Genomic DNA, 121,896 nt, shown 5'->3' with positions numbered 1-121,896 from the left:
TGATCTAAAGGTCTTCAAGCAGAGGGAACTCATTCATTGAATACCTGAATTGGGATCCCAGGTCTATTCATCTGATTGCAATCACCATATTTTGGCGGCGGGGGCGGGGGGAGGCCAGAGGTCTAACTTTCCACTGTCTCCTGTCTCAGGTTCTGTTGGACCCAAGAGTCCAAACACTGAGGAGTTGTTGACCCTCCCCGAGACCACCTCTCACACCACAGCTGATATAAAAGCAAGAGGATTTTATTAATTCTGTCATGACAGGGTCTTTCAGCATTAAAGGCCAAAAAGACCCCGAATAGGTGGTACAGACAACTTTTAAAGGAAAAGCCATAGAAGCAAAGAGGAGTGTCTGGGGGTTGTTCTTTGACTATTATAATTGGCTTATTCAAAGGGGCTATTATCAATAATTGGCTGGAGAGCAGTTGTCAGATCAGATGAGGTAAGAGGTCACTTTGACCCTGTTTCTCAGGAACTGAGTCAACATCTAAGGGTTATCTTGCCCCTATTCAATAACTGAGTTCTATTTGGAGGACTCACGGAGATGATGTAAAGTTCCCAACAATTGTTAGGTGTGTGGGCAATTGTTAGGTCCTTGGTTCCCAGAGGGGAACCATTACTGCTGAGACTGAGTTGTCAGAAATGGCTTTAAAGTTATGTTAGATTTCTACGGTTCAATGTTCCTGGCACACCAGCAACTAATACAAAGTATGACTACTTGAAACCTACAGCTTGAATTTACTCAAGGTTGTATTAGCTCGTATGTCTCCAATACTGAGAATTCCCCAATCATATTTTCTTATGAGTTGAATATAACTTCTTTCTCGTATTAAAATCTGTGAAAATTTTACGTAATAGGATGGTTTTGCCCACTGTAATATACTGTTTTGTCTAAGGCCGGAAATTTCTGCGTCTTCCTACTTTTAGTATCAATATAATGCTTTGGAATTGGACTAAATATTTTTCAGCCGTTCTCAGCTCTTCAAAAGAATTTTCCAGCACATTTTTGGGGATTTCTAAGCTAACATGAGAATGGAGATTGCGTCTACTTCATACTTTTTCATGATAGGTGCAGAAAGATTGACCCATGACATTAAGTTCAAAATGAGTCCTTTGTAAAGCCTTATGATGTTTCATGATGAATTTTCCAGGATGTCTATAATAGCATTCTTTAAATGATTTAACAAAAAGAACTGAAATTCAATGTATTCCTTGGGGCTTGTAGAATGGAACTCTAAAGTACAGCAGTGTAGGGCCCATGGGTCTACCCCTGCCCCCGGGTTTCATCTTGAGGACAGTTTCTGGCCAGTCAGCTAAAACATCTTGTTTGTTCCTGTGCTCCCTCTGCCCTGCCTGGTGAATAGCTATTACTAATTGTTTACTCCTTCTTGGGCGTGGTAATTTCCCACCTGCCTGGGGGAAATTCCTTTTGCAGCAGATAGGTATATAAGGTTTTTCCTAATTTTAAATAAATGGTATATGGCTGATCTCCTTTCAAATGACCCAGGTCTCTTGTGTGTTCTTTCAATCTCCAGGCCCTTGCCTGGCCTGCATATGGTACAGTGGAGCACAAACTACTGAAAGTAACGCAGGCACAGGCGTTACACAGTAGAACAGATCACCACAATGTGTGTATTACTAGACCATGGGGAGCCTTGTTTTGAGGGTGTGTTTTGTTGAATCATGTGTAATTCGGAGCCATGAAGGGACACAGCCCAGTTTGGATGATGTGTTTCACTGACCCAGGCTTACTTACTTTGGTGACTCAAATGCTTTCTCTCCAAAATCTATTCTCCATCGTACCACAAATTTCAAGGAACAATTACTTCAGAACATATTTAATGAGACCCTATTCCCGGGGAGATGGAACATACACAGGTAGCTACTCACCCCAACAAGGAACTGAAAAAAGAACCAAGCCAAACTTGTTGAACCAATCAGCTTTATTTTGGGGTTAGAGGAATATGAGAAAGTGATGTTTACTGAAGCACAGGGGACTCAAAGACAGTTGTAACCATGAAGCTTCAAATCAGCACGGGATACAGCATATAAATTCAGGACACCTGGAGCACACTGTACACCTGTAGGCATTTCTTTAAGTTAAAGAGCATACTATCTTGGTGGATCATTTTGTCAAATTTGAGCAGTATGATCTGAGTTTTTCCATTTGAGTTAAGCATACTGAATCCTGTCAGTTTCAGGAATTTCTTGAAGTGAATTTCTTATTTTGAGGTGTGTATTTCCTGTCTTAGTCAGCTCTCATCCAATATGGATGAATACAGTCTCCAAGAAATTGCCATATACCAGTATATCCTTCAGGTTTTGCTGAGGCAGAGTATAAAGATTATGCCACAATATTTGCTATGGAAACTTTTTCTACCCTGTGTGAATTTTCAGATTTTTCTGTAGACTTGAGAGACAAAAAAGGGTTTTCCTCATATATTACATTATAAAGTTCCTCTCCTCTATAAATTCTTTGATGTGTTCTCAGGGTGATTTCTGTGGGAAATGAGTTTTTGCATTGACTATATTTGAAAGGTTTCTCTTCTATATGAATTCGCTGATGTTTTCTAAGATTTGAGCAACTGATAAAGGATTTGTAACATTCACTACATTTATAAGGTTTCTCTCCAGTATGAAGTCTTTGATGAATTCTAAGGTGGTCTTTCGTGGTAAAGGATCTGTCACATTCACTACATTTGTAAGGTTTCACTCCTGTATGAATTCTCTGATGAATTCTAAGGTGGCCTATCTGGGTAAAGCATGTATCACATTCACTACATTTGTAAGGTTTCTCTCCCATATGAAGTCTCTGATGAGTTCTAAGACTGCTCTTCTGGGTAAAGGACTTCTCACATTCATTACATTTATACGGTTTCTCTCCAGTATGAATTCTATAATGAATTCTAAGATGGTCTTTCTTGGTAAAGGATTTGTCACACTCATTACATTTGTAAGGTTTCTCTCCTGTATGGACTCTCTGATGATTAGTAAGATGGCCTCTCTGGGTAAAGGATTTGTCACATTCACTACATTTATAAGGTTTCTTTCCTATATGAATTCTCTGATGTGTTCTAAGACTGCTTTTCTGGGTAAAGGATTTGTGACATTCATTACATTTATATGTATCCTTTTGTCTATGAATTCTCTGATGAGTTCTAAGATGGTCTTTCTTGGTAAAGGATTTGTCACATTCACTACATCGGTAAGGTTTCTCTCCAGTAAGAACTTTCGTGTGCATTCTATGTTCTGAGGTACTGATAGAGGATTTGTCACATTCCCTATATTCGTAGGTATTCTCTCCAGAATGCAATCTGCAATGTCTTTTAAATTCTGATGTATGAGAAAAGCACTTAGGACACTCTGTATTGTAGGTTTTTTCTCCACAATGGAACTTGCAGTTTACTTTGATTTGTGACAAATGTAGAAAGGATTTACTACATTGTGTACATTTACAGAATTTCTGTTTATTATGACCTCTCTGATATCTACTAAGGCTTGAGTCTGTCTTGAAGCATTTTCCACATTTATGGCTTTGGTGAGGTTTCTTCGCACTATTCGTTCTTTTTAGCATGAGTTCATACTTAGAGTCAAAACATTTATCATTCTCTGTATTTCTGTGTTCTTTCTGTCCTGTGTGTACTCTTTGATTCTGACTAATGATGAAACACAAATTTAAACCATTTATACAGTCATTAATTTTGCAAGCTTCTTCTTCAGGGTTTCCACATTTATGGCTGTATAAGTGTAATGATTCAACAGAAGAGTCTTGGTGGTTACCAAGTATGTACTTGTTGCAGATTTTTGTTCTATCCCTAGCATTATGATTATACTTGGAGAATTCATGAATTCCTTTGTCAGGCTCATTGTATTTATAAGGATTCTCTTTGGTATATACATGCTGATGTACAATGTGCTCTGAGCTTTGATCCAAGACTTTCTCATAATTAGAACATATGCAATGGTTGCCTGAAAAAAATAGCACAATGAGGGAAGACAGGGATTAATGCATGAGTAAGACACTTAACTGATTTGCCTTAAATTTTTTAAAAAAATATAACTAGCAATTCTCAGGGATAGAGCTCTCACCCTAGGTCTTCTCTGTTTCACATGGCTAAACCAATGTTCAGAAGAACCTCAACTCTGATCTATATCAAACCACAAGAACTGACAGTAACCTCATTTTTATCTATACTGTGTACTTTGCAGAAGATAGGACAAATAGTGGTCAAGCAATAAATAGAGGACCTCCTGCTGAACAATGTTCCTCTATTTTCTTGTACATGTTTTTGAGACAGAGTCACACTGGGTAGCTTTGGTCAGCTAAGATCTCATTATGTAACCCAGGCTGTAATGGAATTCAGCATATCCTCTTGCTTCAGTATTCACATTGTTATGATTAAATTATGCATTTTCAGGGTTAAACATAGAGAATACATCTCAAAAACTAAATAATAAACAAAAAGCCACGCTCACTACCCACAGCTCTCATTATTTATACCTCCTGAAATTTAAAAATCAAAAATAGGTCAATAGTTTAATTCAATAATAACATAAAAATATTCCAATTATTATGTGTAATGCAATATATTTCTATGCTCTGAATATTCAATTTCCTTTGAACTTTCATATTTTCTTTTAAACTAGATAGGAGCAGCTAGAGTGATCACACAGAATATAGCATTATCTACACTTCTAGGGAACACAGAATATAAACTGCACCATGAAAAAAATGAGGTGAATAACCAGAATTTCCATTATTTCTGGAAGTGTCTAGACAGTTAAGATAGATTACATATTAAACAAAGTAGGTAAATACAAATGAGGAATCAGGAATTCTAGAAAAAAAGCATTCTTACCTACAAAGACTAGATTGTTATAATTCTCCAACATAACATCCAAGTACAATGCCTTCTGAGCACGATCTAGACATTCCCATTCCTCCTGCGAGAGATCCACAGCCACATCCCTGAATGTTAACAGAGTCTGTAATAGAAAATTATCTATATACTATGTGTGGCTGGACAAAATACGTTCCTAGGTAAAAGAGGCTGAAGAACTACAGATATTTTCCGTGACATTGATAAGGCATGGCATTTGTTCAGAGACAAGTTGTTCAAATTTGTTCAAAATTTCCTATAAGGGCTAAAGAAATGTGTTAGTTGTTAATCACAATGTATAGACTGACAGTGCTTACAATCTTACGGTCTCTCTCCTTCATGAATTTCCTGACATTTTCTAAGACCTTAGCAGCAGATAAAAGATTTCCTATAATCACATTTGAAAATGGTCTCTGTTGTTTGGAGTCAGTAATGACTTATAATCCTTTAAAATGTAGTTTGGTTCCAAGTACATTCATAGCACCACACAACAGACTTTAACCCCAATTCCATGAAATCTCATGTTCGCTTCTAAACTAAACAGATAGGAGGCTTACATAATACACACTTACATGTTCAGGCAAATACACCCACTTACAAAAAAATAAAACTTAAATTTAATTATACTCATAGATGATTTCAAAAAGTCATTGTCTATGTTGTATTTTCCATATCTATAAAAAAAATGACCTAATGGTTTCACAATGAGCAAACTTTTAGGGAATATCACATACTTGTGAGGTCTTCATGCAGGAATTTACCTTTATGAAGTATGTGTTAATATCAAGTAGGATCCTTGGGCCAATATAAGATGGACAAGTTATGGTGAGCAAAACTGAACTGTGCTTCCAAATTCTACAAGTGTCAACTTTGCTAAACTATGAAAACTGAATTGATCCTATCTGCAACTGAGTAACATCATACTATATTCTAACATGTTCAGTTGAGATCCTGAGACCTAAATGCAGTGCTGCACCCTTTCTAATAAAAAGGAATAGAATATGGAATGCAAATACTTTTATGAATTTAAATCAGTGTTTTCTTTAAACAGTAAGGAGTGTACCATCAGTGTATGCATCCAATATTCTAAACAATAGACTCAAATACTTTTTCACAACCATTAAGTAAATAAAAAAGCAGCAATAGACAAAATTAAATGTATTATTTTTTGAAAATTGACACAACAGTTTAGATAATTATAATTTCATAAATTTCGTATGGTGTTTCACTATAGAATAGCTAGAAATATATGTGTAAATAAATAGCGGCATGGAACAATGCATCCATAGAAAGTAGAAACATTTTTTCTAATTGAAGTTAATGTATTAAGTTTTTGAGAATTACACTCATTTCATTAATTTTGAATACATTATTATTCAAGAGATTGGCTCAATTAAAAACTCAAGCCTTTTAATTTCAACTCTATTCTTTTCTTCAGTATCTGAGCTCAGTCATCTAGCAGGATTTTAAATGTCATTTATAATTCTTCCTTCATTACCCACAAACTAGAAGATGCCAGGTTCTGTACTATCTGTCTCACAAACATACAACAGGAATGTAAATCTTAGGGCAAGGGAAATGGCCCACATGTAAAGGCACTTACTGTTCCTGCAGAGAAATCTAATTTAATTTTCTCTACACACATGGCAGCTCATTACAGTCTCTGACTCAAGTGTCAAGGCTTTGGTGCTGACCTCAGGGATTCACATAATGTATCATGCAGTTTGCATAAAATTATGCAAAAGAACATTCATATACTTAAATAAAATCTTGCTGTAAAAGAGAAGTAGAAATCACCACAATATTTTGGAATCTCACTCTATGTAATACAAAGCTTCAGGAAGAAGAAAAACAAGGTAGAGGAGCCTTATACTACCAAGAGCAAAGAGTAAAGTGATTAAGTAGGACATTTGATGATTCTTCAAAATTGATGGCTTATGTATAGCACCAATTCAATTCTCTCCAGAAAATTCTTGCTAATATATGCCATATGATACAACACAAAGGTAGAGACAGTGATGCTTATGCCCTACTGAAATATTAAAACAATTGGTCTGAAGAATTAAAACATTGGTCTATTGACAACAACTTACAATTGAGAATTAAGAATGATATGATAAGGACTTCGCCTCAGATGAATTTCAGTTAGTAACACACCTGGTGTGGGAGAATTGTCTGTATTCTGCCAATGATGTTTTAAATAAATGCTGATTGGCCAGGCAGGAAGTATAGGTGGGAAAACCAGACAGGAAGTAGAAATGATGTAATGAGAACAGGAGAATTCTGGGAAGGAGGAAGTTGATTCCTCCCACTCCTGCCCAGACCACTGAAGCAGCAGGATGTGATCTGCAACCACTGAAAAAGGTATTAAGCCACATGGCTAACATAGATCAGAAAAATGGGTTAATCAAGATGTGAGAGTTAGCCAGTGAGAGATGAGAGCTAATGGGCCAATCAGCTTTATAACTTTAGACACCTATGTGTGATTATCTTTGGGGCTAAACAGTGTGGGGTACCGGGTGGGACAGAAACCCAAACAAACAGACCTGGCTCCCTTCATGTTACACACACCCATCATCACTGGGTAATGTAAATGTCAAAAAAAAAAAAAAACCCTAGCATACTACAATCTGCATTGGTGTAGGAGGAACTTCTTTCTATATGTTGTTTTCATTGGTTGAATAAAGAAGCTGCCTTGGCCGTTTGATAGGGCACCCTTTAGGTGGGCAGAGTAGACAGAACAGGATGCTGGGAAGGAGGCAGGCTGAGAGAGCCACCATGGAGCCAGCCACCAGGTCAGACATGCTGGATCTCTCCTGGTAAGCCACAGTCGCATGGTGACAAACATTATTAGAAATGGGTTAGTCAAAATGTAGAGTTAGCCAATAAGAGGCTAGAACTAATCGGTCAGGAGTGTACTATTCCTTTCATCACCGATACTCTCTAGGGTGCTGATATATGTATTATTGGAATTCAAGACAGTGAAGCTCTTCTAATTCTACATTTCCATAAATGGCTCAGTGGCATAATTTAAAAAGTCCATATATTTGCATGTCCACATTCATTTTCTGGATCTGAAAATCTGACCATCCCAGAAATGCAATCTTTCATCACTAATATAAAAGGACAAACGTCTATCCTATGTAGATATTGGACACCAATATATTTCTTTGGGTATCATTTGCAATAGATTATTTTAAGAATTACAGGTCTTAAAGAATTTATGTCCTCGAAGTAAAACATGGAATGAAAATATAATGTGAAGTGCTATTCAATACATGTGAAAAAAATCTATAGACTTACTCATGATTATCAGAGTGGAAAAAGAACATAAATCATACAAAAGAAATACTTTAGATAACATTACCAGAGGTACAGAATTAAAGTCTAGAATGCTTTTAATAATAAAATAAATATCATAGAAATGTAAACACAACACTGACCTCAGGAGCATTTACCTGAAAAACACTCATTCTTCTTGTTGGTCTCCTCTGAGTTTCTGTGTCTGGAACCAAGATGGGAATCCTTGATGAAATTTCACATAAAGGTGTCAAAAGTACAAAGCTAAAATTAATCCAACTCTGAACAATGCCAAACCAAATAAAAAGAGCTTGAAATCAAAATGATATCAGAAAATTTTCCACATTCCTATAGACGAGAAATCACAGGATATATTTGGAGTGGAGAAAGAAAATGACTATGAACCTGATCTTTGCACCAAGAGACATTGTCTCCTAAAAAATCATGAAGAAAGGGCACAGGAAGAAGTTTATGAAGTAATAAACATCATTCACTCATGCAGCACTACAGATCATAATTAGAGGTAGAGAATACATAGAAAAACCAGAGTGTTATCAGTCACAACACAAAAAAATACAGCATTTTATATAATAATTAGATAGAGAGGGCTAGGGAGTACTAGACTATGTCCAACACACAAATCGAGCAAACTTCCATTTCCAACTAAAAGAAAATACATTAATAGTAGTAATTTTTATCAACAAGAATACTAAAAAAAAAGAAAAACTTACAAAATAATGTCATGTGATAAGAAAATCTTAGTAAAAACTGTAATGCCATAGAACAAATGTGAACAGATGCTATAGAGATTTGCATTGGTATGGATCTTGGTTTAATAATGCAAACTTAAGGTCAGTTTTGTTATATGTATTATTTCTGCTCTTGATTAAGGTATTGTGATTGTGTAGCTCATTTAAAAATATAATGTATAATGAAAAAATATAGTTTAATAGTCATCTATAGTCAAGCTTATAGTCATGTTAGTTAGCTTTTCTAGATATATAGAGATATACTTCAGTTAGATATTCTACAAATCTTGTAGGGACCTTCAGAATATGGCATTTAAATGACTTAGGGCTATACTGACATGAGACATGATTGCTCCTGATAACACCAATCTATTCCCAAGAGAACATTGAGCACCAAAGACACTCCACTCAGAGTTTGTTTTCTTCTTGGCACAATTGGTCTTTGGGCAAGGAACTGCCCATACCTCAAGCACTGATAAAGTACATGGTATCTGAAAATGGATAAGCAGGACACAAAGAAAAAGACTGTTAAATCTTGTCAAGACAGGATAAGATGGTTCTGAAAAGTTTCCTGCCTCTAATAATGGTCTGTCAGTTATGCTAGGCCTTAACTAGAGTTGGTTGCTTCAAAGTTGCAAGTGAGATTTTGGGTGATTGCTCAGGTAACTAATTGTCTTTGTCATATATTGCTCACTTTGGAAGCTGCTTGATTGTACTTCCTGCCTGCTCAAGTAATATTATCTCCCTGCCCAGGTCTTCGATGGGGTTGAACAATAGAGAGTCATAGTTACCACCCTCTTAGGATCTAGCCAAGCCATTTCCAATACAAGACTTAGACTCCTTAGGATAGAATGTTTATTAAAACATTTGGCATACATTCCTTGCTAAATATTGTTTATGCTGATTGTAATTCTAATCTTATACTTGATATCTGTTCATAGTGTATATGGTTTTATATTGGGTTTAGAACTCTCTTAAACAAAAGGGGGAGGTTCTGTGGTAGCACGCTCTGCTCCTTCAGTCAATAGCATTTAAGATACCAGCCCACATGGTCTCTTATACTGTAAATGCAGCTATAAAGTGTGTGCTCTCTCTCTTGCTTCCGCCTCTTTTCTGGCTGTGGGATTCAGTTGCTGTTCCTCGTTCTAGCAGAGCATTGTGATCTGTGAGTCTATCCCTAAATAAATAACTCTTTATTATTCATAATTCTGTGTGCCTGAGAATGTGGCTGTGGGCATGGCTCTCAGAGGCAATGAACAGCTCTGCCATACTGGGCTGGGCAGGGCAAGCAGGCAGTACCATATTTCCCCTAGTAATGGTGCAGCTTAAGGTTTTAAGAAATGCTTAACATTTTAAGAAATGCTCCTGGACAGTAAAGAATTACAGATATGCAGTAGGACAGATTCAGACAAAAAACAATCTTTTAAATCACCAAGTATAAGAGGTCATCCTTAGTTAGTAGAGAACGCAAAGAAATTCCAGGCAGTAGAGAGCCCACTGGCTGAATCAACTTATTAAGTGGGTACCATTCTCCATTTTCCAGATTTCTTTTTAATAACAAATACAGGAGAATTACAAGGGCTGGTTGATTTTTCAATATGCTGAGCATTTACCTGCACCTATAACAACTGCTCTAAGGCCTGCAGTTTCTCTAGTGTTAAAGGCCACTGTGCAAACCATACAGGTTTGTCTGCCAACCATTTTAAAGTTAGGGTTGTGGGGTGCCTTTGAAAGATCAGCAGCTGTTGTGCCTTGTTCTTGAACAACCTGAATGGTCAGTGCTTGTTCTTTATAATACCTTCTAATATTTTTCCCAGAAATGTACGCTAATTTACTCTCTGTTTCTAAGATTGGCATGATGTTAATCTGAGTATTTCATTGTTGTAACAAATTACATCCCCACATCATTTGTATGTTAGCTACATATGCTTTTAATTTTCCTCTCTGTCCTTTGGGCCCTATACATTTGAGCCATCCCATGCTCTATTTTACCTGCGGTAAAGTTCCAGTCCCTAAAAGCTGACTATTTATGTCCTGAAGAGGCCAATCTGGATACCAAGATTTTGGTGCAATTATTTTTACATCCACACCTGTGCTTACCAGATTGTCACTGACGTCATTCATTCATATTTTTAATTTTGATCTTTGTTCATTCATAGAAGTTTCCAAGAATACTCACTTTACTGTTTTTCCTGAATTTTCTGTTCTCTTATCCAGAGCAGTATGGTTTCTTACTATGGGCATTAGGCATTTTAATTGCTCTGAGAAGGAACTTCCTCTACAATAACAGGAAACAACTGAATCAAATTTGGCATAGGGGCCTGCTAGAGGTCCTTCAAGGAGATTCCCAACAGCAAAGGGTTATCTTGAATGTTACTTGTGAACTACATTCAGTAGTTCAATGCCTGCCTTTGCCACAACTTCTGCATAATCCAGAAGTGAGTCGTATTTTCAAGAGACTCAATTATTATTTGTCTAGCTTCTGAATTCATTATCGTTCTATTTACTGCTGATGTCAATCTTTGTAAGAAATCAGTGAAGGTTTCTGTCAGGCCCTGTGTGATTTTAGTAAGTGACTCAATCTTCTTTCCTAATTCTTCAATTCTGTACCAAGAATTCAAAGATGCTGCATGCCATAAAACCAGGGTATGGACATCATATATGGATTGCCTTTCTCCTTTTCCAAGAAGTTGATCTTGGGTGATTTCTATACCTCTAGCTTTACAAAATTGTTCAATGGCCTTAGTCTCTTCTTTCTAATAGGCCCTCCATTGAAACTGTGGACCAGGTTCCAAAATTGCTGTAACAAAGTCTCTCCAATCTTTAAGGATAATTCTATTACAAGTCGACCATGAGTTTAACATATGGCTTCCTTGAATCTCCTTAAATCTAACATTGCCACAAGAATCTATTCACCTTTACAAAGCGTCAGGGATATCTATCATTTGGCGGTTCCTGAAAGGTTACTGGATATATTAAGGTTGGTTGTTTGAAAACCTTTGGCTGTTCCTCTCTAACCTTATAATACAATGCTGAAGTTGGTTTTCCTTTAAATTGCTCTGGGTATGAATATTTTTATGATCTGTTTTATTAAGTTTTTCTAAGACCTGTCTGTATCTTGGCACTCATACCAAACAACTCTTTACAAGATGAACCAAGAATTATCAGTGACAAAAAGGATTATCTAAATGGTAACTAACATTATGTCAATCCAGGAATCCAGGTTGATTATCCCTTCATTCAGTTGTTGCATTTTTTAAAAATGTATTGCATAATCATACAAGACCTAACGGAATTGTTGTAATTGTGTATCCCATTTTTTAAAGGGGGGGGGAGAAATATGTTTTTTTTTTCCTAATTCTTCCCTTTAAGAATTCCCTACTTTCTCACGAAATCTGCTGCCGATGATGATGCAGATCTAAGTCTGACTGTTGCAGTGTAGAAGAGTATAAGCCTGATAAGATTTCAAGGCAGCTACCTAGTTTGGAAGGAGCTTAAGAAGAGGGTTCAGGGAAAGCCCGCCAGGAAAGAAGAAAGGAAAACCTAGACTTTAGGGTATGGATCCTGGCCAAGTGAAGCTCTGGCCTATGCCGGTGGCTGCAAAGCCAATGGCAACAGACTTTTTCATGAATTTGTACCCCAAAAGTTGGGTACCAGATGCAGCAAAACTCTAAATGTTATTAATAATAAAAACCCAGAGTCAGATATAGGGGTTAGTGCTGAAGATCAGAGAAGCAGAGGGAGTGAAAGATGAAGGTTCAGAGAAGCAGAACAGCCAGCCACTAGAGTTCTTACCTCTACCAATGTTCAGACCAGAGGGGTGATCCTGTCCTCAGACTGCTTCCACAGATTGTATTCCCATACTGCTTCAGACTGACTGTCTCCTCAGACTGTTTCAGACGTACTGCCTCCTCAGATTGTACTGAATTCCTGTTTCCTCCCACTTTATAATCCTCTCTCTGTCCAGCCATATCACACCTGTCTCCACCTCCCTAGTGCTGGGATTAAAGGTGTGTTATCCCAACTGTTGGGATCACCTTTGTGTGAGTTCTGTTTCTATTTCAGATTGGATCAATTTCTTGTTGTCCAAGGTAGTCTTGAACTAACAGAGATCCATCTGTCCCCTGAGTCCTGAGATGAAAGGTGTCTGCCACCACTTCCTGATCTCTAGTGGCTTAGTTTTCCTCTCTGATCTTAAGACAAGCTTTATTTGTTAAAACACAAACAAAATATCACTAAACAATACCCTTCACAATAGCCACAAATAATATGAAATATATTCCATTAACTGTAATCAAGCAAATGAAAGACTCCTATGAAAAACCTTCAAATCTTCAAAGAAAGAAATATAAGAAGGTGTCAAAAGATTGAAACATTTTCCATGTTCAAGAATCTGAAAGATTAAAAAATAAAAATGGCTATCTTAACAAATCAATCTACTGATTCAGACAATCCCCTTAAAAATTCCAACACAACTCTTTACAGACCTTAAAGGACAACAATCAACTTCATATGAGAAAACAACAATAAAAACCCAGGATTAAAAAAATAAAAACCTGTACAATAAAAGAACATCCAGAGGTATAACCATCCTTGATTTCAAGCTGTACTAAACAGCTGTAGTAATAAAAACCACATTTATGTTTTTTATTATGTAGTAATAAAAACCACATTTATGTTTTTTATTATGTAGTAATAAAACACATTTATGGTACTGGCATAAAAACAAACTCTTATTTTCAATGGAATCAAATCAAATTCCCTGATAAATACTTATTAATGGATACCTGACTTTTGATAAAGAAGCCAGAAATACACAATGGGGGGAGAAAAGCAGCATCTTCAATAAATGGTGCTGGTCTAACTGGAGGTTGGCATGTAGAAGAATGCAAAAAAGATCCTGTATCTGTCACCCTGCACAAAACTCAAGTCCAAGTGGATCAACGGCTTCAACATAAAATCATATAAGCTCAACTGAAAGAAGAGAAAGTAAAGCCTTGAATGCATTGGCATAGTAGAAAACTTCCTGAGAAGAAAACCAGTAGTGCAGGTATGAAAATAACCAATTATTAAGCAGGACTTCATGAAATTAAAAAGCTTCTGTAAGGTAACAACATTGTCAATGAAGAAAATGATGACCTACATACGGAAAAAGACTGTCACCAACTCTACTTTCGACAAAGGGCTAATCTACAAAATATTTAAGGAACTTAAGACACAAAATTTCACTAACCAAAAAATTCAATTAAAAATGGGCTATGGATCTAAACACAATTCCCAAAAGAGGAATCTCAAATGACTAGAAATTCTTCAAGAAATGTTCAACATTCTTAGCCATCAGGGAAGCGCAAGTCAAAACTACTATGAGATTTCATCTTAAGCTTCACAAGTGACAGCTCATGCTGATGAGGCTGTGGATTAAGGGGAACACTCCTCCATTGGTTGTGGGATTGCAAACTTATACAGCCACTATGGAAATCAATACTGTGGTTCTTCATAAAACTGGAGATCAACCTACTTCAAGATTCAGTTATACCACTCTTGGGTAAATACCCAAAGGATGCACCATCCCACCACAAGGGACTTGTTCATCTATGATCCTAGTATCTTTATTCATAATAGACAGAAATAGGAAGCAACTTAGTTGTCCATCAGCTGAAGAACAGATAAAGGGAATGTGGTATATTTACACAATGGGAAATTACTCAGCTGTTATAAACAATGACATAAAATTTTTAGGCAAATAGATGAAACCAGAAAATATCATCCTGACTGAGGTACCCCAGACCCAGGAAAAACAAACATGATATATACTCATTTATGAATAGACACTAGGTGTTAAGTAAAAAATTATCATTCTGCAATCCACGGTCCTGCAAAAAAATAAAATTTGCAGGTGGACTGAGGGTAGAGGGAATGGGAACAAGAAGGATCAGGTGGGAGTGTGGGGAAAGTACTAAGAGAGATGATTGAAATGGTGTGAGAGAGGATTGGGGGCAATGTGAAAACTTAGTGCAGTTGAAGCTCACTGAAATTTAAGAGTGACCTAGCAAAGAATCCTAGTAATGGGAAAACCTTTAACCTATAATCTATTCTGTGTGCAAGATGTGCTGGAGCAATGGTGGAGTAGTTGTGGGAATGTTCAACCAATGACTGATCCATATATGACATTGCCTTTGGGCCTGGAAACAGAGACTGGATAGCCCAGAGACCACAAATGAAACCAAATACAAGTGGCAAAAACAAACAAATACATCAATGATCTGATTCCAAATGAAATTCTGCTTTACTAATTGATTGGTTTGTAGCCTAATTATCATCAGACAGATGGCAAGCAGCAACTGATGGGAGATGATACAGAGACCCACAGCCAAAAATTAGGTGGAACCAGGGAACCTCCACAAAAGAGACACAGGAAGAATTGTAGGAGCTAGAGGGGTCAAAGATACCATGAGAACACAGCTCACAGAATCAACAACAGTTCATAACCGGTCACAGAGACTAAAGCAAAAATCACTGACACTGTATGGGTCTGTGCTAGAATCTATGCATACATGTTAAAAACAGGCCAGCTTGATATTCTTGGTGAACTCCTAACAGTGGTGTTGGGACACTCTTTTACTTTCTATTAGGAAACTTTTCCTCTTACTGGTTTGCATCATCGTCTAGATATACACAGAATGGGGATGCCATTATAGTAATCCTCACCTTGGAAATCTTCTCATGGAAAGTTCCGCCCCCATTATACACTATATAAACCCTGACTACTGCTCAGCTCTCTACTGCTTCCTCCTCCCTGCCTGCAAGCAGAAGCAGATACCCTCTTTTATTTTCCCTCCAAATAAAACTCTTGGTTGAGGTTTGCTATGTGGTGTGACTCTGGTATTCCTTGCTACCCAACTACAAGAATACCTTTCCCTTCAGAGCTTCAACACTTGCATTGGGGAAACCTTCCCCATGGGAGCAGAGCTGTAACATTTGCACTGGGAATCCTTCCCCATCTAAGCTGTAACACTTCCAATTCAGGAAACCTTTCCCCTCAGAGCTTTCACAATGCCACTTGGTTGGGAAGCCTTTCACCTAAGAGCTGTAACACATTGGTGCACTTCCCCTGGGGTCTAAACTACACTGGAACAGTATCCCTCACCTCAGGCTCACCTGCAACAGACTCATCCTCATCTTCTGGCTCACAGATTGCGTGGCAACCCATCCACCAGAGGCAATTCAGTGTGTTTCCACTTTGACTGGTGTAAATGCTTCCCTGAGTTCAACGAAGTGAACACTGTTCATGGAGCACCCCTCTGGTACTCTTGGGAATGAAGACACCCGGAGTTTGAAGGCTATGGCTGGCCCTCTTCCCCTAACCCTGGCTGCCCACCCTTGAATCTGCAATCCTGCAGTTTCTTTAGGCCCAACTGAGTTACTACATGCACCACTTCCTGGCTTCTTCTCCCATTTCCCATTTGGAGCTGCCCATATTCCCTAGCTCCTCTAGGCTGCTGTGGCTTTTGTGACTCTGTTTTCTAATTCTTTTTGTAAATAAGACCCCTCTCCTAAAGTTTAGTTTTTGTCCTCACCTTATGCACTCCTTGCCTTCTGGAAAGTCTTGGTACCAGGTGCTAGTTCTCTCCTTCAGCTTAGCCAGACTAGGCCCATGACCCCCGCTGAATGCAGTAAGGACACATTGAATGGCTTAGGTCTTCCTTGAGTCTTGGGGATACCTGAGAAAACAAGCAGCAGTGACATTTTTCATCCCATGCTCTTCTCTCACCCATGGAAACATTATCTCCCATACCCTCTCATTCATTACTCATTCATTCATCTTTTAGAAAATCTCCAGACTTTCTATCTGATAGCTGACCAAAAGGGTCCCAAATTTACTTGCTTTTGCTAGCAACTTTAGTCTCAATACCCCTTAAACAATCAACCAGAGGGCTGACTAACAGCACCCTAGTACCTAACAATATCCAGGATCATTGCAAATTCTGTTAGTGATCAGGAAAATGGAAAGATTCCCCATACTCAATTTCTGCTTTCTCTGTACCAAGCCCTATTGGTTTTTGTCAGGTTTGTCCCCTCCCCCTCCACCCCACAGGACTTTTCAGTTATTGTTAATAATGGAACTGTAAGTGTGATGCAATTTGGAAGCCAGAAGCCAAACCTAGCAGGAGAGGGAAAAAGCAAAGGATCAGGTCAACTGCTATGTGTACACACCCAAAGTTGGTAGTCTCTCAGCTCTCTCCTGCAGCATATTCAGTCTTTAGCCAGGGCTCAAGTATTTCCTATCTCTAAGCCTTCATTTCCTCAGCTTACTAAATTCAGTTTTATAGGTATTTGGTGGGTTTTAGGTATGAGTGCATTAGACTATTTTTTTTTTTTTTGGTGCCCCATTTCAGTTAAAAGATGGCTTTGGAGGTCGGTTAGGCTCCCCTCCTCTAAAACCAAGCGTGTTTATTTAAAGGTTTCCTCCAAAATGTCCAGCGCTTATCAGGATAGCCACATGACTACGTTACAGAGAAAGGAGAGCAAAACAAAATTAAGCAGCATACCATTCCCCATGGGGACTATTGATACTTATACTCTTTTGGTTTGGATTTAACTCTCTAAAACATTTGCTAAGGTATAAATCTTATCTCAGATTTTGTAAGCATATAGAGTATAATTTAAAACCTGTAAAAGCTGTAACAAAAGGGTTAGCTCATAATACCTGAGTTAACAGGGAAAATGCATCCATTTTACATATATAACCTTAAAAGAAGCAGGTTGCTTGCTGTCATTTTACCTGTTGACCCATAATGGGATAGAGAGAGCCACGTGGCTAGCAGCCATCGTTGTTAGGATTGGAAAGGGTGGATTTTGTCATGTGATTTCACTCCCATGTCTAAAAGTGACAAGGTAGCTATGAGGTGGTGGTGCACATCTTTAATCCCAGCATTCAGGAGGCAGAGGTATGCAAATCTCTGTGGGTTTTAGGCTAGCATGGTCTACAGAGTGAGTTTCAGGATGGCTAACGCTGTTTTGCAAACAAAATCTGTTTCAAAATAAAACTTTAAAAAAAAAGTAACCACGTGGTGTAAGCCAACTAGGAAAACAACAACTCCTCCTCGCCATGAAGCCCAGGCCATATGATTCCTCCATTTCTGATTATGCCTTAAAGCCTCCGTCTTATTGGCCTCCACCCACAGTCCCTTCTTTACCACTTTGGCCTCTTTGGTCTCCCTTTCTGCCTCCTAAGTGATGGGCTGCCCAAATCAACCCATTCAGGTACCCACTTTCAGCGCACTGGCATCTATTAGTCCTCTAGCTCCACCAAGTGTCACCATTACATGCCCCAGCAGGCCTAAACTGGCCACAGTTCTCCCTTTGTGGAAGGTTGCCTGGGTGATGGCCTTTTCAGAATACATATCTCGTTATGGAAACTCTCAAATAGAAGAGACCTTGGGGACCTACACTGCTACTTCTTCCAACTTGATTAAAGAATGACAGTATATTACCCAATCTTACAACTTCACGTCTATATGATTCTCACCAACAACCTTTTCCCCAAGGAGCACAGGTAAGTCTGGGACCAGGATAGAGCACATGCAGGCAAAATCCACCAAACTAATTCCACTGTCCCAGTCAAAGCTAAGACAGTCCTTGACCAGGATCCTGAATGGAATTACAATAACCCAGGATGCATCCTTGCTATGGATCAGTTTATAACTTGACTACTGGCCAGTCTCTACAAAGCTGCTCTTTTCTGTCTTCTTTCTTTCTTTTTTTTTTTTTTTAAAAAAGATTTATTATCTATATAGTATTCTGCCTGCATATCTGCCTGCAGGTCAGAAAAGGACACCAGACCTCATTATAGATGGTTGTAAGCCACCATGTGGTTGCTGGGAATTGAACACAGGACCTCTAGAAGAGCAGTCAGTGCTCTTAACGGCTGGACTATCTCTCCAGCTCTGCAAAGCTGCTCTTCAAGAAGTAAATTATGAAAAAAAAAATCCAAGAGTTCAACCAGGACAAACACAGAAACCAGTTTTAATTCCTAGAACCCCTTAAAAAGGTTTTCTTACAATATACCAATCTGGATTGTGAGACCCTAGATAGAGAACAATCCCCTATGACCTACTTCTCCCAGAATTTCCTTTATTTTAAGGTCAAACATAAACATCTAGAGAAAGGAACTCTGGCTCTACAGGTAGAAGTCATAGCCATGGGCTTCGAGGTATACCATGGTAAAAATAAAAAAGGCCAAAAATCAAAAATACCTGGGGCTGAGTAAGGACTTTCAGCCACCCATAGCAGTTGCCCAGGCACACAAGCCCAAGAACTTCAAGGTCCCTTCCAGATGTGGTCAGAAGAGTCACTGGATCTGGGTTTGTTCAAACACTCATACACCATTCTAACCATTCCCATAATGCCATCAACAGGGACACTGGTTCGATTACTGTCTTCAAGTCCTTCATCATGTGAAGGACAACAAGTCCAGATCACCCTTCAGCTAATCTCTCTTACGTCTGGCCATAGTTGACTGAGTTGGCCCCTGGCTCCCTTCACCCAACAACACTATCACCAACAGGGAGCCTTGGGTAGCCATTACGATATCTGGGCAATCCATCTCTTCCTTCAGAGCCAGTTTCGGTACTGATGGAATTTTGGGAACCCATCTTTCCTCTCTATTCCTGAAATAGGGGAACAGTCTTACCAGTCTTATCCTGTATTTTTAGGATTATTCCCCTTACCCACAAGTTCCTTGTGTTAACAAGCTGCTTCATCACCTTTGCTGAGAAGGAATTTCCTAGTCAAAGTAGGAATTTTTATTTGTTTTCTCCCTCCATCTGCTTGACCAGAGCCTCACCATTCTCCTCCTCCAAACCACACAACCTGATACAACTTTTCCCTTACTGGCTGGCTTCCCAGGTGGATTCCTGAGAATGGGACACCAAAAATCCCTCAAACAGCCAAACATCATTCAACTCTCCTCCAATTCCAAATCCTTTCACACCCATCAAGGGGAAAAGGCAAAATATAGCCTACTTGCCTGATTCTGGTTGTTTGGAAAGTTTTGTCTGTCTGTTTCTGCAGGCAGATGGGTCTAAGTTTTCTGAAGTATCTCTAAGTTTCTTTATAAACATAGGAGCAGAGATAGAAATTGTTCAGTAAAAGTTGAATGTATGACAGTGGCCACTGCATGTTTTATTTATGACTGGTATTTGTTAAGTATGTGAGCGGTCATTGTTCTGTGTTTATTGGTTTTATTTTGCATTCTTTGCCACTGTTAACATCAAGATACCCCCACTAATGCTGCTTGCTATGGCTGCTCTGATGGTCAAAGTACAAAATTTATCTCTGGACTTTTTAGTCATTGGATTCCGTTTACCAAAGATAGAATTTAAAACAATGTTTCTTTAATATAGTATTCAAGGTACACCTCCATGCACTGATATACAAAAAGAATTCCCTTGCCATAGCTTCTTTTAAACAAATCAAAGAAGCTAAACTTTGGTTTACCTATTACTGTCTTCTCTCCCCATTCCCTGTCCCACCTTCTAACAAACAAATGTCTCCAAACAATACTTCCTTCCAGAGTTCTCTGTCTTCAAGTAGCATTGGTAGAAGTTGCCATACTTAACTTTTAGCCATGCCATGTCTCAACATTTCAAACTGACTCAAGCTGCTGATTTGACTGTCTTGAGGTGTGTATGAACCATCTGTTTCTGCTGACTTTGGTCACCCATCATATTTATTTCCAAATTCTAGAGTCTGTTTCATCATGTGCCCGTTCCCTCCACCTGACCCAACCTCCATCGCTCACCAACTAAGTAAGTGGCTTCTTGCTTGCTTCAGGAGCCTGCTATACCCTCTGGAGCCCTACCATATGGACAGCTCTCTAGTTATTAAGACATTTGCTCCTCTCCCTCTATTGGATCCAACAACATTATTTCCTTAGCTCGTCCCCAAGGAGAAGCCTGTTAAGCTGCACAACTTCCTTAAGCCTCTGTGATCTTGTCCCTCCTGTCTCTCAGCTCCATTCTGGAAGTCTCACAGCTTACCTATGCCCTTCTGGGTTTTTCTCTTGCCAAAGCAGGCAGAAACTCCTTTGGGTAGAGTTTTTTGCAACCCTACCTATCTTCCTTCGGGGACTCAGATTTCATTATCATTAAAGTTTTGCTCTGTTACTTCAAACAACTTGGTCTCAGTACAGTTCAACAGTCAAAATTGACATGCTGGATTTTCAATGGTGACAACTTCTGCCAATGCACAAATGATATGAAAATCTTTTTTGTTTAAACTTCCTCTCTCCTCCTCTATTTCTTCCTGTCTACACCTTTTACTACTTACAGATGTTTAATATAAAAGGGAGCCCTACCTCTAGTCAACAGCCCATCTTAACAGTGTCAGGAAACTGCACCATATCAGGTTGTCAAAGGCGAATTGATTCAGTCCCCTACCACTCCCTTATCTGATTTTCCTTCACTGAGGCTTAACCTCCATGTTGCTTTTCTCTATTACAAAAGAGAAGACTACGGTAAAAAGTGGCCAGAAATTTAAAGATGTTACCCATATCAGTCCTGCAAATTCCATGGGACAAACCTGAGCCACTGTAATTGCATATCACCTACCAAATAATACTCTGCTTGGCTGCTTCAGAAAGAGCTGGCTATTTGTCCCTTCAGGGTCAAATTCATGACCACCATTCATAGGCTCACAACTGGACTATCAGATGGTCATCTCACCTCTCATTAATTGCTCTGAGCCAATTACCAGTACCATCCCCTATCTCTCCCATATCTTTCTCAAGTACTGCAGACTACATAAACCCTCAGGGACACAATTTATGGGCACACTAGAGAACCCTCAGACTGTAATAATACTTTGACTTTTGAGCACTGTGATCCACCCTTATGTCTGAACGTTCATTACACCTCTATCCTCTGTGCACTCAGGTTTACCACTGCCTACCTGCTGGGTTTTCTGAGACTTGTACCCTCGTGTTCCTTTTTCGAAAATTAGGAGTGCTACCTGGTGAAGAATCCTTGCTGATTCTCATTATGTAGTTTATAGATGCATGGTATAACAAATGAGCGCTTCAGGTCCTACCCTTTCTCTCAGTCCTGGGAATAACCACTGGCTTGCAACTGCAGTGGCAGGACTGATTACTTCCCTAAATATTTACCATCAGTTTTCATCTATGTTCATCCAGGAACTCCATTGGGTGGCTCAGATCATCCTTACCCTCCAATGCTAAAATTAGATATACTGGCCGCCATACTGCTACACCATTCACTAGGACTGCATTTACCAACATCAGAGATAAGATCATCTTTGTCTCCTTCTAAGGGATGAATGTTGCTTCTGTATCAACCAGTCAATTATAGTAAAAGATCTGAGAAGTGTAGATGGGTCTTCAAAAAATGTAAGACACAGCTTGATGACAGTGAATATCTGTGAATTCAGTGAATCACTGACAGCCCAATGGAATTTGATATTACCCTTTTAACCCTCCTTTTCCTCCTTTTCTTAATCCTACTGATCCCACCCTACCTTATAAACTTCTTGTCTGGATTTCTTCAACAACAGATAGAAAAGATTTCTAAACAGACTTTAAACAAGTTGCTGGGGCTAGAGAGATGGCTCCGTGGTTAAGAGCACTGACTGCTCTTCCAGAAGTCCTGAGTTCAATTCCGAGCAACCACATGGTGGCTCACAGCCATCTATGAGACCTGGCGCCCCCTTCTGGCTTGCGGGCACACATGGAAGGAATGCTGTACACATAATAAAGAAATAAATATTTAAAAAATAAAACCAAGTTGCTACTATAGGTTACCACCAACCATCTAGTGATGCAGTCAAAGACTTATATTTTGGTGGTGAAGGTCAAGATGGTCCCAAGGACCTTGATATCTGTGGGAGCCCACAGTGAGACTCCATTCCATCTTGACTTAAGGTCACAGGGTTCAAGCTTGCTCCTTAAAGCAAAATAGTAGGATGTCTGGCTAATTAATTAGTAGGATGTCTGGCTAATTAAGGAGGTGATTACGCTTTTTTTGTTCCTTGAACCACAGTAAGGAAGTCTCTTGCCTTTCCCCTTTGCTTGGGTACTAAAGGGCTTTGAAAAATAAACTTGAGGCTGCTACAGTATTCACTGAAAATTCTCCCAATTCTATCTTCTTTCTCTTTCTTTCTTAATCCTCATGCCCTGTTTCAGTTATTGTTCAAACAGGTCAGTGGTCTCAATAGAGTACCTCCATTAATTAAAAAGTAGTCTAATGAAAATGTCACGAACCTTTCCCGACCTGACCATTTATCGATAGTAAACAAAAAAGGGAGGAATGTAAGCTCCTTGAGTCATACTATTGGTCATGCTCTAACTCTGAGGCCTTCCAACCATCAGGGTCCACACACAGAACACTCTAACAGCCCTAATAACCAGACAAAGCACCTCCAGAGCTCTGCCTTACATAGTAAAAAGCCCCAGCTCTGGACTTGAAAACCCAAAAATCCCCACCCTGGAAGGCTCTGCATCCATGAAATGCTCCATAAACTCTGTCTTCTGCTCAGTTCTCTGATGTTTCATTACAGCACTATGTGAGATATCACAGGCAACTATTGGCCTTGGGAGAGGCAAAGTCAGTTTTCCTCAAAGATGTGGCTCATATGCATAGAACTAAGCTGCCATAGACTTAGTTCATTCCAAAAAACATGAATAGAGAGATGAATATGGAGATGTGGCTAAGTATTATGGCATGGGTAACTAGACCTTATGGATTGGGGGTGATTTTTATAAAACATATGATATATACACGAATGAAATGCCCAGAACAATAAAACTAATACATATATAACATTATATAATAAAATATATATAATAATATACAATTATACACACACACACACACCTGACAACATTTATTTCTTTAGTTTGCCATTTGAAATCACATATCCAGGCTCCACACTTACTCTCACACTAGGAGTGACACCTCCATGTTCTTTCCTGTCCTGTTATCCTGAATTCTTGTATAACACCTATAGATCATTTACTGTTTCTCTTTCTTACAATTTCTATATTTTAAGTTTGTGTGCATGGTTATTTTTTTGTGGGTAGGTTTGTTCACCTCATGTATGAAGTGCCTGCTGCGGCCATACAAGGGCAATCAATCCTTTAGAACCTGTGCTAAGTCACCATGTATGTGCAGGGAACTAAACCTGTAAACTGTAAGAGCAACAAGTGCTCTTAACTGCTGAGTCAAATCTCCAGCACTTGGTTTACTGTTCCTTAATTAGGTATTGTGATATTAAATATTAAAGTGTAAGACAGAATTCATTGAGTACTAGAGACACTTTCATAGTGTCAGGATGAATGTCAGCTCATGAAAAACATTAACACAGAAGTGGAGTGACAAAGATACACTGAGAAGTTTTGGCAGCAACGGGCATTGGATGTAAAAAATATTGGTCCATAATAATGTGACTGATGGTTTACAAGCACAAGAATAGGTCAATCTGAAATAGTATAATGAAAGGTATTAAAAAGGTTGTGTAGAAATTAGTGAAATAAAGACAACAATGAACTAGAGACCATACAATTAGTCAAGGAAACAGAACTTGCTTCTGTAAACTGACAAAAGTACAGATGAAGCATTTTTCACTTAATCCAAACTAAAAGAATGAATCCTGAAATAACAGAACTAGAATTGAAAACAGGGCACTGAAGTGTATCCCAATGACATCAGTTACCTTATGGAGTACTGGAGAACAAAAAGAAATTGGAATTGAAGAAAAGGATAAGCTCCTAGAAACAAGTAAAAAACTCAACCTACTAAGGTAAATAACTAGAAAAGGAATTAAGCAGTACTGAGATTGAAGCAAGAAGTTTCCTCTATCAGTGTCTTGAGTACTGGACAGACTCGGCACAGAATTCTCCTTTCCTTTAGACAAACCTTATAATAATACCACAAGGAAAATATTGCACAAAACATAAAGAAAAGGAATGGTAGAAAGTCATCATACAAAGCTAGCTTTACCTGGACACCAAAAGCAGATGAGTCCAAACAAATATATTCAAAGAAAAACCACAGACCAGATTCCAGGATCAACACAGACACAGAGATTGTCTCTAAATTACATGGAAATGGACTGTGAGATGATTTAATACAAGAATTCAAGACTGTTTCAACACCTATATATTAATCAATGTAAGACAACAAATCTAGACTCAGTGAGAGAAGAAATACAATCATGCTAATAGATTGATGAAAGGCCTGTGACAAAGTATATCTGCTCATTAAAAAAACTCAGCACAGTAAAGACAATGAGACACAATCTTACACCTAACAATACAAAACAACAGTTGGAATCATTTTGCCCTAATCAGGACAGAGAAAGGTGACTTCCATACTCAAAACATTGCATCAGTGGGTACACACTTCAAGGACAGAGAAAAATTTAATGGTGATAACATAGGATAAAATTTTAAAAAGGGGGGGGGGAACTTCTTAGATAAGAAATAGAATCCTGATGTCAATTCACAAAATAAAATGCTGCCTTGGTTGGAACTGAGTGATGGCTGACTCAAGGGTTAGGAAGTACCCACCTCTCTTGCAAAGGATCTATGTTCAGCTACAAACACTCACATTAGGCAACTCACAACCACATGTAACTTCAGGTCCTTGGATCTGACTCCCTCTTCTGTCCTCCAAAATTATCCGCACACAAATGGTGAACATACATCCACAGTCATACAAGCACACACACACACACACACACACACACACACACACACACACACTTAAGTAAATCTTAAAATAAATATGCTGTGGTTGGCTGAGGGACAATTAACAATTATTTAAATTAGTGTGAAATGTAAAGATTATATTGACTAAGTTTATAAATACAAGGCCAGTCTTATTCATCTCATAAGATACCTCAATAGCTACATTAAAATATATTATTTGATGTGAAAAATACACTGCTAATAGCTGAAGTAGTCAGACAACAAAAATACACACATGTTAACATGCACATAGACCCATGCATGCATACAACAAGCCAACATGAAATTGGAATTCTCCACACCAAATCAGCTCCTGGTCACATTATCCTGCCCCAAAGATGGTACATAGCAAACAAGATAGCAACATTCATATAAAATTACACATGTTAATTTTCTCACCATCCCAACAGAAATGGGTGGTATGGTCTCTAGTAGCATTCCTATATAATTGCCCTTCATTAGACTCTTGTAGACCTCTGATGGGGAATCTGTCAGCCAATGATCCTTAAGAGGTGGGACCAGGTTAAGGCATGACCCCTTGAGCACTGGGAGAAAAATGCCAGCCAGCCCAGGGTTCACATCTCTCTGTTGCTACACAACCGAGGATGGACTCCTCGTTCCTGTTTTGCAAGTCTACCCCCTACAACAAGGAAAATACAATGGGTTTATTTTGGAGCTAGCCTGGGATTCCTTGACCCACGTCCTACAACAGACCTCTCCACTGTACTAGCTCTACTTGAAAATAGCTGTCTCCCTGTCTCGACACATCAAGAGTCATCATTTGTCACCCTATGATAAGTACATGTCTCCCCAAATACCACCTGCAAAGATGAATTGTATCAGCAACACCACTGCTCCCAAGAACAAATTGCTTTGAGCATTTCTGTATGGTGTATAAATTTGATTTATATTCTATATTTGAATATATATAAATACACACACATATATGTATATCCAAACAATGTATAAAAGCATAAACACTCATATTTGTACATCTTTCTATACAGAGTACTTCCTTATCATTGCAATTTGCTAATATAGCCATGTTTGGAAGGATAATCAGGTCACCTCATATGCAGACATATGCAGTTATCTTTCATGGGTGACTGGCCACAGATTTAAAAGTGTATACAGGAATGTTCTGCACATTTCTCCATTGAGAATAATTGTGCCCTATCAGTTGCCTAGAAGTGCATGTAATTGCCATGAACTGCTGCACATGATCTTTTTCTCCCCATGGAAATCAATAATGGCCTCTGTGGGATCCTGGTCTTCGTGGTCTTCATGCTGTTCCACATGTTGAGAGGCAGTGGCACTGTCAGGGTCATTCTTGGAACTATTGTTTGATGCATTGATTGTTTGGCTGTAAACTATTACCTATGGATTGAATTGTACTTTGTTTGGAATTGTCTGAGGATAGATTGAAGTGAAGAGTTGAATAAATATTTATCAAACACCTAAACAGGGAGGGTGTGAAGCATTTGTATGCCTTCTAGAATGAAGTTGTAGAGGTATAGTTTGGCAATTCTGTGTTTGGGGGATATTTGCAACTGTTGAGATTGATTTTTGTGTGCTGTGGAGTTGGGAGGCGGCTGAAATCAGTTTTGGAATTCACTCTACAGTTACACTAAGGAAATTTGGGGTGGCACATGTGTACTTTTATAAGCATATAATTTAAGAATTGTGTGAATTGTTCTATGTCAGCTGACAAAAGGTTGAAATGTGTCATGTGGGTGGAGTGAATGAACACAACTTGAAGTGGGATGAAAATTGAGCAGGGACATGGGTTATTTTTCGGATGCATGTGGTGTGGTGGTGAACTTTCCTCTTATTGACTGTGTTTGTGGGCTCTAGTTGAAGTTTCCTCTTTAATTGTGGAAATGGTATCGAATGCTACTGTGGGGATGGATGATAGAAAGGATGTCACTTGAATAGTGGAACAATTGTGGCTCAAAAGACAAAAAAAGAAAGAGAATCCTGCAATTTAAAGGTAGAGATACTCATGAGACAGCTAATATCTGTTAGACCTTCTCATATGTTGTATAATGCACACAGAACATGCCCCTCCCCCCTTTTAATACTAACAAGATGCTGAGGAGTCAGCAGACCACTCACAGTGCCTTAAAAATTTCTTAGACTCCCCAGTGGTAGCATTTATTGTGTCAAAAATGCTATGTGGGTTGGAACAGGGGAGAGAGATATTTGTATCCTGTGTGCTATAATACAAACCTGCTAGCCAGGGAAGGCTTATTGTCAGAGTGGCGAGACTACTTTGTGGGTAACAGAAGGCCTTCTGGTTTGACCTCAAGCTGGCTATAAAGAAGGAAATACACAGATGGTACTAGGAACCTGGCAAAAAGCCAGTGATGGTGAACGTCACAGGCCCTCGGAGGGAATCCACTACTGACATTCCGCTACATGTAGAAATATTCAAACACTCTTACTGGTTCTGATCACACCACAGCCTGGTGTGGCTTTCAGTCTGGGTCTAAGAAACTTTGTTTTTAATAGACAACAGTATTTCAGAAACTCATAACTCATCAAATATTAAGAACAATTGATGGCTTATTGCAGACTATAATAGGAATTCCATCTTCTCACATCTAAATTGCAGAGAATACAGAAGAAGAGGTAAAAGATTTTAAGAGCTGGAAGATGGAGAGATCACATGTAAAAAACTCTCTACCCATATCACATTCCAGTTGGAATTATGGATACATTATGGCCAGGATTCTTGGCACAAATCTGTCAAAATCATACATGAACTACAGGTAGAACAACTTGGAAGGAAACATGTCTACCCAGAAATAGGACAAAGGGTAAAAAGGGGTAATTGTAAGTGAACAAATCTATGACATCGTTAAATACCAATACTTATCCATTACAAACTTGTACAAATAGAACTTAAGAGGAGATATTTGGAGATAGGACTTTTGTTTGATACTATCTGGTTTTGCTTCTATTTATTTCATTAAAATTGAACAGTAATGATGCAGGAGTGTTTCTATCTATCTGTTGTTTTATTGGTTAATTAATAAAGAAACTGCTTGGCCTGATAGTTCAGAACACAGGTGGGTGGAGTAGACAGAACAGAATGCTGGGAAGAAGGGAAGTGAGGCAAATTGCCATGCCTCTCCTCTCTGGGTCAGTTGCCATGATTCTCCTCTCCGAGATGGACGCAGGTTAAGAGCTTTCCCGGTAAGCCATCACCTCGTGGTGCTACACAGATTACTAAATATGGGTTAAAGCAAGATGTGAGAATTAGCCAGTAAGAGGCTAGAAGCTAATGGGCCAGGCAGTGTTTAAACGAATACAATTTGTGTGTTGTTATTTCGGGGCATAAGCTAGCCAGGTGGCCGGGAGCCGGGCGGGATGAAAAGCAGGCCCACTGCTCCTCACTACAGAAGGGTGCCAGCCACTTGTCTCATTACTACACAATAACAATAAAAAAATGGTATTAAAAAAGAAAAAAAAACCAACCAAGCACAAGAAAGACATATAAAACAGAAACTTAAATTCACTGAAGGAATATAGAATGACACTGGAAGATATGAAAAATAGACATGCACATGAAAAAGAAGGCATTATTGTGAAAATGACAGTGTTAAAAGATTTATGATTAACTCAAATTCCATGACAATCAAGCTACCCACAGTTTACTTCACAGGTACAGTGAAGAAACTCCAACAGATTGACATTATTTACAAATTACAAAATTACAAAGATCCTAAGTGGCAGAACAAGCACTGGCACACAGAGTAAAGCTTGAGTCATCCTAGCTGTGACTTCAGATGACACTGCAGTTCCACAGGAACAGCACCACGGCAGTGGCAGAAAAGCAGACACCTAAAGCAGTAACAGCAGCAGATCCAGGACCAATCCAACCTTCTATGATGAACTGAATTTCACCAAAACACCAAAAACTTGTTACACAATAGAAAGCCTTGTCAACCAGTGCTATAAGAAAAGGTAAATATCCACGAATAAAAAAATGAAAATAGATGAAAAGCAATAAATTGGTGAAATTTGATTGTGTGCAACTGAAAAAATTTCATAGAAATGGAAATAACTGAAAGTATGAAGAAACAGCTTATAAAATGGAAAAAAATTAGGAAACATTTCATAGTGTAAAACATAAATACTCAGAATTTAACAAGTCAAAAAAGTACAAAGCAAATATTATAATCAAGAAATAAGCTCTAAAAAAGTGGCAATGCACACAAGCTTTGACATTTAAATGTAAACAGCACATGCTCCACATGTTTAGTCATGAAAAAAACATTCATCTATTGAACACAAAGATCTCTCTGCCCAGTCAGTGTCTACAATCAAGGTCCTAAATAACTACAAACACTGAAGACACTGCAGGAGGAAGAACACACAGAGACAGTCTCAGTTTGATTTCAAATAACTGCAGCTACCAAGCAGTTTAGTGACCAACCAAACAATAAAAAGAGAAAACATACAGATGATACTACTCAGTACATAAAGGAATAAAATATACAGCAAACAAAAAAAAAATAGAAATTCAGGAAAAATGAAAAGAAACACAACAAAAAAATAACAAAAACAGTATGTGGTTATATTTTCCTTCAGTGATTTCTGGAAATGTATATGCTTAATATGTCCCAAAACAAACATGAAAATAGGATACAGCCTCAAAAGAAAAGAGAAAACACCCTAAAATCAAAATATATACTTTCTATAAAAGTATTTACTTCAAGTGTAGGGATACAAAGTGCTAAGAGTGAAGGAATTTTTTAAAAGATTTCTGTGAAGAAGGCTGGTCATAATTATGGTAACTGGAAAAGCCAAATCTATGAATATAAAAATAGAGGATATTAACAAAAGACCAAATGGTACCTTTCCAGAATGCTATGTAATCAAACCAAAAGCATTTTATAAAAGTTTCCAAATACATGAGATCAATGACAGAACTGTAGGACACAACTGCAGGGAAGCTTCAGTGTTAACCACTGAGAAAGACAACCATGAACAGGAAGCACAGAAAACCAATAGTGACTATAGGCCTGCACAGAATCATCTACACAACAGCAGAAGATGCTCAGTCTTCTCAAACTTCAATCAGCAAGTGACAATGTAGATATGTATTAAAAATAGACCAAATCGTTAAAATTAGTAAAAGCCAATGTTAAAAAGTGTCTTCAACAAGAACACTGAATGGTGACATCATCAGTAGATAGAAAAGAGAATAACAAAAAAAAAGACATGTGAATACTGACTCACCGAAACCATGTTCTCATTCAACCAGTTAAGAAATGTAAAAGGTTGTTCATGTTCCAGAAAGAGTCGAAGTAATTTTTACCAAGATCATACAGACATTCTTTCACAGAGAGAAAATCTTCCTAAAATTTATAAAAATGCGAGAAACCGGGATGATTAAAATATTTTGAGAGAAAGAAAAAAAAACAGAGGCAATTTCAAAATATATAAAAGTTTTAGTGATGAGGCCTGGCTGGTCTACACAGCAAGATCCATGACAGTCAAGGCTCTTACACAGAGAAACCCTGTCTCGAATAACAAAACCAACAAACAAAAACAAAAAACAAAAAACAAAAATGGAGTGATGCAAGCAGTGGAGTGTTGAAGACAGACACTGGCGGGTACCAAAGACAGGGAAATGGAAGCTAATACTTGGCAGAGATATTAAGCAAATCTTATCAAAATCCTGTGGGCATTATATTAGAAAATAGAGAAAGTAACCCCAAGAGACACAGAACCTGAAGGTACTAAATGATGTCCCAAAAACTCTGCATGCAGGGCAAACCAAGAGGCTGCAATGGTTTTTATTAAGCACCAAATTAAAATGATAGTAATGAAATCACTCAATATTGGTATAAAATCACAACCAGCAATGTGAATGTAAGATGGACAGCATTACTCCCATGCAAAGTCAAAAAATTTTATTTGCCTCTGAATATTAATAATTATGTATAAAATCTTCAAATCCCTACAAAACCATAATTCAGATTATTCTTAGTGGAATTCTCTAGAATGGTTTCCAATGAAATAGAATGTGGCAAAGCCAATTTCATATCCTGGGTGTACAGTCACTTGAGCCCTTCCCCAACCCTTCCTCCCTTCCTCAGACCCTCTAGCACACCTGGATCCTATGCTACCTCTCCACTCTCTTCACCATCCAGGGCTCTTGGTTCTGCTTCACAGGTGAGCAGGAGTAACTGAGATCTGCACAAGAAAGAGATTCTTCAGAAAGCACCTAGACCTTTTCACAGAACAAAAATGAAAGATACTAACATCTGCCAAAGGATAAACATGAAGTAGAGAGAAAATACCAAGACAAATGTCTCTGTTCTCTGAAGATTTCACTTTACTCTGCAATTGAGACTCATTCACACACATGCAAAGTGGTTTTCCCAGAAACCCTGAGGAAAAGCCAGGGAGACTGCAAGAAAACTATTCTCACCCTCAGAATCCAGAGTGCTGTACTTCTCCAACAGATCTCTTCAAAAAACCCTGTGAGGAAACTCGAGGCATTCCCACGCTTACAAGGATTTCAGTCACAGCACTATATGTCAACAAACCCTGAAATAAAAAAGGGCAGTTCAGCCAGGTGTACAATGGTAGAGAGCTTTCCTTCAACCAAGGAGACATTTTCCTGATACCGGTGAGTGAATGTTCATAATTCAAATGATGTTTTCTAAAATTTTGGTTCAATGTATAACGAGTGTACTAACTATAAAATACTGTGGACTAATATACTCTCATAGTACTTATGCTGGCCTTGCCTGGACTGAAACGTAACTTAAGAACACAGCATATGAAAGCACATTTATAAATGCTGTATTTACATCCTAGACTGCATATATCTCGGATATATATATGAAAAATTAGCGAGGAGTAAAAGATAAGCTATGTGCTTACAACCATATATCTGGCAGTTCTGTTTAACGGTATCTTCACTGGTTCCTCATGTAATTACTATCTACAAAGCTCCCTGGGGATGCCTAGTCTCAGGAGCAAGGACCACGCTTCTTGAACAGGCAAGTGGTAAAATGGCGAAGTTAGAAGGTATGGATGAATATAAATTCCAGGAGCTTTGGAAATGCCACAATGGCAAAAAGAACCCTGTTTGCAAACAGCAGACAATGCAAATGCTCTACTACGTTATTTTAAGAATTATTTTATAACAGAATAGCCTAGTAATCGTAAAATAATTGAAAAAATCACGGTAAGACACACTTGATGGTATCTCAAACTTACCGACAATTGAAATATAACAACAGAATGTTTAAAGCTATAAGGATAAAGTGGGGTAAAACGTGGAGCTTATGGTAGCCGGTCATGGTGGGCCGCTAAGAGAACACGCCACCTGTAAACAGGTCTATGGTTTATAGGGGAAAGAAGATGAGCAAAAAAGCTAAAGGCCGTCTCGGACTGGGGACATAAGAGAGGCAGAGAGACACACAGAACAGATAAGAGAGCAAGCGAGGAGCAATAAAGAAAACAGTGACAGACGAACACTTTTAAGGGTGCACATGGGGCATAGTTTGTAGTGACAGAATTTGCTGCGCCTGGGCGTAGACGATGACTTAAGTTGCCACCGCCTCCATCGCCACCACGGACGGACCGGCAGGAGCTGACAGTGTCCTGAGCAGCCTCAGCTCACACCGCCGTCCCTTCCCTCCTGGGTCCCAGCCCCTCAGCTCCTCTGACCTGGGAGGTTCCAGGGCTGCCGGGCTGCGGTTCCCGCCACTGCGATGCTGATTGCTGACTTTCCCAGGCCGCCCCGCTCGGCACTGCGGCTCCGGGGAGTTTTCAAGTCCCCAAAATCATAGCGGGGTCTTCCTCACCCAGTTTCAGACGCGGCTTCCCGAGTCCAACAGGGAATGGCGGAATTTCCTGTACCTTCAACCTGGTTCATTGGAGCGTTTCCTCCTGGCCCCGCCCAATTACAACCCACTTCCCGTCACGTGCTTCCTCGAAACCCGCCTACCGCGGGCTCTTTTTCAGTGCATCCTGCTGTTTTTGTTTTGTTTTGTTCTTTGTTGGTTATCCCTAAACTCCTGTGATCAGGCAAATGTCCCCGCCCCCCATCGGGAACCCCCCTCCCTTTCCCGCCCTCCCTCCCTCTCTGTCTCAGGCTTCCTTCCACACAGCTCCAGCTGTCAGGCTGCCCTGGACCCGCTCTGCACAACCTCCCCACATGCTTGCTGCCAACCTAGGCTAGAACTGCACCCCTGTGTCTGAACTTCACAGGGAGTTCTGGCCAAAAGCAGTGGGAATCTAGCAGAATCATTTTATCTAGGGTAAACATTAGAACAAGTAACTGTTTTCTCTGTATCTAGCTTAAACATTAAAAGGAATAGTTGTTTTCTAGAAGTACTCAGACACTGAAGAAACCATTGTGGAAAAGAGTGATTATTGTTCTTTGATTGGCAGAACTGTTTCTCTGAGGGAATTTTAGAGCCCTTACATGACTTTGGTCACAAGAATATCCTGGCACACCTGGAGCATCTTGCATTATTGAGTACTGCAAACAGTACACAATAAGGACTAAAGTTGCAAGGGTGTGATGCTTACCTCAGAAAACATATTGATTAGATAAGGGGATTTGGTACGAGGCACTTGTTTTACCCAGATGCAGATGTGTCTCATTGTCATGTAAAGTATAAGTTATTAAAATATATCAAATGCCATATTCTGAAAGTCTCTAAAAGAGTTGAAGAATACCTATCTAACTGAAATATATCTCTATATATCTAGAAAACTTAACATGACTACAAGCTTGACTATTATAGAGGATTATCTATTAACCTATATTTCTTAATTACACATTACCTTTTTTTTTTTTTTTTTTTTGCTTTTTCGAGACCTTTTTAGAGCCTGTCCTGGAGCTAGCTCTTGTAGACCAGGCTGGTCTCGAACTCACAGAGATCCGCCTGCCTCTGCCTCCCGAGTGCTGGGATTAAAGGCGTGCGCCACCACCGCCCGGCTTACACATTACCTTTTTAAATGAACTGCACAAACAATACCTTACTCAAGAATGTATATACATATATATATATATATATATATATATATATATATATGTTGACCTTAAATTTGTATCAATAAACCAAGATTCATAACAATGCAAAGTATTCATCTCCATATCATATCCCCTTTAAATGTAAACAAACATTTATAAACAATATTTGAGAATATGGGCATAGTTCTCTTCAACTGCTTCCTATTCTTGTTGGGTGAAGTATTTTTGGAGGTATTCACAGTGACCTTTTGGGGGGGGTCTTGGTGCATCAAACCACATTAGTCTGGAATGAATCCACAGGTTCTCATTCTCTATAGAAACAAAATAAGAACCTCTTTTCCAAAGCAACATATCCTTAGACTCAAATTCTAAAGTCAAGATACCTTTATAATATACGTGCCAGTTTAGCATAGCATCTGGTATCTGTCTTTGGCGGGGCTACATGACTTCTCACTAGCTTTTCCTTCTTTCTCCCAGCATTTAGTTTAGTTTTCCCCACCTACATTTCCATGCACAGGCCCAAGACAGTTTCTTTATTAAATAATGGTATTCACAGCATACAGAGGGGAATCTCACATCACAATCATCTCATTAGATGCTGAAAAATCATTCAATAAAATAAAACATTCCTTCATGATAAAGTGATGTGGGATTTCCCTCTGTGTGCTGTGATTTCCATTAATGAATAAAGAAAATGCTTTGGTCTGTTGGTAGGACAGAACAAAGTTTTGTGGGGAAAACTAAATGGAATACTGGGAGAAAGAGGGGCAGAGTCAGAGAGACACCATGTAGCCCCACAGGAGACAGATGCCAGAACTTTAGCCTGTAAGTCACAGCCATGTGGTAATATAAAGCTTAATAAAAATGGGCTAAATTACTATGTAAGAGTCAGCATAAAAAACTAGAGCTAAAGGGCCAGGCAGTGATTTAATTACTACAGATTCTGTGTAATTATTTTGGATGTAAGCTAGTGGGGTGGCCAGGAACCAACAAGTGGCTCCTGTTCCAACAATAAAAGTCATAGAAAGAGCAGTGATACAAAGAACATACGTAAACATACAGAAAGCCAACAGCCAACATCAAACTAAATGGAGAGAAACTCACAATGATCCTGTAGAACTTTAAGACAATTCTGAAGCCATTTCTGACAACTCTCAGTACTTCCCCTCCTCCCCTGGGAACCAAGGACATAACAGCTATGCATGCATGTACTTAGAGGTTGGGAACTTTCCATCTCCATGAATAGGAGCAAGATAACCCTTAGGTGTTGACTCAGTTACTGATGTTTTGACTTAGTCCCTGGGAAGGAGCAAAGTGACCCTCAGAAGTTTCCATTTACCTCATCTGATCTGGCAACCACTCTCCAGCCAATTATTGGTAATAGCCTTTTTGAATAAGCCAATCATAATAGTTAAAGAACAACCCCTAGATACCCCTTCCCTCTGTGGTTTTTCCCTTTAAAAATGGCCTATACTAGACATTCAGGGTCTTCTAGCCTCCCGACTGCTGGAAGACCCTGTCATGACAGAATTAATAAAATCCTCATGCTTTTACATCAGCTGTGATATTGAGAGATGGTCTCTTGGGGTGACTCCTACTCCTCGGTGATTGGACATTAGGGTACAACAATCCCACTGAAATCAAGAACAAGACAAGGTTGTCCATTATCGCCATACCTATTCAATATATTTCTTGAGGTTCTAGCTAGAGCAATAAGACAACACAAGGAGATCAAGGGGATACAAAGAGAAAAAAAGAAGTTAAATTCTCACTATTTGCTGATGATATGATAGTTTACATAAGTGACTCCAAAAATTCTACCAACGAACTCCTACAACTCATAAACACTTTCAGTAATGTAGCGGGATACAAGATTAGCTGAAAAAAATCAGTAGCCCTTTTTTCTACAGATGATAAATGGGCTGAGAAAGAAATCAGAGAAACATCACCTTTCACAATAGCCACAAATAGCATAAAATATCTCCAAACAACTCTAACCAAGTAAGTGGAAGATATGTATGACAAGAACTTTAAACGTTTGAAGAAAAAAATAGAAGACACCAGAAAATGAAAACATCTTCCATGCTCTTGGGTAGATAGAATTAACACAGTAAAAATGACAATCTTATTAAAAACAATCTATAGATTCAATGCAATGCCCAGCAAAATTTTTCACTGACATTGAAAGGACAGTACTCAACTTTATAAGGAAAAGTAAAAAATCCAGGATACCCAAAACAATTCTGTACAATAAAGGGATATCTGGACACATTATAATTCCTGACTTTAAACTCTAATACCGATCTACATTACTGCAAATAGCATGATATTGGCATAAAAACAAACATATATGCAGCCTAAGTAGTTGGGTGTGGTGGTACACCCCTCACGATCCAGAATTCCTTGATCATGTTCTCCCTCCTTCTGCTCCTCAATAGGACCTTGGGAGCTCAGTCCAGTGCTCCAATGTGGTTCTCTGTCTCTATCTCCATCCATCACCAGATAAAGGTTCTATAGTAATATGCAAGATAATCATCAGTGTGGCTATAGGACAAGGCCAGTTCAGGCACCCTTTCCTCTGCTGCCCAAGGAACAAGCTGGGGCATCTCTTTGGACACCTGGGAACCCCTCTAGAGTCAAGTCTCTTGCCAACCCTAAAATGGCTCCCATAGTTAAGATATCTACTTCCCTGCTCCCACATCCACCCCTCCTCCATCCCAACCATCCCATTCCCTCAAGCTCTCCCCATCCTCTCTTTCTACCTTCTCTCCCCCCATCTCCCCTTATCCCTAACTCACCCCACCCCCATGCTCCCAACCCCTGCCAGCAATTTTGTCAATTTCCAATATCCAGGAAGATAACAATGTTTTTATTTGGGTTCACCTTCGTATTTAGCTTCTCTAGGATCACAAATTATAGCTCTATGTGCTTTATTTATGGCTGGAATCCACTTATGAGAGAGTACATACCATATTCCTCTTTTTGGGTCTGAGTTACCTCACTCAGGATGGTGTTTTCTATTTCCATCCATTTACATGCAAAATTCAAGATGTCATTGTTTTTTACCACTGAGTAGAACTCTAAAGTGTATATGTGCCACACCTTCTTTATCAATTCTTCTATTGACGGCCACCAAGGTTGTTTCCAGGTTCTGGCTATTACAAATAGTGTTGCTATGAACATAGTTGAACAAATGCTTTTGTAATATGATTGGGAATTTCTTGGGTATATTCCCAAGAGTGGAATTGCTGGGTCCTGAAGTAGGTTGACTCCCAGTTTCCTGAGAAACCGCCACACTGATTTCCAAAGTGGTTGCACAAGTTTGCATTCCCACCAACAATGGATGAGTGTTCCCCTTACTCCAAATCCTCTCCAGCATAGGCTATCATGGGTGTTTTTGATTTTAGCCATTCTGACAGGTGTAAGATAGTATCTTAGAGTTGTTTTGATTTGCATTTCCCTAAACGCTAAGGAGGTGGAGCATAATCTTAAGTGTCTTTTGGCCATTTGAACTTCTTCTGTTGAGAATCCTCTGTTCAGTTCAATGCCCCATTTTTTTAATTGGGTTAATTAGAGTTTTAATGTCTAGTTTCTTGAGTTCTTTATATATTTTGGAGATCAGACCTTTGTCTGATGCAGGGTTGGTGAAGATCTTCTCCCAGTCAGTAGGTTGCCTTTTTGTCTTAATGACAGTGTCCTTTGCTTTACAGAAGCTTCTCAGTTTCAGGAGGTCCCATTTATTCACTGTTGCTCTTATTGTCTGTGCTACTGAGGTTCTACGTAGGAAGTGGTCTCTTGTGCCCATGTGTTATAGACTACTTCCCACTTTTTCTTCTATCACATTCAGTGTGCTCAGATTAATATTGAGGTCTTTAATCCATTTGGACTTGAGTTTTGTGCATGGTGATAGAAATGGGTCTACTTTCATTCTTCTTCAGGTTGACATCCAGTTATGCCAGCACCATTTGTTAAAGATCCTTTCTTTCTTATGTTGTATACTTTTAGGTCCTTTGTCGAAAATCAGGTGTTCATAGATTTGTGGATTAATATCTCGGTCTTTGATTCAATTCCATTGGTCAACATCCCTGTTTTTGTGCCAATACCAAGCTGTTTTCATTTCTGTAGCTCTGTAATAGAGTTTGAAGTCAGGGATAGTAATGCCTCCGGCAGTACTTTTATTGTATAGGATTGTTTTGGCTATCCTGGGATTTTTTGTTTTTCCATATAAAGTTGATTACTGTTCTCTCAAGGTCTGTGAAGAATTTTGTTGGGATTTTGATGGGGATTGCACTGAATCTATAGATTGCTTTTGGTAGAATTGCCATTTTAACTATATTGATCCTCCCAATCAAAGAGCAGGGGAGATCCTTCCATTTTCTGGTATCCTATTCAATTTCTTTCTTCAAAGACTTAAAGTTCTTGTCAAATAGATCTTTCACTTCCTAGGTTAGAGTTACCCTCAAGATAACGATTATTACACCTATTCCAATTAACTGTAATTGTCTTATGATGGGTAAGATCTGAAAAACTACAAAATTACTGATAACATAAGTTACACCATGAAAGATCTGATTAACAGTGCCCCCATACAGCAGAAAGCAGTTTGGAGAGAAATAACTGTGCCCATATTCCCAAATATTGTTTATAAATGTTCTTTTACATTTAAAGGGGGATATGATATAGATATGAATAATTTGCATTGGTATGGATTTTAAGGTCAATTTTGTTATATGTATATGTATTTCTGATATTAAGGAATTGTGATTGTGTAGTTCATTTAAAAATGTAATGTATAATTAGGAAATATAGGTTGCTGATGGATAATCAACAATAATAGTAAAGCTTGTAGTCATGCTAGTTAGATTTTATATATATATATATATATATATATATCAGTTAGATAAGCATTCTTCGTATCTTTCAAAGACTGCAGAATATGGCATTTAAAATGTTTTAATAAGTTAGGGCTTTTCAGGACAATGAGACATGTCTGTTCCTGGCAGCACCAAGCTACTTGCTGAGGAAGATGGGCATCGAAGAGTCTCCTTATGGAGTTTGATAGCCATTTGGGCAAGAAACTGCTCTTGCCTGGACTGTTGCATAAACTGGACACAGAGAACCCACAGAGATAGGACTGCTGAACTTGCCTAAAGGTGAGATGGTCTTTCAGGGTTCCTGAATCATGAAAGAGTCTGCAAGACATTTTGCAGGACATAGCAGATAGTGACTGAACTGTCTTTGAAATTTCCTGCTTCATGGAAATGTCTGCTGGATACTATGGGCCTGAAGGCCAAAGATGGATGCCCCAATGGTACAGAAAAACTTTGTGTGACTGTCCAGGCTGCAAGATGTCTCTGTCATTTCTAGAGTTTAGAAGTTGCTTATTTCTTGTTTACTTAGGTAGTATTATATCCTTCTGGAATCTTTGATGGAGTTGAAGAATGGTTAGTTATAGTTATAGTTTTCCTTAGTTATGATAAAAGATAAAACAGATCTAAATATTGTAATTCTTGCTTGATAACTGTTTTGTTATATGTAATTTTACTATGTTAAAGTTAAAGCCTATTTTGTTTAAACAGAAAAGGGAGAAATGATGGAGGAGGGTCATCTGTCTATGTGTTACTTTCATTGGTTAATAAAGAAACTGACTTGGCCCTTTAATAGGACAGATAATTATGTAGGCAGAGTAGACAGAACAGAATTGTGGGAGAAAGAAAGCAGAGTCAGGCAGACACCTCAGTCAGTCTCCATGCCTCTCCTTTGCGAGACAGACACAGGTTAAGATCTCTCCTGGTAAGCTACCACCTCGTGCTGCTACATACATTAATAGAAATGGGTTAAGCAAGATGTGAGAATTAGCCAATAAGAGGCTGAAACTAATGGGCCACGCAGTGTTTAAAAGAATACAGTTTCCATGTAATTATTTTGGGTAAAGCTAGCCAGGTGGCGGGAAGCGGCCTGCCGCTCCTATTTCTACCATCCAGGAATTCTATAATTATTTTGCTTACGCTATGGATGATATTCTTCAATGTAACATGAGGGGGCCAGGCCTGCTTGTTTGTTGGGTTTCTGTCCCGCCTGGTACCCCACAGCCGACAAGCCCCAAAGAAAATCACACAGAGATCTCTATAAGTTATAAAGCTGATTGGCCCATTAGCTCTAGCCCCTCACTGGCTAACTCTCACATCTTAATTAACCCATTTTTCTGATCTATGTTAGCCATGTGGCTCAGTACCTTTTTTCGGTGGGGCAGATCACGTCCTGCTGCTTCGGTGGTCTGGGCAGGAGTGGGAGGAATCAACTTCCTCCTTCCCAGAGTTCTCCTGTTCTCATTACATCATTTCTATTTCCTGTCTGGTTTTCCCACCTTTACCTCCTGCCTGGCCAATCAGTGTTTACTTAAAACATGATTGACAGATTACAGACAGTTCTCCCGCACTGCAAGGCTTATGTGAAGAAATTAAACAAGCAATAGTAGCTTATGGACTACATTCACCATTTGTTAGGGAAATGGTAAAAATGTGAGCTATAAGCAATAAAGTTACCACAAATATTTGGCTTTCATTAATCTCAGCAGTCCTAGAAAATAGTCCTCAGCTGTTTTGGAAGCATTATTGGAGAAAAGAGGCAAAAAAATTAGAACAATAGGGAAAACAAAAAGATTGAGACTTCCAAAGATCAAATTCTTGGCAAGGGCCATTACTCTGATCCTCGCCAGGTGCTCTACGACGAATGCAGCTTGTCCCTGTATAGCACAGAAGCTTTAAATGCTTGGGACAGGATTCAGGAACCATAAAGATAATTGAATCATATACTAGGGTTAAACAGGGTCAGAGAGCCCATTTAGTGATTTTTCACAAAGATTAACGAAGGCTATACGAGTAAGAGTGACAGACCCAGAAGCTACTTATTGAATCTTTGGCTTTTGAAAAGGCTAACTTAGAATGAAAAAAAAAAAAAAGATTCCTAGGCCTTTAAAGGACAGATCAACACCAACAGATAAATGAATCTTACATTCAATGAAAGTTGAGACATTTAACTATAGTACTAAGGCTTAGGTAGAAGAAGCAGTTTCCAATGGTATGAGGAGACACCAAAATGCCCAATGTTTCAATTGTGGTAGAATAGGACATCTAAGAAGGGACTGTAGACAAGGAATTCCTAGGAATAATGTCTCTTCTAGGAATGGCAAGAATAGGAGGACTCTATCTTCTGGTATATGTAGGAGGTGTGGCAAAGATGCACATTGGACCAATGAATGTAGATTTACAAAAGACAGGCAAGGCAACTAATACCATCAAGAAACTCCATGGGAGGGCCTCTTGCAGGTCCCATGTCAAACATGGTCCAGTCATTCCTGGGGAGAGCAACCAGGAAAATTAAACAATTCAGTGCCTTCTGTTAAAAAAATACTATTCTGGATGATAGAATAGATATGGAGGATGAGTGGAAAATACTCATGCCTTGACCACTGACAAAGTGCACGATGTCCAGACCGGACGAACAGGATACAAGAAAAAAGACTGTCAAACATTGCCAAGACAGGCAAAGACGGTTCTGAAAACTTTCCTGCCTCTGAAAATGGTCTGTCTGTTACTCTAGGCCTTAGCCAAAGTTGGTTGCTTCAACATTGCAAATGAGATTTTGGGTGATTGCTCAGTTAAGCAGCTTTCTGTCATCTATTGCACATTTTGCTGGCTGCTTGATTGCACTTCCTGTCTACTAAAGTAATAATATCTCTCTTCTCAGGACTTTGATGGGGTTGAATTAGATAGTTATAAGTTACCTTCCTCTTATCATTTAGCCAAGCCATTTCCAAAACAAGACTTAGACTCCTTAGGATAGAGTGGTTATTAAAACTTTTAGCATACGTTCCTTGCTTAATATTGTTTATGCTGGTTATAATTCTAATTTTAGACTTGATATCTGTTCCTAGTGCACAGGGTTTTATATTGGCTTTGGAACTCTCTTATGTAAACAAAACAAGAAGGTGCTGTGGGAGGTTCTTCAGTCAACAGCCTTTCATATACCATTCCATTTGGGCATGGCCTCTTATACTATAAATGACGACATAAAGCATGCTTGCTCTCTCTCCTGGCTTCTGGAATTGGTTCCTGTTCCCTGCTTGTGCAAAGAACTGTAACCTGTGAGTCTACCCTTAAATAAATAACCTTTTGTTATACTCAATTCTGAGTTAGTTTGTAATTTCTTTTTAGTGTCTTCACAACTTTTTAGTAATAAAATTAAGAAGAAAATTCTCAGGCACACAGGCATTTTTTGAAGATACATAGGAAAATTTGTCAGGTACTTTGTAGTTACCCTTAGCTGCAGCTGTGAAGAGGTCCTGGCCATTGTTTAAAGAGAATGCTACAGGATACAAAGGGAAAAAAACTAGTCTATTGAAAGATCTAAGGAAAAGGGAAAGAATATGTGCGCTATTTTACATTTCTTAAATATGGCTAATAATATCTGGACATAGTCATTTAGGTACTATTGTTCTCTTTAAGGACTAAGATATAACAAGGACAGACACCTGCAATACTGTCCTAATTCATCATAAATTCTCTGAAGGCGTAGCTCCTACAAGGCTGAACAGCTGCAATTTTGCAAATATGTGTGAAAGTTCCATATGTATACACACACACACACACACACACACACACACACACACACATGTCTGATAAGTTACTGAAATTTAGTGGTCATGAATTTAAAAGAGAGCAGGAAAGCATATGAAGATTTGGCAATAATAAATGGAAAGGAGACATGCAATCATAATCTCTAAAATATTAAAGAAAAGCAAAACAAAATCAAACAAAGGAACATATAGATAAGTAATATAATTAGGTGTAAATAAAAAATCAAATTGTGAAATCTAGATGCACATGTAGATAACTGAAAATTATGGGTTCAGATACCTAGGTCCCGAAAGTCAGACATCATATGCTCTCTAACATATGTGTGTCTAGGATACAAATTTTATTTTATATGTTCAAGAAAGTCTACATGTAGAAGCCAGGAATCTAGAAATAGATTAGAAGATGGAGAAGAGAGGACAGACAGTCGAATACAGGTGATATAAATTTAGAGAGTGGCGATTCTGGGGACAGAATTGTTCAAAATGTAGGGGAGACAGTATTGCTGAAAGATCAACTCAGATAAAATGTCTGTGAAGAAGTTGCATGGGAACCTACCATACTGTGACCCATTAAAAAAATTACAATGAAAGGATAGTATAAATTGTATGTTATGAAAGAATGGAGCATTGGATACTGTGTGGTAAATTAACTGGGGATGGAGCAGGGAGGAGGGATGAGGAGTGTGTGGGCCAACCAAAAGTAAAGATTTGTGAAGTAACCTAATAAAATCCCCCTATCTTACAAATGAATAGTAAACACTATTTTAAAAACTTTGTACAGAGGTGTACTATGTGGGTAAATTATGCTGCTCCCAGTAATCAGGGTTATTAAATGGAACTTTCTGTAACAGGTCCTGGTTATCTGCCTGGGACTTACTGGTCAGGGAGGCCTCGTTGTCAAACTAAACAAAACAGGTCATTACCAGGGCTCTTACTTGGCCATCATAAGTACATGGTGTAGCTGAAAACACCAAACACGTTGGTTTCAAGATAGAGAGAGGAATACTGAACATAACAGGCAACTTTCTCTGCTGGCTAGCTTTTGTAGCACTTTAAGGTACTGTGCAGGCTGTTCTCAGAGGAATGATGTCAATGGTCATACTTAGCCCTGGGCAATGCATCTTATAAGACCAACCCGCTAGCCAAGATGTGTGTGCTGGTGCAAAAAGGCACCACTGTTCATGGGCATAAACTCTCTCTAGATTAGATTTCAAGCCTGTACCAGAGAATAACTCATGTCATGGGGGAAAAAAAACATGGCTTGAGGATTATAGGTTGTAGGGAAGAACCTACTGATGTTTTGATAATGATATGACCATTAATCTGCCATCTAAATATTCAAGTTTAAGATTATTACTTTGTACTACTCTTAACATTGTTGAGAGAAGTCTTCTCCTGTAGTAGGTAGTTGGCAATGAAGAGACTAATACCTGTTCAAGAACTACTAAGAAAGAGCAACTATGTAAGATTGGGGCAATTATCATTTCATCATGGCTTAGGGTAGGTCCCGAGTCTCCTTTATCTCAGAGAAGGTATACTGACAGTCATTGAAGTTGTATTAATTTATTATAGCTTCGAGCAAATTTTTCCCAATTTCTTATGTACTTCAAAATGAATTCCTGCATGCCCTCAGGGACTTATTTTTCTTATTGCTTTGGTGAATAAAAGGAATGTATCAGAGTGTTTTTGCTAATGTTAAAATTTCCTTTATCTCTGCAATTCCTACACTATATAAAGGATTTGTAAAATTCAATGCATTTGGGGAGGTGTAATTTCCAATGGACAAAAGGACATGGGGAGTATAAACTCTGTAGTTTTATGTTTTCTCAGTAGTATGAATTTTGTGATATACAGCACAATTGGAGGGAAAATAAAGGTTTTGTCATTTTTGTTACCTTATTATAATTTTTTATTTGTGACAAAGAGGTTATGAAGTTCTGGCTGTTCTAGCACTCAGTATGGAGATGATGACGTCCTCTGACTCACAGATATCTTCTTGCCTCTGCATCCTGAGTGCTGGAATAAAGGAGTGCACCATCACATCTGGCATTATTATAAACTTTTGGATGTTAAACAAGATGTTTTTATTACATTTTTTACATGGCTTTGTGGGATAGAGTACTAGTTGCTCTTGCAGAAGACAAGTGTTCAATTCCCAACATAGACTCAGTAGTTCACCATGATCTGGAACTTCAGCTTAAGGGGCTCTGATGACCTCTTCTATCCTTAGCCTATGCCGGGCAGACATATAGTGCACAGACATAACTACAGGTAAAGTGCCCATACAAATTAAAAAACATAAAAAGCTTTCCATGTTACATTTGCAGAATTTTATATTAATATAAACTCTAGGATATTATTTAAAAAGTAATCCTTCATTGAAGAATTTCAAAAGTTTATCATCTTTATGGTCCTATTTTGCATACTGTTGTGATTTGCAAGCAGAGAACACCAGAAAATGCCATGTCACATTATTTATAACAGGAAGTTTTCCTCTGGTATGAATTTTCTAATGTTACCTCAGATTTGAAACCTGGATAAAGGCTGTGTCAGCCTTTGTATTTGTATTGTTTCTCTCCAGTATGAACTTTCTGATGTGCTCTGAGGTAGGAACCCCTGGTAAAAGATTTGTCACATTCCTTACAACTGTAAGGTCTCTCTCCAGTATGAACTCTCTGATGTCTTCTAAGATTTGAGTCCTGAGTAAAGTACTTATCACATTCCATACATTTGTAAGGTTTTTCCCCAGTATGAACTCTCTGATGTCTTCTAAGATCTGTGCAATTGGTAAAGGATTTGTCACATTCCTTACAACTGTAAGGTCTCTCTCCAGTATGAACTTTCTGATGTTTTCTAAGAACTGTACAACTGGTAAAAGATTTGTCACATTCCTTACAACTATAAGGTCTCTCTCCAGTATGAACTCCCTGATGTTTTATTAGACTTGCATGATCAACAAAGGATATGTCACAGTATTTGCATTTGTGAGATGTCTCTACAGTATGAATTTTCTGATGTGCTCTAAGAGATGAGCATCTAGTATAAGACTTGTTACATTCCTTGCATTTGTAACGTTTCTCCCCAGTGTGAACACTCTGATGCCTTCTAAGGGTTGAGCTGTGAGTAAAGGATTTTTCACATATCTTACATTCATAAGGCTTTGCACCAGTATGGGTTCTGTAATGAATTTTAAATACTGATAAGTCACGAAAAGACTTACCACATTCTTTACATTTGTGAAACTTCTCTAGAGAATGAGTTTTACTATGCCTACTCAGTGATGAATAGCAGGGAAAGGATCTGCGGCACTTGTTGCATTTGAAAGGTTTCTCTCCAGTATGAACTCTGCAATGATCTTTAAAGTGTGAAAGTTGATGAGAGACTTTGCCACATTCTTGACAAATATAATGTCTCCCAGCAGTCTGCATTTTTTTATTTCTCCTGAAAACAGAATACTGGACAAAAGATTCGCCACATTCCTTGTATTTGCAAGGTTTCTTTTCACTGTGGCATTTCTGATGGCTATTGATTCCTGACAACTGAAGAAGTGACTTTCCAAATTCTTTGCATTTGTAAGGCTTCTCCCCAGTATGAAGTCCTTGATGTATTTTAAGACTTGAAAGCTGAGTAAATGATTTTTCACAAATGTTGCACTTGTAGGGTTTATTTCCAGTATGAATTCTCTCATGTACAGTGAGATATGAGGCAGTCCTGAAGGATTTCCTGCATTTCCCACACTGATGTGGTGTCTCTGCAATGACTGGTTGTTGCAAAAGACTGTACGTAGAGTCAAAGAAGTCATATTTTCTCTGCTTGTGCTCTTTCTTTGCAGTGTAGAGTTTCTGATCTTGAGTAATGTTGGAACACAAATTTACAGATTTCTCACAGTCTTTAGATTTGCAAGGTTCTTCTCCAGCGTGCACGCCTTCATATCTATCTGGGTTTGATAAGCCAACAGAGGCATCTCTGTGATTACTGCATCTGTAGTTATTAGAGTTTTCTGTAGTTTCACTTGTTCTGTAAAGTGCACATGTGGAGAGGTCATGAATTACTTTGCCATGCTCATCACACTGACGAGACTCCTTTTCAGATTTCACATGTCGATGGACAGGATCACATTTGCAATGGTTCTCTGAAAATAAATACAGTTCAGATTAAAAGGGCTTGTTCCAATAATAAATGTGGTAAATGACTGTCTCCCTAAGTTCTCTTTTAACATAAGTGAATGGGGAACTACTCAGATGGACATTTTTCATTCACTGCAATTGTATGGATTCTCACAAAAGCAGCATGACAGCCTTCAAAGGTCAGTTACTTACAACAGATATCTCATCTTTACCAAAAATCTCTAATGGGAAAAAGATGGAAAAAATAATTGATGGTCATGAATTAGCTTTGGGATAGAGCTTACAGGGTGATTATATTTAGAATACATGTCTTTATCTTTAAATATGTCTTGTTAGAAATTGATGAAGAGGAATTTAATGCAGTCACAGGTTCACAGTGTTTGCACTAAGTGATAGTAATTGAGGAGTACTGTTCAGAAGACCCAATTCCTTTAATGATTAAAGTCTTACTCAAAAGCTTCACAGGGTTTATTACTTTCTTCTCTAAAATAAAACACATTGGATTCTTCAAAAGTAATGGATACAAAAATAGTGTTCTTCCAGATATCAGAGGCTCTGGATCATTTGAGGCAGGGCTGTCCCATGGGCAGCTATTGCTAAATTCTATCCGCCACTGTCTGAGTTCCACACACTGCTGTGCTTCTTAACTTTCCTCATGTGGGTATTCTCAAGTCTACTCTGTACACTAACTCCTAAGATTATTTGCCAGAAGGCTGTCTGTCTATTCTCCATTGGGAAAAAAAATGAAGGATATAATATGAAGACATGCATACAAGGAAGGCAACTACAGAATAATCTTACTACTGGACTCACATTAGACCTAAAATTTTTAAAAATAATTCCAATCTGATTTCAGAATAGTCAAATTAAATTGCATTTTGTTCTAGTAGTAAGTAAGCATACTTCAGGTAGAATAAGACACTATCCCTTGTAACACTTACTACAACAGACAGGATGAATCCTGGGGACAGGACACTCCATTAGATTAATTATCAGAAATTTTTTCATATGGAATTGAACACCACAAAAACATTCTCAGCCCTTGCTTTCTCTTTTCTTGAAGTCTTCACTGTTCTCCAGTTCATTCACTAGCCCACTCTAGCTGTGGCTACTCTCTCCTCTCCACATTCCAGAGCAATCTCATTCTCTCTGGCAGGTGATCACAGTTACCTGCATATATAACCCACAAGTTCTTTCAGACAGTCTAATTTTTAGAAAAAAACCCATGCTAATTTTAGAAAAAAATACAAGCGGCTAGACAGTATTGCACTCATGTGCTCAGTAAACGAAACTGATATTTCTTCTCAAATTCTCCACTATATTTAGTATTTTCAGTTTATATGCCTTGAATTTTTCTCAGAAATAAAACCATGTCGAATATAATAATGCACATGGAGCTTTATTTAAGATATGAGTGGAAATAGTATATGCTACTGAGTTTATGAATGAATCTTGGAACCAAAGTGAAGGGAAGATGACATCTTAGAAATAGAAAGAGAAATCTACATAGCGTGGAAATGTTCTTTCCTACTACTAAACTTTGCCTTGTCTCCTGTTGGCTGTTTTTTAGGACAACATGATGTCAGAACAAACAAAAGATGGGTTAGGAATTCTACAAGTAAAACTTTCTCACCCACAAAAACCAGGTTGTTGTAATTCTCCAACATCACATCAATGCACAAAGCCCTCTGAGCAGAGTTCAGACATTCCCACTCCTCTTGGGGGAAGTCCACAGCTACATCCCTGAACGTCAGTAAACCCTGAAACAAAAATGTATGGTTTGATCATGTGCTACCTGTAAGTACTTTCCTGGATATAAGAAGTCAGGATGTATATTAGTGAAGATAATTAATCAAAATGAAGATTACCAGTCACATTCTGTCAGGATAGTTGTAACCCTGTGAAAATAGGATGAAGCCATAGTCTTACAAGCAGTATACATGAAACAAGAAATACATTTACGGTCTGGATACGGTTATCTATCTGTTATGGATTTTGTGTTTAGGTCCCACAGGGTCACAGCAGATATGTCTCAGAAAGAAAATTCATGATGAGGAAATGTGCTTTAAATGCTATACCTGTAGATCATGCCAAAAAAAAAACCTGATTCATAGCAATCCCGTGTGTACTTGAGCCTTACATCACTCTATTCCAACAGGTGATGGAGGACTCTCACTGGTTAATAAAGAAACTGCCTTGGCTTTTTGATAGGGCAGGATTTAGATAGGTGGAGTAGACAGAACAGAATGCTGGGAAGAAAAGAAGTTAGTCAGATGCCATGCCTCTCCTCAGTGAGAAAGACGCCACAGAGCCAGCCACCAGGTCAGACATGCTGAATCTTTCCCGGTAAGATACCACCTCATGGTGCTACACACATTACTAAATATGGGTTAAAGCAAAATGTGAGAATTAGTTAATAAGAGGCTGAAATTAATGGGCCAGGCAGTGTTTAAATGAATACAGTTTGTGTGTTGTTATTTCGGGTTTTAAGCTAGCCATGCGGAAGCCAGGCAGGACGAAAAGCAGGCCTGCCTGCAGCTCTTACTACAAACAGGCTCAGTTGGAATGTTTAAACTCTAGGAACAATGCCATACCACTAAATAGCAAAGGTGTAGGTACACAAGGCAGAATATATATCTGATTTTGTAGACAGAGTTTTAAGTTTTCTACAATAGCAAGGATTGTAACAGCATAACACACTGTCATTTTAACATTAATATATAAAATAAGTTCTCTATGGAATTAATCTTATGAGAATATTTGTATCAGTAAGAATAGCTAGAAAAATCTACAATAAGCATATTTAATATAATCTAAATTTGCCTAAGAATATGTCCCAGATCCCCCAGGCTGACTACACTGTAGATCCTTTAGCCAGCAAGTCAGTTTTCTCTGTTTTTTGGTGTGTGTACGTTTCTTTTCTTGTGTCTTTCTGTTTGCATATCCTTCTGTAAGTAGGCCCAGAATATACGAGAGCCTGTAGACTGGTATGGGATAATGTATAAATAAAATTATATTTTAAATAAACACTGATTGGCCAGTAACCAGGCAGAAGTATAGGTGGGACAACCTGGCAGGAAGTAGAGGCAGGGCGACAAGAACAGGAGAATTTTGGGAAGAGCAAAGCTCTCTCTGTAGTCCTGATCCAACCACAAAAGAAGCAAGATGTGACTGCCTCACTGAAAAAGGTACTGAGCCACATGGCTAACACAGACAAAAATGATGGGCTAATATAAGTTATGAGAGTTAATAAGAAGCCTGAGCTAATGGGCCAAACAGTTTATAGTTAATGTAGACCTCTGTGTGATTTCTTTGGGACTTAACAAGTGCGGGAACTGGGCAGGGCAGAAAGCTCAGTCAACAGTAGAGGGTCTAAAAAAAACGTGCAGAAAGATCAGAGGCAGGATACCTGGGGAGATGGCTCTTCTCTATTTGGGTCCCAGTGGACCGATCTCTCTGGTTTCTGTAAATAAGATGTGTGGGATGCTTCTAGTGTTTCAGTTCTGTAGACAGACGTGTGGTATGCTCCCACTGACTCAGTTTCAGTTCTGTAGATAGCAGGTCACACCCTCAAAAGAGCTTGATGCTATCATCTTCACTTCAGTTTTGCTTCCATGTGCCAGGAGAACTCTGTATTGTTCTATGTGCCATTTTGGTTTTGTCTTTTGACTGTCCTCTTTCTGCCTTACTAGATTGATGTGATAAGACAGACTCAAAGCATGACTTCTTTGTCTTTGATATTGGATCATTTACAGGACTTTAGAGATAAGGCCATAAGCACAGAGGTATATTTTCCTAAAAGGGATGACACAAACAACCTCTACCGACCTTAAACATTTCATTGAAAGGAGGCAGCCTTGGTCTATAGTGAGGGGGAAATGTAGGCAGGTTTACCATACAAACACAAAGCTGCAGGGCAGCACACTTGTATGGATGTGTGGCTGGGCTATACAGCCTTGTTGTGACAATGTAGCAAGGCTGCCAGCCACAGCTTGCAAGGGGCACGTGTACTCCAATAGGGTTTCAAATACTGAACAGAGAATCTGGGGTTAATTGCTATGGCTGGAGAAGTGAATCATTTTCTCCCATGCTGCATGCCACACTGCCCCCTCCCATGCTGATGGATGGGTTCCCTTAGCCTGCCCTGGGGTATGCATGCCTTGACTTCTGGAGAAACCTGGCCAAGGTTAGGCTCTGCAGACCAAGGCAATGAGTCTCAGTCACTGGCTATTGGTAAGAGTTTTTATATTGTCTGAAAAGCTACAAAGGCTTTGGTAAAAAGTGAAAATGACTTTGGTATGTTATCTGGAATGCGAGAGAGAAAGCAGATGACTGAAAGAATGAAAGAGGAAAAAGTGTTTGAAGGTATATAAAAAGTTATAGAAGGCCAGAAGGGGATGGGAACTATGTTTGCTGTGGTTTCTCATACCTGCAAATACTGAGTATGCTTGTTTTGTTGAAATGTTTGTCTATGTAAGTTTTCTTGCAAGCATAGAGCTGATACAGAAAGTTTGGAGATTTTTACTGTCTCTGCCACCCATGACTACATTTATGGGCCTGACCTTAGAATGTATCTCTGAGCTCTGGTTACTGGATTTGGGTTAGCAAAAATTCAGATGACTTTCTGATAAAGATAATGTTAAAACTGTTTTGTGCTGTTCTTTATTGAAAAGCTAGCTCTAGAGTTGGATTACGGCTCTTCCTTTGTTATACCCATGTTTATTTGAAAGTCTCACTCTGTCAGTCTGAGCCCATGACACAATGACAAAGAGAAGAAAACAAAGCAGAACAGTCAAAAAAATGGACCAGGTTTATGTGAACATTCTGTAGCTTCAGATTTATGTTTATCTTGTTAGATATGGTCAAAAACCTGTTAAAATGGAAATAAAACTAGTTAAAAGTTAATTAGTAACACTGGAAATTCATAACTTAAAATTTATGCATGGGTAATTTTAAAGAAACCAAAAGGCATGATTCCATTTGGGATTTTGGATTGCCATTTCGCTAGGGAAAAAAAATGAATGTCACATAATTTCACCGCTACATCAATTAAAGGTAACCACGTGGAGTGGGTCTAACTAGGAGGCAACAACAGATCTCCAAGACAGTTTGGATTGGAATAGATTTTTGCATGATGACTCATGTCACATTCTAAAAGTAAGGTTTAATATATATATATATATATATATATATATATATATATGATTTAAAGTGCTAAAGCTGCAACTCAATGTTTTTATACTCAAAAATGTACCTTGCTCTGCCAGCTAATTTAAGAGTCACCTAGGGACTGAATGAACATGGGATCAAACTGGACCCTCTGAATGTGGCTGACATTTGGGGCAGAGTGAGAAGTCAATGATAATGGCACTGGGATTTGTCTCTATTGTATTTACTGGCTTTTTGGGATCTTATTCTATTTGGATGCATACCTTCCTAAGCCTGGATGGAGGGGGGAGGGCCTTGGACTTCCCACAGGACAGGGTACCCTGCCCTCTCTTAGGAATGGAAGGGGAGGGGGGAGGGTGAGTGGGAGAGCAGGAGGGAAATGGGAGGAGGGGAGGAAGTGGAAATTTTGAATGGTATTATTTATAAAGCAATAAAAAAGAAAAAAGAAAAGGTTTGGCATAATAATAAAAAAAGAGTCACTCAGGTATTAATGGTTATAAAGACATAAAGGGATCATAGGAAACAGCTGAGGTTTACAAATGAATGGCAGGACTAGAGTCCCAAAGAATGTGCAGTTGCAAAAATGGACCTTAACAGTTTTAGAAATGCCAGTGCCAGGTGATAATCACCAGAAGCACCAGGTATAATGAAATAGAGGAGGCTAAGATCTAAAAGACAGGCTATGTATATGCCATCAAAGACGGGGCCAAAAAGGTACTTTATTTTTCATATTGCAGGAAGACATTTTAGAGATTTTAATTTTTAAAGAACAGTTAAGACTATGGGACATTTTTGCTTATAAAATGTTTTATATTGTTAATGTTTGGACTTAAAGTAAAAAGCTAAAAATTAGGGTCACAGCCATAAGCACAAGATACTAACCAGAAACTGGATGCTCATTTCTTGTGATACAGAAGACAGTGACCTAAGCAGTGTGATAGAGGGTTTGGAAGAGCGTCCAAGCCTATGGGTCTCAATCTTTTGGGGTTGGACAGGGTTAGCCTAGGACCACCTGCATGTCAGATGTTTAAATTAAGATTCACAACATTGGCAAAACTGTAGTTGTAAAATAACAACGCGGGAAAAAACTTTTGCAATCAGAGGATCACCACAACATGAAAAACTATATTAAAAGGTCAAAGCATTAAAAATACTAACTAATGGTTTAAACAATGTATTTCCTTGTCCAAGGTTTATTCAGGCTTAAAAATGTATGTTTAGCCTCCTTGTCTTTGCTAAATTTGTTGGACTTAAGCTATTTGGATAAACTGAGTCATAATTTTTTTATATTGATAATGAGAAAAGCTTCAATTGAAAATTGTTTTCTAAGGCTCATACTTAACAGAGATAAAACTACAAAGTCCTTTTTCCAAGGTCAGGCATTCCAGGAAGCTCCACTCCAATACTTTGGACACACAAAGAGTCCGAGTTTGCAAACTTGTGTAAGAATAAAAAGGCTCTTTGCTTTTACATACAGGACTCAGTCTCCTAGTTGGTTTTGGGAGGACTCTGTGACCTGGGCATAACACAGCTATAAAGAAAACTGAAATCATGAGCTTTTCAGGTAAATAGATAGACTTAGAAAAGATCGTATTGAGTGAGGTAACCCAGATCCAGAAACAGACACTGCATGTTCTTTCTCATAGAAAATTCCTAGCTCTATATCTTCAGATGTGAGTACATAACCTGAAGTGACTCCATTAGCCAGAAAAGTAAAATGAGAGCAATTGTGGTGTGGGGGAGTAATAGGGAGGGGAGTGACAGGGAACAAGTGATCTGAAGGGGAGAAATGGAAAAATAGAGGTGAGGATTTAATTAAGGAGAAAGGACAGAAAACAGAAGGAGGGGAAAATAACAGTAAAAATGTCTAGAAAATTCATAAGGAATCCATCTATTCCTTGACTATTATCCATCCACCAAAAAATGCCTATAGTACATATAAGCCTCTGTAAGCAGACACATTTAGAATATAAACGAAAATTTCCCAATGGGGCTGCTGATGCTCTTCACAAGAGGTGCAGATTTTCTAACAAAATCATCACCAACAGGTGTCAGAAGCCTTCTTTCAAGTTGTTGGTCACAGTTGCCCAAGAGACTTCCAAACATGACAGGGTATTGCTGTTGCCCATGGTTGCCTCCCAGAGGCAAAATTTAAGTCCTTAGCGTTGAAGAAGCCACAAACTTCAGACACAAACCCTAGAGGACTTGAAATGGAACTGATCCTAAAGTGTCCTCTCTGGGAACTAGCTCTCATGGTTATCAGAAGGCAACATGCAACTCTCCAAAGGAGGGAGCCAACCAACAGTCCTACCCAGCTATAACATACGAACCACCACAATGATCTGAACTGCATGATGGCCCTAAACGTGCAATAGTGGCACACAAACCTTGGTGGTAACCAACAGATTCTAATTGGATTAAGATCCTGTCAACAACAGAGAAAACATTCCTAGTACTGGAACACTAGCCAGTTATCCCAGGGTCAGTGAAAGATGGTTCTTGGAATAGAACATACTACCAGTACTTTACTAAACCAGCATAAGTCCCACTGAAGTCTAAATATTTTTTAAAGATTTATTTATTTATTATGTATACAGTGTTCTGTCTGCATGCATGTCTGCAGTCCAGAAGAGGGCACCAGATCTCATTACAGATGGTTATGAGCCACCATGCAGTTGCTGGGAATTGAACTCAGAACCTCTGAAGAGCAGTCAGTGCTCTTAACCTTTGAGCCATCTCTCCAGCCCTGAAGTCTAAATATTTATTTTAACTTCCGACAGACAAGAGGAGACAAAAGCAGGCAGTATAAATGGAGTTCAGCAGGCTTAAAATCTTCGTCTCCTTCTGGGAGTCAACCATGGGCAACAGGAATATCCTAAAGTTTGATTCTTACCAAAACTATGCTGGCATTATTTTCAGAAATGGAGATAAAAACATTAAAATATAGAGAATACCAAAACTCAAAAATTCTGAAAACAATAAATAAACCTAGAGGTATTAATTTCATCATTTTATAATATATTAAAATAAAAGAAATGAAAATGGTTTAATAACGATATGAAATATTTATCAGTGAAGCGAATGAGTAAGAACAGCATCACAAAAAAAAATATAAATTCTTCTGTAGAAAGTCTTCTCATGTGTAAGTTAGGAAATCATGAGATTTTTCTCAGTGGAAGTTTCCAGAATTATTTCTAGTGATACATAAAGCGGCAATATTGACTTCCTGTCCCACTTTCACATTCACTTGATCCCCTTGATCTCCTTCACCAATCCCTCCATCATACCTGCATCCTTAGCTGCTGTCTCCTCTCTCCTTCCAGTCCCTTTGTTCTGCTGTACAGATAAGCAGGTCTGGGTGATCAGTTAACCCTACACATGAGAAAGAGATTGTTCAGGATGCCCCTGGATTTTTCACACTGTACTGAGCTCAGTAGATGAAGAGAAAATGAAATAGAGGATTATACAAGTGATTTCCCAACTGTCCTGCAGTGTCAAAATATTGAATATATTCAGAAAACATTGTTAGTTAGCATCTTTTGAATCCCACTTCCAATCACAGCTCCATCAAAACTCAAGGGCAGAAATAATACTGAATGACTGGGAAAAGGATATTATACACTAGTGAGGTTCTGAAGTGATCATAACCAATAATAATGAAGCCTTATACCTCCCAAAGGACACACATGAAGAAGATAGAACATTTCATGAAAATTTTCTTTTTCCCTCTGAGGATTTCACTTTATTCTGTGGGATGTGAGATTCATTCACATAAATCTGAAACATTTGCACGTTAGCTTGTCAAGAAATCCCAAGGAGGAGCAAGGGAGATTGCAAGCAAACAATTCTTAGCCACAGAAACCAGACTGCTGCAATTTTACAACATTCAGTCCCAGTACAAATCCCTCAGGGCAGGGTTCAGGCATTGCCCCTCTTCCTGGGAGAAGTGCACAGTCTCACCACTGGCAACAGACAACAACAACAAAAAAATACAACAGTTTGAATCGTACTTTGTCCTACATCTTATTCCTAGTACTGGGGAGAAATAGGTGGATAGAAGTCTGTTTTCCAGTCCAGTCTGGTCTACATGGTGAGTATGGGTCAGATAGAACAACACTGTGAGTTCAGGTCTCAAACACACCAAACAACAGAACAAAAAAACTAACATCTTGGTCATGTGTCCATGGATAGGGTGCTTTTCTTAGACCAAGGAAACGAAAAGACTATTGGAGACTTTCTTCTGATATAGATGAGTTATGGTAATTATCAAAAGATGTTTTCTGGTATTATTCTATACTATAATGCATTTACATTTCTTTTTCGTTTTCTATTTTCCCCTGAAACACGGTTTTTCTGTATAGTGCTGACTGTCCTTGAAGTCACTCTGTACACCTTGCCAGCCTCCAAAAGACTGTGATCCACCTGCCTCAGCCTTCTGAGTGTTGGGATTAAGGGCCTCTGCCACCAGGCCTGGGAAAGACACTGTTCAGAATGCTGTATTTACATCTCAGTGTGCATATGTCTCAGATGGAAAATTAATGGTGGATAAAAGTTTACTTTTAAAAGTTAATGTTTACAAGGATATTGTTGAATTCAGAAAAGAAATATACTTTCAGATTAAGAGAGGTTTGCAGGCTTTCCTTTCATGACTATTATGTAAATGCTCTCGGCAAATCCTAGTCTCCAGGTAAATGTGCCACTCTTGAATAGGAAAGTGGGCCGAGCAGTGGTGGGGTACGTTTTTAATCCCAGCACTAGGGAGGCAGAGGCAGGCTGATCTCTGTGAGTTCGAGGCAGGCCTGGTCTACAAGTGCTAGTTCCAGGACAGGCATCAAAGCTACAGAGAAACCCTGTACCAAAGGAAAAAAAATGAATAGAAAAATAGTATATCACGGAGTATGCATGGTAGTAAATATCAAGAGCTTTGTCTTTTCCACCATTGCAAAGAGAATCATGCCTGCAAATCATAACAGATAAATTCCAATATTCTATTAAATTATCGTTACAAGAATATTTGGCAATTAGAAGATCAGTTGAAAAGGAAAAAATAAAATATACCAAGGGAAGGACATCCACGGCAGTACTTCAGAGCCGGCTTCCTTATGAACAGCAGGGAAAATACTGGCACTCCTGCATCCCAGCCCCTCAGCTCCTCTGACCTGGGAAGTTCCAGGGCCGCCGGGCTGCGGTTCCCGCCACCGCGCTGCTGACTGCTGACTTTCCCAGGCCGCCCCGCGGCGACTGCGGCTTCGGGAGTTTTTGCGTCCCTGCGACACCGGGCCGTGTCCTCGGCTCCCAGGTCTGCAATACGAAATTCTCTACTGTGAAGGACCACGCGGAACGACTCGGTACTCGGCCCTGCTTCACTCGGTTTCTCTCCAACTTACCCGCGCTCAGTTTCTGTCCCAGCTTCCGGTTGCGTCACTTCTCTAAACCCACCCACGCTCCATTCTTCAACTACTCCCGTTGGCTGTTTCCCTCCCAGTGTCCCCGTATAACTGAAGGGTCCGCCCCTTGACTCTCAGGCTGCTTTCCACACAGCTCATGCTGTCAGGCTGCCCAGGACCCTCTCTGCACAGCCTCCCCACATGCTTGCTGTCAACCTAGACCAGAACTGGATCTAGAAGGACGCTGCATCCCGGTATCTCACCCCACAGTGAGTTCTTCAGATGAAAGACAGGTAGCCTAATATCTACTTGACTACCAGCCTCCTGGGCTAAATGGTTACACCAAACGATAACAGGCTAAATTCAGATGCCATTCCCATACCCAATACAAGCATGACAAGTGAAAACCAAATACTGCAATTGTGTCTTGGGGAGTGACATTTCAGGAATTTCGTTTTTGAAAAAGAAATAGCTGTCTCCATAAGTCAGTGCTAAGCCCGTTGCTAAGTTCATCCCCAGCTGTACTGCTCTGACTCCTAGATGGTATTCTTACCGTTTTACTATCAAACAAATGTTTCTTTTGTGATTCTCGCTAAGGATGCTTTTAGGTAAAATATAGGAAAAAAATTTAATTCAGTGGTGAATGCAAAGACTGTTTTCTGTCCTAGATGCAGAAAATATGTAAAGTATGTGTTCCCACCCTGAAAATGTCAGTTACACCTTGCCATCGATGGCTCTGGGAACATTGAGGAAGAGGAATAGGTAAATGAATAAGAAGGGAAAGAGAAGGAAGGGCTAAGACATGCCATGTTCTAGACTCCACACAGCTGCTGTAATCAGTAACCAACAGCAACTGTGCTTATCTGCATTGACCTCACATTTAACCTCACACTAGACCACCATCAGTCTAGGAAAGAGAAAGGCTCACAGGGCCCACTCCTTACCTCTCAAATGTTGGCTATGGATGGATTGTAAGAAAAGAATCACTGTGGGCTGGAGAGATGGCTCAGCGGTTAAGAGCATTGCCTGCTCTTCCAAAGGTCCTGAGTTCAATTCCCAGCAACCACATGGTGGCTCACAACCATCTGTAATGAGATCTGGTGCCCTCTTCTGGCCTGCAGGCATACATGCAGACAGAATACTGAGACTACTGTGTACATAATAAATAAATAAATCTTTACAAAAAAGAAAGAAAAAGAATCACTGCCTTTGGTTGTAGTCCTCTGCTGAGCCCACCAGGCTCCAACACATAGGTGTAAACCCACAATCTCCATGGGTCCCAAGCAAAATGAATAGAGATGAACACAAGAGTTTTGTTGTAATTATGAACCAGGATAGTAGAGAGGTAGGAAGTATCACGCACACACAAAGCAGAAACTTATATACACTCACACTCTGTGTGTGAGTTGGAGAGATGGATAAATTGATAGAAAAAAAAATACTAGAATTTTTTTAAATGAGCTTGGAAGTCTGTAATTTTTTTCCTTGCATGGCACCTGGTTTAATATCAGGTAATACTAAGAGACAGAAAGTCTTCCTTTTTGTTTCAAATATTTATGTAGCTTGCTGTTCTTCTTTGAAGTTGTGATAGAATCCTGTCAGTCTGGTTGTGGGGTTGTTTGGGGGCCATTTTATTGCTGCTTCAGTCTCACTGCTACTTGTGTTTACATATTTATTTCGTCTTTACATTTCATAGGCTATGTGGATCTTGAAACTCACCTACTTCAACTATAGTTTTCATGTCACTGGAATAGAAGAAATAAGTAAAAATAAGATCCACTTGTTTACTCACGTCTATCAAGTAGCCTATCATGGCATGATAATAAAAAGTTATGTAGTTTGCAAGATTATACAAGCCTTTAATCCCAGCACAGAGGGGCCAGGCCAAGGAAAATTTTGAGGTCACAGCAAGCCTGGTCTATAGAGTGAGTATAGAACAACTGGCCTTGTCTCAAAACAAGGAAAACTCCTCCCTGAAAAACAACTTTCACGGTACCAGAAGCACCATGTAAGTTTTCACAAGTGGAAGCCAATGAACAGCCTTATCCAGCTAGAATGTCCATGAACCATATCAATGATCATCATTGTACAAAAGCCCTGAGTGTAGTAGTGGCAAGCATACCTTTGAGGTAACCAACAGCTCTCTACTTGGACTTAAGAAATTCTTAACAAAAGAGAAACTATGATAGTTACTGGAAACCTGGCTAACTACACAGTACTGAAGTCATGAATCTTGGAGGAGAACCAAAAACCACCACTTACTAACCCGCATAATCCCTAAGAAAAATGTAAAAAAAATCCATATTCTCACTGATAAGGTTAGTCTTCACCTGTCATCAAGGAAACTTCTTTTTTCAACAGACAGAGAATACTACAAATAAACCACTACTAATCAAAATGCAGAGCTGCGGATGCCAGGCCCAATGGATACATATAGAAAACACTCCTGAATATAAGGTTCAAAGAACATTTTTGAAGAAGGGTATATAAAGGTTGTAAGAGCCAGAGGATCAGGGAATCTGCCATGAGATGTGTGTGTGTGTGTGTGTGTGTTGTGTGTGTGCATGTGATTTATATGAATGAATTACAGCCTGATGTCCAGCTAATCCAACAGTGGCTAGCTGTGAACAGAAAGTCCAAGAATCTAGTAGGTAGTCCACAAGGAAGGATGTCTCAGCTGCTTTTCAGTATATGCTATGAGCCAAAGAAAGTAGTCTCCAATGACAGTGAAGGAATGGTTGTACTAAAAAGGCTAGGGAAGCAGACAAGAAGCAAAAACTTCATTCTTCTATATTGTTATATAGACGTCCAGCAGAAGGTGTGGCCCAGATTAAAGTGACATCTTCCAACCTCATGACCCTTTTCAAAGGTGTGTATCCTACCAACTCAAGTTATGGCATTTGTCTTCCTACCTCTAAGATCTGGACAAATAGTAGATTCATAAATTTTATACCAAGCAAAACTAATCTCTCACAGGTGTGCCATCCCTCCCCGGATTGTAGTTCATTCTAGATGTAGTAAACTTAGACAATTAAGAGTACCCTTCACAAATCCACCCTTGTCAGCTTGACATACAATAATATCTCTTTGCATCATGATTAATTTCTAGTGGAAGACAATAAACAGGTCATAACAGCTAAACATGATATTACTATACCAAATGGAATTGTAAATGCATAATTATCCCTAATGTTATATAACTCGCTCTCGTACCACTGCAAACACTAGAATAGCTATCAATGTCTCTTGTGAAACATGACTTTAGTATCTAGAATTTAAATATGGTAACCATTGATATTCTCTTAATTGATGTTATATCACTTGATAAAGAAATTGAAAAAACAATGTTGGAACCCACAGTAAATGCACAGCTGACAGACCAATAGACAGATCCATGGGAAGTATATACATACATGTCCACATGGAATAATCCGCTTTGCAGAGCTACTGGGACACTTATCTTTTGGAAAAGTTGCTGTCAAATCTGTAAAATCCTTGTGAGGCCATGATTCTCCTTTCAAAATGTGATTGATTCCCAAAACAAACCAGCAGTGTAGCTTCTCTGCATGGGCAAAGGAATGATCTTTCTGTTCCCCACCATGATGCCTCAGAGTGACAACATTCACTCTTTGTTCTTGCAGTCAAATTTACATAGAGTCAATCCCACAAAATTATCAGCTAACAGACTACATTGAAATTTCTATAAAGACAGGCACTGAGCAGAAAGGCAGCATGCCCCACCTTTGCTAATGAAAAAATCTGGGTTTCCCCAATGCTGGTTATCACAAAAGAGATTGGATGAAAAGAATGGGTAAGTCCTGGATTCAGGGATGTTTAGTAACTTTATCTTATGGTTTGAAGTGTAAGGTATTTCCCTTTGGATGCTGGCTCTTTCCTTGGTCCTGTCATCTGTTCTGGAGTGCTGCTTTATCAAGTTCTACCTGCCCTTTCTGTGATTTTGATGTGCATATTACCATTTTCTTTGCCTATGAAATTTTCCAACTATGTCTGTAAAAACTAAAAACCTCATGGAGATCACCCCTCACTCTCCTTCTTCTTTCTTTTTCTTATTCTTCCCCTTCTTCTTCTCAGTGCCACTTCACTTCACTTTTTCCCTTGCCTGAAACACAAAAGAACATGCACAGGTAATGTGCTTGGATTAATTTTTTACTGTCAGATTCTCACTTATCCTAGACATCCTATTGAGTCCTGAGGGGGTATTGAGGCTGATACTCACAGCCCCAGATCAGGAAACACAAATATCTGCACAAAAACATTCTTAGAAGAATACAATAGAAACACTAAAGTCAAATATAGTCTTTTCTAATATTACTGGTCACATGACCCTAACATGTATTTATAACTGCCTTCATCTACTTCCCATTCTGTATTTCTTCCACCTTCAGCAGGTCTTGGCTCCTTTCCTGGAAAGTGGCCTATTCCTTCATTAGTGATGTGTCTGTGCCCTTTATCATTCTTTCTGGATTTGACTGCTGTAGATTCCCATTGCCTTTAATCACAGGACATGGTAGAACTAAAAACACCCTAAAGGATTTCTGATATTGTGGACATAATCCCAGTAACCCTCACTGTTGAGAGGCAATCTGGTTTTCCCGTGGTAATCTGGATCAATCATCCCTCCTAATGTTTTTTTTTTCCTTTCTTACCTTGTTGGTTTAAGTGCATTTAAGGGGGAGTCAGAGCTTCTAGTTCAGTGGAATATTTGTGCTTCTGGCAGGAACATTTCCCTGTCTGGAGCTGAAACTTCTAGACCAGAAGAACTTAAGGTTAAGGGAACAGGAAGCAAAAAATTTCCCAGAGGTGAGAGTGAGCGGAACTATTCCTTTTCTCTCCCCTTGGTTCCTGGAACACCTGGATCCTGACTAAAAGAGAAACCATTTTGTAGGCGGAGGCCGTTTGTTTATTCCCAGTTGCTTAGACCTGAAATAATCACTCAGAAACTATATTATTTAAATCACTGTTTGGCCAATCACTTAAGCGTATTGTTAGCTAGTTCTTACACCTAAAATTAACCCATTATTTTATATTTTACCATGAGGGTTGTGGCTTACTGGCAAGGTTCTGGCTGATAGCATGCATTTTTCTCTGGTGGCAGCTCCATGGCTTCTCCCTGACTCTGCCTACACTCTCTATCTATCTTTTCCAGCCTGGCTACACTCTGTTAAGCCATTGGCTTAAAGCAACTTCTTTATTCATTAATCAATAAAAGCAGTATATATAGAGAAGGACTTTTCACACCACCATATAATATCTTGGACACTGATTCAAAGCATATATTGCATTCTGGAGAACCCTGCCACAGCCCTCCTGGCTGTTACCACCTAATTGACCCTGTTTTTTTCAAAAAGCCCTTTCTTCTTTTTATATGGCTAGCTACTTCAGGATGGTGAAGAACATGGTAATACCAGTGGATTCCATCATCATGGGCCCACTGTTGCATTTCTCTGCTGTGAAGTGAGTTCCCTGGTCAGAAGCAATACTGTGTAGAATACCAAGATGGTATATAAGGCTTTCTGTAAATCCACAGATGGTGATTTTGGAAGAAGCACTTCATGCATGAAAGACAAAACCATAAGCAGAATAAGTATCTACTGCAATAGGTACTTTCCATGAAAGAAATGGTCTAGTGTAGTCAACCTGTGCTGCCTGGTAACTCTTGAGAATGGTGCCATATCTAGGGCTTAAAGTTGGTCCTTCCTATGGGCAGATCTGGCACTCAGGAGCAGGATACAAGATTAACTTAAAAAAATCAGTAGCCCTCCTTTACACAGATGATAAATGAGCTGAAAATGAAATCAGAGAAACATCACCCTTCACAATAGCCACAAATAACATAAAATATCTCGGAGTAACTCTAACCAAACAAGTGAAAGACTAGTATGACAAGAACTTTAAATCTTTGAAGAAAAAAAACGAAGACACCAGACAATGCAAAGATCTCCCATGCTCTTGGGTAGGTAAAATTAACATAGTAAAAATGTCAATCTTACCAAAAGAAATCTACAGATTCAATGGAATGCCCATCAAACTCCCAGCAAAATTTTTCACAGACCTCGAAAGTACGGTACTCAACTTTATAAGGAAAAGCAAAAACCCAGGATAGCCAAAGCAAGTCTGTAAGGGACTTCTTAAATAAATAAAGGAACTTCTGGGGCAACACAATCACTGACTTCAAACTTTACTACAAAACTACAGTACTGAAAACAGCCTGGTGTTGGGACAAAAACAGACAAGAGGACAAATAAAACTGAATCGACCCAGATATTGCTTCACACACCTTCAAACACATGTTTTTATTACAAAGAAACAAAAAAATATCAAATGGAAAAAAGCATATTTAACAAATGGTGCTGTCATAACTGGTTATCAACATGTAGAAGAATGAAAATTGACCCATATCTATCACCATGGACAAAACTCAATTCCAGATGGATCAAAGACCTCAACATAAAGCCAACCACACTGAACCTCATAAAATAGAAAGTGGGAAGTACACTTGAACATATTGGCACAGGAAACCTCTTCCTAAATATAACTCCAGTAGCACAGACACTGAGATAAACAATTAATAAATGGGACCCCTGAAATTGAAGCTTTTGTAAAGCAAAGGACATGGTCAATAAGACAAATCGGCAGCCTACAGAAAGGGAAAAGATCTTCACCAACCCCACATCAGACACAAGACTGATCTCCAAAATAAACAAAGAACAAAAAACTGGTTATCAAAAGAACAAATAGTCCAATAAAAATTGGGGTAGAGACCTAAACAGAGAACTCTCAACAGAGGAATCTAAAATGGCTAAAATACACTAAAGTAAATGTTCATCATCCTTAGCCATCCAAGAAATGCAAATCAAAGCAACTCTGAGATTCCATCTTACACCTGTAAGAATGGCCAAGAACAAAAACACTGATGACAACTTATGCTGGGGAGGATGTGGGGTAAAGGGAACACTCCTACATTGCTGGTGGGAGTGCAAACTGGTACAACCCCTTTGGATATCAGTATGGTGATTTTTCAGAAAATTAGGAAACAACCTTCCTCAAGACCCAGCAATACCACTTTTCAGTATATACCCAAAGGATGCTCAATTGTATAATAGGGACATGTGCTCAACTGTGTTCATAGCAACATTGTTTGTCATAGCCAGAACATGGAAACAACTGAAATGACCCTCGACCAAAGAATGGATAAGGAAAATGTGGTACACTTACACAATGGAGTACTACACAGCAGATAAAAATAATATTTTGAAATTTGCAGGCAAATGGATGGATCTAGAAAACATCATATTGAGTAAGGTAACCCAGACTCAGAAAGACAAATATCATATATATTCACTTATAAGTGGCCTTTACACATAAAGCAAAGAAAAGCCAGTGTACAATTCACAATCCCAGAGAACCTAGGCAACAATGAGGACCCAAAGAGAGACATACACGCATCTAATCTACATGGGAAGTAGAAAAAGACAAGATCTCCTGAGTAAATTGAGAGCATAGAGATGATGAAAGAGGGTTGAAGAGGAGGGGAGATGAAGGGAGGGAAGCAGAGAAAAATGTACAGCTCAATAAAATTAAAAAAGAAAAGAAAAACAACAATCACCATCTAGCAGTGAAAGCAGGAGAGCACAAGATGAACTCAGCAATAGGTTGTTAATGGACTGACCACATCTAAGGTTGGCTATTCTGGAAACTTGTACTGAAGACCAGACGGGCCTCAAACTCAGCTTTGCCAGCTTTGCCTCTCACATGCTGGGATTAAAGCATGAATCACCAGACTTGGCTATAAGTTCTTCTTTAATTCCTTTTCAATATTTGGAATTTAGTTGGATGGGTTCTTGCATTAATGACACCACAACCTTTATTATATTTCTTAATCTGTTTATCTCCTTAAACACAGGACTTCACTCATTTTCTATATAACTCCATTCCTTTTCTCCTCAAATTTCACATTTTCTTGTCCATTTTCATTATATATCTTCACTAGAGTTACCACAAATACCCACATGACAGAGTCTATACTAAGCCGTTTTGAGATTTTTCTCTGCCAACAGAATTAATCCAAATTTCTTCATGTTAGTGCTGTTGGGACAATGGTCTTGTGCCCTGTAAAGATTTATCACTTCTACTGTTATAATAAAATGCTGATTTGCTAGTAGGCAGGCAGGAAGTATAGACCGGGTGACCAGAACAAGAGAATTCTGGGAAGAGGAAAGGCTCAGTGTGCATCTGTCACCCAAAAGCAGAAGAAGCAAGATGAGAATACCTCACTGATAAAAGGTACCAAACAACATGACTAACACAGAGAAGAATTATGAGTTAAGATATGAGTTAGTTAATAAGAAAGCCTGAAATAATAGGCCAACCAGTTGGACTCTGTTTCTTTGGCTACAGTACCAGGCAGGACAGAAACCTCTGTAAACAAATGGTGCCAACATGGACAGCTTCATCCACATAAAACCTGAGAGAGCTTGGGAAGTAATTCTAGACAAAACAAAAACAAAAATACAAAAAACAATAACAACAAAAAAACAGAGTTAAGCATGGCTTCTTCATAGCAGCATTGCAGCATTATCTTGGATGGGCTCTGTTTGGTAGAGACAAGCATGTCTCATTTAAAATAAGCTTCCTGATCCTCCATTAACTGCAGAAAAATTGCAGTTCTTTGAAAAGGCCTGCCATAAAACACTTAAATGGTGTTTATGAATAGCCAAGAGCATGTTGTGTGGTTCTGTCTTTTCTTCTTCTTCTGCTTCTTTTCTTCTCGGAGAGGCTCTCTTCTGTGAGGTGCGAGGAGGGAGGGAGGGAGTGAAGAGGAAGAGACGCGAAGAAGACAGAGAATCAACTCTCCTCTGATGATTCTTTTCATTGCAGCAGCCTCATCCTCCCTCTCCGCCTCCTCCTTCTCCTCCTCCTCCTCCTCCTCCTCCTCCTCCTCCTTCTTCTTCTTCTTCTTCTTCTTCTTCTTTGTGGGAAGGCTGAATCCAGCCTTTTATTTTATTTTTTGTTTTGGGTGTTTGTTTGTTTGTTTTCGTTTTCCAAGGCAAGGTTTCTCTGTAGCTTTGGGGCCTTTCCTAGAATTAGCTCTTGTAGACCACGCTGGCCTCAAACACACTGAGATCCGCCTGAATGGAGATTATAAATTACTCCTGAAAAGATTCAAAGAGGAGAATCTGCTAATTACCTAGCTTACAAAAATAGGCTTACAGAAAATTAGAACAGAGCTGGAGAGATGGCTCAGAGGTTAAGAGCATTGCCTGCTCTTCCAAAGGTCCTGAGTTCAATTCCCAGCAACCACATGGTGGCTCACAACCATCTGTAATGGGGTCTGGTGCCCTCTTCTGGCCTGCAGGCATACACACAGACAGAATATTGTATAAATACTGTATAAATAAATAAATATTAAATAAAACACTTGACTACTGCTGCAAACATTTAAAAAAAGAAAATTAGAACACAATAGGCACAAATTAGGAGAGACAAGTTGCAGACTCTTAATGACTTTCAAAGATTTTTGGGACACACTGTCAGTCTACAACTAGATGTTGAGATAACACCTGACCTAATAGTTCATTTAAATAAAACCTTTGATGATGATAAAGACTTACATAGTCCCAGAGAATTAACAGCTGAAGCAGAAAAGGAATTGACAATTGTTGAGAAGAAATTACAGGAGGCACATGTGGATAGAGTGAATCCAAATCTTAATTGTATTCTAGTCATATTGCCTTCCAGAATATCTCCTACAAGAATTCTAATGCAGAGGGATGATATTATCTTTGAATGGATCTTTTTACCTCATAATCCAAGTAAAAAACTAAAAACTCATGTGGACAAAATCTCTGAATTAATTATAAAAGGTAAATTGAGACTTCATCAGTTGTCAGGTATAGATCCAGCCGAGATTATAGTGCCTTTCACTACTGATGAAATAAAAAAGTTATGGGAAGACAATAAACCATCGCAAAGAGCTTGTCCTAATTTTTTTTAAAGATTTATTTACTGATTAAGTATACAACATTCTGCCTGCATGTATGCCCACCAGAGGAGGGCACCAGATCTCATTACAGATGGTTATGATTTACCATGTGGTTGCTGGGAACTGAACTCAGGACCTCTGGAAGAGCAGTCAGTGCTCTTAACCACTGAGCCATCTCTCCAGCCCCAGTTTGTCCTAATTTTTTTAGGAGAAATTAATAGCAATTATCCAAAAGTAATAGATTTAACCTTATAAAGAGAACTTCTCAAATTCTTTTTCAAATTGCACATGATGCACCAATAACTAAAGCCCAAACATTTTATACTGATGCAAATAAATCAGGGAAGGCAGGATACAAATCAGCAGAGTTAAGTAAGGTGGAACAAAGCCCTTATAATTCTGTCCAGAAGGCAGAATTATATGCTATTCTTATGGTACAAAGGGATTTTAAAGAACATCTCAATATTGTTACTAATTCACAATATGCAGAAAGAGTTATCTTGCATATTGACACCACTGAATTTATACCAGATGAAATGGAATTGACTTCATTATTCATTCAGGTGCAAGACATAATCAGGAATAGGCTTTGTTCTATATACAAAACAAACATCTGATCCAGTACAGGTCTGCCAGGTCCTCTAGCACAAAGTAATGTAAAAATTGATCAATTATTGGAAAAATGATTGGAAGTACATTGCAGGCCTCAGAATTTCATAAAAATGTCATGTCAATATGAAAGGTTTAAAGAAAGAGTTTCCTATTACATGGCAACAAGCTAATGAGATTTTTAAGAGATGTCCTGCCTGCTCTTTCTATAACCAACATCATTGTCTGCAGGGAATAACTCAAAGGTTACTCAAAGGAATAAAATCTGGCAGAATGATGTGTCTCACTTTTCAGAACTTGGTAAATTAAAATATGTATACCGCACCAGAGACATGTATTCAGGTTTTCAATGGGCAACTACCTTGAGTGCAGAAAAGACTGATTCAGTAATCATGCATTTATTAGAAGTATGGCCATCATAGGTATTCCTGCACAAATAAAGACAGACAATGGTCCAGCTTATGTATCTAAAAAAATGAAACTTTTTTTGCCACTTATCATATAAGCACATTACAGGTATAATAATCTTACAGGTCAGGCAGTTATAGAAAGATCAAATAGAACTATAAAGGATATGCTGAACAAACAGAAAGGGATGGAAAATACCCCTAGAAATTGATTATATAATGCATTATTAACCTTGAATTTTCTTTATACTAATGTGAATGTAACAATAGCAGCAGAGAGACATTGGCTAATGGAAAAAAAAAACTTTTGAATTGAATCAACCACTGTATTTCAAGGATGTGTTGACCTCACAATGGAAACCAGGAGATGCGCTATGTTGGTGAAGGGGTTTCGCTCTGGTTTCCACAAGAGAAGAAAACCCATAGATACCATCAAAATTAATAAAGATTTGATTTGAAAAGGAGAAACCTCTTGAGACAGAGAAATGACAGCTCATCCACAGCGTTGACAATCCTATAAGTGGTAAGGAAACCTCATAAGGGTTGGGACAGGGCTCTGTTCTTGCCTTTGCAGGAAAATACACATCTTCAAAAAATTCAAGAGACCTTGGATGTTTGAATGCTGGCAGAAAGAAAATTAACTATCCACCAAGGATCACTGAGAAAAAGGAAGATGATTTATGAGGTCAGGTAATGAACACACATACATTTAAAGGTATATATTTATAAATTTATTGAACTGGCTTTGGAGTTGGACAGTGGGCTCTGTACCTCTCTAAATCCAAGCGTGTTGTTAAAAGGAACATTCAGAGTTTCTGTCTCATATCAGGACAGAAGGAAGACTTTCTCTATGTCTATTTTGTCTATCTCATATTCTTTATTGAATGTGTGTCTTTATGAATAATGTTAAAGTTTTCCATGATGAACAATAGACCTTCCTACATATCCTTTTCCTGCAGTAATCTTTGAAGCTTCCAGGAAGAGGATGGAACACAGTTGTTCCACAGCAACAACTCCACCTAGTTGAAATGACATTGTGATGCTGACAGCACTACAATAAGACCAGTCTTTGGGTACCAGCTGCTGAAATGGTGCACTTTCTCATGACATTCTGGCCAGAACTCCAAATAAGAAATTTGAAAAAAAAAAACCAACAACAAACACCCTGTCGACTGCTCAGAAATCATATGCAAATATACTAAACAGTAATCTTAAAACTTAATCACTTTACTTTTGCAGGATCTCATAAAGAACATAGCCCCCATGAGAGCAGGAAGCAATTATAGAGGATGATACTCCTTCCCTCAAAAAAGTTTGTCCTCAGGGTTGGGAACACCATTTAGGGGTTGTTGATTATTACTTATATCAGGTAGAGGATTGGGGTGGAAACTATGTTTGTTCAAAAAACAAAGGGATAATAATAGTGGGTAATAGAGTAAATATTTCTGAGATATTAATTTACATTGGTGTAGTTTTTGTATATTGAAACAAGTTCAAATTATATTTGTTATTTCTGCCTACAATATTTGTGCATCTATGCAAAATTATTCTGTCAGACTGTATACATGCATGTTTCTACCTCTGTTTAGGACATTTTGTATATGAATGCAACCTTTAGGATATATTTTCATATTGTATTATTTATTATTCTTACTCCTGAACAAGATACTTATACATTGTTTACATTTGAGGTCATTGTTCTCATTTGCTGCACATTTGTTTACAGATTATTTCATATTCTGACATGAAGCCTTAGTCTTTAAGTTATATAAATACTAAATATTATAAGTCAATAGTTGTTCATGTTTGTTATACATACAGTCATATTAATTAGGTTCTTTACATACACAGAGATTGTATTCTGCCTAGATAGGTAATCTTCAAGGATCTGCAGAATATGGCATTTAAATAACTTAGGGTTCTGTTGACATGAGACATGATTGCTCCTGACAGCACCAATTTATTCATGAGAAAATGTTGACCACTGAAGACACTCCACTCAGAGTTTGTTTTTCTCCTTTGCACAATTGGCCTTTGGGCAAGGAACTGCCTATGCCTCAACCACTGACAAAGTCCATGGTATCCAGAAATGGATAAACAAGACATGAGGAAAAAGACTGTCAAATCTTACAAGACAGGGTAAGATGGTTCTGAAAATTTTCTTGCCACTGAAAATAGTCTGTCAGTTATGCTAGGCTTTAGCCAAATTTGGTTGCTTCAACATTGCAATTGAGACTTTGGGTGATTGCTCAGATAACTAATTGTCTCCGTCATATTCTGCTCACTTTGGAAGCTGCTTGATTACACTTCCTGTCCACTCCAGTAATATTATTTCCCTTCTTAGGCCTTGAATGGGGTTAAAGATTAGATAGACATAGTTACCTTTCTCTTATGATTCAACCAAGCTCATTTCCTATGCAAGATTTAGACTCTTTGAAATAGAATGTTTATTAAAACATTTGTCATGTGTTCCTTGCTTAATATTGCTTATGTTGTTTGTAATTTTATAATTGATATCTGTTCCTCTTGTATATAATTTTGTATTGGGTTTGGATTGCTTCTTTTTAGACAAAAAGGGGGATATGATGGGGAACCTTGTTAGCCAATCATCTTTAAGAGGTTGGTCTTAGTTAAGGTGTGGCTTTGCTGGGACCTAGGGAAAAATGTATGCACCTCCAGGAAGGCTCTCTCTCTGCACCTTTTCCCATGGGACATTGCTGTGCTTGGATTTCTCATTTCCTGTTTAGTGAGTTTTCCCCTTATAATATATAAAATAATTGTTTTATTCTTAGCTAGTCTGGTTATTTCAACATGTTGTCTTGTTCATTGTTTAACTCTTTAAAGCTTTGTACTTTCTTGACATTTGGAATAGTCACACATGCAATTTTAGCTGAATATAAGTCTTTATTAATACATTTTCTTGAGTTTTATTTCATGATGACTCTTCTGGTATGTCTATAATAGTAACATTTTGTAAAAGATTTAGCAAAAAAATGAAATTCAGTTCACTTTTTGGGACTTACAGAGTAGAAGGAGAGCATAATGGCATTCAGTACTTGCCCACAGGCAAAACTGTACTGAGATTCACTGGTCTTTGACTGAATCATGGGTTCTAAACATGATTCAGAGTCAAGCATGGACACAGCCCAGTTTTGACATCTGTCACTGACAGTTCTGTAACCATATTTTCATTTGTATCCCTGTAGACCTCTCACACTCTCCTCTTCAAGAACCGAAGAAAGAAAGCAGCCTCCTCTTTAAGATCCCTAAGTCTATATGTTATGTTATGTGTTGAGCTCTTTTTGTTTTGTTTTGTTTTGTTTGAGACATGGCTTCTCTCTGTTAACAGTCCCAGGTGTCCTGAAACTCGCTCTGTAGATCAAGCTGGCCTTAAACTCACTGAGATCTGTTGACCTCTGCCTCTGACATGCTGGGAATAAAAGCCAGAGCCACCACTGCCCAGCCTGTAATGAGCCCTTTTAAAAGGACCAGGTACTACTATAGCAGTAAGCCTGGAGCAGTGAGCACAATCTTCCCTTGGATTCAGTTGACCAAATGCCTTCTCTTTAATTTTCTGGTGTACAGTAAGATAGGATGAAAAATTAAAGGGGCCAGCTCACATTGTATGAGACATTTCCTGGGAAGACATAACACACATATGCATTTACTCATTCAAAATGCAAACCAACAACAGAAGTTAAGTATGGATGCCTCTGAAGTCTATCTTGTTGAACCAATGAGCTTTATTGGGGAAACTCACAGAAATATGGGAAAAGAGGTTCTTAAAGAACAAGCGGGACTGAAAGACAGCGGCCACCAGGAAACTTAAACCAAGCTTAGAATACAGCTTATGAACATTGGACACCTGGAGTGTACTGTACACATACAGGCATATCTATAGATTAAAGGGCATTCTATTTTGGTGGTTCAGTTTTTCAAACCCCCCCCCCTCAACCAGGTTTTTCTATAACTTTGGAGTCTATCCTGGAACTAGGTCTTGTAGACCAGGCTGGTCTCTAATTCAGAGAAAACTACCTGCCTCTGCGTTCCAAGTGCTGGGATTAAAGGCTTGCCCAGCTCAAAGCCTCTTCTTAATAGCATGAGTGATCTGAATTTCTTCATTGGAGTTAAGCAGAGTGAATCTTGTCAGTTTCTGTGACTTCCTGAGTTATTTGTGGGTTTTTATTTCCTGTCTTAACCAGCTTTCCTTCAGGATGGAACTTTTCAGTCTCTTGGAAATGATTACATAGCAGCATATTCTTTTTTTTTTCCCATGGTTTATTTTTTTTATATTAAAAAATTTCCATCTCCTCCCCTCCTTCTCCCCTTTCTCTCCCCTCCTTCTCCCCTTTCTCTCCCCTCCTTCTCCCCCTTCCCTCCCCTCCCCTCCACCCATACCTCCCCTCCCTCCCTCTCAAGGCCAAGGAGCCATCGGGGTTCCCTACTCTATGTTAAGACCAAGGTCCTCCCAACTCCCCCCAGGTCCAGGAAGGTGATCAGCCAAGCTGAGAAGGCTCCCACAGAGCCCGTCCATGCAGAAGAATCAAAGCCCAGCGCCATTGTCCTTGGCTTCTCAGTCAGCCCCCACTGTCGGCCACATTCAGAGAGACGGGTTTGGTCGCATGTTCCATCAGTCCCATTCCAACTGTAGTTGGTGATCTCCCGTTAGTTCTGTCCCACTGTACCCATGGGTGAACGCACCCCTCACGGGGTCCTGACTTTCTTTCTCATGTTCTCCCTCCTTCTGCTCCTCATCAGGACCTTGGGAGCTCAGTCCGGTGCTCCAATGTGGGGCTCAGTCATTTTCTTCATATATCTCCAGGTGGAGGTTCTATGGTGAAATGCAGGAAATTCATCAGTATGGCTATAGGAACTGGCCTTTTCAGGCTCCCTCTCCTCAGCTGCCCAAGGAACTAGCTGGGGGCGTCTCCCTGGAAACCCGGGAACCCCTCTAGAGTCAAGTCTCTTGACAACCCTCAGATAGCTACCTTAATTAAGATATATGCTTCCCTGCTCCCATATCCACCCTTCCTGTATCCCAAGCATCCCATTCATCTGAGCTCCCCCCATTCTCCCCTTCACGCTTTTCTCTCTCATCTTCCCTTGGCCCCGTCTCGCCCCACCCTCAAGTTCCCAATTTTTGCCCAGCGATCGTGTCTACTTCCAATATCCAGGAGGATTACTATATGTTTTTCTTTGGGTTCACCTTCTTATTATCTTCTCAAGGATCCCGAATTATATGCTCGATGTCCTTTAATTATGGCTAGAAATCAATTATGAGTGAGTACATCCCATGTTCATCTTTTTGGTCTGGGTTACCTCACTCAAAATAGTGTTTTTCATTTCCATCCATTTGTATGCAAAATTCAAGATGTCATTGTTTTTTACCGCTGAGTAGTATTCTAATGTGTGAGGTGGAAATTTTTAATAAAATAAATAAATAAATAAAAAGAAGTAAAGGGCACTTGCTGTCCCTGAGAGAAACCCAATTTAATTCTCTCTACATATATGGTAGCTCACTGCAGTGACTGATTCTAGTGTCAAGAGTTTGGTGCCTTCCTTAGCACTCCATGGGCATCATACAGGCGTGTAGTGCACAGAAAATCATGTAGATGAACACTATTATACTTAAATTAAAAATAAATTTTTAAAGAAAGAAATGAAAATCCGTCCACTGCCAGCTTTCTTCTTAAACTTTACCTGCATAATACATAGCTTCAGGGAAAGGAAAAAAAAGCATAAAATACAATGAGCCTTTCTCCTCCAAAAAAAAGAGAGCAAAGTCATTAAGGGGGACATTTGTTTGTGCTTGAAAATTGATGGCGAATGCATAGCACCAAGTCAATACTCTAGAAAATTCTTAGTAATATATTTCACATGATGCAATATAGAGGTGGGAACAAAACTGCTTACACCCTTTCTGAAAAATAAAACAAAAGACAAAGAGAAAATACTGATCTCTCTATTGAGAATTTATCACTGAACATCAGAATCAAGAGCATGATATGAGCAGAACCTCTCCTGAAACAAATGGACTTCAGATGTCAACACACCCATAGGTAAAACATCACTGAGTGAAATCAAATAGCAAAGAGAGAATCCACTATACTCAAATCTGTGGCTCCTCACAGAAACATGAGTTTTTGATTTTGTTTTTTGGGGGGGCTGTTTTTTTTATTTTTTTTTTTTTTTGAGATAGGGTCTCTCAGCCTTAGCTATCCTGGAACTCACTTTGTAGTCCAGGCTGGCCTTGAACTCACAGACATCCATCTGCCTCTCCCTCCTACCACCCAGAGAAAGAGCTAGCCATATATATATATATATATATATATATATATATATATATATATATATACACACACACACACACACACACACACACACACACACACACACACACACACATATTCCTTCCATCATCTGCACTCTGTAGGGGCTGTAACAGTTAGTATTAGGATTCAAGACAGGGAGTCTCAACTCATTCTACTTTTTCACAAATTGCTCAGTGATATCAGCCAAAAGTTGTGGATATTTCCATGGCCACTTTCATAAACCTGGTTCTAAAAATCATACCATCTCTGAAATGTAACTTATGTATGGCCTTCCTTCTTCACTAATATATAAGGACACAAGTTCATCATCTGCAGGAACTGGGCATCAGTATATTTCTTTGGTCATCATTTACAATGGAATCTTTCAGAATGGCAGTCTTGAGTCTATGAAAAATATGTAGCCATAGTAACAAGATATAATGAGATAAGGTTGTGCTACGTATATGACAAGATTTTAAAACTTAATCTTGATTCTCAGAGAAGAAAAATAATATATATGTATGAAACAAACTTGAGATGACACTGCCAGAGACAGAGAATTAAAAGAATGAATAGTTTCAATAGAAAAACAATTTTCAAATGAATCTAGACACACACTGACCTGGGGCACATTTACCAGGGAAGCAACTATCAAAGAGGCAAATGTAACTCTATAATTTGCTGCTAGACTTGTACACATACTGATTTTCACAACAATGACAGCTATATAATGAGTCTCTCCTCCCCACAAAAAATAATAAACAACAAATATATTCAAATGCCCAGAAATGGCAATGTTTATTCTAACTCCTGTTGAGAATTCAAACTACTACAAAGAGTAGACATTCCTTCAAAGGTTACAGAAACCACAAGGTTACCCTCCAATGTCAAGGGATATGAGATTGTTTCAACATATATAGATCTATCAATGTAAGACTGTGAATATCTAGATTGTAACAGAAAGAGCATGATCATGTCAATATATCCATCAAATACCTGTGAGAAATTTTCATATTTGCTCACCATCCAAGATTTGAAGAATCTGGGAACAGGAGAAACATGTCTCGGCATTAAAAACAGTAGAAGCTACAGACCTAAACCCAACATTTATTAAATGAGGAAAACTAGAAGAATTCCAATCTCCTCAGGACAAGGACATGGGTGTCCACTCTGCCCACATTAACAGCACAGTGCATCAACTGTTACCCAGAACAAGAAGGAAAGGGAAAATATTCAAATTAAAGGAGATAATAGAAGTCAGGTAGCAACTTTCTCCAAATTGTAAGAAATACAATTCTCAACTTCAGAAATTATAAGTATCCCAAGCGAAAGCTCAGCTCTGATAATCTTTGGACTAAGACCCATGCTCTACATTACTTGGTGATTTACAATCAATAAGATAAGCGTGAGAAGACAGAAGACCACTAGGACCAGGATAGTATCTAAGAAATATCTTAGATACCCTGGTGATAGCACTCAAGTGGCAAAAGGTACTATGTAAGCTAGTGGGCAAGAAAAGTCATCAATGACCTTACCTAGATATAGACCACCTGTGCCACACGACCACCCTGTGAGAGACTGTACATTAATCCACTGATAGCACAGCAGATGAGAACTACAAGGACAGATCACAACTCTCTGATCAGCAACCTTGCGCTATCCCACTATGTCTAGTCTGTAACCAAAAACTTTTCTTGAGCCTCAAAACTATAAATGACTTCAGGTATATTTTTCTCCTTAGGAAAATATTCCGCATATGAGATTATTCGGCAAACTCTATTAAACTAACAAGATACCCAGTCAGAATCTATGTCTTTCTGGATTGGTGGAATATGGGAAAGGTTTGGAGGCATGCAAGGGGACATGTCAATATATCCATTAAACACTATGGGAAATTTTCACATTTTCTGGTTATCAAAGATTTGAGGAGTCTGGGAATAGAAGAAACATTCCTCAGCATCATAAACACTAGAAGCTACATGTAATGTTTTTTGCTCTTGTCTTTTTGAAGGGGCCCACCATTCAGCTCCCAAATAAATCACACACGGAGGCTTAGTTTTAATTATGAATGCCCAGCCTTTGCTTGGCTTGTTTCTAGTCAGCTTTTCTTCTTAAATTAACCCATTTACCTTTTCCCTCTAGGCTTTTATCTTTCTTAAGTCTGTATATATTACTTTCCTTCTTACTTAGTGACTAGCTGGGTGGCTGGCCCCAGATGTCCTTCTCTCCTTATTCTCTTGCTTCTCTTCTTCCTCAGTTCTCCTTCTATTTATACTCTCTGCTTAATATCCCTGCCTGTCCTCGATCTTGCATCGCTATTGGCCATTCAACTTTATTAGGTCCATCAGGTGTTTTAGACAGGCACAGTAACACAGCTTCACAGAGTTAAACAAATACAGCGGAAACAATGGTTACACATCTGAAAATAATATTCCCTAACAAGATGTCTCAATGTAAGCCCAACATTTTATTCAATGAGGAAAACTCATGTTTAACAAAACTTGGGATTCAGATTTTAGACCTACACCAGCTGATCCTGTGTGTGTCAGCACTGCACGGTGGAACAGTTTGATGGTTTTTTCCTTTGGTTTCCTAAAGCAGTGTCATAATGTGAAGACAGTATTCTGTGTAATGCAATGCTTTCTGTTTAAATTTTGACCTGGTTCCAGAGAAGGAAATAGGTGCAATGCACTGAAAATCCGGCCAAGAGCCTATGACTGGGAGAGTGAGAGGCTGCAGAAACGAATACCCTCATGATATTTTGCTACATGTAGAAATACTCAAGCTACTTTTACCCAGTTCTGAGCACACCATAGTCTGGTGCTGCTTTCCGCCTGGGTCAAAGAACCTTTGTTTGCAATGGGAAACAGTTATTTCAGAGACTGCTAACTGGTCACATAGAGAGAATGAGTGCCTGCTGACTGCATACCTATGAAGAGCAAATCCATATGACCTGGTGCAAATCCCAGGGCCCTCAACAGAAGAGGGGTAATCAGGTAAATAGGGTGATTAGCTATGACACACAATAAATTAAATAGTATCCACAAAAATAGAAAAAGACTAAATGTACAGGTAATGTGGGATTCCCCTTTCTATGCTGTGAATATCATTGGTTAATAAAGAAAGTGTCTTGGGCCTGCTCAGGGAATAGAGGTAGGCGGGAAAACTAAACTGAATGCTGAGAGAAAGTGAAGTCAGAGAGAAGCCATGGAGCCGCCGCTGGAGACAGACATGCTGACACTTTGCTGGTAGGCCACAACCTTGTGGTGATGCACAGATTAATGGAGATGGGTTAAATTAAGATATGAGTTAGCCAGAAATACGCTTAAGCTATTGGCCAAACAGTATTGCAAATAATGTAGTTTCTCTGTGATTATTTCAAGTCTGAGCTACCGAGCAGCTGGAATGACCAAGCAGCCTTCTTACAATATACTGGGAAGCACAACGAAGCTGAGAGCAAAGAATGAGCCAGGTATGTAGAGCTTATCCACCTGTCATTTCAGATGACACTGCAGAGTCACTTGACCATCTGACCATGGGTAGAAGTGTCAGAAGAGTAGCTATACAGCCCTATACAACAGAGCAGTAGATTCAGAAACAGAGCAATAGCAATGGCCACATGAATGTCACCAAAATAAGACAAGCAAGTTTCATAATAAGCAACTTCACCATGGCTGAAGCAATGTGATGGGAAACTATCTATCCAGACAGAAAATACGACACGAGGTCGGATTCTCTCTCACTGTACCATGAGTCACAGGCCTTCTTACATGAGCTGGGACAGTGAAACTGACAAAAGGATGCATGCAGTAAAGAGCATGCATGGGAACCCAAAAATCACGTATAAAGAAACAGCCTACTGAGAATTTTAATGTATTAGCTAGCTATTTGTAATATGACAGGTCAATATCCAGAATATCTCATAAAATAAAGGGAAAAAACGACAAGCCAATAAAACTCATTTTAATTGAGAAGCAAATAACTTTAACAGATCATGCTAAGAGACAGTTACAATGGCCCATTAGTAAACATTAAAAATGCTCCGTACTGTTAGTCATGAAAGAAATGTTCACCTAATGTATACCAAGATCCCCTCTCTGCCTAGTCAGTGACCACATTCTAGGTTTTAACAAAATTAATCCTGCCAAAAATACAACAGAACGAACTCAGAGACACAGTGTCAGTGAGAATCCAACTTACTACAGCTGCCATATAGGTCAGTGAGAAACTTCAACAATCAGTAAGTAAACTAGCCACATATGATTCAACTGTATTACACATGAGGTTTCATATAAAATGATTAAATATAGTACACTCTTGCAAAAATGAATTACTCACCGACTAACGGTATATATGAACAGAAAGAGCAGATGGAAAACAGAAAGATACATACACATATGATGTGTGAACACTGATGCATGGCTTTCACGATCTCATTAAAATATGAAAACACAAATTGGCAAAAAGGTTCTCTTATAGCCGGGCGGTGGTGGTGCACGCCTTTAATCCCAGCACTTGGGAGGCAGAGGCAGGTGGATCTCTGTGAGTTCGAGGCCATCCTAGTCTACAAGAGCTAGTTCCAGGACAGGCTCTAGAAACTACAGGGAAACCCTGTCTCGAAAAAAACAAAAAAAAGGTTCTTTTATGTAAAGATTCTAATCCATTCATTTCAACAGGAATGGAATATTTCTGCAAAATAAATAAAGTAATGGTAAACAAATATGAAATTTTGAGAAAGTACAGAGATCAAAAGGCTTCAGAAGATCAGACCAAGATCTCAAAATCTATTAAAATTATAACAATAAAAGCAGTCTGAGTATAGGTCTGAGGAAAGGCCATGGGCGATATCAATGGGAAGACAATTAAGGAAGGTTTAAAACCCTGCAGAAATACTAAGCAATTCTTACTGAAGTCCTGATGGCATCAATTTTAGGATTGGAAAATTTCACTATAAAACAAATAGAATCTAAAGGATCTTTCAAAAACTTCAAAGTTAGGAGATCAGGAAACAGACCTAGAGCAAGAATTTCCTTAATTTTACAAGATGATAAAGTATAGTAGAGAAAACCATGTAATACTGAAATGAAGAGAGAAAAGATATATGAATCAAATGGGGACTTCATCACTGACATGCACAGTCATATAGATGTTTCCTCCTAGTATTCTTTTTCTTTTTCTTCTTCTTCTTCTTCTTCTTTTTTTTCAAGACAGGGTTTCTCTGTTGATCTGGTCCCTGTCCTGGAACTAGCTCTTGTAGACCAGGCTGGCCTTGAACTCACAGAGATCCACCTGCCTCTGCCTCCTGAGTGCTGGGATTAAAGGTGTGCGCCACCACCGCCCAGCTTTAATTTTTACATATAAAGGCAGTGACATATAAAACTGGATTATAATCTTGAGATTATTTATAGTAGAATATTCCAAAACAACATTTCTAGGGAAATAATGTGTCAAAACCAATCTCATGTCTCATTGGTACTTGTTTTTTTAAATTTTTTCTTTAGAGTTTTATTTAAGCTGATGGATGTAAGCATTCTATAAGCATGTGTGTACATGTGGTGTGTTTGTGTCTGCACCCACTAAGGTCTAGAACCAAAGTTATTGATGGTTGTTAGCCACCATGTGCGTGCTGAGAATGAACCCATCTCCTCTTCAGAGCAGCAAAGGATATTAACGGCTGGCTGAACCATCTAAACATCCCGCCCCATTCCATTTCAATATCACTTGAACCATGAACCACTCCTACCTCAATCCTTCCAAAATACCTGGTACATTTGCTACTATCTCCTTTCTCTTCACTTTCTTGGCTTCTCTGTTCTGCTTCCAAAGTGAGTTGGTCTGGCTTATGGGTGAGACCTACGTGAGAAAATGATTCTTCCGAAAGCACCTGGATTTCTAACACAGCACTATGTCCTATGTTCAATAGATAATGAGAAAATAGAGAGTTCTACAAATGATACCCCAGATCTCACGCAGAGTCAGAATAGTGGAAAAACGTAGAGACCATTTTCAGTGAGCATAACTTCTAATCACAGTTCAGTCAAAACCCAAAGGTGGAAATGGAAATGAATGGTTGGGATGACAGTGTTATACACCACTGAGTTTCTGAACTCATCGTGAAACAAACATGAAAGAAGCCTTAACCCAGTCAAAAGGACATGCATTCACAGAAAACTCACACAACTGAAGAGTAGTTTTCCCAGAAGCAAAACTATTCTCATCCACAGAAACCACACTGTGACAATTCTGCAGCACCCAATCTCTGTACAAAGCCAGCTGAGCAGGGTCCAGGCTTTGCCCCTCCTCCTGAGAGCAATCAATCCACAGTCACCGTCAACAAATTCTGAAATTAAAAAAAATAAAGGAAGAGAGTGTTTGAGCCGTCTGTCTTTCTGCACTGCTTTAATTCCAGTATTCAGAAGGTAGAAGCAGGCAGATCCCACGGTGAGACCAGACTGATGTACATGGATTGAGCCAGACAGGGCAGGATGGAGATGTGTATTCAGCAAAACTAAGCCAAAACCAAACAAGAACCCATGCCAACTTGGCCATGCAAAGAGTGCTTTTCTTGGAACAGAAAGAAAATTTTTTTCTCATATAGTTGAGTAATCAGAATTATTTAAGAGATGCTTTCTAATTTTATTCTAATCTATAGTGTGCTTTATCACTGTAAAAAAATAGTGTTACCTGATATCCTCTCACAGCATGAATATATACTGTGCTTTTCAAGAATCTAAGGTGTAATATTAAAAGTTAAACATATTAAAACACATTCCTGGATGCTGTATTTACATCCTACCATGCATACAGCTCAGGTGGAAAATAAATGGGGATTAAAAGGTTTGTTTAGTAAATGTTAATGTTTGCAACCATAACTTTAAAGCTTGCTAAAATATGCTTTCTGGTTCCATAAAATCTGCAGTGGCTCCTTAAATGATTAATGTATAAAAGGCTCTCTGGCGAAGCCTTGTCCCCAGGGGCAAAGGCTACTCTCTTGATTACAAAGGGTATAAAACGGGAGATAGAAAGCATGGATGAATTTAAACTCTAGAGAATTAGAAAGTGCTACAATTGGCAAAGAGAACCATGTTTGCAGGCAAAAGATAATGCAAGTCTTCTACCAGATTATTGTTCTGTAAATAGCCTGGCAACCATAAATTGAGTTAAAAAAAAAAATCAATATAAGGCCCAGTTCACATGATGTGAAATTTATCGACAAGGGTAAGACACACCAGAATTTCGGAGTAGGCTTCCTTATGACTAACAGAGAAACTGCTCTCACCCCAGTCCCTTCCTTCCTGGGCCCCAGCGCGCAGCTCCTCTGACCTGGGCGGTTCCAGGGCGAGCTACGGTTCCCGCCCCTGCGCTGCTGACTTCTGCAGGCCACCCCGCGCACCACCTGTGGCTACACGGAGTTCTCACACCCCACTGAGACTACAGCATGTGGTCTCCGCAACCCCGGTTCGGACCGAGAAGGTCCCTAGATCACAAAGAGAATGGGGAGTGTTGGGAGTTCTACTTCCTTCCATTCCTTTGCCTCCTTGGGCGCCACTCATCACTTACCTGTTCAGGTCACATGCCCTCCAACTCACTCCCACCCGTTTCCTCTGCCCTGTTCAGATTCCTGTCCTCCTCGCTCATTTCTGGGTCTTAAAACGGCAAATGTCCGTTGCCCATTTGCTAGAAACCAGAAGGTGGTGACATTCCCCATTCCTCTGTGAAACCCGGTTCCTCTCCTCACGCTGCACTAGCAATGGCTTGTGGAAAATTCTGCGGCTTTGGGAAATATTTATGGTCCTCGGACAGGTTAGCTGGCTCTGTTCAGCAAGCTTAACGTAGACCATCAAAATATTTGTCACTCTGATTTGTGTATAAGACAGGGAAGCAACACGGTATGCATTAGAAGCTGTAACTGAACTCAGACTCAGCTTTGACTCAACGACCTCCAATGACCTCATTGGACTGATATCAGTTGAGCAGCCTGCAGTTAAGTGTGGAGTTTTTGAATTGGACTACCGTGGTCCACAAGTGCAAGGCCAACCAGAATCTGGTACTCTGCCTCTCCCCGTAGCAGGCTGTAGTTTATATGAACTTGCCAATTGCCAAGAAGCTTCTGAGATCTATCTCAGAAGAAGGGGCTGCAGCCTCAGAGGAATGAAACCAGTCTAATTCCTAACATTTCCCTCGTGTGCAAGAATACCCCATCCATAAAACGTGTCATGAAAACCATCAAAATAGGATATTCATAAGATTATACTATGCCAAATCCAGACATTCTGTTAAACACAGTAGCCTTCATTCGGTGTGGGCTGGCCCTCAAAGTGACATTAAAAAACCCTTAATATACAATCATAACAACAAAAAAGGACTTATCTGTTCTAACAACCAGAGATCATAATGAGGGGATTCAAAACAGTCAAACAGGAAAACCACAAAAAATAAACAAATGCTAAAGAAAACTATGAATGTATTGAAGAGTCCAAGAAATAAATAAATATGGATTCCAAAAATGAGGAATATATATATAGTTGCAAGTCTGGGAGAATGAGAACAGACCATCAGCAGCTTTTCCAGCAGATCAAGGATCATTCACTCACAGGGAGCTGTTTTCTCAGATGTTTGAAAAGCTTAGATTATTTTACCACTGGCTGTTTCATTTACAAGACTCCCCCCTATAAATTGAGAATGGTGTCCTGGCCAGTCCCGATAAATGACAGACGTGAACTGAGCTAACCTTTAGGAGACAGAGATAGGTGACCTTTGGGTCAGATACTGTCTCCGTTATGGACAACTGGCACCACAGCAGGGTATTTTATGGGTTACATCTGGTCAAAAGATTAGCTGACCGGACTAAGCTCCCAGGCTTACTTATCACTGCTGTCAAATTGATGGAGTATACCTTGCAAAAAAAACCTGGGAACAGACAAATGGGACTGTCCCCAAGATGACCCAAACCCCTACCAATAGAATTACTGTTACTAAGAGCCCCCCCCCCCATGTAACCTGTAAACCTATAAATGCTGAATAAAGAGTTGGATTGGTGTGATCAGTTGGCGAGACCTGCTGATTCACCCACAGACGCCTGTGTAATTAATAAAGTAACCTCTTGCTAATTGCATCTATTGGTTCCGGTTATTGAGTTAAGGGGGAAATAGCCATCCTTGAAAACGAGGGTCTTTTCAGTATAAAAAAGAGGGTATTAATGTGTATTGTTGTTTTTTCTTCATGTCATAAGAGCATCACAGTAATGCCTTGTGCCACAGAAAGAAGGTTGCAGGGCCCCTAACACTTGGGACTATGTACCTCTCTGGCCCTGGAAATCTCCTGCTCTTGATGGAAGTGCATTATCTCTGAATTATCCAGCACAGGCTCCCAGTTGCCAGACCTCTTTCTTGTCTTACCTGAGACTTGGGTGAATCCAGTGTTTGCTTTTAACATTACCACGTGGTCAAGGTCTTTTCCTTATGTGATTAATTACACCACATTATCTAATATGGTGACTGCCAGATTTAAGTTACTGGACCTCTAAATTTGCTAAAGTGTCTCAAATAAAGGAACAGAATGTAAATTTATCAACATTGTTAGTATTGAGGCATCTGTACTGGCCTGACCTTAAGGTATAGACCTCAGCTGTAACCACTTAAGGGCACCACCTGTGCACAGTCACTACGTTCCCTTTTTAAAGGGTCTCTCTTCCTGTTTGTTTTTCTGCTTCTCTGCCCGTCTGTCTGCCTCTCTCTTTCTCTGTCTCTCCCCTCCCCCCTTGCTACTCCTGTCCCCAGAGGCAGGTCTCCACTCTACTCTGCCCCCTTTTCCCATTCACTTTCCCCCAATAAAAAACCCCTCCACCTGAGCTCTGTCTCACGGTGTCTTTCGCGTGCCACTTTTTTCAAATTACAATATGACTTTATCCTTCTCAAGAACTTTCATGCCCTTCGACGACTGGGAGGTTTGCCAGTTTAAGAGGACAAATTCACATAACAGATTCCAGCAGAACTTCTTACCATTCCTGTGTTTAAATAAAAGGTGTTTTGAGGTACACAGCTTAAGCTGTGAGGATCTAAGGATGTTTCAGGACATAAGAAAGTGTTTTAAGGTGTACAAAGGCACATTATCAGATTTCTCCCTCATTATGCTACTGTTCATAGTCTTAACATTAATCAATAAAGTCCTAATAAGCTACTAATCCATATCTGACAGGGTGCTAAACACCATCCTATACCATTATCATCAGACCTCAAGCTTAAGATTTCAAATTCCGTTTGGTGGTTTCCTAACTATAGACCTAAAAGATATTTTCATTGTGCAAAAAATCATTTGTCACAGTCATTTCTGACATATACTGGCTTTTATACAATGTAAATTTCAATACAGAGTAGAAACAGTGGAAATGCTAATGTGTCTAAAACTTATGCTTTCACGAACTTAACGAATTCTTGTAAGTTCCAGGAGGTCAACTTGGAGGATTCATCTTGAACAGATCAGATGCACCCCTCCCTCACTTACCAAACCCTAAGAGCTTAAGCGTCCCTACCTTTCTCTGGTCCTGACACCCTACCCCTCCAATCACCAGCACATAATGACATTTTTCACCCTAAACTTAACCTTATCCTCTGCTCTGCCAAGAACTTGCTAGGTCCAAGTTTCTATTCTTAAAAAATGTTAGCGGCGCAGCTGCCAGCCCAGCAGAGACGGTTGTGGGTCCCTGCAAGATCCCCTGGCGGTAGCAGATGATGGCGGGCTGGTGGAGCCGCGCAGAGACTCGCGGATCCCAAGCAGCCAGTCCCCAATGCAGCCCGGAGGGCCAGGCCAAGCGGCCTTGAGTTCCCATCAGCGGGTGTGCCTAGCTAGCGAGTGCTGGCGGAGCCACCGCAGAGACTAGAGGGGCCCCAGCGGCCAAAAGTTTCCCATGGCGGGCCCCGGGCAGTAGTGGGCGGTGGCCCATCCTTGCCCCCGGGGGCAGCCAAGCCAGCGGCTGGTTAATGGCACATAAACACAAAATAAGCATAAAGCTTTATTAAAGGAGAGAGGGAAAGAGAGGGGGAGAGAGAGAGAGAGAGACAGAGAGAGAGAGACAGAGAGAGAGACAGAGAGAGAGAGAGAGAGAGAGAGAGAGAGAGAGAGAGAGAGAGAGAGAGGAAAGAGACAAAAAGACACGTGTGCACAGGCCAAAGGGACAGTGAGAAGAGAGGGAACCAAGATGGTGACCCCAGAGGTTAGTGGTAGCAGGAGTGGGCGTGGCTTGCAAAGGGGCGGGGGCCAAAAGAATAACACAAGTGACACCAGATAGTTCCATAGACCCTCTACAGTAGTGCAATAACTAGCTACCCCAGTATGTGGCAGTACCCCAGCTTTCTCAGGTTCCCCCAAAGATGGTCAATACTACCCCAGGTCAGCAGGAAGCAGTCTCGAGAACTTGAAACCCTCATTCTCTTAACCCGCCATGCCTAACTCCTCATCTTTTTTTATTTATTTATTTATTTATTATTATGTATACAATATTCTGTCTGTGTGTATGCCTGCAGGCCAGAAGAGGGCACCAAACCCCATTACAGATGGTTGTGAGCCACCATGTGGTTGCTGGGAATTGAACTCAGGACCTTTGGAAGAGCAGGCAATGCTCTTAACCTCTGAGCCATCTCTCCAGCCCACTCCTCATCTTTTTAATAAAAAATAAGGGAGGAATGTTAGTGTCCATGCACACTTTGTTTGTGCCCCTTGGGAATCTGGCACAGTGCATCACACCCTGTGACAAGCCTGCCTACAAGGCAGACAGTGTCCTGTCCCTTTAAGAGACAAGCCTGCTTACTCCCACCATCTTGGCCCTGTTCCTCCAAAGAGGCAAGCTGATCTTTGCCTCTCTTTCTTCCCCTCCCTCTCCCCTCCCTTTGTGTCTCTCTCTCCCTCTCCCCTCTCCCTTACCATTCTCTCAATAAACTCCAAACTTAAACTCTATCTTCATGGTACATTGTCTTTCACCCACATGGGACCCACTATAGGTCCCACTTTGTGCCATAATCATAACAAACATTCCCACAGACAAGAGATCAGGGAATGATATATTGAAGTAGTAAAAAAAAATAACTGTGAGCCATACTGTACCCAGAAACATTGGTCCTACAATTCATGGAGAAGGAAGTTCACTTGAAAATATTATGAAACAACATAGCTCATGCACTCAAAGCAGCACTACAGTTCATAATTATACATAAGTATACATAGAAAAATCAGAGAGAAACATACAGGAAATAAGACATTTTGCATAAGGAATAATAAATGAATAGAGGAGAGCTGAGGAGGAACAGACTGTATCCAACACACAAAAATAGCACACCATTTCTAACTAGAGGTAAGAGAAAGAAATACTACTAGTTATTGTATCCACCGGGAGAGAAATGGAAACTCTAAGACAAAGTTCAACAAGATTCTGTGATGTGGGGGGAGGGTGAGTGAGGGAGTGGGAGAAGGGGAGGAAGTGGGAATTTTGAATGGTATTATTTATAAGCAATAAAAATCAAACCCAGGGACTTCTTCAGGAGGGAATCCAGACTAGGATCTACAGATACAGGTCAAAGCCGGCAACCTAAGCCAAAGTTGCCCTGAGGCAAGGAACTTTACCTTGGGCAACAAATTCCACAGGAGTGGAATTGAACAAGACCCCTGGGACAGAGAGAGCCTGAGGAAACAAGCTCCACTGGGAGCCAAAGCCAGGAGCAAACCCAGCTCTGGGAGCCAACCCAGGCCTGGGACACTGGCAGACCAGGATTGAGCCACGACCAGACTCAGAGTCTGCGACCTCCACCGGAACCAGAGTGGGATTGAACCAGTTACCTAAGACACAGAGAGAACAAGCTCCACCAGGAGCAGAACCCAGGAGCAAACCCTGTCCCAGGACACGGGAGGATCACGATTGAACCAGTGACCAGATCCAGAGTCAGCAATCACCACCAGAACAGGTCTAAATCGAAGCCAGGGACTTCTGCAAGAGGAGACCCAGACCAAAATTTACAGAAACAGATCAAAGCCAGAAGCCTAAGCCAAAGTAGGCCTGAGACAACAAACTCCAAAGGAGCAGACCAAACCACAGGAGCACTGAGATACCTCCAGGAACAGGAATGACCAATGAGGAACAACCATCTGAGCTTTGGATGTACTGGCACCTGGAAGATTATTCAACAGAATCTCAGACAGCCCCAACCACGCCTGTTAGAGAAAAAGATGAGTAGAAAAGGTAAGATAACATGCTACACCACAAAGAGCAAAACAATAGCAGTAAAATCTAAAGACACTATAAAAGTAAGACCTGAACAACCAAATATAGATGAACCACAAGAAAATGATCTAAAAAAAAACCTCAAGAGAATGTTTGAAATTCTTAAAGATGAAATGAGAAATTACTTTAAAGAAATGAAAAAAACAAAAAACAAAAAATTGGAAGATATCAGCAAATCACTTAAAAAAAACCAAGAAAAAGAACTTGAACATATCAAAAAAACTATTCAGGATGTGAAAACTGAGATAGGAAAAATAAAGGAAACACAAGCCAAAGGAATTATATAAACAGAAATCATGAGAAAAAGAGCAGGAACCACAAATACAAGTATGAACAACAGAATACAAGAAATAGAAGAAAGAGGGCTGGGGAGTTGGCTCAGTGGTTAAGAGCATTGACTGCTCTTCCAGAGGACCTGGGTTCAATTCCCAGCAACCACATGGCAGCTCACAACTGTCTGTAATTCTAGTTGCAGGAGACACAACACTCATGGCAAAGCACCAATGTATGCAAAATATAAATAAATAAATATTTAAACAGAAAGAAATAGAAGGAAGAATCTCAAGTGCTAAAGATAAAACAGAGGAAATAGACTCATCAGTTAAAGAAAACATTAAATCTAACAAAAGCTTAACCCAAAATATCCAGGAAATATGGAACAACACATAAAGGCCAAATCTTAGAATAATAGGTACAGAAGAAGAAGAAGTTCAACTCAAAGACACAGAAAATTTATTTAACAAAATCAGAAGAAAACTTTCCCTACCTAAAGAAAGATATGCCTATGAAGACACAAGAAGCTTACAGAACACCAAATAGATTGGATTCAAAAAAAGTCCTTTTGCCATATAATAATCAAAACACTAAACATACAGAGTAAAGAAATAATATTAAGAGCTGCAAAGTAACATATAAAGGTAGACCTATCAGAATTAAACCTGACTTCTCAGTGGAGACAATGAAAGCCAGAAGGTCATAGTCAAGCATTATGCAGACATTAAGAGACCACGGATGCCAGCCCAGACTACTATACCCAGCAAAACTGTTGATCATCATAGAAGGACAAAACAAGATATTCCATGACAAATATAGATTTGACCAATAACTAGCCACAAACCCAGCCCTACACAAAATACTAAAAGGAAAACTCCAACCCAAGGAAGATGGCTACACCAACAAAAAGACACTCAATTGATGACCTCATTACAGCAAATCCCAAACAAGAAAAAATACACAAATTAACACCACCAATGATGAAAACTAAATTAACAGGAGATAGCAATCACTGCATTAATATCCCTTAATGTAAATGGACTCAATTCACCCATAAAAAGGCACAGGCTAACAGATTAGATATGAAACAGAATCTGTCCTTCTTCTGCATACAAGAAATGCATCTCAACCTCAAAGACAGACATCATCTCAGAGTAAAAGGTTGATAGAAAATATACCAATCAAATGGACCTAAGAAACAAGCAGGTGTAGCTATACTAATATCTAACAAAATAAACTTCAAGCTAATTTCAGTCAAAGGAGACAAAGAAGGACATTTCATATTAGCCACAGAAAAAATCCATCAAGAGGAAATCTCAATACTGAACATCTATGCCCCAAATACAAGGGCACCCTCATATGTAAAAGAAATGCTTCTAAAGCTAAATCATACACATGGAAATTAAACAATGCTCACCTGAATCATCAATGGGTCAAGGAACAAATAAAGTGGGAAATTAAAGACTTCCTAAAATTCAATAAAAATGACCACACAACATACCCAAATTTATGGGACACAATGAAAGCAGTGTTAAGAGGCAAGTTCATACCACTAAATGCCTACATAAAGAAGCTCGAAAAATCCCACACTAGTGAATTAGCAGAAGATTTGAAAACTTTAGAACAAAAAGAAGCAAACTCATGAAAGAGAACTAGACAGCAGGAAATAATCAAATTAAGAGCTGAAATCAACAAAATAGAAACAAAGAAAACAATACAAAGAATCAGTGAGACAAAGACTTGGTTTTTTGAGAAAATCAACAAAATAAACAAACATTTATCCAAACTAACCAAAAGGCAGAGAGAGAGAATATCCAAATTAACAAAATCAGAAATGAAAAGGGGAAAACAACAACAGACACAGAGGAAATACAGAGGATCATCAGGTCATATTTTGAAAATCTATACTCCACGAAACTGGAAAACTTAAAGGAAATGGACAACTTTCTGGATATATATCATTTACCTAAATTAAATCAAGACCAGATAAACAAATTAAACAGACCTATAACTGCTGGAGAAATAGAAACAGTCATCAAAAGTCTCCCAACCAAAAAAAAAAAAAAAAAAAAAAAAAAAAAAAAAAAAAAAAAAAAAAAAAAAAGCCGAGGACCAGATGGTTTCAGCTCAGAATTCTACAAAACTTTCAAAGAGGAACTAATACCAATACTCCTCAAATTATTCCACACAATAGAAACAGAGGGAACATAGCCAAACTCTTTTTAGAAGGCTACAATTACCCTGATACCCCAAACCACAGAAAGACATCGCTAAGAAAGAGAATTACAGACTAATCTCACTCATGAACATTGTTGCAACAATATTAAATAAAATACTAGCAAATTGAATCCAAGAACACATCAGAACCATCATCACCATGATCAAGTCAGCTTCATTCCAGAGATGCAGCTTCATTCCAGAGATATTTTCAACATATGAAAATCTGTCAATGTAATCCACCATATAAACAAGCTGAAAAATAAAAACCACATGATTATTTCATTAGATGCCGAAAAAGCTTTTGACTAAATACAACATTCCTTCATGATAAAGGTCTTGGAGAGAGTAGGGATATAAGAAACATACCTAAACATAATTAAGGCAATATGCAGCAAGCCAACAGCCAACATCAAACTAAATGGAGAGAAACTCCCAGTGATTCCACTGAAATCAGGAATAAGACAAGGTTGTCCACTCTCTCCATACCTATTCAATATAGTTCTTGAGGTCCTAGCTAGAGGAATAAGATACAAAAAAGAGGTCAAGGGGATACAAATTGGAAAAGAAGCTGTCAAATTCTCACTGTTTGCTGATGATATGATAGTTTACATAAGTGATCCCAAAAATTCTACCAAGGAACTTCTACAACTCATAAACACTTTCAGTAATGAGGCAGGATACAAGATTAACTCAAAAAAATATCAGTAGCCCTCCTGTACACGGATGATAAAAGTGCTGGGGAAGAAATCAGAGGATCAACACCCTTCACAATACCCACAAATAACATAAAATATCTCGGAGTAACTCTAACCAAATAATGGAGGACTTGTATGACAATAACTTTAAATCTTTGAAGACAGAAACTGAAGAAGACACCAGAAAGTAGAAAGACCTCCGATGCTCTTGGGTAGGCAGAATTAATATAGTAAAAATGACAATCTTACTGAAAGCAATCTACAGATTCAATGCAATGCCCATCAAAATCCCAGCAAAATTCTTCAAAAACATCGAAAGAACGGTACTCAACTTCATTTGGAAAAGCAAAAAACCCAGGATAGCTAAAACAATCCTGGGCAATAAAAGAACTTCTGGAGGCATCACAATCCCTGACTTCAAACTCTACTACAGAGCTGCAGTACTGAAATCAGCCTGGTATTGGCATAAGAACAGACAGTAGGACCAATGGAACTTAATAGAAGACCCAGATATCAATCCACACATCTTTAAAACCTGATCTTTGATAAAGAAGCAAAAAATATCAAATGGAAAAAAGAAAGCATATTTAACAAGTGGGGCTGGCATAACTGATATCAACATGTAGAAAAATGAAAATAGACCCGTATCTATCACCATGCACAAAACTCAAGTCCAAATGGATCAAAGACCGCAACATAAAGCCAGCCACACTGAACCTCTTAGAAGAGAAAGTGAGAAGTATGCTTGAACATATTGGCACAGGGAACCACTTCCTAAATATAACCCCAGCAGCACAGACACTGAGACAAACAAATAAATAAATGGGACCTCCTGAAACTGAAAAGCTTCTATAAAGCAAAAGACATGGTCAACAAGACAAAATGACAGCCTACAGAATGGGAAAAGATCTTCACTAACCCCACATCAGACAGAGGTCTGGTCTCCAAAATATACAAAGAACTCAAGAAATTGGACACCAAAAGATCACATAATCCAATAAAAAAATGGAGTACAGACCTAAACAGAGAACTCTCAACAGAGGACTCTAAACTGGCTGAAAGACACTAAAGGAAATGTTCAGCATCCTTAGTCATCAGAGAAACGCAAATCAAAACAACTCTGAGATTCCATCTTACACCTGTAAGAATGGCCAAGATCAAAAACACTGATGACAACTTATGCTGGAGAGGTTGTGGGGAAAAGGGAACACTTCTGCATTGCTGGTGGGAATGAAAGCTGGCACAACCCCTTTGGATGTCAGTGTGGCAATTTCTCAGATAATTAGGGAACAACCTTCCTCAGCACCCAATAAATACCACTTTTGGGTATATATCCAAAGGATGCTCAATTGTGACACAAGGACATGTGCTCAACTATGTTCATAGCAGATTGTTTGTTATAGCCAGAACCTGAATATAACTTATTTAAGTTATAAATGCCCAACTTAAATGCTCCTCAACCAAAGAATAGATAAGGAAAATGTGATACATTTACACAATGGAGTACCACACAGCAGAAAAAGAATAACAACATTTTCCATTTTGCAGGAAAATGGATGGAACTAGAAAACATTATTTTGAGTGAGGTAACCCAGACACAGAAAGACAATTATCACATGTAAGTTGTTTTTAAACATAAAGCAAAAAAAGGCAGCCTACAAACCACAATTCCAGAGAACATAGACAACAATGCAGACACTAAGAGAGACTTACATAGATCTAATCTACACAGGAAATAGAAAGCAGAGAAAGACAAGTGCAGTGATGAGGTGAGCAGGCTTTTTGTGCCACCCAGCTCCCTCAAGGCTAGATTTACACCTGAAATAACAACATACAAATTGTATTCATTTAAACACTGCTTGGCCCATTATCTCCAGCCCCTTACTGGCTAACTATCACATCTTGATTAACCCATTTCTATTAATGTGTGTAGCACCACAAGGTGGTGGTTTACCGGGAAGATTCTAGCCTACGTCCATCTTGGGTCCGAGCTTCATCGCGTCTGCCTCACTGCCTTCTTCCTCCCAGCATTCTGTTCTGTTTACTCTGCCTACCTAATTTTCTTTCCTATCAAAGGGCCAAGGCAGTTTCTCTATTAACCAATGAAAGTAACACATAGCTAGATGACCCACCTACATCAGACAAGATCTCCTGAGTAAATTGGGAGCATGGTTATTTTGGGGGAGGGTTGAAGGGGGAAGGGGACAGGCAGGGAAGAGAGCAGAGAAAAATGTAGAGCTCAATAAATATCATGGAACAAAATCCTAGAGTATAATTAAAAAAAAAGATTCTGTGATGAACTCATAAATGAACTAGGAAGAAGTAGAACATGGCTCAACACAGTAAAGGGCACACCATGAACCAACATGACAATACAGAGAAAAACCTAACAGCATTAGCAGGAAAACTGTAAGGAGAGGAAGATGATTGTGCTCTCCGGTCTCACTGAATCGAGAGAAATAAGAGTAGACTAGAGAAATCTGAATAAGACAAAGGATAGAAAGGAGAATGGGTAGAAAAGCAAAATTTCAAATCCACTTTAATGATTTTGAGGTCATACAGGAAATGCCACACAGATACCATGGGGAAATCTTAGACTTGATAAGTGCTTTGAGTACTATTGAAAATACAAAACTAACTCCAAATAAAATCACTAGTTTCCCTATCTGTCAATAATAAAAATTTGAGAAGTAAATTAAAAATTTAACCCATTCAGGTTGCTTCCAAAAAAAGTAGGAAGATTGCTAAGTAATTCTATCATGAGAATTTTAAGGCACCTGGGAAAAAATGAAAAATATAGTACACAAGAAATGGAATCATACACATTCTAACTGACAAATGACATGGTGAAAATGGTTATATCACTAGCAGCAAAGGGCAGAATCAAGGCAAACCATAGCAGTAAACTACTGACATTTTTCACAAAAGTAGATATGGAAACAGTCACACTGACACAGGGAAAGCACTCTCAAAATTAACCCTAAGAAAAAATTCTTGGTCGTATCGCAGGACTTGACACACACCAAACTGCAGAAGCACAAGGACAGAGGTAGCATGGTCCCGCACATGAAGAAACATGTAGAAAACTGAACAGAAGAGATATCCCTGTAATGATATTTTATTTGTATTTTAATAAATAAGGCTTTCATGAAGATCAGAGTGCAACGCTAGCTACACTAGTCATCCATGCAGGCCAGGCAGTGGTGGCGCACACCTTTAATCCCAGCAGCCACACTAGTTAGCCATAGCGGCCGGATGGTGGTGATGCACACCTTTAATCCCAGTACTAGAGAGGAATATAAAACAAAAGAAGACAGGACCTCAGCATCTCAGACTGCAGCCACAGGTAGAGACGGTATCTCAAAAAAATAAATCAAATGAAAAATATACTGACATGAATTTATAATATTTAAAATATTTAAAGTTACATGCACAGATTCACACTTAGCACAATGACATTTAAGAAAATTGGCCCCAGCTAGACAAGACTATGAAAGAGAAAAATCAGGATATTTTTACCTGGCTTCATGATGCTTTCCCCCCATGACTACACTCAGGCTGAGTACTATTGTCAGCACTATGAGCAGCAACAAAAATTTTTGTCACTGGATTGAAAATTGTTGTATTTCAATTTCACAAAGTGAAATGTGAGAACAGATGAATGTGTCCTGTTGATACCACTCTAGTTGACAGTGTGAACCTGAGAGAGCAGGGACTAAAACTGAGGCAAACTTAAAGTCTCATGCAGTAGCCAACTTTATTCAAAGCATCACACAATCTATATTCTGAGGGTTAAGCAAGGTCATATGAGCAAAGATCACATAAATGTAACCCATATACAGTTACACAACCTGTGCTTTGGAACTTTTTAAAATTTATTTAATTTCACTGTATGTACTTTGGTCTAACTAATAGATGAATCAAAACAGCCAGTTCCACTTGTTGGACTGAATAAAAATAAGTATTAATGAATTAATTAATATCTGGACAAAGAATTTCGGCCTGTGAAATTGAAAAAGGTTGAACAATTTTTATAATCATAATTTCAGTTCATATGATAAAATTCCAGCTGGATAATGATTTATCTTCCTATAGTAATCTGCAAATAAAATTTGAAGATGCATAGAATTTTGTAACATTCTTAAAAAAGATTGCTAGTGAGTTGGGCAGTGGTGATGCATGCCTTTAATCCCAGCACTTAGAAGGCTGAGGATGGTGAATCTCTGTGAGCTTGATTGAGGCCAACCTGGTCTACAAGCAAGTTCCAGGACAGGCTCCAAAGCTACACAGAGAAACCTGTCTCAAAAAACAAAAGACTGATCAGTGTGGTTGTTTTACTCTCTGATCTTTAGGTAAGCATTATTTATTAAAATGCAAATGAAATATCACTACAACTAGGCATTCCTCAGAATGAATATGTATAGATAAAAGCAGCCTTTTAAATTCAAAACTATGAAAGGGAACATTTAGGAATAGCTGTAGATATAGGTTACACTAGGATGTAAAGCTCTCATCAGCCACATGGTGGGATTAACATTCCACAAGTCAACTAACAATTTCCATTTACCAGATTTCTTTTCTATTACTATTGGAGAATTCCAGGGAGAAAAAGGGTTTGGTGTAGAAAGTCTCTTTCCCAAAGATTAATTTGAACATGTGTAACATAAGGCTGTAAGACTACCATTTTGCCATCTGGGCCTATGTGTTGCAATTTGGTAACACTGTTTAATTTCTTTTAGAGCTCATCCAGCCAGTACTGAGCTTACCTCCATAATAGGTCATTCAGGTAGCCATTCATCTATGGTTATAATAGAGATATCAGTTCCAGAATCAACCAGTCCTATAAAAGGATTTCCTCTTATTTTTAAATTCAAAGGCTTATCATTTTCCTTTAATAAGGTTCTTATCTGCACTACCAAATCCTCTCTCACGAAGTACACTTTTGCATGAAGGGACTACATAAGGCAATAATAATAACTGTGGAATTTTGTCTCCTGGTTTAAATTACCAATTTGTAGACACTATGATCATGACTGTAATTTCCCCTGTGTAATCTTCATCAAGGACTCCCATATGAACTATGATACCTTTCACGAAGAAACTACTGTGACCCAATAAAAGTCCAACTACTCCAAGTAGTACAGGTACCCAATATCCTGTGTGTGATTTAAAATGACACTGAAAATATCTTTTGGGTAAGGACTAGCAATAGCAGCACTTAAGTAAAAGCATGTAATGAAAGAAGGATGATCACAATGTTGATGGAGACCAGCCTTGACAAAAATACCACTTACCAGGGTAGGGGTATGGAGATCAGAGAAGTTAGTAAAGAATTTGAAGATGTGAATAAAAACAACAAAACAGAAATATAGGATAGTATTGGGATGGAGTTCCAGTAAATACTAAAATCCTGTGTTTAATTTTCCATACACTTTTTATACAGTTACTTGTTTTAATACTTGAGGCCCCAAGTAATTAGCATTCTGTTGTTTAGGTAGTGAACCTACCCTAGATCAAATATTCTAAAGGCAACAACTTCCAATGTCAAACCTCCTATTTCAAAAGAAGGAGCAGAAATATGCTTGAATATCCTGACCATTGGTCAGGGTGGAGTAGATCTAGCTGTATGGACCATCTTAATGTCAAAAGAACCAACTGACCACACCCTAGATAAGGATATGTAGCCCTAGTAACTGTCAACAATTTTTAGCAAGCTCAAACTCTGACCTTCTGACAAGGTGGAAATAGGACCTAAATTCCTGTAAGTAAATGGAATATTGCCCATTAATCACTGAGTTTGGCCTCAGTGCTAGACATAATCTTTTCTTTCTTCTTTTTTTTGGCTTTTTGAGACAGGGTTTCTTTTGTCCTTTTTATTTCATTTTTTTACTATTATTATTAAAAATTTCCATCTTCTCCCCTCCTCCCACTTCCCTCCCGTCCCCTCCACCCACATCCCTACTTCCTCCCTCTCCAAGCCAAAGAGCAGTCAGGGTTCCCTACACTATGGGAAGTCCAAGGTCCTCCCAATTCCCCCCCAGGTCCAGGAAGGTGAGCATCCAAACTGACAAGGCTCCCACAGAGCCCGTCCATGCAGTAGAATCAAAACCCAGTGCCAATGTCCTTGTCTTCTCAGTTAGCCTTCACTGTCAGCCACATTCAAAGAGTCCGGTTTGATCACATGCTTCATCAGTCCTATTCCAATTAGCCTTGGTGATCTCCCATTAGATCTGTCCCACTGTCTCAGTGGGTGAACACACCCCTTGCAGTCCTGACTTCCTTGCTCGTGTTCTCCCTCCTTCTGTTCTTCATTAGGACCTTGGGACCTCAGTCCAGTGCTCCAATGTGGGTCTCTGTCTCTATCTCCATCCATCACCAGATGAAGGTTCTATGGTGATATGCAAGATAATCATCAGTGTGGCTATAGGACAAGGCCAGTTCAGGCACCCATTCCTCTGCTACCCAAGGAACAAGCTGGGGACATCTCCTTGGACACCTGGGAACCCCTCTAGAGTCAAGTCTCTTGCCAACCCTAAAATGGCTCCTGTAATTAAGATATATACTTTCCTGCTCCTATGTCTCCCCTCCACCATCCCAAACATCCAATTCCCTCAAGCTCTCCCCATCCTCTCTTTCTCCCTTCTCTCCCCCCATCTCCCCTTATCCCCATCTCACCCCCACACCCATGCTCCCAACCCTTGCCCGGCAGTTTTGTCAATTTCCAATATCCAGGATAATAACAATATGTTTTTCTTAGGGTTCACTTTCTTATTTAGCTTCTCTAGGATCACAGATTCTAGGCTCTATGTCCTTTATGTAAGGCTAGAATCCACTTATGAGAGAGTACATACCATATTCCTCTTTTTGGGTCTGAGTTACCTCACTCAGGATGGTGTTTTCTATTTCTATCCATTTGTATGCAAAACTCAAGATGTCATTGTTTTTTACCGCTGAGTAGTACTCTAAAGTATATATGTGCCATACCTTCTTTATCCATTCTTCTATTGAGGGGCACCTAGATTGTTTCAAGGTTCTGGCTATTACAAATAGTGCTGCTTTGAACATAGTTGAACAAATACTTTTGTAGTATGATTGGGCATCTCTTTGGTATATTCCCAAGAGTGGAATTGCTGGGTCCTGTGGTAGTTTGACTCCCAGTTTCCTGAGAAACTGCCACACTGATTTCCAAAGTTTGCATTCCCACCAACAATGGATGAGTGTTCCCCTTACTCCACAGCCTTTCCAGCATAGGCTGTCATTGGTGTTTTTGATTTTAGCCATTTTGACAGGTGTAAGATGGTATCTTAGAGTTGTTTTGATTTGCATTTCCCTAATCACTAAGGAGGCGGACCATGACCTTAAGTGTCTTTTGGCCCATTCAAACTTCTTCTGTTGAGAATTCTCTATTCAGTTCAATGCCCCATTTTTAATTGGGTTAATTAACATTTTAAAGTCTAGTTTCTTGAGTTCTTTATATATTTTAGAGATCAGACATTTGTCTGATGTGGGGTTGGTGAAGATCTTTTCCCAGTCAGTAGGTTGCCTTTTTGTCTTACTGACAGTGTCCTTTGCTTTACAGAAGCTGCTCAGTTTCAGGAGGTCCCATTTATTCATTGTTGCTCATATTGTCTGTGCTGCTGGGGTTCTACGTAGGAAGTAGTCTCCTGTGCCCATGTGTTGTAGACTTCTTCCCACTTTCTCTTCTATCAGATACAGTATGCTCAGATTAATATTGAGGTCTTTAATCCATTTGGACTTGAGTTTTGTGCATGGTGATAGAAATGGATCTACTTTCATTCTTGTACAGGTTGACATCCAGTTATGCCAGCACCATTTGATAAAGATGCTTTCTTTCTTCCTTTGTACACTTTTAGCTCCTTTGTCAAAAGTCAGGTGTTCATAGGTTTGTGGATTAATATCTGGGTCTTCAATTTGATTCCATTGGTCAACATCCCTGTTTTTGTGCCAATACCAAAGCTGTTTTCATTACTGTAGCTCTGTAATAGATTTTGAAGTCAGGAATAGTAATGCCTCCGGATGTTCTTTTATTGTATAGGATTGTTTTGGCTATCCTGGGTTTTTTGTTTTTGCATATAAAGTTGATTACTGTTCTCTCAAGGTCTGTGAAGAATTTTGTTGGGATTTTTGTGGGGATTGCATTGAATCTATAGATTGCTTTTGGTAGAATTGCCATTTTTACTATGTTGATCCTCCCAATCCAAGAGCAAGGGAGATTCTTCCATTTTCTGGTATCCTCTTCAAGTTCTTTCTTCAAAGACTTAAAGTTCCTGTCAAATAGATCTTTCACTTCCTTGGTTAGAGTTACCCCAAGATACTTTATACTATCTGTGGCTATCGTGAAAGGTGATGTTTCTCTGATTTCTCTCTCTGCTTCTTTATCCTTTGTGTATATGAGGGCAACTGATTTTTTTGGAGTTGATCTTGTATCCTGCCACATTGCTAAAGGTGTTTATCAGCTGTAGGAGTTCTTTGGTAGAGTTTTCATGGTCGCTTATGTACACTATCATGTCATTTGCAAATAACGAAAGTTTGACTACTTCCTTTCCAATTCGAATCCCCTTGATCTCCTTATGCTGTCTTATTGCTATTGCTAGAACTTCAAGCACTATATTGAAGAGGTATGGAGAGAGTGGACAGCCTTGTCTTGTTCCTGATTTTAGTGGGATGGTTTTGAGTTTCTCTCCATTTAATTTAATGTTAGCTGTTGGCTTGCTGTATATTGCTTTTATTATATTTAGGAATGAAACTTGTATCCCAAATCTCTCCAAGACCTTTATCATAAAGGGGTGTTGAATTTTGTCAAATGCTTTTTCAGCATCTAATGAAATAATCATATGATTTTTTTCCTTCAGTTTATTTATATGATGGATTACATTGATAGATTTTCATATGTTGAACCAGCCCTGCCTCTCTGGGATGAAGCCTACTTGATCATAATGTATGATTTTTTTTGGATGTGTTCTTGGATTCGGTGTGCCAGTATTTTATTGAGAATTTTTGCATCGATGTTCATGAGTGAGATTGGTCTGTAATTCTCTTTCTTGGTTAAGTCTTTGTGCAGTTTTGGTATCAGGGTGACTGTAGCTTCATAAAAGGAGTTTGGCAATGACTCTTCTGTTTCTATTTTGTGAAACACATTAAGGAGTATAGGTATTAGCTCCCCTTGGAAGTTCTGGTAGAATTCTGCATTGAAACCATCTGGTCCAGGGCTTTTTTTTTGGTAGGGAGATTTTTGATGACAGCTTCTAATTCCTCACAACTTATAGGTCTATTTAAACTGTTCACCTGGTCTTGATTTAATTTTGGTATATTGTACTTATCTAAAAAAGTGTCCATTTCTTTCACATTTTCCAATTTTGTGGCATACAGGCTTTTGTAGTAAGATCTAATGATTCTCTGAATTTCCTGTGTCTGTGGTTATGTCCCCCTTTTCATTTCTGATCTTGTTAATTTGCGTGTTCTCTCTCTGTCATTTGATTAGTTTGGCTAGGGGTTTATCAATCTTGTTGATTTTCTCCAGGAACCAGCTTTTTGTTTAATTGATTCTTTGGATTGTTTTCTGTGTTTCTATTTTGTTAATTTCAGCCCTCAGTTTGATTATTTCCAGTCTTCTACTCCTCCTGGGTGAATCTGCTCATTTTTTTTAGAGCTTTCAGGTGTGCTGTTAAATCTCTAATGTGTGCTTTCTCTGGTTTCTTTAAGTGGGAACTTAGTGCTATGAACTTTCCTCTTAGCACTGCTTTCATAGTGTCCCATAGGTTTGGGTATGATGTGTCTTTGTTTTCACTGAATTCAAGGAAAACTTTAATTTCTTTCTTATTTCTTCCTGACCCAGGGGTGGTTCAGTAGTTGACTGTTCAGTTTACATGAGTTTGTAGGCTTTCTGGGGTAAGAACTGTTGTTGAATTCTAGCTTTATTTCATGGTGATCTGATAGTACACAGGTGGTTACTATAATTTCTTTGTATCTATGGATGTTTGCTTTGTTACCGATTATGTGATCAATTATTGAGAAGGTTCCATGCAATGCTGAGAAGAAGGTATATTCTTTTTTGTTTGGGTGGAATGTTCTATAGTGTCTGTTAGGTCCATTTGGTTTATTACATCTGATAGTTCTCTTATTTCTCTGCTAAGTTTCTGTCTGGTTGACCTATCCATTGGTTAGAGAGGAGTGTTGAAATCTCCTACTATTAGAGTGTGTGGTTTGATGTATGCTTTGAGTTCTAGTAATGTTTCTTTTACATAAGTGGGTGCTTTTATATTAGGGGCATAGATATTCAGGATAGAGACTTCCTCCTGATGATTTGTTCCTGTTATGAGTATAAAGTGTCTATCTCCATCTCTTCTGATTGATTTTAGTTTGAAATCAATTTTGTTAGATATTAGTATAGCCACACCTGATTGTTTCTTTGGTCCATTTGATTGGAAAACCTTTTCCCAACCCTTTACTCTGAGGTAGTGTCTGTCTTTAAGCTTGAGGTGTGTTTCTTGTAAACAGCAGAATGTTGGGTCCTGTTTTTGTATCCATTCTCTTAACCTATGCCTTTTTATAGGTGAATTGAGTCCATTTATATTAAGTGATATTAAAGACCAGTGGTTGTTAACTCTGGTTATTTTTTCTGGTGGTAGAGTTTGTGTGTTTTCCTTCTTAGAGTTGAGCTGGTGGAGAGTTGTCAGATGCTTGTGTTATTATGGATGTTGTTGGCTTCCTTGGTTTGTGATATTCCTTCTAGTATTTTCTGTAAGGCTGGGTTTGTGGCAACGTATTGTTTAAATCTGTTTTTGTCTTGGAATATCTTGTTTTCTCCATCGATAGTGAATGCAAGCTTTGCTGGATATAGTAGTCTGGGCTTGCATCCGTGGTCTCTTAGTGTCTGCAGCACATCTATCCAAGACCTTCTGGCTTTCATGGTTTCCATTGGGAAGTCAGGTGTAATTCTGATAGGTTTCCCTTTATATGTTACTTGACCTTTTTCCCTTGCAGCTCTTAATACTTGTTCTTTATTCTGTATGTTTTGTGTTTTGATTATTATATGGTGAGAAGATGCTTTCTTTTGATCCATTCTATTTGGTGTTCTGTATGCTTCTTGTACCTTCATAGGAATATCCTTCTTTAGGTTGGGAAAGTTTTCTTTTATAATTTTGTTGAATATATTTTCTGGGCCTTTGAGTTGTAACTCTTCTCCTTCTTCTACTCCTATTATTCTTAGGTTTGGTTTTTTCACATTGTCCCAGATTTCCTGGATGTTTTGTGTTAAGAATTTGTTGGATTTGTTTTGTTCTTTAATCTGTGAGTTTATTTCCTCTATAGTATCTTCAGTGTCTGAGATTCTTTCTTCTATCTCTTGTATTCTGTTGGTAATACTTGTCTCTGCAGTTCCTGTTTATTTACCCAGATTTTCCATATCCAGCCTTCCCTCCGTTTATGTTTTCTTCATTACCTCCATTTCATTTTCCATTTCATTTTGAACTGTTTCCCTTACCTATTTGATTGCTTTTTTTTGTTATTCTTGTTTTCTTGGGTATCTTTGAGAGATTTATCCATTTCCTCAACCTTTTTTTGCCATCTCTATTTCTTTATGGCAGTTTTTCATCTCTTGTTTAAGGTCCTCTAATATTTTCATAATGTTCCATTTAAAGTCGTTTTCTTCTATTTATTCTGGAGTAGGGTGTTCAATTCTTCTTGTTTCATGATCCCTGGTTTCTGGTGATGTCATGATGCCTTTCAGGTTGTTGGAGGAATTCTTGCATTGGCACCTGCCCATCTCTTCCTTCAACTGGAGCCAGGAGAGTCTTGGTGCCTTGGTCCAGTCTGCTGTGACTGATTCTCTGGGTGGATCTCCTCAGTGCAGGAGCAGGAACTGTTCCTGTCCATCTGGGTACAACTCCTCAGCACTGAAACAGGGATACCTAGTATTCCAAGGCCTCCTCAGACACAAAGTCAGACGTGGGGGTGGGGCAGGGTCAAGTGGAAAACAGTAGCCCTGCAGCAAGAGCTGGGGGAGGGGGGTTGTGTTCTCTTCCTGGAAAGACTGCTCTGGGATAGCACACACTCACCCAACTGGATTTAACTCCTCAGCACTGAAACAGGGATACCTGGTATTCCAAGGCCACCTAGACACAAGGGCAGATGTGGGGGCAGGGCATGATCAAGTGGAACACAGAAACCTGCAGCAGGATCTGGGGTGGGGGGCTGTGCTCTCTTCCAGGACAGTCTGCCCCGGGTTAGAACAAACTCGCCCATCTGGATGAAATTCCTCAGCACTGAAACAGCCTGGTATTCCAGGGCCACCTCAGACACAAGGGCAGACGTGGGGGCAGGGCATGGTCAAGTGGAACACAGAAACCCTGCAGCAGGAGCTGGGGTGGGGGGCTGTGCTTTCTTCTGGGTCAGTCTGACCCGGGATACCACAAACTCACCCGTCTGGATGAAACTCGTCAGCACTGAAACAGGGATACCTGGTATTCCAAGGCCACCTCAGACACAGGGGCGGATGTGGGGGCAGGGTAGGATTAAGTGGGACAGGGTTTCTTTATGTAGCTTTGGGTGTTCTGACACTTAATGTGGCCTCAGTATTATGTAGCTTCCAGGGGCCTGTCAGTTTTCCAAAACAAAGCTCATGAAAGCACACATGTAAATATGCAACCTATTGCTAGAATCTGAAAAATATATTGAAGAGAATATATAAAAAGACTTGCCCTGTCTTTGAGCCGATTAGTAAAGATTTAACACTCTAGTGATCAATGAAGATGGCAGACAAATGTAGCTAGCTGGTCTTGTTCTAAAGTAGATGCTCTTGTTGGTGTAGGAGTTTCTTCTGTTTTTGTGTTGCTTTAATTGCTTAATGAATAAAGAAACTGCCTTGGCCTACTTGATAGGGTAGAACTTAGGTAGGTAGAACTGAATGCTTGGAGGAAGAAGGGCAGAGAGAGAGAGAGAGAGAGAGAGAGAGAGAGAGAGAGAGAGAGAGAGAGAGAGAGAGAAAAGCCATGGATCCTCCTCCTCAGATGGACTCCAGCTAGAATCTCTGGTAAGCCACTGCCAGATCGTGATGCACAGATTAATGGAGATGGGTTAAACTAATATGCAAGAGTTAGCCAATAAGAAGTTAGAGCTAATGGCCAAGCAGTGTTTTCATTGATACAGTTTCTGCTTGGTTATTTTGGATGTAAGCCAGCTGGGCAGCAGGGACAAACAAGAACCCCACCCTACAACACTCTTGTGAGTAGATTTGTTTGTCTACTTGGTTTTTAATGCAATAGCATTTAGTCTATTGACATTTATTATATGCTTGTCTCTGGGAAATTGCTGTTCATATCACTCTTGGTTCAGATACACAGTGTTAACATTCCAAACTACAAAGATCATCATTTTCTCATTTTTTTGTTTTAAGAAACAAAATGAAAGCCTGCAGCCATATCTACAAGGTGGACAGTGTCTTGTTTTTGGTGGCTCAGTTGGTTATAGAGACTTCTAGGCAACATGAGTACTTTTGTTCTTAAAAATGTTCGCGGCGCAGCTGTCAGCCCAGCAGAGACAGTTGTGAGTCCCTGCAAGATCCCCGGGTGGTAGCCGGCGGTGGCCCATCCTGGGTGGGCGGGTGGCCCCAGTTGTGGGTCCCTGCAAGATCCCCAGCCCCGCCATTCAGCGAGCGGGCAGCCAAGCGGCAGCAGGTTCCCACCAGCAGGTGGGTGCCCGCTGGGAGAGCCAAACGGGCGAGTGCCTGCAGAGCCGCCGCAGAGACTCAAGGATCCATCCCCATGCAGCCGGGAGGGCCGTCAAGCGGCCGCGGGTTCCCACCGGCAGGTGGGCACGTGTGAACAGGCGGCGGAGGCAGGTTAAAGGCACGAAGACACAGAAAATAGACATATAGCTTTATTAAAGGAGAGAGGAAGGGGGAGAGAGAGAGAGAGAGAGAGAGAGAGAGAGAGAGAGAGAGAGAGAGAGAGAGAGAGAGAGAAGGAGAGAGAGAGAGAGGAGGAAGAGAGGGAGGGGGGGAGTGAGGGATCGGGTGGTCTTTCGTGAGGTTTCTTCTTTGTCTTTCTTTTTTGCGCTTCTCGTCTCTTCTCTCGCTCTTGACTCTTCTCTCCTTGCTTTCTGCTGCTCTGGTCCTTTTTCCTGGACGAGCTGGAGCAGAGAAGCGGGATGCGTGGTCTCCAGGAAGAGAAGGGAGGAAGAGAGAGAATTCAGGATGACGACGGGAGATCAGAGGTCGCTGGGAGTGGGCATGGAAAGGGGCGGGGACCAAAAGAATAACAAGTACAGTTTCTTCAACAGCGTTATGCCTACTGAATCTGCACAATTTCAGGGTTTTCCTGAAGAAATTAAGTGGTACTTCTTTCCTCTCTTAATCGGCTTCCTTCAGGATGGAATATCTCAGTTTCTAGACAATTTCTACACAACAGCCCATTCTCCATGCTTCTCTGTTTTGTCTTTATTATGAAGCTTTTAAAGTTGAACAGGTAAAATAACTTCACAACAGGTTTTCCTCCTGGTTTCAAATCTTCAGAATTTTCCTCAGGATAATATCCTGAGGTTTGCTGGTTGGAAAATTCCATAAAAGCTGTGAAAAGTTCCTTATGTTCACAATGATTCTCTTCAGAAAAAACTACTGTGCCTTTAAGGAGAAAGTCCTGCATAAAGCACATGCACATCACTTACCAGGGGAGCCTTTCTCCCTAGTATGAACTCTCTGATGACTTCTAAGACCAGAGAGGGACATAAAGACTTTGTCACATTCACTACAGTTGTAAGACTTCTCTCCCATATGAATTCTCTGGTGGATTCTAAGGCTGCCTTTCTTGACAAAGAATTTGTCACATTCACTACATTTAATGTAAGATTTCTCTCCTATATGAACTTTCTGATGTTTTCTTAGATGTTGCTGCTGGATAAAGCACTTGCCACAGTCATTACACTTGTATGGTCTCTCTCTCGTATGTATTCTCTGATGAACTCTAAGATGGTTTTTCTGGATAAAGGTTTTCTCACACTCATTACATTTGTAAGGCCTCTCTCCCGTATGAATTCTCTGGTGGATTATAAGGCTGCCTTTCTGGACAAAAGATTTGTCACAGTCACTACATTTGTAAGGTTTCCCCTCTTTATGAACTTTCTGATGGGTTCTCAGATGTTGCAGGTGGATGAAGCATTTGCCACAATTATTACAAGTGTAAGGCCTCTCTCTGGCATGGGTTCTGTAATGGTTCTTAAGCTGATACAACCCATAAAAGCACTTTCCACATTCTTTACATTCATAAGCTTTTTCTGTAGCATGAATGCTCTGATGTCTTTTAAGACTTTCAGAGGTGTAAAGGGATTTGCCGCATTCACTGCATTTGTAAGTTTTCTTTCTGTTATGGGTTCTGTAATGGTTTTCAAGACGTGACAAAGAACAGAAGGAGCTACAACATTGCTTACATTCATAAGGCCTCTCTTCAAGAATTTTCTGGTGACGTCTAAGGTACGAGTAGCTACAGAAGGCTTTCCCACACTTGTTACATTGGTAAGGTTTTTCTGCAGAGTGGATTCTGTAATGATGCCTTTTGAAAGCTTTTGAATAACCAAAGCACATACCACATAGCCTACACTTGTAAGGTTTCTCCCCAGTATGACTTATCTCATGTCTCTTGAGGCCTAAGTGGGTCCAGAAGCATTTCTTACATATTCTGCATTGGTGTGGTTTCCCATCATTACAGATCTGCTGTAGCACGGGTTTACATTGAGAGTCAAAAGATTTATCATCATCTGAACATTTCTGTTCTTTCTTTTCAGTCTGGACGCTCTCATGTTGACTAATGGTGAAAGACAAATTTAAAGAATTGCCACAGTCTTTATGTTTGCAGGGTTCTTCTCCAGACTGCATGCTCTTATGACTCTCTAGGTGGGATATTTCAGTAGCAGCATCCCTGTGGTTAACAGGTGTGTAGTTTTTGTAGTTTTCTGCAGAATCACTTGTGTCATATGGCATACATTGGGAAGATTCGTGAAGACTTTTGACAAGCTCAGTACACTTATAAGACTTCTCTTGGATAGTCACATGATGATGGACAATACACTTTGAGCCTTGATCCAGGACCTTCCCGTACTTAGGCTCGCGATGGTTCTCTGGCAAATTAACACAATTAGGCATAATAAGGATTGATGCAAGAGCAATAAATTCAATAACAGATATCTCCCTCATAAGTTCTTTAAGACAATAAAGCTTGCAGAGGATTTTGTGCTTCATGATCATTGTATGGATGCTCAGAAGAACCTCCAATCTGATCTCCATCACATTGTGAGGACTCCTAACAGCCATCTCATTCTTACTGAAACTGCATATTTTACAACAGGCTGACAAGTTGGTGATGAAGAAAAAGACACCCTTTCAGAAAGGAGTTCCCTGAACAATCAACCATATATGGAATGTTCCTCAGGCAGGTGCTGTGAGTTTGAGGCCAGCATGGTCTACAAAGTGAGCTCCAGGACAGCCACAGCATCACAGACAAACTCTGTCTCCAAAAAAAAACAAAAACAAAACAAAACAACAACAAAAACAAAAAGCAAAATAACAAAAACAAAAAACAAAAAAAAAGACAGTCCTAGTATGTAGACTTGGTTGCCTACAAATTTACTATGTAAAGTGACATGGAAGGAACCATATCATCTTTCTTTAACCTCCTTATTACTGAGATAAAAATCATGTACTCCTAAGCATAATATAGACTCCCAACTATGAAAAAAGCTTGTTCATCATCGAAAGCATCAAATTTTAAAAGTCATCTTTTTTATCAAAATTCTTGTTTTAGTTTAATCCAATGTAAAATGAAAACATTTAAAGCACCAAAGCCACAGAGAAACCCTGTCTCGAAAAACCAAAACAAAAAAACACTAAATGTCCTGCAATGCATTTATTTGCTATAAATATTCAACTGTATTTGAACTTTGAAGTCTTCAATACAAAGGAAATAAGAGAGTTGAGATATCATGTATAATGTACCCTGGGTTACTCTTAAAGAGAAGACAGACCACTGCAAAGAAAATACCATAAAGTAGTTAAAGATCTGAGTTTAAATATGTATAAATTAGGTAATTACAAAGGATGGGTTAGGAATTGTATAAGAAGAGCATTCTTACCTACAAAGACAAGATTACTGTAATTCTCCAACATCACATCCATGTACAAACACTTCTGAGCAGAGTCCAGACATTCCCACTCTTCCTGGGAGAAGTTCACATCCACATCCCGGAATGTCAATATACCCTGTAGTGAAATATTACAGTTATCATGAGCCACTGGAAGAATGCTTTCTTAGAGAAAAGAGACCTAAGGAATTAAAGACACTATTGTGATCAAGAGGAAGCATGATAACTATTGAAAAATAAGTTTTCTAGACATGTTGCACACATGGTTCAATTGTCAAGAGCAATGACTGGCTGAGTGGTGGTTTACACCTTTAATCCCAGCATTAGGGAGGCAGAGACAGGTGAATCTCTGTGAGTTCCAGGCCAGCCTTGTCTATAAGAGCTAGTTCCAGTACAGGAACCAAAGCTACAGAAACCTGCCTCAGAAAACAAACAAAAAAATTAAAAATTTAAGAGCACCTATTGATCTTTCTTTCAGAGGACCAAGTTTGTTTCCCAGTACAAACATGGTGCCACACAACAGGATTTAATTTCATTTGCATGGGATCTAATTTCTCTTCTGAACTCTACAAGTAGAAGGCAACACTGCACTCAAGTATATATTCTGGTAAATACATCTGTGGTGGTTTGAGAATGGCCCCATTTTGCTAACAGATTGAATACTTGGTCACCAAGGAGTAGCACTATTTAAAAGACATAGGTGTAGCCTTATTGAATGAAGTGCTTCACTGGAGGTGGACTTTGAATTTTCAAAAAAGCCTTTCAGCCGGGCGGTGGTGGTGCACGCCTTTAATCCCAGCACTCGGGAGGCAGAGGCAGGTGGATCTCTGAGTTCAAGGACAGCCTGGTCTACAAGAGCTAGTGCCAGGACAGGCTCTAGAAACTACAGGGAAACTCTGTCTCGAAAAACCAAAAAAAAAAAAAAAAAAGCCTTTCTTAGCCCAGAGTCTCTCACTCTTCCTGCTGTCTGCAGGTCTGGATGGAGAATTCTCAGCTTCTTCTCCAACACCGTGTCTGCCTGCCTGCCTGCCACCAGGCTTCCTGCCATGAAGATGAAGGAAATCTCTGAAGCTGTAAGCCTGCCCCCAATTAAATGCTTTCTTTTATGAGAGTCACTGTCATTACGGTGTTTCTTCATGACAATAGAATACTTAAATCAACATCCTCACACTGGAAATAAAAAATAAGTTATTTTACTGAAAGATACTTTCTAGAAGTCATCCTTTATGATGCACTTACTATGTCTGGGAAAACAAGGTGACGTAAGGGCCTCACAATCAGCAAAGTTGAAGGGAATAAGATACGCATTTGAGGTCTAGATACAGGACTGTGGCATTATAAAGAGTATGTTGACATCAAACAGGATAGTGTCACATTTCAGATGGAAAAGTTATGAGGAGTAAAACTGTGCTTCCAAATTCTACAACTGTCAGCCGTGCTCAAATATGAACACCAAACCAATGATATGGGTTTCATCCAACTCTACTCTAAAATACTCAGTTCAGATGCTCAGTCCTCAGTAACTGCTGCATCCTTGGCAGAACAAAGAGGTACATTGTAAGAGGCAAAGTTGAAAGATGAGTTAAAGGTCAGAGTTTTGTTTTCTTTTCTTTTTTCTTTTTTTGTTTTGTTTTGTTTTGTTTTGAGACAGAGTTTCTCTGTGGCTTTTGAGCCTGTCCTGGAACTAGCTCTTGTAGACTAGGCTGGCCTCGAACTCACAAAGATCCGCTTGCCTCTGCCTCCCTAGTCCTGGGATTAAAGGCATGTACCACCACTGCCCAGTGAGTTTTGTTTTCTTAAACCCTGAGGAACTTTAAATCAGAGCTACAAAAAGCAATCCAAGCAGCATTTTGGAGTTGTTGTTAGGTCTCAAACCTAGGATAAAAGGCCAACTGGGTGCCTATTAACAAACAAAGCAGACATTGTATGTCAGGCCCTTCCAGCATCTTTCATTCCCCACCCCATTACAAGGTGTAGCTTGCATACCCTACCCCAATTCTAAATTTCTCCAGCCCAGGAGTTGGGCTGCCCTTCTGTATAAAATCCAGCCATTTTGGCTATGCTCGTCCTCCCCCCCTTTTTTTCCCTTTACCCTCCTGGTCTCTTAGTCTCCTGACTCTCCAGACCTCCTTCACTCAGCTCACATTGCTTACTTAGAATTATGTCCACTCTGGACTCTCCCAGGTGTCTTTGCGTCTGACTATGCTCTCCTTTTTATTTACAATAAGCCTCCTCCAGCATACCTAGTTAGTAGCAGTAATGACCTTTTTATTTTTTCAATTCACTTTTATATCTTTTTGTAATTCAGCCATTTCATGAGAATACTTTGACAACTATGAGAGAAAAATCAGTATCAGACAAAATTAACACGATGTATAAATTTTTCTAAAATTAATAGACATAAATATGGTAATTTTTAAAGAATAGTAAAAAATGTGCAAATAAATGGCCAATTTATAGTGCAATCAGATAAAGTAGAAAAAGTTTTGTTGATTGAAACAAATGCAAATTATATTAATTCATCATTAATTTTGAATATATTCTTGCTCATGAGGTTGGCTCAATTGATAATTTGAAACTTATAACTTCATTATTTGAGCTCATTCACCTAGCATGATTTTAGGTTACATAGATAAGTATCATTTCTTCTTTTGTTTTTCAAAAAACACAACATGCCATGTTATATACTGGCTCCATCATGAATGTGTACCAGAAATGTAAACCTGGGGCAACTCTCTTCAGAATCTCCACCTATGAAATACAGTATCATCAGGGAAGGGGAAAAATATGGAAGGAGCTTTCCTTCTTCATAAGTCATCAAAAGGAACCTTGGTTTCTGCTTGAAAGTGATTGCTTATGCACAGCAGCCAGAAGATCTGCACTAATTAATATATCTCACATGATGCAAGAGAGAGGTGGGGCCATCAGTGTCTACTTATATTCTGCCTGGAAAATAACATCTCTATGTGATATCAGTTGCCAAAGAGAGAAACTAGTATACTGTAATCTGCGTCTCCTGACAAAAAACATCAGTTGTATGACAGGAGCAAGCCACATAATCCTTCCATCACTTGCACCCTCTAGGACGCTGAAATAGTATTGGGAATCAAAGGAGTCTCTTCTAATTCTGCTTCTTCTCAAATTGTTCAGTGATGCCAGTTCATGTGTTCCCATGTCAACTTATATATGTTTGGTTCTAGAAGGTTGAGCATTGCAGAAATGCAACCAATGTGACACATGAGATCTTAGTTCCTCAAAATATACAAAGAAGCATACATTCATACAATGTAGGGACTGGCTGTCATTTTATTTCTTTAATCATTGTTCACAATGGAACCACTTTCTGAATTGTAGGTCTGTGTCTATGAAATATAAGATAATCAAGGAAGGATTCACTGAAGACAAGGCTACGATACATGGGGACAAGACTTAAAGACTTAATCTTGATTATTAGAGAAGAAAAAGGTATTATAAGAAATAACCACTTTACATAACATTACTACAGGCAGAGAAATAGGGCTCCCATGGTTTCAATAATAAAAACAATTCCCAAAGAAATGTGGACACTGACCTGGGATGCATTTGCAGAAGAAGCATCCATTCTTCCTGTTGCTTTTCTCTGAGTTTCTATGTCAGGAACACCAGAACTCTTCTTGGCATTTCACATCAAGGTGTCAAAAACATAAAACTATTAAATTAATGCAACTATAATGAACAATGCCAACACACATAAAAAGACTGAAACATTAGGAAGATACCAGAGGTCTTGTCACCATCCCTACAGACAGGAGAGCAGGGAGGATATATATATATATATATATATATATATATATATATATATATATATATATATATATGTGTGTGTGTGTGTGTGTGTGTGTGTGTGTGTGTGTGTGTGTGTGTGTGTGTGTGTGGTGGCAAAATAAAATTATAAGTCAATCACGAAAAAAGAATAATAGAACACAAGTTCTGTGACTAACAAAAACTGACATAGTTAAAGGCTATATTTTTTTATAATTTATTTCTCTTTTATGTTCATTTGTGTTTTGCCTACTGGCATGTCTATCTGAGGGTGTTAAATCTTGGAGTTACAGACAGCAGACAGTTGTTAGCTTCCATGTGGGAGCTGGGAATTGAACCTTGGTCCTCTAGAAGAACAGTAAATGCTCTCGACCTGTGAACCATCTCTCCATCCCAAAGGCTATATTATTAAGAGCAACTATCATCACTGACACAATCCCCATAGTCCAAATACTAACATTCTTCAGGAAAGTAGATATGAACACAGGAAAATCACAAAAACAAAAATTAACCATCGGAAATGTATTCCTGGAGCCATCAAAGGACCTGAACTCAAATTCTAACACAGAGGCAAGCGGACAAAGACAAGGTCCTCCACATGAAGAAACATATAAGGGAAGCAGAACACACAGCCCAGAATAAAGACACACAGTAAAGAACAAACCCAGGACAAATGTGTCACAAATGAAACTAGGAAATGAGAGAACCGTAGGAACAGCCTGTGCTAGCAAAACATTTGTTCACGTGCAGAAAGAATGTCATTAGATCCCTATCTCTCACCCTACGCAGAAATCAATTCAAACTAGATAAAGGATATTCCTGGAAAGCTTGAAATGCTAAAAGTTTTTGTAGAGATGGCTCAGCGGTTAAGAGCATTGCCTGCTCTTCCAAAGGTCCTGAGTTCAATTCCCAGCAACCACATGGTGGCTCATAACCATCTGTAATGAGGTCTGGTGCCCTCTTCTGACCTACAGGCATACATGCAGACAGAATATTGCATCCATAATAAATAAATAAATAATAAAAAGGAAATGCTGAAAGTCCATACAATCATGAAAACATGATTATATGCTTAATGATTCAAAAATAAGCAAACACTCTCTGAAAGATAGTGCAAGACAGGAACACAGGAAAATAACCATGGCAACAAAGGGGTTGTATGGAATATGAAAGTCAGATAAGTATCTAAAGAATGAATAGTAGCTAGAAGAATGAAATAAATACCTGGCAGCTTTTCTTCACAAAAAGTGTTAATATATAGGCTGAAAAAAGTTGCTAATGCAAGTAAACAAATTCTAAATAATCTAATACAAAAGAAAGGCATAATCCAGAAAGTAGGCAAAGTTTCACAAGACAAAAACAAGAAAGCCAAAACATACATACATACATAGACACACACACATATATCAAGTTTTAATTTTTAAAATATCAATGTATTTTATTTTAGTTACATATATGTACATATATGTTTGATTTGCATGTATGGATGAGCACCACATGAGTGCCCATTGTCCGCAGAGTGCAGGAGAGGGAAACTGATTCCCTGGTCAAAGCTATGGACAATTGCAAGCAATGAAGTGAGAGCTGGGAAATACTGTCATCTATAGGAGCAACAGTTGCTCTAAACAGCTGAGCCATCTCTGCAAAGACCCAAAATATACATATTAAAGTACTTATCATACTTAGTTATGAAACTGCAAATTCAAAACCAACTCTTAGTGTTTCTCACTGTAGTCAGAATGAATGACCAATATTCAGAAAACCCATGGTGGAACCAGGCATGGTGGAAATGCCTTTAATGCATCTTCTTCCTCTCCAGAGAATGGGACAAATGAATCCCTTAAACACCATGCCAGCCTGGTCAACACAGTGAGTTCCAGGCCAGAAAAAAATACATAATAAGGCCATGTATCAATAAAGCAAGGAAAAACAATGCAGTGGTCCACAAATGCAGCTGAGGAAATGGCAAAGTGATTCCTACTGTAAATCATGATGGGAATGCAAACTAGTGCAAACAGGAGAAATCCCTTAGGAGGCTGCAGAAGCCATGAATGTGAACCACTCTATTACCTACCAAAGCGAGGGGATGCAAGATTGTTTCAGCACGTACAGATGGATCAACACCATACAGTAATTATCTAGACTCTGAAAGAAGGAATATGATCATGTTAGTATATCCATAAAAGAAGGTCAGTGGAGAAATTTAATATTTGCCCATTATCAAATATTTAAAGAATCTGGGAATAGGAGGAACAAACAGAACACTGGAAGTCACGAAATTAAATCCTATATTTTACTATACAAGGAAAACTGTAGAATTCCAGTCGCTTCAGGACAGGACATGGGGGTTTACTCTGTCCACACTAACTCAGTACAGTGCATCAGTTGTTACACAAAGCAAGCAGGAGGAAAGAGAAAAATCTCAGTTTAAGGGGTTAACATGTCAGACAGCAATGTACTCCAAATTGTAAAAAATACAATTCTCAACATTAAAAATATATTCTGTGAAGGGGAAAGTTATTTCAGGGACTCGATGCTAGTCACACACAGAGAATGAGTGAATGCTGACTGTACAGCCATGAAGAGGAAATCCATATGACCTGTTGCAAATCCCAGGGAACATGACAAAGAGGAGACAGATGTGAAAACACAAGAATGTGAAGGTTAGCAATGAAACACAACTGTGTTGAGTATATCTATGAAATTACCAAAATTTAATAATTTAAAAGTTAAAAAGATCTATGCAAATATGTTAATGAACATAGTGCCTATTTGAGGAAAAGGTCTTTATTATCCATGTAACCAACAGAGTAGAAAAGCTTTGTCATGCCTATTCTTGCTGGTATTTCTATAATCAAAATTGAAGAGTAAACAAATAGTACAAAGCCGGATGTGATGGCATATGCCTTTCATCTCTGTGCTTGGCAAGATGGTATGTGCCACCCTGCCTCAACAAAACAAAAGGAACAGACAAAAAAAAAAAAACAAAAAAAGTTTCAATAAAGCAATAAAGTAGACAGAAAGCCTCTATAACGAAAACCTGATTCCCCGAATAAATGGAAGATACTAGAAATAGGAAACTCGCTCCATGCGCAAGAACTGGGATATATTATTGCAGTGTCAATGAAAGAGATCCATATGATCTTAACTCAGACTTCATGAAAATTTAATTTTCCAGAATACACTTCACAAAACATAGTCAGGAGAAAATTTCAAACGTACAGGGAAACATGAAGAACCTGAGAGGACAAAACAAGCGAGGTGCACAGAACAGAGCTTGAGTTAACAGAGCTGGGACTGCAGAGGCACTCAACCAACAGAGCATGGGAGTGGCAGAGAGTAGACACAGCTCATGGGAATAGAGCAGCAGATCCAGAACCACAGCAATAGCAGTGCCCATATGAATGTCACCAAAATAGTGCACACATGTGACAAAATAGGAATTGTAATTCTAGAACTGAAGATATGCATGTTTGTCAGATACCATGCGGGAGATGAGAAATGAACCCATGTCCTATTCCTGACAAGCAAGTGGTATTAACTGTTGCACCATCTCTACCCTTTGTGCCTCCCATTCCACTTCCCTTGTCACTTGAACCCCTTAGCAAACAGGGCAAGAATGAGAGACTACTTCAATAAAACCCAGCAAAACCTGACCACCACCCACAAGCCATGTGTCCATGTGTCCATGGGAAGAGTGATTGTCTTGAATTAAAGACAACAGAGAAATTATCTCTATGGATCAGCATTTTTATTTATCTTATGTGTATTACTGTCTTGCCTGGTAAGCCACCACCTCATGGTGCTACACAGATTACTAAATATGGGTTAAAGCCATATGTGAGAATTAGCCAATAAGAGGCTGAAACTAATGGGCCAGGCAGTGTTTAAGTGAATAATTTAAATAATAAATAAATAAATTTAAATAAATGAATTTCAGTATAATTATTTTGGGTATAGCTAGCAGGTAGCTGGGAGCCAGGCAGCAGGGAAGCACAAGGTGGTGGCTTACCGGAAAAGATCTTAGCCTGTGTCCATCTTGGAGAAGAGAGTTATGGCGTCTGCCTGAGGTGTCTGCCTGACTCTGTTTTCTTTTTCCCACAATTTTGTTTTGTCTACTCTGCCTACCTAAATTTCTGTCCTATTAAAGGGCCAAGGCAGTTTCTTTATTAACCAATGAAAGTAACATATAGACAGATGACTCTCCTCCATCATTTCCCCTTTTTCTGTTTAAACAAAAAAGAAAGGCTTTAACTTTAACATAGTAAAATTACATATAACAAAACAGTTATCAAGCAAGAATTACAGTTACAATATTTAGATCTGTTTTATCTTTTATCATAACTAAGGAAAACTATAACTATAACTAACCATTCTTCAACTCCATCAAAGACTCCAGAAGGATATAATATTACCTAAGCAAACAAGAAGTAAGCAACTTCCAAAACTCTAAAAATGACAGAGACATCTCACTGTCTGGACAGTCACCCAAAGTTCTTTTGTACTGTTGGGACATCCATCTTTGGCCTATAGTATGCAGCAGACATTTCCATGAAGCAGGAAAATTTAAAGACAGTTCAGTCACTTTCTGCTGTGTCCTGCAGAATGTCTCGCAGACTCTTTCATGAATCAGGAACCCTGAAAGACCATCTCACCTTTAGGCAAGTTCAGCAGTCCTCTCTCTGTGGGTTTATTGTGTCCAGTTTATGCAACAGTCCAGGCAAGAGCAGTTTCTTGCCCAAATGGCTATCAAACTCCATAAGGAGCCTCTTCAATGCCCATCTTTCTCTTGAAGTAGATTGGTGCTGCCAGGAGCAGATGTATCCCATTGTCATGAAAAGTCCTAAGTTATTAAGACATTTAAAATGCCATATTCTGTAGTCTTTGAAAGATATGAAGAATGCCTATCTAATTGAAATATATCTTTATATATCTAGAAAATCTAACTAACATGACTGCAAGCTTGACTATTATTGATGATTATCCATTAACAACCTATATTTTCTAATTATACATTACATTTTTAAAATGAACTACACAATATCTTAATCAAGATCAGAAATACATATACATATAATAAAATTGACCTTAAATTTATATCAATAGAGTAAAATTTATACCAATGTAAATTATTCATATCTATATCAAGATGGCCTTTCGGGGTTCCTGATTTATGAAAGACTCTATGAGACATTCTGCAGGACACAGCAAAAAGTGACTAAACTGTCTTTGAATTTTCCTGCTTCATGGAAATGTCTGCTGGATACTATGGGTCTGTAGGCTGAAGATGGATGCCTTCCATTGAACTGTGTAATTTATAATATTGTGACCTATTGAAAACATAGACTTATTGACATATGCAACTTTACATGAAGCTTCAAAAATAGATGTGACAAAAGATAAAATGAGAATTTCATGACTAGTAACATGGTTCATATATAATTATTCAAATTCATATTTTACTACATAGTAAATATAGTAATATAGTAATATCAAAATAGTAATTTTGATTTAGGTATGGGAAATACATATTCATATACCTTTTAAAAACTTAGTATGTTTGGCCAGGTGGTGGTGGCACACACCTTTAGTCCTAGCCCTTGGGAGGCAGAAGCAGGCAGATCTCTGAGTTTGAGGCCAGCCTGGTTTACAGAGTGAGTTCCAGGACCAGCTTTAAAGCTGCAGAGAAACCCTGTCTCAAAAAACCAAAGCAAGCAAGCAAGCAATAAATAAATAAATAGATAGATAGATAAATGGCGGCACATGATGATACAGGGCTTTAATCTTAGCACTGCAGAGGCAGGCCATCTCTGTGAGTTCAAGGCCAGCCTGATCTACTGAGGGAGTTCTAGGATAGCAAGGGCTACACAGAGAAACTAAAAATTTTTTTTAGAAGAGCACCATTGCTTTTAATAAGGATCCAGCAACCACTTGTGAGATGGCAACTGTCTGTAACTTCAGTTCAGGGGAAGTTGATACTTTTTTCTCAACACCAAAGGCACCAGGCACATGTGTAGTGAACACACATACATACAGAAAAAGCTCTTTTACACACTGAACTGTATAAACAGACAACATACAGCTAGTTGTAGCACGAACAATAAAAACACAGAGACAGATACTGGGGTTCAACCAGAAGATCAGAAAAGCAAAGCAGCCAGTCACTGGTTCTTACCTCTACCTCAGCCCGAAAATGGAATCTACCTCTAAGAATCTTCAGAATGATACTGAGGGTAAGATGTATTTCTTCCCATCTTATATTCCTTTCAAGTGGTGGGATTAAAGGCGTGCACCACCACCGCCTGGCCTATATGGCTGAGTTTGCACTGATTTTCAGGCAAGCTGCTTTGCACTGATTTTCAGGCAAGCATGTTTGTTTTCTGAGTAGGGGTTTCTCTGTAGTTTGGAGTGTGTCCTGGAACTAGCTCTTGTAGACTCTTGTAGCTCTGTGAGGCTTTGAACTCACAGATCTGCCTGACTCTGCCTCCCAGGTGAAGGGATTAAAGGTGTGCACCACCACCATTCCATATGTGAGAGGTACAGTTACTTTTTCTTTTTTTTTTTTTTTTGTTTTTTCGAGACAGGGTTTCTCTGCAGCTTTTTTAGAGCCTGTCCTGGAACTAGCTCTTGTAGACCAGGCTGGCCTCGAACTCACAGAGATCCGTCTGCCTCTGCCTCCCGAGTGCTGGGATTAAAGGCGTGCGCCACCACCGCCCGGCGAGAGGTACAGTTACTGTGTGGTCAATCAAAGCCAGCATAGCCTAAAAAGTGAGTTCCAGATCACGCAGGACTACACACTGAAAGCCTATTTCAAAAGATGTTATCCTAACTCAATTTTTTTTCTTTTTTAAAGAAAAGAAGGCTGGGTGGTGGTGGCGCACGCCTTTAATTCCAGCACTCGGGAGGCAGAGGCCGGCAGATCTCTGTGAATTCGAGGCCAGCCTGGTCTACAAGAGCTAGTTCCAGGACAGGCACCAAAAACTACAGAGAAACCCTGTCTCGAAAATAAAAAAAAAAAAGAAAGGAAGGAAGGAAGGAAGGAAGGAAGGAAGGAAGGAAGGAAGGAAGGAAGGAAGGAAGGAAGGAAGGAAGGAAGGGCGAGAGAGAGAGAGAGAGAGAGAGAGAGAGAGAGAGAGAGAGAGAGAGAGAGAGAGAGAGAAAGAGAAAAGAAAGCTGGGGGTGGGGGCACACAACTTTAAATCCAGCACTAGGGAGGCAGAGGCAGGAGTGAATTCAAGGCCAGCCTGGCCTACAAAGCAAGTTCCAGAACACAGAGAAACCCAGTCTCAAAATCACCAAAGAGAACCAGGCGTTGGTGGCACACACCTTTAATCCCAGTACTTGGGAAGCAGAGGTAGGCAGATCTCTGTGAGTTCGAGACCAGCCTGGTCTATAAGAGATAGTTTCAGGACAGGCTCCAAAAGGTACAGAGAAACCCTGTCTCGATAAAAAAAAAAAAAAACAACAACAACAACAAAAAAAAACAACCCACCACCACCAACAACAAAACACCAAAAAGAAAAGAAGCCAGGCAGTGGTGGTGAATGCGTTTAATCCCAGCACTTGGGAGCGTTTAATCCCAGCACTTGGGAGTGTTTAATCCCAGCACTTGGGAGGCAGGCAGATGTCAGTGAGTTTGAGGCCAGCCTGGTCAACAAAGTGAGTTCCAGGATACTCAGGACGATAACACAAACCCCTCCCTCTGGCCCTGCCAAAAGCATGGTGCTCTTTTAATTTCTTTTTTCTCGAAGTTGTCCTGTGTAGCCCTTGCAGTCATGGTACTCCCTCTGTAGATCAGGCTAACCTCAAAAATTACAGGCCTCTGCTTGCTGGTAATCTGTTGCTGGGGATGATGCTTTTTAGAGTGCTATGTATACCCTGTGAGACTCTCTGAGAAAATTAATTTTTGAGAGTAGTTCTAAATTGGAGATTGCTTCTGAGCTAGGGATGGAGGGAGCCATACATATGTCCCTTTCTCCTATCAGCTCTGAGATGCCATCTGACCCAGACCTGAGCAGGCCTTCTACAACTGCCACAGTCTCTGTGAGCTCATGTGTGTAGACCCTGCTGTATTTAGAAGGCCTTATTTTCTTGGTGTCCTCCATCCACTCTGGTTCTTGTACTCTTGTTTCCTCTTCTGCATGGTTTCCAGAGCCCTGAGAAGCTGGATTTGTTGGAGACATCACATTTAAAACTAAATGTCCCAAGGTCCCTCACTCTCTGTGCATTATCCAGCTGTGGATATTTGTTCCCATCAATTGATGCACATACAAAGTGTAGGGAAAATAGTGATGACATAGATAAATAAACAACCCCTTTTCATATATTCATTCTTATATATATATATATATTCTTCTATAATGTTTGACTTATTTTTTGATGTTTGACAGTTTGGACCTTGAATTGAATCCCCTCATTATTAAACTTTCTGATTGCTAAGAATTTCTAAGTCCTTTTGTTTTGCTTTTTGTCTTGAAACTTTCTCTGTCTACCAGACTGGCCTCAAACTTAGAGCTCTGTCTGCCTCTGCCTCTGCCTCCAGAGAGCTGTCGAGGGAGGGACCAGAAATCCCATTACTTTCATGACCTAGGACCGGAAATCCTGCTATTCCCTGCACGACCTGGGAGAAACACATGGTTCTGTACCTTAGGCAGAGGACTGGGACTGGGGTCTCATGGCGAGTTTACATGGGTGCCCCATGGGGCAATCTGGGAAATCAGCAGTATAATGGCTAAAACTTCAGTCCTGAGGCCCTAGAACTTCCCAGGTCAGAGAAGCTGCATGGCTGGGACACGGGAGGAAAGGGGCCAGGGGTGCAAGTAGTTCTCTGCTGCTCATAAAGAGGCCGGCTCTGAAATTCTAGTGTGGATGTCTTAACCCTGTCTTTAAAGTTTAGGTCATGTGAACTGGTGCTCATTCTTATTTTTACTCATTCATCTTCTCTTTGCCAGGATGTTTGCAAAAGAATGAGGTGGCAGAGCCCTTTCATTATCTGTTATCTGCAAGCGCGGTTCTCTTGTCCATTGTGGCAATGTCATAGCATCTGGAATTTAAATTCATCCATGTTTTTTAACTCCCCTATTTTACCATTTCGTATTCAAGAACATGGGCTTTGCCCCGGGTACAAGGCATTTCCA

At 39.2% G+C, this 121,896-nt stretch overlaps 2 protein-coding genes across 17 annotated transcripts; both read right to left on the bottom strand.

Annotated features, from left to right (window-relative positions):
• Positions 1–1,925: 1,925 nt before the first annotated feature.
• LOC119821210 (zinc finger protein OZF-like) lies at positions 1,926–33,593 on the bottom strand. Of its 16 annotated transcripts, none has more exons than XM_038340111.1 (7): positions 33,387–33,593; positions 32,137–32,255; positions 31,816–31,898; positions 16,507–16,650; positions 8,324–8,405; positions 4,860–4,986; positions 1,926–3,969 (listed from the first exon to the last, which is right to left on the bottom strand). In XM_038340111.1, exons 5-7 carry the CDS (start codon positions 8,351–8,353, stop codon positions 2,345–2,347), a joined length of 1,782 nt encoding a protein of 593 aa, XP_038196039.1. In that variant the 5' UTR covers positions 8,354–8,405; positions 16,507–16,650; positions 31,816–31,898; positions 32,137–32,255; positions 33,387–33,593; the 3' UTR covers positions 1,926–2,344. The 16 variants fall into 16 exon arrangements, with proteins under 16 accessions (XP_038196039.1, XP_038196048.1, XP_038196044.1 ...); XM_038340120.1 differs by having other exon boundaries at positions 4,860–4,944; XM_038340116.1 differs by having other exon boundaries at positions 8,339–8,405.
• An 11,879-nt stretch (positions 33,594–45,472) lies between these two features.
• On the bottom strand, positions 45,473–58,017 carry LOC119820839 (zinc finger protein 54-like). The gene is made up of 4 exons (XM_038339476.1): positions 57,694–58,017; positions 55,923–56,007; positions 49,100–49,226; positions 45,473–47,471 (listed from the first exon to the last, which is right to left on the bottom strand). Exons 2-4 carry the CDS (start codon positions 55,926–55,928, stop codon positions 45,889–45,891), a joined length of 1,716 nt encoding a protein of 571 aa, XP_038195404.1. The 5' UTR covers positions 55,929–56,007; positions 57,694–58,017; the 3' UTR covers positions 45,473–45,888.
• Between the last annotated feature and the right edge of the window lie 63,879 nt (positions 58,018–121,896).

This window comes from Arvicola amphibius, chromosome 8, assembly GCF_903992535.2.
Source record: "Arvicola amphibius chromosome 8, mArvAmp1.2, whole genome shotgun sequence".
NCBI lineage: Eukaryota > Metazoa > Chordata > Mammalia > Rodentia > Cricetidae > Arvicola > Arvicola amphibius.
Note: the sequence above shows the minus strand (reverse complement) of the source record. Positions and strands in the feature narration are given on the sequence as shown.

What these genes read in the sequence shown, in the direction of transcription:
- LOC119821210 (XM_038340111.1), bottom strand. Translation starts at nt 8,353, where the DNA reads ATGAGTGTTTTTCAGGTAAATGCTCCTGAG. An exon ending in TTCAGGTAAATGCTCCTGAG is followed by an intron (nt 4,987 to 8,323) that starts GTCAGTGTTGTG and finishes TTTCTATTACAG; the next exon opens with ACTCTGTTAACATTCAGGGA. An exon ending in TAACAATCTAGTCTTTGTAG is followed by an intron (nt 3,970 to 4,859) that starts GTAAGAATGCTT and finishes TATTTTTTTCAG; the next exon opens with GCAACCATTGCATATGTTCT.
- LOC119820839 (XM_038339476.1), bottom strand. An exon ending in CAACAACCTGGTTTTTGTGG is followed by an intron (nt 47,472 to 49,099) that starts GTGAGAAAGTTT and finishes ATTTATTTTCAG; the next exon opens with AGAACCATTGCAAATGTGAT.